Here is a 130,761-nt window from a genome sequence, read left to right on the forward strand (position 1 = left end):
GAGGACCAGCAGACGGCCAAAACCTCCATAAAACCGGATATTTTTTCAATCACTCAACAACAGCAGCAGCATACTTCTTCTACTTCTTCTTCCGGCAGTCAAAGTCCCACTGCACCAAACTTAGTGGCTGAGACGCCTCCTATCAATGCTTGCTTTGCGCCGAAAAAACGCAAACTGCAATTTGGAGATCTCTGAAAACTCAAAAAAAACTTTGTTTCCACCGAGAGTGCACCAGTTTGGGGGTTTATTATTTAGTTTGATAAGTTTTTATTATTGTGGCTGAATCTTTGTTTACGTTTTGCTTATGATTTTTTTCTAATTTAAAGTTTGCTTTGTGATTTTCAATCAATAGAAAGGAAATAAAAACAACAGAAAAAATTAATAGAAAAAAAAATCAAAATAACTTTAAAAAAGTCGGCATAAAAGTCTAAAAGTATAAATTTTGATAAATTTCTCGTCAAATCCAACTTAATTATATCAGTTTTTTTAATGCTCATTTCGAAAAAATCAAAAAAAATAAACTGAATACTCTTCCTAAGATTTTATCTAATGATGCTGAAACAAAAAACATAAAAACGTTTTTGTTATGTTTTTTCATAATAGTTTTCAAAATATAAATATTAACACAGAAAAAGATACAGAGAGAGAGAGAGAGAGAGAGAGAACTGACGATCCATAAACCCCATTATTATCCCTTTTGGGATATAGCTTTTTCAAAAGAAAGCTATTTATGGATGGGTACAGCAATTCTGCCGGTTAATCAACCATAGTTACTTTTGGCTCTTTACACTCTCTGTTTTTCTCTCTCTCTCTCTCTAATATGTCTACAGCCTGGTGGGGTTAGCCAGGACTCTTAGGAGTAGACTTTAGAGAGGGTATGAGCCAGTATAAAGCATTATATATAATAAAATTACATGTATATAACAGATTTCACGTTTAATAATACTCATTTTCAGGTTAAAATGGTTAAAAAATTCAAAATATGTTTTTTTTTCTCGATTTTTTAACATGGGTTACAACCCTGTCCAATAAATCACGACAAATTGATTGGACCAGGTTTCATTGGATTTGGAGACAAAAAAGTTTTTTGGTAATTTTTTTTTTTTCACTACAAGAATATGTACTAAAAATGAAATATCTCAAATTTTTGACCCGACATTACAGTGGGGCAAGCGTTTCAGAGGTTCCTAATGAATAGCACTGCCGGGTAGTTATTGCCTACTGTACCAAACGGGCCCTGCATCAATCTTTTGTTGAACTATATGTGAAATTTGTCATAGAATACTACTTTATTTGAGAAATGAACAAAATTCTCAACTACCCTTTATCATTTTTGTCAGGTATGTTTGACTTGACTTTATTGGTGGGTCTTCCTTGCTTGACTTGATTGGTGGGTTACCATTTTGGTTGAAACAAAAAAACTTGGCAAAAAAATTCAAATATATTTTCAATATTTAGTCAAGTTGACTAAATAGGGAAGTTGATAATAGCAGTGGGTGTTAACATTCACACACTTTAGGTAAAAGAAATAACATTCCCGGGTTGATCCCTTCATGAAATTGTCAGCTACTCTAACCACAAGTATTTATGCTGTTTCATACAGTTGAGTCATTTACCCAATATCGAATTGACAGTCATTTCATAAAACCACATAAAGCCCCAAAACTACAACCACTTCAAAGCCACTGTTGATTTTATGCTTCACCCACGTAATTGAATTAAATTCATTGAGTCTTGATCCAAATTTTGTTTTTGAAAAACTTTTCACTTCTCGCTTTTGCTTTGTCGAAATCAGTTTTGGTAAAACTTGAAAAATTTCTTGAAAAGAATTCTTCTTTCCTGAACACTCAATCTTGAACCAACAATGCCTAACTCAAGTGGAAAACAGACACCAGTCATTTGTTCGACCTGCTCGAAAGTCTTTAGTTCACCAAGGAACTTGAGACGACATGAACAAAATATCCATAAGATATTCGCAGCCCCACCGTCACCAACTAAATGTGACGAATGTCGAGAATCCTTCAGCTCGCTGGCAGAAGCTAGGGAACATGTCGAGCTAGCTCACAACGTCTCAACTGATAGTCTTTGTATCTACTGTCATACAATCTTCCTCTCCGTTGAGAAGTTCCGGCAACATATGTCGAAAAACCATCAACTACCCATTTGGACTCCCGGAAATGAAGTGGGAACATCATCTGCTCCAACTGAATCTGCGTTTAGGGGAAAGTTAAGACGATACGAGTTGAGCGTTAAGGAGGATGAATTGGATCTGATGAATGTAATCATGCGAAACAAAGAGGAAATTGATGCGTTGATAGACGAAAGAGTGCAGGAAGGACCCTGTAAATTTCAACTGCATGTGGACGTGAGTATGATTAAGTTCTCGAGCGATACAAACGAAACTGGTGACGGGGAGTTACGCCACGAGAAGACAATGTTATATCTGAATTCTAAGATGATCAATGTCTTCTTCAATGGAATCGAGAAAGAGACATATTTGGAAATGATTGAGCATATGGTCAATGCCATCAACACGTTCGCTTCTCACGGTAGCGGTTGGATTGTGGAGCGCATTGAAAAGCTGGCTGTAAGTTTTGCTGCATTTTCTCCTATCCGTGCTGGCTTATACATTGACCTTCCCGATTCATTGAAACCGGTGAAACAGAGTTTCACCAACATTAAAACGAGAAACGATCAGAAGTGCTTTCTATACTGCTTTGTGGCCGCGTACCATGATCGATATTCAGAGACCACAACTGCTCTTTATCCTGCTGCCCAAAGCTACCAACATCGAAACAAACTGAAAAATTACAAGCTCTCCCAAGAACATGTTGTGAAAATTGAAGGCTGGTACGAGATGCCAATGGGACTATATGATATTGACCGATTTGAACAACTTAACAACTGTCAAGTCAATGTATTCCGGTGAGCATTGATTTTTTTTGACAAAACATTTGTTTAATCATGTATAACACATTACGTTCATCCAGAAACCCGAGCACTCAATTGTTTGTTTTCATTAGGTACAAAGAAGGTGAATTGCTACCTTTGAGAGTGTCCAGCAAATACTCAAGTGATCTATGTGTTGACCTACTACTACTCAGCAACGGACAGACTCATCACTATGTGCTGATCACTGATTTGATGAGGGTTGTGGAATATGTGCGTGGAAAACTACACCGAGACCGAAACCAAATTTGCCGCAAATGCTTCCATACATGTTCATCCATCGATACACTACAAAGGCACCAGGAAATGTGCTACCAAGACGAGGGAGTGGTAATCACTATGCCAAAACCGGGAAACGACACTCATCGTTTCAAAAATTTAACTGCCCGCTGGTATGTACCGAGAGTTATTTACTTTGACCTCGAATCGCTACTACTACCCGTATACGGACCGCAACCCGACCCCGAAAAATCTAGCACCCAAACACTAGAGATTCATGAACCATGCGGTTACGCTCTGGCCGTTGTTGAATTTGGGAAGCGTGAAGTTTTAAAGTTTGAACTGAAGAGAGGAGAAAATGTTATGAAGGAATTGATCGCCTCGCTCGAATCTTTGGCGAAACAAATATACCTCGAAAAACGAAAATATTACACGTTCACTGGCACACCAAGTTGCACGCGTGAAGAAGCACACACTTGTTGGATATGTGAAACAGAATTTGCTGACAATGACCAAGTTGTACTTGATCACTGTCACTATACCAACAAGTTCTTGGGGTGGGCGCATAACGAATGCAATATCAATCGAAAAACGGCGAACTATATACCCGCAATAGCGCATAACTTGTCAAACTATGATCTGCATTTCATTATAAAAGCGCTCTTAAACAGTAACCCCGAAAACACTTACTCAGTGATCCCTTCCACTGAGGAGAAGTATATATCACTCACTATGTCGGTCTATATCGAATCATACACCGATAAAAACGGAAAACTCAAAAAAGTGTATGAAAATCTACGTTTCATAGACTCCTATAAATTCATGCTGTCCCCCCTTTCAAAACTCGTCGAATACTTGCCGGAAGAAAAGTTTTTCCTACTGGAAAATTACTTTGAAGAACTTGGTTACTCATCAGAACAGATAGCATTGCTAAAACAAAAAGGTTTCTACCCGTATTCATACTTTAGTAGTTTTGAAAAGTTTCGAGAAACCCGACTGCCACCTAGAAAAATGTGGAGCAACACTTTACAGGGAGGGGAAATAAGTGTTTCGAAAAATCAGTACAACCATGCCATTAAAGTTTTCGCCGAAATGAAATGCGCATCACTAGGCGAGTACCATGATGTATACCTTGCAACGGACGTACTACTACTCGCTTCAGTATTCGAAGCCTTTCGTGAAGTTTGTTACGAAACGTACGGATTAGATTGTGCATGCTACTTCACGGCTAGTAACCTCTCGGGCGATGCATTCTTAAAAGTCTGCAATGCAGACCTCAAGTTACTTACTGAAAGGGAGCATTTGAACATGGTTCAAAAAATGATACGGGGAGGGATGTCATCGATATATGCACGCCGTTTTTTTAAAGCCAACAACAAATACCTCGAAGACTACAATCCTGAAGAGCCCCCTAGCTATCTATTGAATATAGACGCTAACAATTTATACGGGGGTATTATGAAACACTGTCCCCTTCCCATGAAAGATTTTTCAATAGTTGAGGAAAGTCTCGAATTTATTTTGCAAACCGACGATAAATCTGAGTGGGGATACATTTTGGAAGTGGATCTCAGTATACCTGAAGAACTTCAAGATTACTTTGCAGACTACCCTCTAGCCCCCTCACGTGAAGTTATCGGCACGGATAAACTAAGTAATGAGCAAATACAGATGTTAGGGGAGATGGGGTTCACGTCGCTACCAAAGGTACCAAAACTGGTTCAAACATTAGATCCAAAGGAAGGCTACGTTCTGCACTACCTCACATTATAACTCTACATAGAACTAGGCTTAAGAGTTACCAAATTGATTAAGGTCTTAAAATTTCGTCAAGGTAGATGGATGGAGCCCTTTGTCGATTTAAACACTCAATTGAGAATTTCAGCGCGCAACAAATTTGAAGAGAACTTTTACAAGCTCATCGTAAATTCAGCATTCGGTAAAACTATGGAATCAAAACTAGGACGCAAAAAACTAGAAATTATTAGAAATGAAAGAGAATTGCTTCAAAAAACAGCTTTGAGCACGATGAAAAGCTTCCAGATAATCGACGAGGATGTTGCTACTGTTTGTTTTGCTGTAACGAGTATTTTGTGGGACAAACCCATGATAATTGGTGCAAGTATTTTGGATTTGTCGAAAAGATTCATGTTTTACTTTCATTATCGGAAAATGAAAGCAAGCATGAACCTTGAACTGCTATACAGTGACACAGATTCGTTTATTTATGCGATAAAAACCGAAGACGTATACGCAGATCTGCAAAAACTGACCGATAGTTTCGATTTTTCCAACTACCCAAGCGATCACTTCTTATTCAGCAATGTGAATAAGAAGGTTGTATTGAAATTTAAGGACGAGGCGGCGGGAAAAATCATTGCAGAATTCATCGCGTTGAAACCAAAGCTCTACTCGTTGAAATATGCAGGTTAGTATTGAAAAAAAAGCACCTCTCCAAGCCCCCTCCATTTCTTTACATTAAGGGTTCCCTTCATTGGGGTTTTGGATCTTGTTGGGACCAAATTCATAACTTTTGTTGATCCCTGTCAATTTAATTAGACATAACTAGCCCTGAAAGGCTCTGATTCTTCATTTAAAAGCTTAAAATGAAGAACCATTCATCATTTAAAATGTTTTAAACAAATACTCACCACAAACGCATTTTTGTAACTTTTGACGTGAACAAAATTTAAAATTTTGACATGGAATGATTTTTTGATAATGACACGATTTGGAATTTTTATGATTTGGAATGAATTAAGATATTTAAACTTTTTGGAATTGAAAAAATTGGAATGTTATTAGATATTGAGTCTTCAAAATATTCAAATTTGGGAACCGTTTTCGTTATTAATACTAGAACTGGGCTTACAAAGCTAAAATATGTTTATGGGCTAATCTTTGTTCTTCATTTAGATTCAACTAGCAAAAGGAGTGCAAAAGGAGTAGTACAACACTCCCAGCAGCAACTTACACACCAGAGGTTCAGGGAAACATTACTGAGTGGAAAAACTCTTCGTATATACAACTACTCAATAAAATCGAAAGCCCATACCAACATAACCATAGCGCAGAACCGAATTGCCCTTTCACCCTTCGATAGTAAGCGGTTCTTACTATTCGACGGGATAGCTACATTGCCCTTTGGACACAGGTCTACAGAAGAAAATGTGTTCTTCGAGGCCATTGCGGAAGAAAGTGAGTGGGCAAACTCACAGTTTACAAATACCCCGACTTATAGCAGCGAAAACAGCGAAAGCTGGCAATCGCCGGAATTCCGGGTCCCAGATTGGGGCTTTCTTCAAGAAAGCTATACGGAGGAAGAGCTTCAAGAAGAAAGCGCAGCTAGCAGTTCAAGAGACCCTCCGCCTATCAATAATCCATTCATTCTAACAGAAGCGTCTGTTCGTTCTAGTCAGAAAAAAAGGAGAAAACTTGATAAAGTTGATCAATAAAATTTTTCACTTGAAAATGTCGGCTAAATTGCCTTGTTACTTGGAATTACAGCTGTACATTTGTAAATATAAAACATTCAGCAAACATTGTTTTAAGTTAAATAGACCGGCGCAAAAGAGACTGGTAATTGCAACTTACCCTTGAAGCAGGAGCGAAGGATTGAAGCAGGAGCGAAGTTTCCCAAAGTAAGCTAATAGTAAGGCTAAAAGAATCAAAATGGTGCAATTCGAAATTAAGGGAGACTTGGAAATAAGTTTGAAAATAAAATAAGAAAGAGAAACGAACAATAATTACCAAAAATTTTGAAAAGGAAATATGAATGGTACTTTATGTAAACTCATATTTATATGAACGAAAAGGATTAGCTTTTAGATAAAAATAAGCGAAAAAACCGCAGCCGGATATACCCATACTTATTTAGTGGTGGGAAAGTTTGGAAGGGATTAAATTTAACCACCGCGCGAAAATAAAAACCAAAGTATTTTGTCTGTCGGGTGTCCTAAGAGAGGGGTCTTTTTATTTCGGGCAGGGTACTTTGGGGTCTTTAAAAAAGATGGGTCCTTTTGGACCCTACTTTTGGTAGGACCCCAAAGACCCCTACCGTCGAAAAGACCCCCCCCCTAAGGACACACGGCGGATTACAATACTACTATCATGCCAACAACTGAGTTCGGGGAAAACTTAGTATGCAGAAATGTGTTTTTCTTTCTGACTGAAAAACAAAATACCAAAAAAGAGCACCACAACAGTTCGAGTGATGTATCACGTTAAAGTAAAGCTCTTTCAGTAAAAATTCATCAGTTAAAGTTATTCAAGTTTTCTCGGTTGAGAAAAATTGGCTCGATACGCTTGATGCCAATGTTCTTGAATCAAGCTAGCAAAATTTTAAATTTATTTTCAAAACTAGTTATAAGTTTAATTAAACGCCTCCTCGGCATTAAACATAGCAAAAAAACCTGATGAAAGATCAAGAAAAAGTTTTAAAATATTTTGAATTTTCTAGAGAAAAAAGTTAGCTTTCTTTATCGTTAACACTTTTGCTAAAATAAGTATCACCAATTAATTTTGTTTTTGTTTTTTAAAAGATTCAGGTTCATGTAATCGAATAAGGCGCAAAAATGCTTATAAAAAGCAGTTTTTTTGTTCCAAAAATAACTTTGGTTGAAGCTTTCTCTGATATTTGCACAGCAGCCGACAGTGCTTGTTTTTGAACTGAGCTTTTTGGAAATCCAAAATAGCGTTTTGCATTTTTACCTCTGCTCCTTTGGTACAATTTTTGAAAAGATTGTTTCGAAGGCTGCGTAGTTTTGCTCTCAGAGGAATCTACTTGTAGTTACCATTGCAATAACGTCACCGCCAAAATTAAATAAGAGACATCATCTTTTTTCCTTTTGTTTTTCAAAATAGCTTTTTTCTTACAATGTTTTTATGCATGACTGAGAAACCATAAAGGGAATCCAAAGGAGCGTTTAGAAGGAAATTTAATGTTTACATTTGTGTAACATTTTTTTTCAGAAAATTCCCTTCAGTGTGAAAAAAAGCTTCTTATATGGTTGTCTGAAATCACATGTTGAGACACAGCAGCTTTCTTATTCTTTTTTCCCCGTTAACTTCGCCATGAAAAGCTTGCTGGCAAAAATGGTGAAAAAAATACTGTTTTTTGTGGTTTCCTTTTTTGATTTTAGGAAACAGATTGGTTTGTTTAGATTGATTGGTTTAAATGAATCATTTTAATTAACTTGCTACTAATAACTATGCCCTAACTTTTTGTCTTGCTTAACAAGTCTTTAAAATGAGCACGAAAACATTAATTGAAGCATGATGGCCAAGTAAACCATTACTTGTGTCTTTAATCATTATGGATTTAATGGCTGAAACGAACAGATACCCACTCGATTTGGAATTTCCCATCGAGTTCGGCGAATTTGTTTCTAAGACTTCAGACCCACCACGTGTTATTCTAGCAGTGGGACAAAACGAATATTCGGAAACTAACCTAACCAACCCATTTTTAAAAGCAATACTTTCATACCAAAATATCGTCGACAATATAAAACTACCGACTCATTATGTGCGCGACAATATGATGGTTATCCGCATAGAAAAGTTCGCAGACATTCAAAGTTTCGCTGAGAATGTTCAAGTCGAACACCTGAAGTATCTTGTTAGTGACACAGTGTCGCTTAATGTCCAACACGTGAATAATTCTGATTCAAATAAACTCAGCTTGAAAGTACACATTTATCCTAATGGGGCGCAAGACGAAACGGGGAAGAGTGTTTCAACCTTTGCAACAGTTGGCCCGAAAGAAAAGATCGAGTTCATAAAAAACTGCGTGATTTGTGTTTTTCTGAACAGTCCTGCAAAAGAAGTGCCAGCATTTCAGAAATGTTTCAGGGTTGAAACAGCCGATATCTTGACAGGTATTAAGAAGTTTTTAGCTCTGAAATCGGATAAAGAAGGAGAAACAAAAATTTCCGAATTCTTGGATAAAGACGGCGGAATCCTGATTGGCTTTAAAGTTACTCATGTTCTCACTGCAAAAGCTTGAAATCTTAATAATTTTCAAATTTTCTATCTCCTAATCCTTTACAGGGTTCATATCTATACGATACATATCATTTATGAAACACTTTCATGGAAAATTGCCATTTATTCATTAGCAATATATCAGAGGTTTATTTTTGTAATTAGTTAGATTTCTTATCCATATTTACCAATTATACCAAAAGCAGTGTTTCCTTTTTTTTTATCTTTTCCAGAGTCTAAAATGAACTCTCAAACTATTATCGTTTTTTATGCTTGGGGCCAGATGTTACATCTAGCCATAGCCATACTTAATTACACTTTGCATTGGTTGTTTTCTTTAAAAAAGTAGGCAACGAATCAGGACGAAAAAAAAGCACGCATAAAATTAATAAAACTGTTTCAAAACAAAATGTTTAACGATTTCGTATATTACTATAACGAAGTTCAAAAACTGCTCGGAAACATCAAACGAAAGCTTGTTACATATGATTCGTTCAGATAAGATAACCTTGGTGTTTTATTAGCAAATACTATAAAACACCAAGTTTATTTGTACGAATCCCATCTCAAAGCCTTAAAAACGCTCTATTTTGCCAAAATTTCTACACCGCACTTATTGAAAGGATTTGTTAGATAAATGGTGCTTTTTCGGCCTGTGGTCTACTCTCAAAACTATTTTGAATGTACATTATTTTTGACATTAATAGTTTTTTTTAGGCAAAGCGCTTTTTGATTTCTTCTCTTTTAATTACTTTTCTCTAGCGTGATAAAAGAAAATACGATACAAACATCTTAAAAAAGCTAGCATCAAAGATATTGATATATTTTAGAGCTCAAAAAGAGATCATTTTTTTGGACTTCAACGCACCGTGAAGTTAGTATTGAATTACGAAAAATACTTTTTTAATGAGAATTTACGTTATGCCGGCCTTGTTTGATTTTTTTGAGGTCGAACTGCTTTTACAGTTCCTAAAATTTTCGTCTTGATTTGAAGCTTCAAAGAGCCAAAAACAAAATAGACAACTCCATTATAATCATTTAATCGATCTTGAAATTCCATGACACCGATCAGTACGATTATTTGAAGACAGGATTGTAGTTTGACCTAGAGTTAGCTAACAGTTTTTACTTCAGACCGATTATTACTGAGTGCGGGAAACAAAGAATCATTGGATTTGAAAATCCGTACCATTCCGAAAATATATTTCTGCGAAACAACTGTTACTCTTCAACTGAGCTCAAGCATTACCTGAATGACCCAATTTAGATTGAGGAAAAACTATTATGGCCCATTACCGTTATTTTGTAATCAATTTGCTCCTATCAAAATTTTGCGGTCAGAAAGCAAACTTCAAACAATGTATGCCTTGAGCTTGAAGCTAGAAGATTCTTTGCAGTTGCAATAGTCTTCAACAATATAAATTTGGCAATCGAGCCTTGCTTAGTTTAGTAGCCGGACAGTCCTACACAGTCCGAACGTCGCAGAAGTGATTGGAATTAAATTGGTAGTCGACACTTAATCGAATGGGACACAAGCCGAAATGGGATACGATTTCCAGCCTTTGTGAAAGCTGACCTAAAATAGGTTGTAAATTTCCTCTCCAATTGGTTTGATTGGGTTTCTTTAAAACCGTTAAAAACGAATTTTCAGCTCTACAAAAGTCTTCAGGGTCAAGAAGGATATTATTCGACAAGAATTGAGAAGTTTGTAGCTTCTTCGGTTCGCAAATTCTAAATTTCTAGATTAAGGACGACGGTATTTTCTGCGCTTTTTAAGTGGCTCTTTTCCTATCAGTACTTTTCTTTCATTATTTGCAGATATTCAACTTTCGTTGTCCTTTCCTAGCGACACGGACCGACTTCGCTTGCGATGTTCAGACTGTATTGTAGACTTAGCACCATTTTAAATGGCATATTCATTTGATTTAATTGTGGTCATAGTATAAAACTGAAAACTGGAAAAACTAAAAAAAAAAAAACTGAAAATCTGGTTCTGTGGTCATATTATAAACTCATGACAAATAAAAAATGCGAACAGATTGGTACTTATCCAGAAAGAAGTCAACAGCTGAATTACAGGGAAGGAAACAGAAACATATATTTTCCTCATCCATTTGTGTAAATTTAATTATGGTGATAACTCTGTGTCATATTTTATGCTCATTTTTATGAAACCCTACAAAGTATACCTACTAATTTATCTAATTAGCAGAAGTGTGCTGAAAGGAGGGCTCAATGTACAACCATTGTAGATTTTTGCCAAAGCGTTAGAAACAAGCACACGTCTGCTAATCAGCTCTTTTCCCCATTTTTTAAAATGTATATGATCTGGAGGACGGTGCGTTTACCTGTTTATTTTACAAAGAGTACAAACGATTCAAAAAAGCCTTATATTCTTAACAAACAGGCTTCTCTGAATCATTCTGCGCCGTTATTGAACATGACTGCTTATATCAGGGCAAAGCTTTAAACGTTCCGACTTGACTGCACTGTATTGTTCCGATTGCGTTTTGAAAACAAAAAATGCAAAATTTCAAAAAAAAAATTTTTTCATGATTTGGATTTTTCACACTTTGGATCATAATCACTATTCCCCCCCTATTGCAATAAGGGGGGAAATAGTTAAGAAGGTTTGGATGAAATTTATTGAAATAACGTCAACCAATAGGAATGCAAATTGAAATAACGTCAACCAATAGGAATGCGACAGAATGCATTTCTGAGAAATACAAAACCAATCCAGTTGAGCATAAATGAAACGTATTTTTTAAGGGAGGGGGGAGATTCTTTACAAGGTACCATATGGGGGGGGGGGGAAATAGTTAACATGATCCCACACTTTCTTAAAACTCATTTCCCCGCAGACGCAATTCAAAGTACAAAAAAAACTAATTTTGCTTAATTTTAGAGAATTTGGGCAGGATGATTTTGTGGGCAGGATAGCACTATGGTTTCAGATGCTTTTTAAGAAATGGCCAAAAATGTTAGTTGTATAGTCGAAAATTCCTTTTTTCTTCAAAAGTTGAAAAAAGTCTCATAATCCAATGTTAATGTAATTATCAAAAAATTACAAAATATTTGCGAAGATTTGTTTCCAGACACAAGAGTGTTTGCACTCTAGGTGTTTCTTTTCATCCAGACAACTCTTCACTTAACAACAAGCTGAATTTTTGGTGGATTTTTTTCACAAACTAAAAATTTTTGATGTCCTGATATATGTTTAAAAGCTGAGCTCAGGACATCGATGTTTTTCAGCCGAACAACAAACTGTTCATCTACTTGACAATGCGCGTGAGGAAGAGTTTTAAGTTGCGAGGTGACAGTCGGAACTTTCAGGGTTTCTTCTTGAAACGAGCAGTCTTGTTGATATTTGAAGTAAAAAATGCTTGAAGGCTGAATGCTTGGTAAAATTTAAATTGCATAATTAAAAATTAAATAATCCCCGGTGAATCTTTGTGCAGGTTGATTCAAGTGAGTCAATGAAAGAAAATTACAGTGGCATTTGGTTGAAATCAGATAATCTTGGCAAAAAAGTTTTGGCCGTTATTACGAAGAATTAGAAGAAATTTCAAATGAATCTAAAAATTCAAAATTACAAATACATTACAACAACAAATAGCAGTTTGCGGGTACAAACAGGGGCGGATCTAGGATTTTCTTGAGGGGGGGGGGGGGCGGATTTTCAAAAAATTTTCAAAAATTTTGACGACCTTTTTTTTTAGGTCGATCAGATTAATTTTCAGAGCTCTCCCAAAGAAGTAAAAAGACCCTGTTTTGGCCAAATTTTCTGCACCGCAGGCAGTTTTTTGAAAAAACAGGTCAAAAAAGCCGTTTTTGGGCACTTTTTGGGTAAAATTTGACAAAAAAACGCGTTTTTTTTGGCGCGCTCTCCCCCTTAAAATTAGTATATATTGGCGCCGAAGGCACCTTTAAAAAAATTTTAGGGTCGGTCGGCCCAAAATGGATTTCTTAAAAAGTACCAAAGGGGGACCCTTTGGGTTGGCAGGGGTTCGAATTCCTGAGGGGAAGGGCGTCCGCCCCCCCCCCCCCCCCGCCGCCCATCCCTAAATCGGGTACAAACATTACTTAAAGACTAAGCAACAGCGTAAAAATTTTAGCAACAGCGTTAAAAAATTCAAATTGACAGCACCGATTTTTGCCTGGAATTGGATCTAACTAAGTCTAACGAAAAAGGCAAATTTTCCGTTAAGAAAATAACAAACTTTTTATTGGTTTTAAAAGAACTGAATTTTAAATTTTTTTTACAAGCCCTGCCATAAAATGCATTAATTGTAAGACTCCCTACCTCGTAAGATCCCCGTATTTTTTTCAGTGGGTCAAGATATAAAAAATACTGGTAATTGATTTTTACTTTTTAAAAGATATAGTTTGCTTCTGCCAAAAAAATCACTGTTCGTATTATCTTAGCAAAAATTGGACATTTTGAAGATCTGACACAAACACAGTTTAGGACACGGTTGCTACAGAAAAAACTTGAAGATACAATATGTATATTTAGGTCAAAAGAAGCAACAAATTTAAAAATAAATCTTTCTATTTGAAATCTTTCTTTAAATCTTTCTATTAAATAAATCAACGTAACTATTTTGAACCACAATTTACGCACACACAGCCTTTTTTTTTATCTGATTCACAAAAATTTAATAAAATTCTGATTTGAATTATCCGGGAAAAACCTTTAAAACTTGAAATTGAACACGCGTTTAACTCAAAATGGATGATCTCTGAAGATGGCATAGTTTTGGGACATACAGATATATTTTACTATGCGTGATTATATTAGTGCTGATTTAAATTATCCGGACAAAACGCATTTAACTTGAATTTAAAACAAGTTTTTCTTAAATTAGATTAGCTTCAGACAAAAAATGATTAAAACTAAACTTGCTTAGAATTTTAATATGGTGCAATTAAGCTTGCAAAACTCGGGTCAAAAACTTGAATCCGAAAATAACTGCGCAATGAAAAATTACGCCAGAACTGTTGTTTCATTTGCTCTTATATAGCCCAACAACATTCACGAAAGGTATAATCGTCTCAATTTTGTATAATTAAATTTATTTCCGTTTGATAGCAAAAATGTCTATTCTACTTTACAAAACACCAATTTTTTATTTAAAAATTTTTTTAGACTTTTGGCGCCAAATTTGGAGATTTTAGTCCCGAAAAATTTTGTTGGGCTATATAAGTGGCTCATTTGATCTATTTTTGTCAGCAATTGAACCAATAGTTTTGTCGTAATTTATAATTGACGAAAAATTTGAGTTTTGGGGTTGAGTTTTGGACCAAAATTTTGCAAAATGAAATCAAACATTTTTTTACGTTTCATACTCACTTATCTTTGAACTTGACAGAAAACATTCATTAATGGAAAGCTTTTTCATTGGCAAAAAGGGGAAAGTTTCAATACCCTAAGTTTCTTAATAATTAAAATTATTTCAATGTCCAAAAATCAGAAAAAACTTTAAAAAAAAATTAGATGCAATAAAAACACTGACCTTGTTTAGAAACAAATTAGAAACAGTTTTTGACATTGATGGACTATGGCTCTTTAAAAAAATATTTTTGGCTTCTGGTATGAAAATGGCCGCAGACAAAGCAGTAAGCTTACAGATAAGGGGTCTGGTCTTCTTTGTAATCATGTGGCTACTTAGGAAAGTTACATGTGCAGAAGAGTCTGGCGCCAAAGAATAGTTACTTGACGTTCAAATACCAAGAAACTCGACGAGCGATTACATTTGAGCCAATGTCATGTAAAAAAAATAAATTTAGAAAAGATTATAATCTGTTTTATGTTTGATCAGCAAATCGACTCCCGTATCTAAAGCTAATTCATGTCTTGAAACTTAGAATTAAATTTCATGCGATTTTTTTGTCACTATTCAGTTCATTGTTATTTTTAATCCGTACGAGTTAGACAAATTTACTAATTACAGTGATAAAAACAAAATAAATAACTGAAAAAAAATGGGGGATGAGCTTTTTTCAAATTGCCGAACTAGTAGTGATTATCTCTTAGCTTATTTCTGACTGACCAAACCAAACTTGTGTAGTCAATAATTCTTTTCGATGTATGCAAACTACACTAAAACAAACGGGCATACTTCAAAATATGAAATAAGTGTTCACACTGCACGTATTAATATCAAGCTATAAATCTGTTGTTTAGAGAAAAAAACTGTCCTGCATTTTAATAGTTGGTAGAGTAACGGGTCATGGAAATTTTTTTTCTTCCAAGATATAGCTATGAAACAGTTTTGACACAGGGTTGAAATTTTGACACATGCTAGATGAAATAATTGAAGGAGCTTATTAGATCTAATTGAGATCTTCAGTTTTGAAAGCATACAATAGCCAATATATCAAAGCTAGTTTCAGATGTGCTCTTGCGACGGAAAAATCCTCGCAAACAACACAAGGAATTTGAATTTTTGGGCTCAACTTTGATCTCTGGGAAGCTGATGAGCATGACTTACTTGTGTCGGAAAAATCAACAGACAAGATAACTTAAAAAATCATTTAGTTTCCGCGTCAAAAAATAGAAAATGAGCTAAGTTCAGAGAAGTCATAACTGTTTACGAGGACCCTATTCACGAAGCGAAGCAGTCATTTTCCGAAATATTTGTTTGAACGGTTCTTTTTCTTGCTTATTTTGATCAACAGTGCAAAAATACTCGTATATATTTAATCAGTGCTGTTTGTGAGGATGATTTCACAGCATAAAATAAACCTAACTGCAATTGGTTAAGATATTTGATCTTTTATGCCTTCATCGCAAAATTTCTCAAAATTTAATAGAGGGAACATATACTTCGAGAAAAGTCAATTAGCAGCAAGGAAACAGAAACATTTCTTTTGAATTTCAAGAACAGTAGATGAATGCCAATTTTTGATAATTTTTTGAGAAAACTGGATTGACAGATGAAGTTTTTTTTTCTGCTCGGAAATCTGAAAATTAGAATCCAATTTCGAAATAAGAAAACGATCACGTTTTCCGTGGCCTTTATACACTCGCTGTTCGATAGAGGAGTTTGGCTCTTTTAACAAAAGAAATGAACTGTGCCAATCAAAATTGCCAATAAGTGAACAATCTCTTTCTGAAAAAAATCATCACGACCTATATAGGAGTATTCATTTTTTTAATACATTTTACAATGCACTTAAATACATTTTTACTTTAAAAAAGCAATTTTTACCTCATGTCTAAACTGATGCAATTTCTATCTGCACCAATGATTTCTAGTTGAAAAAAATAATAATTTGAAGATTGAATTCCGATTCTGCAATGATCAAACTCTAAGAACAACTAACTCATTATTCACACAATATAATTAATTTGCTCTCACTCAATTGTGAAAGTGTAGAGAAGCAATAATGAAGCCATCAATTTATTAATTCCACTTCTAAAAGCATTCATCAGAGACATATACATAATAGCACCAACATAAATTAAAAGTTTAGTTCAGCCCCAGGCGAACGTGCAATGCAGTTAATGACAACAATCAAAATTCCATTTAATATGTTCAGTTTCTAATTGAAGAAGAGAAATATCAAAAACTCACAATAGAAGATATGGAAGTGTTAATGAACAAGAAAATAAAACAAGAAAATTAGAATTTGATTTTATCTACCTGAGTAAAATCTAAATATTTCATACTCAAATTATCGATTTGAATCAAAGATTTCAACAGAGGCGAAACTTGGCTTCGCAAACACTAGCGAGAACATGACAAAAAACAGCTCTATAAAATGCAATATGAAAATATTAGAAATAAGCTTCGTATTAGTAAAAATTTGGCTACGCATCAGTTTCGAACCTGCAACCTAGAGATTATGAGTCTCAGACACTAACCACTCAGAAACGGACTATTAATAGCCACAACTAAACAAAAGAATAGATTCTAAGCAATTTCCAATGCTAGTGAAAATTCCAAATAAATGAACACTTTTATTTGCGAGTTAGGTTTAAAAAAAGAAGGTTCGTAATAATACACTACGCTGATCGCTAGTGTAAATAGTATTTTGTTGCCTACTCTTCAAGCAAAATTTGAGCTACGATTAAAAAAAAACTTGGAAGATGAGTTCATTAAGACTTGAACATGCCAGCCATATTCATTGAAAAATTCAGCAGATGACTTATTCCAGGAGCATTCAAATTAGAATTCGTAACTAAAATCTGAAACAATCTGATCACCGATGGATAACAATCGCCTGACAAATAATTACTGTTAGGCCTATAACAGCAGGGAACAACTACAACAGATATCATATAGTAAAAAGAGCAGCATTTTTCAAGGCTTTTCAGCAATTAAACTGTTATAACATAGTTATTGAAAAATATTAAACTGCATCTATTTCCTCTGCTATAAAATTTGCCATCAATTGAATTCAAGAAAATACATTTTAAATAGAAAATAGAACAGCACTGCAAATTTTAAATTCTAGATAAGCCACAAGCTTTCTATTTCCTCTGTTATAAAATTTGCCATCAATTGAATTCAAGAAAATACATTTTAAATAGAAAATAGAACAGCATGCAAATTTTAAATTCTAGATAAGCCACAAGCTTTCAAGGCACTCGACTTGATTCTTTGCATAAACTAGTTTTGAGTTTTTCATGTCAAATTCAGTCATCCGTGTTTCTTTTTTGCGTCCCGGTAACACTCTCGGTGGTAGCTGTGGACGTTGCGGTAGCACTGGCTGTTGTTGCCGGATGTCGATTAGGTGTCCGACTGGATGGTATGTTGTATTCAGTTCGGACAAAGTTAGCTAGCAGTCGGATTAGGGATGCATTTTCGTTCCTCACTTTTGTGTAGCTTTTCGACATGGTTTCGTATTCTGCCAGTTGCACCTCTAGTTGAGATACCCTGTCTATTAACTGCACTCGTTCCTAAAGAGCGAAAAAAAAACACCAATATTAGCAACTCTTCGACTTTGGTTCTTTTTCTTGTCAATCTATATTTAAAAGGATTTGAGAAAAACTATCACAGTAAATTCCCACTTGATTCGAGAAAAACGTTTTGAGCTCTATCCTCCAGGTATTGCTGAGCTGTAGATATCGTTTGAACACTGCCCTGCAAAAAATCTTCCCAGCGTTTATAAAAAGCAATGACTATAAAATTTTATCATTATTTTTATAACGCTTGCAAATCGCAAGCTTAATTACAACGAATGCCTTTAACCGATTTGATTTTTTAGACTGCACCGACCCCTGACCAGGAAAATCCGTAATGATAGCATGGTTGGGGATATGAGGATGAGCCAATGCCTTTCCAAAATAATATTCTTCTTAGTCGAGAAGATATAATCAAAACAGGTTGCTGCTGTTCCTTAACTTCCATTTTATTTGATTACTCAAATTTAAAAACTGAAGATTATTATCACTTGTTTTTCTCTCTGCACTTCGTCCCATTTGGAGGAACTCATGAAGACACTCAGCTCACTGTTCAGTCTCCTGATTTCCTCCTCCAGCTGTGAAACTTGCTAAAACAGGAAAATATATATTTGAAATTCCAAATTCCGCTTTTTTTTCCATTTCCTTGCGTTCATTACTCTTTTCCAACTGCCAGTTGGCTATGTTATTGACTTCAGCCTTACATTGTTGACTTACATGTTTGACCCTTTTTTGAAATTAACCCAATTTCAGAAAACAGGATCAATAGGTAAAACTTTTATTTCGCTGAGTTATCTGATAATTAAATTCCATCTTCGAAATTAGAAGTCGATCACGTTTTTCGTGCCCTTTTTGTTTTTGTCAGTCAATAGTGGACTTTGCTTTCCTTTTAACAAAAAAAATGAAGTGAATTTGAAAAGATATCAAAAGTCAAAACGCGAAAAATCAAAATTCAGCTTGAACAAATTTTCCTGAAAAAAAAATATCACCAAGACCTATATAAGAGTAATCACTACGTTCATTACAATGAACAAGAATAAAGAACACTCGTACTTTCAACTAGAATGAGACTAGAATGAACAACACTTGCACTTTCAACAATAAAGCAAGTTGCCTACAGTGCAAGAAAAGAAAAATCAAAGATGTGGCAACTAAACCCACGATCTTTGAGCAGACACCTGTTGAGCCGAAAAACAAATTGATTGTTTTTACATGGTTCACCTAACTAAAACAATTTAAAAACTTCAAGTCCACCTCCCTGACAATACAAAGAGCAACACTTGCACCTGCATAGAAAGTTGCTTACAGGACAAACAATTGTGATGTGAAAACTAAGCCGACAATGTTTTAGAAGAATGACGAAGTCCAACAATTCAATGATTTCCAAATTTTTTAAATTGCATATATACTGAAAAAACAAGGTCCTGCCGAGAGTCGGACCCCAGACTTTAGGTTACAAAGGCGACGGCGTTAACTCTAGGCCCAGTGGGAAGGAACCTGGAGGTTGTGAAGGTTCAATAAACAGTAAATTGAAAAAAAGTTAAACGTTTACGAAAAGTTGTTTACTGGAAAAAAGTATTGTTCTCGATTTCAAGATACTTGCTCTCGAAAATGTAATAATACCTGCTTTTGTCGAACAGGAATTTTTGCCCTCGAAACAATGCAATATAACTTCACTATGCCATAAAATATAAGCTGAAACCGTTTAATCGAAAAAAAAATATATTAAAAACAAAATTATTAAAAATCAGACTTGGTAAAATGACAAGTTGCAAACTTTCAACAGGAGTAAAAAAAATTCAAAATCAAAATAAAATCCAAGTTAAACAAAAAAAAACGAAAAAAATAGTACCAAATAAAACAAATTTCATTTTAAAAAAACGCGGAATGAACCGACGGAAACTACGCCGAAATTTTGAAGAAAATTATTTGAAAACCGGAAAAGGACTAGACCTAATTACTACCTACATGAAGGTAATTTAAGTTGGATTTTCAAGAATTTGAGCATAGCTGAATATTACCAATCCGACACATTCGACCATTGTGCTTTCAGTTAATTACGGGATAAAAGTTTAGTACCCGATTGCAATACCCTTGCTTATCGCAAGGGTAATCAAATCATCAAAACGTGAAGTTGAGTGAGAACAAAATTTAAGTGATAATTTGATCAATATTTTTTGTCTGATTACAAAAAGACCCGAACATACATATTTCGCTACTTTTTCAAAGTAAAAAAAAATAGACAGTCTGGATGTACCGGGCTAAGAATACTATTGAGCGAGCCTTCAATTCCACCTAACAGTCGTGATTGAAGATGAGCAACTGAAACAATCCAAATGCGAGGATAACCATGACCTCACAACAGTCATCCTCTAAGAAAAACCAGTTTCCTATATAATTTCAAAGAAATTTGTATTCAGCATTCTTGAACAAAACAGTTGAGCCGTAGAACCTTAACTTTATCAATTCCTGCTATCATGGACCTTTTGGCTGGCTCTCATTATCCAACTACCAAATCACGCCCAAAATTATTGTCCGCTTCGCGCAACTTACGCGAGCATTACAAAGATATTACAGAAATTAAAACACACAAACAAAAATATGGCCGATAACGCTACTGGGAAAAACTGAATGAGTAAAACTTTGAGTTTACATAGTTTTTCAATATACGCACCCAAATTATGGGTCTGCATAATTTCTAAGTGACGCAAGCCAATGACGCATTAGCAGTACCAGACAACTTGAAAAAAAAATTACCAACTAGCATGCCTCATTGTATAGAGCGGACGCATTTTAACTAGTAGACGAAAAAGTTCATTAAAAACATCCGACCCTGCCCCAAATCGAACCCTCTTATTTTGGTGCGGGTCTCCTTTCCTACCTCTACGCTACAAATCTATGTTAACTTGAAGCTTAAGTGCTATTTATAATATAATAGTCTGTGTTACTATCCTTAGCATAGGCTATACTTAATAGCTGGTTATTGATCTTATGCACATACTGCAATAAATGAACACTTTCAAAATGAACTCTAATATTTGCGACTTCGGTTGGAAAAAAGAGAGTTCATACTATCACACAACCTTTGCTTGTGTAATGAGAGTCTTTCTTCCATTAAGCCAAAAAATGCGAAATATTCCCATTGCAGCGCTCAGTTGTCAGCTACACAAACTTTGCTCGATTTTAAATCGGGCTTTTGTATAACTAAAAGGTCTTCCAAACCCTATTTTTTGCAGAACTTCATTAAAAAAAAGTAGCTGAAACCGGATAGGAAAAAAGACTCAGAAGCTCAAAATTATGCCCATGTAGAGCATCCCGAGTCACTTCTTTGAGACGCTTTGAATGAAAATAGCTGATAAAAAAGCCACTAACTTGATGACAATTAGGACAGGGTGGTTTGTTGGCCGATCTGTGCGCGTAGCCTACTCTGTCCAGACTATTCGTAGCATAGTGGTCCGTCTGGTCGATCGGATAAGACCCCATGTGAACACTGCTTATCGTACTGTTGTCTGAACTGCTTCCCACGTGACTTCTCAATCTGTCGCACATTTGCAACTCAAGATTTATTTCAAAAATATCTAAGGAAAAGCTTTTCAAAAAAAGAGTAACTTTGGTCCAAAATGCCTATTTTTAGATGTATAAACGACGCTTTTACTGGTTAACGAAGTTTTCTTAACTTTTATGTTATTTTTTGTAATTCTGTTTTATTCAAAAATTTCAGCTGATGATAGTTAAATAATTTTTAAATTCAGAATTTCATTAACTCAAGGAAATGCTCTAACCTGTCGAATCGTCGCAAACTATTTGATTTGAACAAAGACGATGCCGACGGCGTACTGATCAATGTACTATGTCGACTTTCATTCGAAACGTCTTCTCGATTTGAATTTGATGCGACGTCATTTTTGTTCACTATATTGTTGTTTTCGAGGTATGATGAATTACGCGTGAAGAATGATCCGGTCACTCCGCCGAATGGCCGTACAGGCGTCGTTGCTTCCTAAAAAAGGACATCTCTAGTTCAACTGTTCTCATTGAAATAATTCTCATGATTGATATGTTAAACTCTCAATTAATAGAAGTGCATTAGAGGCTAGCAATTAAGGTCTTTCCAGTTATACAAAAAAAAATAATTTTCGAGCAGCTTAAGCAAATCTGATTTGCCTGAGAAACTTTGAGTAACTATAAAAACATTTTAAGCTCAATTGTATAGCTTAAAGCCGAAGTCAAATTTAGAGGTATACTGCATAAAATTTGTATTTACAAAACAGCCAACAAAAAGTTGGAAAAAAGTCAATAAACGCATTTAAACAGAAAAAATGCCCCTTAAGCTTTTTAACTTTCTAGAACAATGTATTATCGACACTTTTTTTGATACTATTGATCCAATTTAAGAAAACTGGATCAGTAGGTAATTTTTCTTATTTCGCTGGAAAATCTGGAAACTAAATTCCACTTTCGAAACTAGAAGTCAATTTTTTCGACACCTTTACACTTTCGCTGTTCCGTAAGGGAGTTTGCCTTCGTTTCAACATATAAAATGAACTGAACATAGAAAGAAATCAGAAGTCAAGCCGCGAAAAAAAAATTTGAGCCTGAACAAACTTTAAGACTTCTAAAAAAAACGAAAAAAACAGCAACTATATCTGAGTCTGAAGTACGTTCACCGAGTCTCAAACAATTTATGATTAACACTTTTTGGATAAAATTTTGAAAAAAAAACTGGATCAAAAACTAAAATGTTTTATTCCGCTGAAAAATCTGAAAATTCAAATCCATTTTTGAAATCAGAAGCCGATCCGTTTTTCGCGACCTTTACATTTTTGCTGTTCGATAATGCAGTTTTCCTTCCTTTTAAACAAAGTAAATGAACTGAACCTAAGATAAATAAAAAGTCAAACCTCGAAACATCAAAGATGAGCGTGAACAAACTTAAAGACTTTTCGTTTAAAAAAAATTATGACGACCTATATGAGAGTCTTCACTTCCTTCATCACATCTTAAGCCCAATCGGTTGTTGTGGATATCGTAATGCACTCTTATTTAAACTTTATCCCCATTTCGACGAGGTTTAAAAAAAGTTGCCAACTTACGCTTATTGAGCTCACGGAAATTGACAAAATAGACTGATTATTCCATCAATTTTTTTGTTTAACTTTAAAAACCCACGCAAAACACTACCTCAACTTAGCACTTTATGAATATCAAAACATCCTTTGACGCATTTCAGATATAATCGACTTTTTATCGCAAACTTTTTTTATTCCGTGGAAAATTTAAATAATCTTTTAGCAGTTGCACCCTAACCCCTTCATACCTGCCATTTGCACTATTGCTATTGGAGAGCGTAACTTCCTTACCAATTAGCAAATAAGTTTCAAAGGAACTTAAACCGGGGCGGATTTAATTATAACTAACCCCTCGCAACCCAAAAGGTCCCCCTTTTTTGCTATTTCAAGATATCCATTTATGGCCAACCGACCCATTTTAAAAAAAAACGTTCGGCGCCAAAATATACTAAACTTTAAAGGTGAAGCACGCCAAAGTGCATTTTGGTCAAGACCTTCAAAAATATGCAAAAACGCCAGCGGTGAAATTTTGGCAATAAAGGATCTTCATACTGTTTTGCGATATCTCAGAAAATCAAATTGATCTAAGTTTTAAAAATCGACATCATTTTAGACCCTACCCCTCGAGAATATCTAGGTCCATCCTCATCTACTAAAATCAATATTAAAAACCAAATGGATAAACAATTTTAAGGCTTTTTCCTGATAAATGACCAAAATAAGAAAATTTACTCGGTTCAGTAACCATGAATCAAATATCATTTACAAAAATGAAGGATATTGAAGGCACCTTCATTGCTTATGAATAAATAAAAGACTATACCCACCGGAAATAGGTTTTTAAATTCCTGAGCACACATTAGTTATGGATTTACAATTCCAAGAAAAAAGGATTTAAAACGAGATGAGGTGATAGATTATGAAAACTAAAATGATTATAATATTTCAATTAGTAAGTTTAGTGAGTAAGTTGTTAGGTTAATATTATTCTGAATAGTTGTCGCAAGCAATTTCACCAGCACTTCAAATTTTCTACCAACTTACCAGAAAACACGCCATGACTACCGCTTCGCAAATATGGGGAAGACAATGTATATCACAGTATACCGTCTCCATAACTAACTGCTTAACTAACTAGCTGAAACTAAACTAAACATATTGATGGCACAGATTCAACAAAAGGCGACAAATTTTGAAATACAATCACCCGCAGACAACACATCATCAAAGAGTTGACGACAAAGGGTAAAACCATTATTAACATTTGCACTAAGACACTCAATTCTTACATCAGAAGAAAAAATGTGTTTCTATCAAAACTGTTGAATTAACGTAGCAAATAAAGTTTGATCCATTATTTATTATTGATTTCATGTATGTAGTATTGTCGAGGTCCGTCAATGCTGTCAACGAAGAAAGAACCAACTGATCAGAAGAATTCATGTACAATATCTAATCTATTAGTTAAATTCAAGATTATCATGCCCTTTGTTAATTAAATGCATTAGAGTCAAATCAAGTCACACCACTTAAAATCCAAGACAGTGGTTGCTTCTTCAAATTTCCGAGAAAACTCCAAAAACGACAAACGATCTTTGAAATATTTCAGCAACTATAAGCAGATTTATGAGCGCGTTATGTTCTTCTCTTCTTTCGACAACAAAAACCGCAGCCAATCAAATGAAAATAAGTCGATTAAAGCAAATTTCAGTTGTAACTTACTATAACGAATACAAACAAAATTTTTTGGTTCTAGTCTAAGGACTATTAATATTTTTAGTACTTGGTGTATGTGGAGTGATGTTTCGAAGTGGCGGGTCTATCTCTCAGACTAGATGTTCGCCCAAGATTCTTAGTATCCGTCGGAGGAGATCGGTATCCGGAGGCACCTCCGGTCAAAGGTCTGGATCCCGACATTACAACGGGGTGAGTGAACTGATACAGATGACTTCCACTTCCCGAGGTATTCATTGCATTTCCACTGCTTCCTGATTGATACATAGGCTGAAACGAGTTTTCAATCGACGGAGGCGAGAACTTATAACGAGCTGATCCTTCTTTGAAGTACGCGTCTAAAGATCGATCGCTGTAGCTTTTATGATAGGGTTCAGAGGGTAGACTATATCCTGGCTTCTCACTAAGAGATGAAACTGTGGGAGTGTATCTAACGTATCCTGATCTCAGAGGAATTGGAGGTGTTGCAGACGGATGGTGGTAGTGCATTCCTGCATCCCGTCTTTGCGAATAGTCTCCGCCCGCGCTGGTAGTGTAGCTCCTCGGAGGTAATGCAGGTGCTCTTTCCGAAGATGCTTTTACTGGTTCGTTGTAACTTGATTTTCTTTTCGGACCGCTTGAGTCAAATGGGATCGATCGCATCTCATAATAGTCCGACTTACTTTCGGTCGGAATAACTTTTGACACATAATCTATGTTAGAAGTTCCTTTGACTGACTTCGGGGTTTCGCTTCTATTATTCGATGACGAGTAGCCCCCGTGGTACTGAGATCCACCAGACGAGGAAGAATAACCTCCTGAACTTTTAGGTTGGCTAGCAATGAACGGAACCGCCACTGAAACATACTCCATCTGTTTCTTTCGTTGACCTACTGGCGGCGTCGACGACTTTGCTTGGGTGAACACCATTGGCTTATAAGGCTTCGGCATTGCAACTGCAGATTTGATTGATGAATCACGAGCGCCGCTGTCCTGGTATGGATAGCCACTTGAATCTTTGGACGATTGGTACTGCGAGGAACTTGTCAGAGGTAACTGAACATTTGCATAGTCAGAAGAAGTTCGATTTCCGGCATTATTTGCTTTATTGCCAGTGGACCCTATATTTACAGCCGCATAGTTTTTGTAGTTGTCCGAGACGTGAGTTGGTGTGAACGCTGACTTGTACTCAGTTTCGGTTGGTTTCAGTGATACCAGGGTCGGTGAATTGTCGTTACCTCTAGCTGCGATCTTCTGCACTTGTTGACTTTGAGATACGGTGTATGTAGTCGGATTAGTAGATGTAAGTGGTGCGTTAGTTGAAGAGTTAGTATAATTATAGAAATTAGAAGAAGAAGAGTTTAAGTTCACAGGAGCTGCCTGTGCTGAAGAAATAGAAGTTTGAGTTATATAATTTAGTGGGACATTTATTCCCCCTTGAATCTGTGAACTATTGGCGTAGGAGGTTCGGCTCTGGGCAGGAACCACCTGTGGTTGGGCCACATTGCGCGCGATAGCGTCATTCACATCACGAGAAGTGAGCCTAGCGTAGCGAGATGAGCGCTGGAACCCTACCTCTAGAGGTCCTGATTGCTGCTTCTGGTCCTGCTGGCTCTGGCTATTACTGCTTTCTTGTGATGACTGCATTCCTTGAGGAGTAGGAGAAGTCAGCGCTGGAGATGACGTCAAGAATTTGCTCTCGATGCGCTCTCGTTCCTCCTGGTAAAAATTGTATAGTGTTTCATTACCAGTCCGTTCATTGAGACACCTGTGAACGGACCTGTAGGTCCAATGGTGCTCTCTTAGGCAGTAAAATTGTTGTCATGGTTTGTAAATTTATTGACTACCCACAATGGAATTACCCGAAAACAGTTTATTATTATCATTACCATATCAACAGTTGGACAGAAGAATTAATTTCTCTTCTCTGAGAGTAATGACTAATTTTCGTACCTTTTTGTCTTCCCTGATGGGGTGATGATGTGGACTTGCTAAGGCACTTTCCAGATCAGCGGCAGATATTCCCTAAACAGTATTATTCAAAATCTTCTTTCATCACTCAGAGGCGAAGCAGAGCTTCGAACCACTTGCGATACACCACGAACATTAAAACATCAAGTCGAAATAATGAAAAAAAACAAGGACAGCAAAAACAAAATCTATATAAGGCAACTAAGCCGACAAAACTTGAGCAGACAAACGAAAATTTAACAATTCAATTTTAACCAGAAAGTTTTTAATTGCACACGCACTGAAAAAAAAGTCCGGTCGGGACTCGAGCCCCAAACCTTATGATGCAAAGGCGACCTCATTACATTTGGGAAGGAACATGGAAGTTATTAAGGTTCAATAATAAAGCAAACTGAAAATTGGTAAGAAAAGTTGTTTACGGGAAAATAATCTAGTTCCCGCTTACAAGAGACTTGGTCGCAATTTAGATCGCAAGTGTAATAACTGACTTACGCGCTTCGAACAACTCTTTCTTTTAACACAGTACTAATCACACAAAAGTTTTATTGCTCGGAAATAGTAAAACTGCAAACTGCTCATGGAAAATGCTTATTTACCAATCTTAAAGTTTTTCATAAGACCATTATACACTAAATTTGAAAGAGCTCAAGCCAAAAAAGGCAAAAGGCATTCTTTTAGTGTCTTAAAGTATCTTAAAACGTCGTCCTTTATCAATTTAGATTGACTAGTGGTCTCAAACAGTGACTTGCCTGAGTAGATCTGCGGGTGTTCCTTTCGAACCGAGCTCGCTGCTTACGAGTGATCTCTTTCTCCTCATTCTTCGGCAGCAAAATTGCACTGAAACAAAAACAAACACTAAATCATCACAGATTTATACTTCCCATAGATTTATACATTTACTATCAAAGGAATACGTTGAACCATGTTTACACAGCCGAAATTTAACATGTAAGATAACATCCACGTGACCTTACCCGATATCGACATTAAGAAGAAATAAGTGCCCTTCGCCAATCAGGTAGCGGTATCAATTCAAGTTTTACAATGCAAACAACCAACAGATAACCGTCAAAGCCAATTTTACTCCCAATTTAATTTTGAATACAATTTTGAATTACGACAATACGCGAGTTTCGAATAATTTGATAATCCAAAGTCTGACTTTTTAAAGGTCTATGATGATAACGATCAGTCAAATACTTTAAAAGTTGCCTCAAAACGAGTTGCCTCAAAGATCAAGCGCCGCTTTTTTAAATTCAATTAAAAGCGGACGCGTGTCGCTAGTCTTGGCTGCGTTATTAGATGGTTGTCAGCAGTTTTTGACCTTTGCATCTCTTAATGACGAATTGGCGGCAGTGTAAGCGACAGATAGGTGTTAACAACAGAGAAAGAGAAATGAATGAGCGGTTTAATTACTGGAAATTCTCACCTGCTTTCGGGACTTCTGTAAAATTCAGTTATTGGTTTTGAAATAAGATAAAAGCAAACGGGAATAATGTGATGACAAATAGCGATATAAAGGTATTTATCAAAGCATTGGTTACTAATACACCATTGCTTTTCCTTCGAAAGTTCGGTGCTAAAAAACGCGTAATTCAATTATTCAATTAAGTTGATGACTTTGAAAAAATATATTCGTCATTTTTGAAATAGAGGCAAAGTTGCATTTCACAAAAATTTCGAAATCAAATATTACTGAAAACAGACGCTTTAGTTGGATGATGACCTTTTGTTCACAAACTTGAAGTACATAGCTCACAAAAAGTGTCAATTAACTCAAGAAAACCACAAAAAATGACATTGGATTTTCAAAGAAAAGACACGACCCTGAAGCTCTTTGAACCTCCAGAATAGCTTATGATTAACACCATTGGGATGAAAACACCCAATTTGAAATAAATCTTCAAGAAAAAACATAGCCGACTGATAGTTGGAAATAGCAATGAACGCAAGAAAACTGGAAAAAAACTGACTTGTTTTTTTTTCATAAACCTTCAGCTTTTGAATTTCGAAGAAAAAATAGATGGCCTTAAAGATCTTTGAACTTGTAGGACAAATAATGACGGACAATTTTTCGTTAAAATTAACCCAATTTGAGAAAACTGGATCAATACGTAAAACTTAAATTTCGCTGTGAAATCTGATAATTAATTTACATTTTCGAAATCAGAAGTCGATCACGTTTTTCGTGACCTTTACACTTTTGCTGTTCGATAGTGGAGTTTGCCTTCTTTTTGACAACGGAAATGCACTGAACTTAAAAGAACCAGTCAAACCGCGAAAAATCAAAATTGAGCGTGAACAAATTTTAAGACTTTTCCTGAAAAAAAAAAGAAACAAAAAAAATCAGCGAAACCTTTACATGAATCTTCACTACGTTCATTACGCTCAAAAACTTCTACTTTCAAATTTCAACACAAAGGCGAAGCACGAGAAAAGGCAGCTCTATAAGGTGCAATAATAAAAAAAATAGAAATAAGCCTCCAATTAGCCAAAATTCGTCTACATCTGAGATTCGAACCTCCGACAGAGAGATTAAGAGTCTCGCAACTAACCACTAAGCCATGGAAGCTTAATAGGTACCATTAACCACTCAGTCACAAAAAGTAGCAAAAGTCTGCAATTTCCAATGCTACAGTGAAATTTCCAAATAAGTGAACAATTTTATTTGCGAGTTAGTTTAGAAAAAAAGGTTCGTAATAATACACTTAGCTGATCGCAAGTGTAAAAAACAAATGGCTTTAAAGCTCTTTGAATTTCAATAATAAATTATCAGACACTGTTTTAAAAAAATTAACCCATTTTGAAAGTCCACTTTCGAAACTAGTAGTCGACCACCACATCTCTTGTGACAATGACATTTTTACTTTTTCATAGTGGAGTTTGCCTTCTTTATAATAAAGGATATGAACGGATTTTAAAATCTCATAATTAACCAAAAAAACTCCAAAAAAATCCAGTTTGAGCTTAAAAATTTCGGACTTTATTCTAAAAAGCATAGCACAATTGGAAAAAAATCATAAACGCAAGGAAAGAAAAAAACACAGACGTGTTTTTTTTTAAAAAGACTTCAACTGTCAAAATTCAAGAAAAAAAACTTTTAAAGCTTTTTGAAATTCATGAGCAATTTATGGAAGTTTTGATTGTTAAATTATCACAAACCGCGAAAACTCAAAATTGAGCCTTAACCAAATTGAGGACTTTTCCTGTAAAAACAACACGTCCTATATGTGTCTTCCAAACTTGCACTTTAAAAGGTGCACCGTTTGTAGTTCGATTGTGTTCAAAATATTTTGATATAATGTCACTTCGACAAGTGGGTAAAAAAAGACAATGGCAGAGATGACTAGATTATAGACATTGCGAAAAGACAACGGAAAATGGACTCATTTGAAGGCTATTAACTTTTACAAGTTCAAGCAATGACAACTAGTTTAAAATGACAACTAGTTTAAAATGAAAATTAGTTTAAAATGACAACTACTTTAAAATGACACCTAGTTTAAAAAATCCAGTTTTTGAATTAGAAAAATTGCGGATTGTAAACGAACAAGCAACCACAGGACCTAAACAAAAATCGTTCATCAACACGCATCATTTTTTTTCATTTGCATCGAAAATGTTAAGACATTTTCAGAAAATTAATATCAAACACTCAACTCAGCTCCCAACTAAACAACAGGCTACTCAAATGGGACAGAGCAAAAAGCGACCTCGCTTTTTGGCGACCTAACTTTTGGTCCGAATTTTCTGCGCTGCAGTCTAATTTTGAAAAACGCTCAATAATGCAGTTGTTTTTAAGTCTTACTAAAAACGTTTCGTTTTTCACTTCCCCTAACAATTAGTATATATTGACGCCAAAGGCGCCTTCACAAAAATTTTTTAGGGTCTGCTGAAAACTAAAAAAAAATTAACAATGCTAAGATAATGTTCAGAGAAGCACAAACAATAAGGCTTCGTAAAAACTATGAAGCGTGCGAATTGCATGCGAGTGTTCGGCAAACTCAAACATATTAAGATTGTTATAAACAAATCAAATATTATAAGTACTAACTTGGGTGTCAGCTGCTCGCTTTCCAAGTCTTCCGCTGGTCTGATCGGAGGAGTCGTTCTGCAAAAAATAATGTCAGAATTATAAATTTAAGTTTAACTATACCTAGCTATCATTCTATCACGCTTCTTCCTGACGAGTACGGTTGAACATAAATACCTCGTACACAAAGCAAACTATTATTTGCAAAAACAGAGAAGTATAAAACTTATGAACAGTTTTCGGATTTAATTCCAACTATTTGAAAAATCTTCGCCTGAGCATTGCCAACTCAATTTTTGCAGGATTCAAATAGATAATCTGTATCATGAAGCAGATGTTTATACCATTTAAGTAATCCTTGGTTCTATCCACTCAGGGATACAAAGGTTTACAAAAATGTTTGTTTGTTTCTCGATTTTTTAGAAGTCCATTTAATGAAAAACATGCCATGAAGACAATTGAAATTAAATTACCATCAAAACAGAACTTACTTAGCAATAACAAAGCCGACAATACTTAAGCAAACACCCGTTGAGCTGAAAAACCAGTTGTTAACTACTGTTCACCCCGCCTACTCCCCCCTCCCCCGCCAAATATATATTTCTAAAAACCCAAAAACTGAACCTCTGAAATTATAGCAAATCGGAGTCGGTCAATTTACAACCAGCCTAAGCAACAAAATTCAAAACGCTCATAATAAGTATTTTGGTTGACGAAAGTATACGAAAGTTTCTTGCCTGGAAAAAATTCTATGTTCCGATTTGATAACGCTTGCTAGTCACAAGCGCAAGCATTGATGTCTGATAATATTTTGATAATGGCGCAGTGAAATTTTTTCTTCTGAATTTCTAAATTAATAACTTCTGGATTTAGGGAGCGTATTAAACGAGAAGACTTACTGTGAATCTCCTACTGATGGCAAGTTCTGATTGGCACTTTCTTCCTCTGATTTTCCATCATTGCCCTTCACTGCAATTGTCAACCCAGCATCATTATTTTCAGTTTTATCTTTACTAGACGCGCCCTTTTTAACCCTCCAAGACGCTGTTCGCTTTACACCACCTGTAATCAATGAGTCGCCAGGTGCTGCGATATTGGGTTCCCCTGAGTTCGAAGCTTGATTATCAACTTTGTTTCGGTTTTCTTCATTTTCACTTGTCGATTTTGAGTCGGCTGATGACACGCTTTCTTGGCTAAGTAAATTAAAATCAGTAAACGGTGGCTTCTTAGGCTTCTCGTCTATCTGTTTAATGACGTCAGGAGTCGAGTCGATTTTAGAGAAGTCGGGCCTCGTGATGACTGCTTCTTGTGTTTCAGTCTTGACTTCCTAAAATGATTTTCATAATAAAACAGCGTAGTTTGAAGTAGAACATGAAATTTCTCAGGAAGTTCGAAAAAACTCAATCAGTTCAAACTTGTCTTCGTAATCTTGAAAAACCTTTTAAGCGGATATTTCCAGCCATCGTTGCTCTATTTCTAACCCAAATTCGCAAAATTAAACTTTTTGATTTATTATAAAATGTTCTATGCAAAAAATGGTTTAACTGATTTTTAAAGTTTTAAGTTGATGCTGCTTCATGCAAAACAAGAACTAAATGATGTTATGTTTTACTTATCGTTTTATATTACTTTTTTAGAGTAAACCAGTGCCAAGTTTCTACCTGCATATCCGCACAAGTTCCCGATTCTAGCCTGAGTTTACCCTCCCATTTCTTCCAGTTTTAGAGAAATCAATTTTTCTTCAAAATTTTTTTAAAACGTGATGACAAATTTCCATTTTTGGTCTAGAATGTGAGCATTATGTGAGCCCAGAATGTCTAGGATGAGAGCCCATTATATCGATATTGATTGATTTCAACCGATTAGACTTTCAGTGAGTACTCAGAGTGCTTTTCGACTATCGACTCCCAAGTTATTCAATTTGATGATCTTCGGTATTTTTTCTAAATTTATAACCATAACTATGGATAAATAAATTCTATCTAACTATTGCAATTTGTATGCAATAAAAAGTAAAAATGTAAATTAATTACCTTTGGTTTGCGTGACACTGTCACTTTAGGCTGCAGCCGAGGCACCGGTTCTTCAGATTGCACTGCACGATTGAACGGCATCTGGAACTGCACGGAAGATCCCTTCATAGGCACGACATCAATCTTGTCGACTCTTCGTTTAACCTTTTCAGCCGACGACTTCGATTCTGGTTCTGCTGACGATGCAACTGAGGATTTCGATGACGTAGCTGATCTAATTGATGACTCACTTTCACTTCGGCCCGACTGTTCTAACTCTTTTACGATCTCGTCAAATGCCCCACTTTTGGTTTCCTCTCGTTTTGTTTCGTCTGCATTTGAAAGGTTTTCTTTGTCATCTGCCGGGAGTTTACGCGATGGTTCGGGCTCCCTAATTGAGGCTGTAAAAACTACAGTTTTTTTCAATTTGGAACGAAATCTATGGCAGAGAAACAAAGGCCATATAACAAAGCCTATATATCGAGACTAGCAGCTCAGAAAAAATATCGAAGCAATTGAGGTTTACAAGCTTGAGTCTAGTATCGTGTCAAGATTCCAAGTTTTGTCTGCTTGCCAGTGATGCCTATTTCATCATACTTTCAAACATATAATCTTGAAAAAAAAATACATTGAAAATTGAAACGTGTGCACTTACATGCGATTGAGCTAATCATGCTGCCGGTATCGTCATTGTCTCCTGCAGCAGTACTTTCTTCCACTTTGTTGGTTGTCGCTTCTCTAGTCGAGGATCCCGCTGCCACTTCTGCATCTTTGACCATCTCTTGTTTCACTGCTTCTGAACTTCCTTCGCTTGCACTTTTACCTTCAACGTAATTTCGGAGATATGTTAATGTACCTTTTTAATATAATCGGATTTTGTTTAATATACCCGCCTTAATGTAGAAGGGCGAAATATGATATAAAGTACAAAATTGCAAAAAAAAAGTTTTCATTCTTTCCTCGCATATACAGGTCACCGCCCCAAGCTTTTGGTGTCAAGTTTCCTTTTCAACTCCTTTTGATATAAATTCTATTTACAATTCGCGAAACTTTACCTCCAGTAGATACAATATGGAACCCAAGGTCATCTTCTGGAGGTGTAGCCGGAGTAGCAGGAATCGAGGGCAGGGGTTCCGAAGCCTGTTTCCTGATTTCGATCTTCTCTAACTCTTTGTCCTTGAGCTTGAAAGAACTCTCCTTGTCGACGATGCTACTTCGACAAACCGAGCTTCTAAAATCCACGTAAAATTTATTACCGAATTCTTTTTCAAATACGAAGATGGTGTATGACATTTTTTCTGATACAAGCTCTTCTACAATCATACTACCATGGAGTAGTTTTTCAAAAAGTAAACGTGAAATTCTTGGGTGATGTTATCATCAATTCAAAACAATCAATTATTTTTTTTACACGGAATTTATTCGATATCTAAACGGGAATTTAATTGGAAAAAAGTCCAAATCGAGAAAATATGTTTGAAAACAACGAATCCAACTATATCAATTATATGTTTTTTTTAAATATTCTGAGCCCTAGTGTGGTTATTATTTATGACTGAGCTGTTGGTTATAGATATACAGATCCAAAATCCAGCTCAGAAGCGAATTGCTCTTTTATTCAATCTACAAATACATGATATTAAATGATTTGGAAACAATTCGTTACAATTTGAGTTACCGATTCATTACTTTCATCTATAGACGCAAATTAAAGACACTGAATATGACCATTTCCTGGCGGGTGATTATGAACTTCGATGTTATTTTACATCTTTCACAGATTTAACAAATGAAAATACCTGTCTGCGCGGCTAGAGAAGAAAACCGAAATAAACTATAATTATAGCTCACAGAATTGAAAAAACCGTTAATGAATTGAGGGAGAAGAAACAAAACCAGGAGCGGATTTAGGGTGTGCGGGAGGGGAGTAAAGAGCCCAACTTTACTTCAAATCCTACTAACATAGCCAACTAACAGTTGGAAAAGAGTAATGAACGCAAAGAAACTGAAAAAAAAAAAAACTTAATTTTTCAAAAAATTTGAGGAAAAAATTAGATGGCCTTAAAGCTCTTTGAATTTGTAGAACAATTTATGATGGACCCGTTTTTGTTAAATTAACCCAATTTGAGAAAACTGGGTCAATAGGTAAAACTTTTATTTCGCTGGAAAATCTCATAATTAATTTCCCTTCTCGAAATTAGAAGTCGATCACGTTTTTTGTGACCCTTACAATTTTGCTGTTCGATATTGAAGTTTGCCTTCCTTTTAACAATAGAAAATTAAAAAAAAAACAGTGAGTCAAAACGCAAAAACCAAAATTGAGCGTGAACAAACTTTCAGACTTTTTCCTGAAAAAAAAATCAGCAAGACCTATATAAGAGTACTCAGTACGTTCATTTACTCTTGAAAACGGTTACAATTACACTAAGAGTAATCACCCTTAGTGCAGGCGTAACTGATGTCCTTTTAGCCTCTTATGATACCAAGCTGTTAGCCTATTATTCCTAAATGTTTTTGTCGTTTTATTGAGTACCAATCAGGTATATTGAGTATCAATACTCTAACGGGTATCAAAAAATTCTCATTTTCTACGAGTTTACCGAATGGGTTTCTTCTATACATTAGATCAGATTTTCTATCTATTTAAATCAAGGGTAAAAAAGATAAAAAGTCGAGCGATTGCATATCACTGAATTAAAGAATCAATGATTGCTTGGTTTTCGGCAGTTTTGACTTTTGAGTTCACCGCCACAATCAATCAATCATCAGCACATATGAATTCTCATCTGCACATAGTGTGTGTGTGTGGTGGGGGGGGGGGGGGGCGTCCGCGTCCTCTCCTTAGGAATTTGACCGCGTGGTGACCCAAATGGTCCCCTTTTGTACTATTTTGAGATATCCATTTTTGGCTGACTGACCTTAAAATTTTCGCCAATATATACTAATTTTGACTGGGGAGCATGCGCCGAAAATAACGCGATTTTTTGGTCAAAAATTAACAAAAAGTGCCTAAAAACGCTTTTTTGGCCTGCCTTTTAAAAAACTTGCCTGCGGCGTCAGAAAATGTGGTCAAAAAAAGTTCTTTCTAGGGGATTGGGAGAGCTCAGAAAATGAATTTGGTCGAATAAAAAAGTGACAAATATTTTTGAAAATCCGTACCCCCCATTCCTAGATCGGCGCCTGAACAAAACAACTGGTTTTTCTTACAAACTAACAATAGAAAACTCAAATTTGTTTACCGGGAAACACTGGCTCCCGATTACAAAACACTGGCTCTCGCTAAATTATGACCCCAAACTTAATTCTAAAAATTTGCAACATCCAAAATCCTTACAAAATAACCAATTCTACGTAATCGGATACATACCTGAATGAATGGAAAACATTCGATCACTTAGACAAAATTTTTAGCTGAGACTTTAAAATTATTTAATTCTAAATGAAAATATAGCCAACAAACAATTTGAAAAAAGTCGCAAGGAATTTGAACGCAAGGAAAATAGAAAAACCTCACCATACAAATTCTAAAGAAAAAATATACGAGTTCAAGCTCTTTGAATTACAAAAACAAACTATGATCGAAATTTTTTTGAAAAAATCAACCCAATTTCAGAAAACTAGATCTAAAGGCATTTTTTGATTCCTTTGGAAAATTAGAATCCTCTTTGGAAATCCATTAAAAAATCATCACAGCCTATTGAAGAGTCTTCACGACATTAAAACGCTTTATAAAGAATCTTTGATAAAGTTCGGCCTATAGATGACATGTTTTTAGCAACATAAAAAATACAATTGTTAACAAAGAGGCGAAGTTGCACTTCGCATACACAAGCAAAAATATGACCGACAACGCTACTGGGAAAAACTGAATGAGTAAAACTTTGAGGTACAAAACTTATTAAGCTCCAATTATTAGTCTACATAAGTGCTAAGGGACGCAAGCCAATTATGACGCATTAGCAGAACCAGTCAATTTGAAAAAAAAATTACCACTAACATGCCTCAATTTATAAATCGCTAAATTATGACCCCAAACTTAATTCTAAAAAATTGCAACATCCAAAATCCTTACAAAATAACCAATTTTACGTAATCGGATACATACCTGAATGAATGGAAAACATTCGAACACTTAGACAAAATTTTTAGCTGAGACTTTAAAATTATTAAATTCTAAATGAAAATATAGCCAACAAACAATTTGAAAAAAGTCGCAAGGAATTTGAACGCAAGGAAAATAGAAAAACCTCACCATACAAATTTTAAAGAAAAAATATACGAGTTAAAGCTCTTTGAATTACAAAAACAAACTATGATCAAAATTTTTTTGAAAAAATCAACCCAATTTCAGAAAACTAGATCTAAAGGCATTTTTTGATTCCTTTGGAAAATTAGAATCCTCTTTGGAAATCCATTAAAAAATTATCACAGCCTATTGAAGTCTTCGCGACATTAAAACGCTTTATAAAGAATCTTTGATAAAGTTCGGCCTATAGATGACATGTTTTTAGCAACATAAAAAATACAATTGTTAACAAAGAGGCGAAGTTGCACTTCGCATACACAAGCAAAAATATGACCGACAACGCTACTGGGAAAAACTGAATGAGTAAAACTTTGAGGTACAAAACTTATTAAGCTCCGATTATTAGTCTACATAAGTGCTAAGGGACGCAAGCCAATTATGACGCATTAGCAGAACCAGTCAATTTGAAAAAAAAATTACCACTAATATGCCTCAATTTATAAATCGGACGCATTTTAACTAGTACTAGCGTGCAACGCACCCCGGTACTCAATTTAACAACTCATAAGAAACCGCATATATTGAAAATAAGATCTGCATTCTTTGAGTGTACTCGGACAGCACCTAACTACATGGTTCGTAATTACAAATTTTGCAAAGTTTTTTATACAAATTTAGAAGAGCCATAAAATTTTGTGAAGTTTTATTTAAGTTCTTTGAAAAAATTTAAAATGAACTAAAAAACGTCACATCTGGGAATTAAAAGCAATTGAGCAGTCGCATTTGGACGCAAGATTTGCAATTCCAGAGAGTACTCTCATAGCACCCAACTACAACGTTGGGAAATTCAAACTTTGAGAAACTTCAACCTTAAGTTTTCTAAAAAAAAGGTATTTTTTGAAAACCAGAAAAGAAGTTAAATCTCGAAAACTACCGAGATTTGGGCAGGCTTAATTGTAGGCAATATTCGCAACCTTTGACAGTACTCTGACAGCACATAACTACAGGGTTGGGAATTTCACTGTTGTGAAATATTTTGTCATTTGAGTTTTCTGAAAATTTCCGTATCTCTTAAAACTAAAAAAAACTAGGGTATTCTTAATTGGAGACCAAAGTTGCAACCCCCGAGATTACTCTGCCAGTCCCCAACTGCAGGCTCGAAATTTCAAGTTTTGAAGAAGAAAAATTAACTTAATTTTCATGAAAATTTTTGAGAAAATCCTAAAAACCGTCACATTTCGAAAACTACAAAGATTTGAGCAGCCATATTCAGAGGCAAAACTTGCAACTTCTGAGAGTACCCTCACAAAATCCAACAACAGGATTGAGATCTTTGTAGCATTGTAATTTTTTAACATCTAAATTTTTTTGAAAATTTTCGAAAAAAAATCATACGAAAAAACGTCGTATCTGGAAAACTACAACGATTTGAGCAGCCATACTCACAGGCAAGATTCGCAACCCCTGAGAGTTCCCTCTACAATTTCCAACAACAGGATTGACATTTTAAAAGATTTGGAACTTTTTTAAATCTTAAGTTTTTTTTTGAAAATTTTTGAAAAATCATTTTAATAATTATCTAGAAAACTACAAGGATTTGAACAGTAATATTTGGAGCCAAACTTTGCAACTTCTGAGAGTACCCTTACAAAATCCAACAACAGGATTGAGATCTTCGAAGCATTGTAATTTTTTAACATCTAAGTTTTTTTTGGAAATTTTCGAAAAAAAATCATACGAAAAAACGTCGTATCTGGAAAAACTACAACGATTTGAGCAGCCATACTCACAGGCAAGATTCGCAACCTCTGAGAGTACCCTCTACAATTTCCAACAATAGGATTGACATTTTAAAAGATTTGGAATTTTTTTAAATCTTAAGTTTTTTTTTGAAAATTTTTGAAAAATCATTTTAATAAATATCTAGAAAACTACAAGGATTTGAACAGTAATATTTGGAGGCAAACTTTGCAACTTCTGAGAGTACCCTTACAAAATCCAACAACAGGATTGAGATCTTCGAAGCATTGTAATTTTTTAACATCTAAGTTTTTTTTGGAAATTTTCGAAAAAAAATAATACGAAAAAACGTCGTATCTGGAAAAACTACAACGATTTGAGCAGCCATACTCACAGGCAAGATTCGCAACCTCTGAGAGTTCCCTCTACAATTTCCAACAATAGGATTGACATTTTAAAAGATTTGAAATTTTTTTAAATCTTAAGTTTTTTTTTGAAAATTTTTGAAAAATCATTTTAATAAATATCTAGAAAACTACAAGGATTTGAACAGTAATATTTGGAGGCAAACTTTGCAACTTCTGAGAGTACCCTTACAAAATCCAACAACAGGATTGAGATCTTCGAAGCATTGTAATTTTTTAACATCTAAGTTTTTTTTGGAAATTTTCGAAAAAAAATCATACGAAAAAACGTCGTATCTGGAAAAACTACAACGATTTGAGCAGCCATACTCACAGGCAAGATTCGCAACCTCTGAGAGTTCCCTCTACAATTTCCAACAACAGGATTGACATTTTAAAAGATTTGGAATTTTTTTAAATCTTAAGTTTTTTTTTGAAAATTTTTGAAAAATCATTTTAATAAATATCTAGAAAACTACAAGGATTTGAACAGTAATATTTGGAGGCAAATTTTGCAACTCCTGCTAGTACCCTGGCAGCACCCAACTAGAGGGTGAGATTCTCAAAAAGTAAAAAAAAAATCTCTAAAATTGCCGTTTCTCGTAAGCTAAAAGGATTTGGTTATTCATATATGGAGGCCAGAATAGGAAAACCTGGGAAAACTGTAACAAAATCCCACTATTGGGTAGCTTACTTCAATCTTGATGAAATAAATACTGACTTTAAACAGGAAAATCGAAAAAAAATCTTAATCATTGCAATATACGATGTAGCTTAGACGTGCAAAAATTCTTTTGTTAAACATGCAAAAATAACGTTGAAAAAGCTCAAACATGGCGAAATAGTGAAGCCCGCATTTGAATATATAATAGAAATAGATAATAGATAGATGAAAAAGCAGGTATACACAAAAAGCAGGTTTACCAAAAAAAATAGGTATAGATAGATGAAAAACAGATGAAAAAGCAGGACTTGATTTGACCTCGAAAAAAAATTGCTGAAAAATTAATGACCTTGCGGAAAATTCATCAAAAAAGTTTCTTAAGCATTGCAATATATGATATAGCTTAAACGTGAAAAATTCTTTTGCTAAACTTGCAAAATTATTATGCTGAAACATGGGAGATAGCTGTCACACGCATTTAAATGTAGTATAGATACGAAAAAAAGTTCATTGAAAACATCCGACCCTGCCCAGGTTCGAACCCTCTTATTTTGCTGCTAGTCTCTTCCCTACCTCTACGCTACAGAACCATGATACCTTGAAGCTAAAGTGCTTAATGTAATATAATGGTATGTGTTAATATCCTAAGCATTGGCTGTACTTAATAGCTGGATCAAATGAACACATTTTGTCGCAACAATTGCATCGTAGCAATATTTCCGACTTCGGTTGAAAAAAAAAAAGTTCATACTATAACGCAAGCTATGCTTGTGTAAATAATAATTACGGTAACAAAGCCGATAACAACTTAACACAAACCCTTTAAGCCGAAAAAAAATCAACAATACTTATTGAACAGTTAATTAGTCCCCCTCACCCTCAACACACACACACATAGAATTTAGTTGTTCGTCTTATGAAACAATATGAAGCCACAGAGCCGATATACTATAGACCATAATTTTTTAGGGCGAAAAAAGAAAAACTTAGCCAACAGGCAGTTAGAAAAGAGTCAATGAACGCAATTAAACAGAAAAAAAACACCGAGTCTTTTTGAAAAAATCTTAACTTTCACATTTCAAATTTAAAAAATAGATGCCCTTGGAGCTCTTTGAATTTTTCGAACAATTTATGATAAAAATTGACCCAACTGGAGTAAACTGGATCAGAAAAGATTTTCTTTCGCTGGGAAATCTGACCAAGTCCATTTGAGATTTGAAGTTGATTATGTTTTTTGTGACCTTTACACTTTTACTGTTCGGTAGTGGAGTTTGCCTTCCTTTTAAGAAAAGAAATGAGCTGAAGAAATCAAAAGTCAAACCGCGAAAAAGTGGGTTTGGGCCTGAACAAATTTCATGACTTTTCCTGAAAAAAATTTTCTCGACCTATATAACAGTCTGAACTAGGTTCGCCGACTCGTAATAAACAAAAACAAAGCCGAAAAAAAACAAAAAATTTTGAGACTAATAAAACGTTATTAAGTCCCACTCGCCCTCAAAGCACCCACACACGCAAATACAAATGCTTTTTTTGCTCGTCGAAAGACGCCATATTAGGCCATTAATCGACTTAAATAAGCCGAAACCCATTAAGCAAAAAATTACAAGAATAACAAACCAAATCTAAAAAAAAAATGTTTTTTATTGCTTTAAATCTTCATTCTGCCCAAATGATTTGGTCCTATAGCTTATTGACTTAGTGTCTTATTTTTTAATTGTTTCATCGGAAACGTAATTTTTATACTCCCCTCTATATCGCACAAAATGCTAGAAACAATCTTCTAGATTTTTTTAAAAGATTTTTTAAAGCATTTTCTGCCATTTAGAAGGGAGCATAAAAATTACGTTTCCAATGAAACTACGAAAAAAAGCCTAATAAGTCCATAAAATATAAGCCAAAATCATTTGGGAAGAAAAATTTTTTTACGAGATAAAAAAAAGTATATATATATATATATATATATATATATATATATATATATATATATATATATAAGTCAAGGTTAGTTAAATTACAAACAGCAGAAAAAAATCAAAACACTAAAAGCAGCGACAATGTACTTTGTGAGCAGCAAAAAAAAACAATTCTACGATGTGGCTACTACGCCAACAAATAAAGCAGACAAATAAACCTACAATTTTTTGAAACGAAATATTTACCGTTCAAAAGAAAACAGGTCCTGTCAGATTCGCCCCAGGATATTTGCCGTTTCAGGTGTATTCTTTACCTCCAGACCAAGTGTACCGGAGACGCAAGGAAAACTGATATTATTATGAACTGAACCTAAGTAAACCATTTCTGATTTTGACCATTCTGTGAACAAAGTTATTTCCGGCAAAAACCGATTATCGCAAGGTTAAACATAGCCAGCATACAGTGCTGATTTAAATTAACCGGACAAAACGCGTTAAACTTGAAATTTAAAACGCGTTTTTCTCAAATTGGGTTGAGTTTAGGTGAAAACTTATGAAGACAAAACTTGCCTAAAATTTTAGCAGAATTAATGTGGTGTAATTTGTTTTGCGAAATTCGGGCCCAAAACTTTACCCCAAAAATGGGTCATTTTGGCTTTTCTTAGTTAATCAAAAATTACGCCAAAAATACCCAGTCGATTACAGACATAATTATATCAAAGTGAGCCCCTTGCGTAGCTCAACAAACTTTAAGAAGGGTATAATCTCCAAAAAATTGTATAAGTTAATTTATTTTTGTTTGATAGACAAAAAAGGTCATTTTTACTATATAAAATACCAACTTTTTATTTAAAAACAATTTTTAAACAATTTGCATTTTTTTTGGAGAAAATACCCTTCTTAAAGTTTGTTGAGCTACGCAAGGGGCTCACTTTGATATAATTATGTCTGTAATCGACTGGGTATTTTTGGCGTAATTTTTGATTAACTAAGAAAAGCCAAAATGACCCATTTTTGGGGTAAAATTTTGGGCCCGAATTTCGCAAAACAAATTACACCATATCAATTCTGCTAAAATTTTAGGCAAGTTTTGTCTTCATAAGTTTTCACCTAAACTCAACCCAATTTGAGAAAAACGCGTTTTAAATTTCATGTTTAACGCGTTTTGTCCGGTTAATTTAAATCAGCACTGTACAGTTGGAACCGAGTCAGTGAAAGCAAGCAGAAAAAAATACTGACTTAACTTTTGAAAAAATCTCAACTTTCAAAGAAAAAAATAGATGACCTTGAAGACTTTTGCATTTCACGATTAATTTATCAATGACACTTTTTTGCTAAAATTAACTGAATTTGAAAAAACTGGATTGATAGGTTAACTTTATATTTATTCCGCTGAGAAAGCTGAGAACTAAATTTCACTTTCGAAACTAGAATGTGGATCACGTGACCACCTCACTTTTGCTGTTCGATAGTGGGGTTTGCCTTCCTATCAACAAACAACATGAACTGAACTTGACGAAATCAAACGTCAAACTGCGAAAAAGTAAAATTGAGCTTGAACTAATTTTCCTGAAAAAAAAAAACGTAATAATCATCGCGACCTATATAAGAGTCTGAACTACGTTCATCGACTCTTAATAAGTCCTTGTAAATTCAGTACAATAAGTGAGCCTTGGAAAAATTGTTTCAGTCGAAGATCTATCATTGAAAAAGGTCAAACAGATAGCGTTTTGCACAGATGCAAAAACCATGAAAACAAAAACGATTGATTGACTTCGAACTGCACACCGATATTTGACAGAGCAGAAACGTTATACCATCTTAAGAGCAACCAAAAGAGGGCTGAACATTAACCATTTCTAACTTCGCCATTCAGCTAGCAAGCTGTTTACGGTATAAAAAAACTCTATTACCCTATTACAATACCCTTGCTAATCGCAAAAGTACGCAAAATAAAATACTCCTTTTAAAGTACAGCCGGTTACTGTGCAAGTAGCACAGAATGTTCTGACTATAGTCTTAAAAAATACAAAAAAGGTTTATTCTAGACATATTTGACAGTCATAATAGAATAGGCTAATTGAAAAACAGTTTTTGTAGAAAAATGATATGAAAATTGTTAAAATATCAAAAAAATGAAATTTTGAATTCCCACAAGTTTCTGATTCCCACAATGGCGCAAACAAACTCCAAAAACTAACTTTAATCGAGCAAAACTTAATTTTTTTTCAAATTAAGCTTAAATAAGCTATTGTAAGCCTGAACACGCTCACCTTAATAGCTCGAAATTAGAGCAAAAACCAAAAAATTTCAAACCGGTTTTTCTCGACACTGAGAAAAATGTTTCATAGTTTTTAAATTTCGTTCGAATCATGACTAAAAAGGCTTTAATATGATATATCACTCGTCCCATTCCAATGATTCTTTGTGGTACCTGATTTTGCGTGGAAAACAAAAAAAAACTAAAACACCCGAATACAAAGTTGTGCTTCAAGGAAACAAAGGAACTTTTGGAAACTTATAGTGAAGAAAAACATACCTTCGAACAGGAAGGGTTGGGTTGATAGGTCGACTCAGACTATCTTCAATCTCATCAACAGCATTGCACTTCCTTGCTTCTATCAGCTGAAACACAATACACGTTCCCATTTGATTTAAGGTGACCTTCAAACTGTTTACTGAGAGAGATGAGTGATGCTCACGTCTTGTTGTTGTTCTTCCAGCTGTTGCAATATCGCCAGCATGTCACTTTCGGCCAGATCTTTTGCAGTGTGACCCTAACAACAAATTGTCATTTTATACACTTAAGGCCAAATGTTAAACGTTATTTTATAGTTAATGCCAGAAAGTAGGTGATATCTCTTTCGGTCAACGAATCTAAAAGAAGTTAATTAACCCAAAATTGCTCATTTTGACACCGGAAATCAATTTCTCACTCATTTTTCAGCAGGTGAAAAAAAAACGTGTCAACATATATAGTGGATCAAGTAAACCGATTTTTTCAATCATTTGGCAATAACAATAATTCTATGTACCATACCAGCTTACCACAGGGTTTAATTTTCAGCTGAATATCTAACAAGGACGCGAAGCGGAGCTTCGCGCCACTTGCGATACAACAAAAACATTTTAAAAAAACATAAACCGAAAAAAAATGAACAATACTTGCACTTGCAACTACAATGAAATTTGGTTACAGCGCAAGAAAAATCTGCGATATGGCAACTAAGCAAACACTTTGAGCTGAAACCGCTTGAACCGAAAAATAATGTTTTTTTGAATCCCCCTTGAAAGTAGAATGAACAGCACTTGCACTTGCAACTACAATGGAAGTTGCTTACAGCAAAAAAAAATCAGTGATGTGGCAACTAAGCGGACAATCTTTGAGCAGACACCAACTGAACCGAAAAAAAGCAGATTTTATAACGAAATTAGAATGAACAACTTTTGCACTTGCAACTACTATGAAAACTGTCTACAGCACAAGCCAAATCCGTTGTGGAAACTAAGCCGACAAAATTTGAGCAAACATACGAAAAACCCAGTTGTTTTTTCAATTTCCTTGATTATGAAAAAAATAAGGTCCCGCCACGACTCGACCCCCAGAACTTAGGGTACAAAGGTAACGGCTTTACCTCCATGCCAAGAGTGAAGCAACCTGGCAAATGTTAAGAGAACAGAAGTGAAAAGAAGTCAGCAAGTGATTCAACTGATTTTGTTGAACTAGTTGTTAACTAGAAAAAAGCCCATATTCCAGTTTGTATTACGCTTGCATTAAGTCTATATCTCTTTTCTTTAAATAAATGTTTTCTTTCTTTTCCCAAAAGCTTTATTTAAGAGAGCTTGTTTTTCAGGTTATAAAAAAGAGGTTAGCTTGATTTTATAACTCTTTAATCACGATTCTACGGTTCTTGAAGAAAGCCTTTTGCTTCTTTGGAAACCAATTTCATTTTTAAATAATTTCCCGTGAATTTCTTAAACAAGAAACCTTTCAGGACGGGGTCGATAAAATAACTAACCAATTTCTCGACTTCGATTTCAAAATGTCTAGAAATAGCTATTAAAATGATTTTTTAATTTGACGTTTCCTTACAAAATAAATCAATCTACGGCGAGACAACTCAACTCCATCCACTTTACAAGTTGATATAAATTTTGATATTTCGTTTGAACGCACATTTTTATTTTCCAGGGAGAAATTGGCGCCATACTCGGCCAACACTTTGGCTGCATCTGACAAACTCCAATGAGCGGCTGCGTGTAGAGGAGTCCACAGATCATTGTCAGTTGCATCTGGATCTGCTCCCGCTCGCAACAGTAGTCTGGAAAGTAAAACAGTTATTATTAAAAAATAAATTTGAAGGGCAAGAGACAACTAAAAATGTGTCTAAAAAATAAATTTGAAGGGCAAGAGACAATTAAAAATTTGTCAAGCACTAAGGTTATGTATAGTTTTCTGTTAGTCTAAATATCAATAATTTTTTTGCCGTTCATAATTTCTTTGGGTTCATTGGCTGTTTTTTAATTAACTCACAGAAAACCGCAAAAAAATTATTGATATTTAGAGTTACAGAAAAATATACATCAGCTTAGTGCTTGTCAAATATCAGAACCTTTTATGCTTGCAACTTCTAACACAGAGGCGAAGCAGAGCTTCGCATCACTAGCGATACAACACAATCATTAAAAAAACAAGTCGAAAAAAAAATGTTGAAAAAAACTGGATGAACCAAAATTTTCGTATGTCTCGATGAAGGACACCTAGGGCCCAACTAAAGCTGGAGGCAAGCGGTTGAAATTCTTATACTGATGCGGGACGAAATGCGCAATTTCAAAATATGGACTCTGCCCAAAACCTTAATGTTTCTCTACTAAAACAGGAAAGGTTGAACATTTCTGAGATTTTGGAATTTAACTAAATTGATAACATTTCTATAACAAATAAATAAAGAGAAGCCGCTTCAGTAGAAAAAATTGGAGCAATTGCTTCATGTGATTGAACATTTCGTCGGAGATTTGATAGGTTAGTTTATAAGAGAAGAAGAAAAAGAGTCTAAGAAACGGTTTAAAGTTAAGAAACTTGACTTTGCGAAATCCGTAACTTTTTTCTGCTAAAAGCAGGTCGTGGCCGGTTAAGTACAGAAGATAACTATAATCAAGTTTCTTGATTAAACACTTAACCTGAGAATTGGTACCGTAATTTTCGGTGAAGTAAAAAAAACTTCCAAAAAAGGATAAAATTTCAAAACTGTCACTTATTTCAAGGCTTTTTTCCAAAAAATACTAGGTGTAGCAAACTTCAAAGTAAGTTTCCAACAACGTGTTGTGTCGATTAAACTTATGATATCAGATTTGACAGGATAATTATCGAGAAAAGTCGCAACTGTCAACAAATCAGATATTTGACATTTCCGAATCATAGATTTTTGTTTAAAAAACTGAGCGCAACCTTTTATGAAGAAAAAATTCAGCCAACCTATAACATCGATTGAACCCAAAGACCCAGGTTTGGTAGGGTAATTTTGGAGAAAATTTGAAATGTTTCAAAAAACGGTCTAAAAATCAAACTTTTGACTTTTCTGAGGGCCAATACGTTTTGTATTAAAAACATTGGGCGTAGCAGCGCATGCAATGAAGCTTTCCACAACCTTTTCTTAGAATTGATCCCCAAATCTCATATATGGGAGAGTATTTATTTGGATTTCATATAAAAAAAAATTACTTTTCCAGGGACGATAACTTTTCGTGTAAAAAGAATTTTGAGTGCCCGCTATTACAGGGGAACTTCCCACTGTAAAAACAGTTTAGGCGTAGTCGCTTATGGGGGGGGGAGGGGAGGGGGATTTTTCATTCGCTCTATTCATTGAAACAAAAACCTCAGACTTGGTAGAGTAATAATTCGACTTGTTAGAGTAATAATTCAAAAACGAAATAAAACATCGAAAATATCGGTTATGTATTCCCTTTCTATGGATACCGCTTTTTCGAAAATTGGTAGAAGAGTTTTTAGGAAAAATTGAACTTTCTCCAAAAAGTGGAAATTTTCCAAAGCGTCTCAAAAACAATTCAACAGAAAACACAATCCCATACATTTTCATATTACCTGTTTTTATCAAAACAGGACTTTTAATCAAATATGGCAAGCAAGACATTTGAAATTCACATTAGCAACTGAACAAAATTTACGGAGCGGAAACAAGGCTGAGCAGACCAGTTAAGCCGAAAAAAACTAACCTTGTGAGCCCCCCTGAAACTAACATGTAGCACCTAAAACCGACCCAGAAGTTACATTTAAATTTTCAATAAATTGTGCACGTCAGCTGAATATTCCCGAATGGTGTCTGATTCAACTGATTTTGTTAAACTAGTTGTTGGAAAAAAGTTTAAATTCCGATTTGATAAGGCTTACTAATCGCAAGCGTAATATAATTCCTCAATTAGAAGAAAATGGGCCACTAGGTTATTTTTTTTCGCTGGGAAATCTATAAATTAAAACCACATTTCAAAACGTAAAAAACCATGTTTTTTGTGCCAATTATACTTCGCTAATTGGCGCGCAAACTTTTCCCTTCTTTAAGCAAGCGAATTTGAATTCAACTAAAAAAATCAAAGTCAAACCAAGAAGAATCAAATATGCGCGCGAAGAATTGGCTTTAAAAAAATTATTCGTTCTTTTCGTTCACTGGCATTTAAAAAGTGTCAACTTCTCTCAACAGTAAACAAAATCACCGACTTAATCGCTTATTGGGTGAATGATTATTTCAAACCGTGTAGGCATTTAAGTACCCCTCTCAATTATTTGCCAATATCATGATTAATCTGAATATCAATTGTTCTGAACACCGAAATAACGCTGAATAATTCAATGTGTACACCACCCAGAACACTAACCGCAAAAGATTTTCTGTGCCCGCAAAAATATTCTGCTGAGCGTAAAATGCACGTTAAAAAATGCAAGCGGGAAAATGATGAAACATTCAGAAAGAAACCACTAATTCTCACTTCATGACATCAGTGAAGTTCTTAGATGCTGCCACGTGTAAGGGAGATGCGCCTGTCTCTGGGTGCGCCTGGTTCACAGACGCCCTGCTCCTCTCTTTGAGCCACTTGGCTGCATCTTCTCTCATTTGGTTCTCCTCTGCCTGCTTCCATTCTTGGAGATTGATTCCTACAATAAGTTAATTTCAAATTAAAAGTTACAAAAACAAAACACCTGTTTTTTTTTCAAACTTACTAGTAGTACGTGTGTAGTGAACTTCAACTTCGATATACATGATGATATATCACCCTGGGCCAATTGGAGAAAACTGGGTCAACAAGTAGTTAAAAAGTCAAACCGCCAAAATATAAACTTGAAAGTGGATATTTTTTATACAAACTTTGAAAAACATTACCGCTAAAAAGATGAAAATTCAATTCGTTCATGGCATTGAATTGAATTACGTAGATATTTACCACTTTGCCATTCAATAGTAAACGAAACCTGACTTCCGATTGAAAAACGAGTGTATGTATAATTCAAATACTGGATTCGAAACTCACCCTCATCTTCAATTATTTGGAGTAAAAACTCTCTAACTCCTTCATCTCCATCAGATTTGACCAAGTCATAAGGAGTATCTCCGTCATGATTGACAGCTACAGGATTGGCCCCTTTTTCAATCAACAACCTGCAAACCAATACAATCTTAGTCTTTAAGCAGAAGATAATAGATGAACGTTTTTGAACCACATACTCAACAAATGGTAAAGATCCCACAGATGCGGCAGCATGTAGAGGTGTCCATCCCTCGTTATCGAAGATATCGAGGTCTGCTCCATTGTCGATGAGAAAGTGCATCATGTCTTCATCGGTATTGACTGTTGCCTAAACAAACGCACCATACAAGCTGTGTCTGGAGAAAGGAAGACAACTGGTGAAGATTTGAAGTCAACCCCCATCTCTAGAGGCATCAAAAATAGCAATTACCTGATGCAAAGCAGCAAGACCATCGCAGTTTTTGGCATTAATGTCAACACCCATCTCCAAGAGTTCTCTTGCATAATCGACGTCTCCGCCTTCGCAAGCGGAAAGAAACAGTAACTTTAAAGGAAATTTAACAGCCCAGTTCTTATTCTTCTGCGAAGGGTCAATGCTTGCAGTGTCGGAGGCTTGCCATTTTTCCAACTGACTTTTCCGGAAAGCTTCGCTTTCCTTGAGCGGAACTTTAGCGGGCAGGGCATCTAGATTTCCGCTCATATTCTCACGCAACCATAAGTAGTCATCTGGATTAAGGAACTATCTGTTTACACAACAGGGGACCGATCTTTTAGTACGAAAACTTAAAAATGCAGACCAAAGTAAGAAAGCGATGCATTTTTTTCAATGGTAATCAAAAGGTCAAAAGTGTCATAGTAACCGAGGTTACAGTCAAGAGTCCCTTCATCACGTATTCCAGTCAAAATCCTTGGAATTTTCTAGATATGGAAGTGATAATGATAAAAGAAGATGACAAGTGTTTAAGTCCTTTTCAATTAAAGCGATGCATGATTATCAGATTCAAAAAGCCGCTCAGACGTAGGTCGCGCTTCGCCAATCTGTCCATCCCTCGTTATCGAAGATGGATAACTTTTAGCCTAATTGTTGTGATAAACTTATTAAATAGATTTGTTATGTTTGATGTTTGTGCCTGTATGTGGAGCGCCCTCTGAGGGATTTTAGAGACAGGTCTGTCAAGTGGCTTTCTGTGGGGAGGTGGGGAACTGGAACTGGCTTGAGGAGTCTGGTGGTGCGCCGCTGGACCTACTGAGCTCGGTTGAGATTGTTCTTTGTTTTTTATAATTCGATTTTTAAATTTAAATTAATTTAGTTGTCTTTTTTTATTAGCTGATTTGTAAAATTCCCACTAACCGCTTATCATGGGTTAGTTCTGTCCCCTAAAGTCCAGTCAAAATCCTTTTTTTTACCTTTATGCTGCGTCAAGATGAGGAAAAACAACAAAGATTGTACAAGCAAAGATTGCTTAAAACCTTCAGGACTGATAAATTAAATTAGATGTGATTGTTGTTCTAGTTGGTATCAGGGATTGCAATATATTGAATGATCAGATATTGAATATTGAGACGATGTCAATATTGAATTTTTAATATTGAGATATTGAAGGCTAGATATTGATATTGATATTGAATTTTTTGTAGATATTGAGAAAAACGGATTTTGTATCATTGCTTGAAACGTGACGTTTTAACACATACACATAAAACAAATGGTGATAAAAAGTTTCTGAAATGTGAAAGAGCCTCTTTCAAAGAGGTATTACATGAACACTGATTATAAATCAAAGAAGGCCTTATTCTTATTTAAAAACACATTGCGACAATGCCGTTCCACGCTAACTACTAAACAAATTTAATTATATATTTCGAAATTCAATATTGAATTTGGTCTCTGGTATCTTAAAATAGTGATAATATTGAGATATTGAGCTTTTAGATATTGATATTGAAATTTCATCCTATTTGATATTGATATTGATATTGAATGGAAGATATTGATATTGAGCTCAATATATTGATATTGTATTGAAATCGCTGGTTGGTATCATATCAGTTGTGTAAATATTTCTCTTAGCGACTCTAAGAAAACCCAATGGTTTCAGTGTCCTTTATGCGTTGATGTAAAATCTGTTAATAAAGCAACAATAGGTAACGATTTAGTGCTAGACAATTATGTTAATACAGCCATCTCAAATGTCCGAGTACTCAAGAGAGTACCAAAAGACTCGCGTGTTCCCTTGGCGGAAAGTCTGTCGGACAAAATAAATGACATTGTCGACAATGTAGAAGATGTTACAAAATGGCTAATTTTTTTAACGTCGCTCTTGTTTTTTTTGGAGCAACCGAAAAGAAGTGGACGCAAACAGACCACAAGCTTGAGCTCTTTGATAAATAAAAAAATTCGAGCAAATGACGTGTCACTTCCAAAACCCCATCTCCAAGTTTCAAGCCCGCCTCTGAGTGACCTCGAGCAGAGAATAAAGTTAATAAGTAGTAAGCTCGATGAAGGAAACGTAAAGGGAGGAGTAAGGTTTGCTGCTTCGGATGACAAAATAGCTCATTTTTCAACTGATAACTATCAAAAATTGTTGTCTAAGCACCCGCAGCGAGCCAAATTTGCCGCTCCAAATTCAGAAAAGTTTGATAGTTTTTTCGTTACCGATTTCGACCTATACAAAGCTATAATGTCCTTTCCAAACGGATCAGCAGCAGGTTCTGATAAATATTTCCTCAAATTTTTAAAGATCTTGTTCGTAAGTCGAATGGCAGTGCAGGACTTAATTTTCTGAAATCGCTTACTAAGCTGATAAACCTCATTGGAGATGGCAAAATACCGGAACCACTAAGACCTTTCTTTTTTGGCGCAAAGCTTATCGCCCTCATAAAAATAGACGGATGGTTGAGACCGATTGCCATAGGCAATACGCTGAGACGTATCGCGTCTAAATGCGCTGGAAGCAAAGCCCTCTCCGAGCGACAAAATTTTTCGGAAACGTACAGGTAGGATGCGGTACCAAACGAGGAGCAGAAATAGCTGCGCACTCGTTTCGAAACCTAATTGAACGCGACGACAATCCAAAATGCACTGTTCTTTTAAAACTAGATTTTAAGAATGCCTTTAACTCTTTAAACAGAGAAACAATGCTGAATCATGTTTTTTCAAATCGCCCCGAATTGTATAATTACACCCATTGCGCGTATGGTAAACCTAATTACCTTTTTAACGGAAGCTCTGTCATAATGTCAGAAGACGGAACTCAGCAAGGTGATCCTGAAGCCCCACCCCTTTTTGCGTAAACAATTCGTACACTAGTTAAACAGTTGGAGTCGAAAATTAACATCTGGTATTTAGATGATGGGAATTTAGCCGACGACTATAAGGTAGTACTCCGGGACCTTAAAAACATTCTGAAATCGGAACAAACTTACGGCCTGAGCTTAAACACTGAGAAGTGTGAACTTTGTTTTTTGGGACTGACTACTAGTACACAGTATAATTCAATTTTAACACAATTTCGAAAAATATGCCCCAAAATAAAAATGAAAACAAAAGAAGAACTCCTCATTTTAGGATCTCCAATCGGCGAACTTTGCCGAAATGAATTGCTCGACGAAAAAATTAGGGAGCTTGAAAAAATCTCGGATGTCATTGACCAACTAGACGCCCATTATGGTTTTTACCTCCTGAAAAATTGCTTTAGCATGCCAAAACTCCTATATTTTTTGCGTACGAGCCCTTGTTTTTTGCAAAATGATTTTTTGGAACGCTACGATAAATTACTAAGAAATTCGTTATGCAAGGTCACTAACGTGAAAATTGATGATAACCAGTTTTTACAAGCAGTTCTCCCGGCAGCCAAAGGTGGCTTGGGCGTTTCTTCCGCTCGTCTACTCGCTTTACCCGCTTTCTTAGCCTCAGCAGTAGTAGCGAAAGATGCCTTGAGCGAAATCTTTGGTTTGGAGCATGTGGATGGAACCTATGATGATGCGCTTAAACGGTGGTTTGACCTTGGAAAAATTGAAATGGCTCCGGAAAATGAAATCCAAAAAAATTGGACGGAGCCAATTTTTGACAGCGAAATTGCAGACTTGATTTTACGACTCGAACCAACGGACGTAAAAAGGTTCAACGCGTTCCAAGATAGATTTGGATCCCAATGGTTGAACGTCATCCCGTGCAAAAATTTAAGGTTAAAACTGTCGAACCAACAACTCAGAATTGCGATAGGACTTCGATTAGGATCAAAAATAAGCGAACGGCATAAATTCGTGTGCGGAAAAGACGTTACCGAGGATGGTTGGCATGGTCTTTCTTGCCTCAAAAGTGCAGGGAGATTCTCTAGGCATTCAAACCTGAATTCCCTTATAAAGCAGAGTCTATCATCTACTCACATTCCGTCTGTTTTAGAACCACAACACCTCTACAGGACCGATCAGAAGCGACCAGACGGTTTGACGCTTGTTCCATGGGCTGATGGTAAGCAGCTCTTGTGGGATGTAACGGTATCAGACTCCTTAGCTCCTTGTAGGATTAATGCCGGGTCTGTTTGTAACCCTGGTACGGCTGCCGCTGAAGCGGAAGAGCGAAAAATTGACAAATATAAAGATCTTTTAAATGATGGATATCTTTTTCAACCGCTAGCTTTTGAAATTCAGGGCGCGGCCGGCCCCAGCACAGAAGTTTTTTTGAGCAAGCTTTGTAAGAACCTAAGCATATGCACTGAGGAACCCAGAGCAGGCAGCTTTTTAAAACAGAGAATCTCCCTGGCAATACAGATTGCGAACGCCGCTTGCGTACTCGGAACAATAAATGACAAAATAACTTTCGACGAAATTTTTTACTTGTAACACCTGTATATTATATTATCTCGTGTCGAGTTGCGTGTTCTTATTGAAGAAGCGTAACCCGTATCGATTTTAATTGAAAAGGACTTAAACACTTGACATCTTCTTTTATCATTATCACTTCCATATCTAGAAAATTCCAAGGATTTTGACTGGAATACATGATGAAGGGACTCATGACTGTAACCTCGGTTACTATGATACTTTTGTCCATTTCAATTTCACATACCGTGTAATTTCAGATAAATTGAGCTTGAGGACCGAATCGAAAAACATTATTAAGAAATCCCACGCCTCTAGCTTCGTGGGTGAGCTTTTCAAAAACGGAGTAGGAAGAAAATTGATCAAATTATTGAAATCTTATCTATCAAACAGGTCCCAATCTGTCAAAGTTAATAACAAGATCTCAGATCCAAAGCCCGTAACAAGCGGAGTGCCCCACGGCAGCATCCTCGGGCCATTGTTTTTCCTAATTTTTATCAATGAATTGCATTCTCTTTGCCAAAATCTCACACCTTTAGTTTCGCCGATGATGCAAAATTCATCAGCCTAGAATTAGCTAAAGACGAATTTCAAAATGAACTTAATGTGATATACAACTGGACAGTTCAAAATAATATGCCATTCAATGTTGATAAATGCACCCACGTGAGCTTTACTAAACGTTCAAACAAATTTCGCTTCAACAATACGGAAATTAAATTAGTGGACACTAAGAAAGATCTAGGGGTTATAATTTCAAATGACATGATCTGGAATCTACACATTGACAAAGCAGGCTTAAAAGCAAAAAAAACTCTTTTCGCGATTGAAAGAAACATATCGAGTTTAAACAGAGTAGCGAAACTGAATTTGTTCAAACCCATGATAATCCCCGTGATTCTTTACGCAAGTCCCTGTTTTGGTTTAAATAAAAACGTAATGTCCGAATTAGAGACGATTCAGCAAAGAACAGTAAAACGGATTTGCGTTAATGGATTTGCTGTTGCTATCAAAATTGATTTTGGGATATTATGAGGCATGTAATCTAGATTTACCATATTACACAGAGTTCTCGCGCGCAAATTTGTTTCAGGTGAGACCTCCGAGGAAAGGCAAATGCGAACTGAATTTCATGTACCAAACATGTCGACTTGCGAATGTGTTAAAAGTTGATTTAGGAGAAGATTTTGGCTTGAAACAACGACTTTTAAAATTCTTCTGGTCGAAATTCGAGCAATACAATGAGAGCAACAAGTGCACTTGGAAACTAGCGTGCGACTGTACGGCGAACAAGTGCAGAAATAGAACTGTTTTATGAAACGAGAAACTGACGATTCCAAACCTCTTGTGTGAACCACAGAATTCATATTACTACTACTACTACTGTTAATGGTGTTTATAATCGGAGCCAGCTCCCTGAAAGCCGTAACCGAAGTAGCGCCAAACGATTTGAAGAGAGTGTTATCCCGCATCAGCTTTGCATCGAAAGGATTGAGTCTCAACCCCAACTCTATCCATAACGTTTTAAACCTTGACTTTCTCTCAGAAAAAGGAAAACTATATAAAGCAAGAGACATCATCCTCTGGCACGACGTGTTAATCAACACAATTACCAAACACAGACTGAACGATCAGAAAGCAGAAAAAGTCCCGAATCTGAAAAACACGCTCAGATAAAATACCTGGCGAATTAGCCATCGTATCGTCATCATAACTCCCACTATCACTATCGTTATGGGCTGTGAAGAGTCTGGTAAAACCATGGAGAGCAGCTCTCCACAGTCCCAGATCAACACCAGATTACTACGCCCGGGATACCACCATGTTTGCAGCAAGCAATGGCAGGGAATCTCATCATGTGTCAACAAGATGCTCCTCCAATTACGCTTTCTCGAAGCTTTCAGTAGTGGTTCCACTTCCATCATTACGCGGTGGTCTTCATTATTCTCATCTACTGTATTGTAATCCGTAACGGTTGATCCTCTCTGCTTTTGTCTTTCAAAGTCGCTGAAGTTCCCACTGGCGTATCCCATGAACTTCTTTCCCAGTATTGATTCTAACTCCTCCTTAGTTCTCTCTGCAACTGCTGAGAACATTTTGCACATTAACTCGTAAGACTTTTCTGACATCCTCGCTAGTCTTAAACACTTTGGCCCTGAGAAAGCTTGATCCACGATCGTTCTCGTACTTTTCACATCCACAGCTACGAAATGCACTGGGTATCTGCTCTTCAACATTGGAGCTAATGTCGATCCCATCAAATATGGTCCTCCTGAGGGTTTACGATAAGTTTCACTTTGTCTGATGTTCATTTCCGCATAGATCGCTTCCCTCTATTTTCCTATGTGCTTTTGCTCACTTTGCAAAACTCCTGGGAACACTTCTACGCTGATGGCCATGACCATCTCATGTTTCTGTTCTAGATTCAATAGTGACTCTAAAGTAACAAACATGCTGTAGAATCCTAGTGCAGTCACTAGATTCACCTCGGTTCCTCCATGGCAACCTGCAATCAATTCCGTTTCCGTTTTTGCCTTCATCACAATGTTCCCAAACAATATCGTCAATTGCTTGTTTTGTTTTCCGGGGTCTTTACGCAATTCAGACCTCCACATATGTGACCTTCCAGTCCATAGAATTCTGCCAGACAGCTACCAGGTTTCACCCAGTCCTCTGGTCTCCAGCCAGGCAACTCTTTTTTTGTCTTCGCGTGGCTTTTAGAGGCTATCGTCATCAAATTATAGATGATGTTCAGATCACGCAAGTTACTGTCTGAGTTCAGTTCCCTCTGCACGTCTTGTGTCGCACGCAATATCGAATTTGCATTAGGACTCGGACACCATGATGGTTTCATGAGTTCCCATACAACCATCAAACTCGTTCTTAGCAATTCGTCCAAGAATCCAAATCCAAACTCCACTCGGTTGCCCAATTTTGGCACTGAAGGCGCAGTCACCTTTTCCTCCAAGACTAATCCCAGCTTGGTCTGCTGATTAGCAGCTCTTCTCACCGTTGCGATTCTTGGCGTCCAGAACCTTAGCAACACTGCTTGCACGTAATCAAAGAAGCAATCGCGTTTTTATTCATTTAGGAAAGGGCTGTACGCCATCCCTATGATTCCGGATACGTAACTGTATGACTTCTTCTTGATCGGTCCACAGTACTCACTGGACTTCGGTAGTGCTCCCATAAATTCTTTTTCTTGTTAGAGAATCTCATTATTTCGTCAATCTTCTTCATCGGTTCCAGCTCCACAGACTCCTTCATGTTCACTCGCATCGACTTACTCTGATGGATGTCCAAAAGTGCTAATAAGAGCAAGGCTTTCGCTCGTTCATCACCTTCTCTTAGCATCTTGACACAAGTGCTCAAGGCTGGCACTGATATTTGTTCTATCATAAATCTAATGAAACAATAACTGCTGTTTTTTCGTGGGTTATCAGATCTCTCATACTCGTCATTAAGAACACCTTTTCTTACTTCAATCTTTTTCTTTCTTCCGGATCGAATTCCCCGCGTGTCAGTCCGGTCATGCACCAAGCGAACCTCAGTCGTAACTCTATTATCACAGAGGGTATTGCTATCAGAGCGTGTATCTTCGGCGCGCTGGGAGACTGTTCTAATTTCTTCTTCGAAGTATCGTAACACTACTGCTCTCCATGGTAGACTCACCAACTGATCGATTGTCTCCGAGTGAATTTCAGACAATACCAGAGTTCCGTATGCATTCTGCTTTAGGGTGGTGCCTTGCATCATCGTCTCCAAATAACCTTCCATGGTATTTTGTCTTCCAGAGCAATTAAGTGTCCTCTGGCCGAATTTTTGTTTTCCAACTGCTCCAAGTATCTTACGGCGGGCTCATCAATCGACACGGTTTCCGACACTGTCATTCGGTTACATTCCACTGGGACTAGCTGTCCTACTACGCTTCCGTGATTCATGGGAGTCGGTTTGAAACCTTTAAGGGTACTCTCTCTACATTGACTGTGTATCTCCATGTCTAAAGTCGCTCCAGTCAGAGTGCGGTCACTCTTCTTGGTTTTGTAACAGGCTGATTTTAATCCTGCCATGAGAATGGGTGGCATCGTCGCTACGTCAGTCAACCTCCCGTCTGTGCCAGGCAATCCATCATCACCCTGTCCCCTGTCCATGGCTTCCTCGACGCGTTTTCTTTTGGCTGAGTTGACAGCTTTTATCGAAATTTCAGAATCCACCTTTGTTTTTCCCGCTTTCCTCTGTGTCACTTTGCTGCCAAGTTACACTTTCATTTCATTAATCCTGTCAATCACCAACTTTGATCGCATCGTTCCCTTTCGGGTTCTTGACTGATACACAACTTCTTCTTTGTTTTCTTGCGGTGTCATCTTTATAGGAGAGTAAGCCTCACTTTCATCAAAGGCCGAGTCAATCAGTAACTTGTTCAATCTATATTCACCCTCGTCGAGTTAGTCAAGGACTTCCCGCATTAGTGGTCTGTTGAGACCTATTTTCAAAATATACTGGGTCCCGTAGCTCTGAACTACTGTCCAGACCTCTTCCACGAAAGAAGGCTACTCTGTCCATAGTGCATCCCACCCTATTTTCATGGTCTCTATGATGAACTTCCCACTCTTCTTCGGTCAACGTTCCCAAGAAAGGTACTCTGGCAGTGCCTTCTATTCTTCTCTTCCTTGGTGACTCCATTAGAAGTTTCTTTTCTGTGTTTTTAGAATTGCTCGGAGAGCTGCTCTCCGCCAAGTTCCGGTTCGTTTCCACGAAGGCCGATAGGGGTTCTAGCGTGGAAGTTCCCTCGTCTGCCGGCTCAGTAGTCGCTTCCAACGTGTCCGTGCCATTATCAAAGTCGCTGAGGAAGTTGAAGTTCAGGCTGAACATCCCTCCTGTCGAAGCCTTATCGTCCTCTTTATCGGCCTGATCGGGATCCTGTTGCATAGGCTCTTCCGATTGAAGTCTTCCTTCCTGCCCATCGTGTCTTTTTGGATCTTTTCCCGAACTTGAGGACCCTTGCTCTTCATTCCTTGCTCCATCTGGAAATTTCGGTACAACAAGCCTGCCAGCTGACTGATCTTCCTCCTCTCCGTGAACTACCTTGACTTCTTCACAGCCAAAGGGTGCTAGCATGGTTTTAGTCTGTAGCGTTCTTCCCACTGTTAATTCAGGTTTTACACTCGTTAAGATTAGGGAGGCTTCTGGTAAGTCAGCCTCGCCTCTCATGATCATAGGCGCTAGATCCAGTTTCGCCCACTCCTCGTCAAATCGTCCCGGCTTCGGAGTCGCTGTATTGCTCATTCGTCTCCTCGTTATTTCATCCGTGTAGGCAAACTGCGTATACTGCAGCACTGCGGCATTTCTGCCCACAAAGCACGAGTCCATCATCTCGGAGAATTTCGCCACACTCCTCTCGTTAGTTTCAAAGGCTTTCGACCTAGTGGTTTGTACTACGGAGTCTGCTTCGAGCAACATCCTTCTAATTAAAGGGAATTCGGGGATAAATTCTGTCAATTTCTTGTAGTCACCCCAGCCTTTCGTTTCTTCCCTCAATTTATGATACGCTGCAGTCAGTCGAGAAATTCTTGTGACTTCGCCATTCGTTTTACCATAGGGCCTTAGATTCCGGAGTTTCGGGAATACCTCGATGTGCCCCCTATCCACTTCTCCCATCTTGTCTCGGAAGTGATCATCAAAGTTTATGACGGTCATCTCCGGCTCTGATATCTTCGCGAATAACAAGTCCTCACTCATCAATTCTCGTAGTGCTTGTTGTTCACACCAAATAAGTGCACTTCCGTCCACTGCTGATATGAGGTTCAGGTGCAACACCGACCTCCTATAAGCCTCCACCTTAACGTCAGGTAACGCAAACGTGACTGCCGGACCGTATATCACTGTCACGAACTCCGTGGCTCCTCTGATCAATGCTAAGGGATATGTCCTCATAGCTAAGCTCAGGTATAACATTATAACATTAGACCAAAACAGAGACTTGGAGTTATATACGAAGTCTGAGTTCGCGACTATCATAATTTTTGCTTTCCTCGTTTCTGCTTTGTCATACGCTGCAAAGATGGTCTCGTCTTTCCTAATTGCCTTCAATCCAACATATCTCTGAACATCACCCTCTTGAGCCACTTGTTTCGGGTACGCTTTATCTTTTACGTGTCCTGGGGGACCCCGTATCTGCTTCAACATTTCCACGTGTTGTCTTATTGGTACCCTCGTAGTCAAGAATCTTCCGGGCCTTTCTGTTCGATTTCCTTCATCGTGATTCAGTTTCACATCTTGCAAAGGTCTTGCATTTACTGGACCCATTATAATGTCTGAGGGCAGTCCCTCTAAATCAGCAAATCTCAAGGCAAATCTCAAGGCTGAAGTTTATACCAGCTGCTATCAACCAGTTCACGCCTGTGCTCGAATACAGTCCGTTGACGAATAATCTCAATGCATTCAACATCCTCGTGGCATCTGCTGCAAATCTCACCATCTGAAGATTGAATTTCATCAGGTCCTGTTTGTATATATGCCAGGGAGAACGTATGGGCCTCGACCACATCAAAAAACTCCTGTCTAGTCGTCCCTCCTGTCGGCTGGTACTCGTCGTCTCTGATCTTGTCTCTGATCTCGAGGTGCTTGTCGTCCCCGCGGTCGGACTGACCGGTCCTAACCTTCGTCTTGGATGAATGGTTCTCTTTATCGGCGCTTCTACCAATCGATCCTGTACATCCGTTCTTTGCCCTGGCGCTAGAGCTTTGCGTCCTATAGGTCACGGCTGGGACCGTTCCCAGACGTGTTTCTGAGTTAGGGGGCACAAAGGTTGAAATTGCCGGCTCGTTCGTTGTTTCTTCCTTCTTTAGCACTCCCGTATCAAAGAGCTCGACTTACCTTTCAACCAGTCGCTCCTGGAAGACTCGGTTCATCCAAGCTGGTCCTCCGATGTTATCAAAGTGGATCCCATTGGTGGTTAGTCAGGCCTGATCCACAGCTCTCAGCTCGTGTTCAATGTCCATAAGGATCATCCATCCAGCATTCCGACTTGCCAGATTTCTCAGTATGTTGTTCCACCTGATGACTCCTTCATTATGTCTTCTTCCTGTCGATGTCAACGTTTTTGTGCTCATTGGTACGGTGCAGACGGTCAGTACCGCGCACTTGAATAACTGCCAGAGAGTAGTGAATAGGCACACCATCATCGACTCCCATTGGGCCTATTACTCATTTGAGCCTCTAGACACATTGTTCGTCCCTATTAGGATCATTATGTTAGAGATCCTACCTGGGTTCATCAGCTCCACCATTCGAAATAGCTGGACTATCGTTGCACCTCCAAAGGTCACCACCGTAGTGATCCAGGAGGTCCTCAGGTTCTGGAGTATTCTCACCAAGCTGTCACCTAGTATCAGATGTGATGTCCTAAAAGGCGGTTGCTGCAGGTTTACTGCTGGGCTCCAAGTCGATTGATTGAAGCAAGCTCGCGGTTCGGGGTCCGGAACTCCTGTGAAGCTATTCGTCACCTGTTTGTTCTTCTGCACGTCAATCACTCGGGAAACTTTCTTCATCGGCATTTCTCGTATCTTCCTGTCTGGGACCTTAGAGCTCTTTGTTGGTAACGTTGTATCACTGACTCCCGTTCTCGTCATCGTCTCTTGGTAGAGTTGTACTCTGCCCGTATCATCTATGGTGCATTCCTATTAGCGACCAATCGTTCAGCTGTTTCTATCAATTTTCTCACTGTTTTCTCCACGACGGAATTGTTACTCTACTTGTCGTAGTTGGGAGTCGCACCTCCGTTGTCTGACTTAGTTCGCGAGGCGTCAGGAGCTCCATCGAGGACTGCCCACAAGGAACTTTCCTTGCAGGTATCACTTTTTCCACTGCCATCCTCAACGCCAGCCGTTCCGATCGCTCTTTATATTCCTGTCTCAAGCGTTCTATTTCCTGACCCTTTTTCTTATTGCAATCTTCAAACAGTCTTTTCCAAATGTCTCCGTCGTCTTTCGTACTGAGCATGGTTTTGGTCTTTTCATCCAGCTCCTTTCTGACCTTCTCCTGTTCTTCTAACGTTCCGTTGAGGTCTTGCATGGTCTCGTTCCTCTGAACTTCTTCTTCTATTCTCGCCCTCTTTGGTGGCACAGCTGCTCTCAGTTGTAAGCTAAACGAGGCAGCCTCGCTGTTTATCTCCCGATGCATTCTTCTCAGACCAGGCCTAGGCTTGGTTGACAGAGGCATCTCACTTTGTTGGTAGGTCCTGGAACTTCCCAATCCAGGCTCGTTCGCTAAGTCATATCCGAGAGAGAGCCCCGTTTCTCCACCTCGTTAACCTCATGTTCGGGCGGTCTAGTACTCCTCTTTCTCCATATGCTGCCATCAATAAGACTTCTGTGGGGCGGTCCCCACGGTTATCATGCCCTAAGATGATCATTAAGGCGGCCAGTAACATGGCTACCTCTGGGTTCTACAGAGCGAAGTCTCGATCCATCAGCCGGAGATAGATCGCATCTATCAGCGGTCCTACGTATGCCTCTGCCAGGTCCATCAATCCGTTCAAGTCGAAATTTCCTTCTTCTTCTAGATTCGATTCTATTATCAGTTTGATCAATTGAAATCAGGTGAATAAATAAACAATCAAACAGGATCTAGAAAAAGTTCCCGAATATCTTATTTGTCAGCTTTACACAAGTTTTGTATTAAAATTTATTCAAAACAGTCAAATGAAAAGTTTTTGATCTTAAAATATATTAAAATCAGTTTATTGCTAAAATTTTGGAATTCGACCTAAGAATGGACAGTCCAAACTTTGGTTCTAATCCTAAGATCGACATTCGGTTATTCATGGTCATTAGTCCCTTCCTACTCAGGGTCCTAATAACATAACTCATAACACATAACATATCACATATCACACACAACACTTTTAGCATGACACCTTCCAGCATGCAACCTAAACTCAGCCTATACTCAAATAGTATTTTTTATTTAAGTATAACTCCATGTTGGTATCAGAAAAGATTACGTGTATCAGTGCATACAGCTCCCGTGGATGAAATCGTCCTCGGTTCGGGTCGTACACTGGAAGCGAGTGTTCCTTCACTTCCCTCTCCACAAGGGAGTCTCTCAGTCTCGTCAATGACAAGACTAGGTTTTCTTGGTCCACGTGCAGCTTCTCCGTCGCCCTCGTCACCGAGAAGCATAGATACTTTCCCGGTATCTGCAACGCCGCCGGAGGCAAGGCTGCTACGCCTCCTATTCCTGGTCTTTGCTTCCATAGGAATTCTATTTTTATATTCTCTCGAAAAATCCGCTGCTAATGCTGTCTTAAAACTCTTTTCCGCTGTGATCGCTATCACACATGTTCTATTTGTGAGTATAAAATCACTATCTGTCAAAATTATGCTACTTGAGTACTCATTTGGCAAATTAAAATATGACTCACCTACTCTCCCTATGTCCAATTTCTGCTTCTAGATCACCTTTTTCTTTTGCTATTTTTAATTTTTATTAATCATTTTTCAGTGTGGGTGAGTAGCACCCCCACTACGCGAACAAAATAACCAACGACGTCCCCGTCGATCGCATACCAGTTATTAAATCGAAGTTGGATGCAGGAAAGGGCAACTGCCCTTCCTGGGCAGCCCAGGAAGGATCATCCCTTTCGGTTTTTATATATTTCATGCCCTCACGGTCTACATCTTGAATCGTGACACTGGTCTCCTTTGGGTCCGAAGTCATCTCGTTCAGCCATTCCAAGACACGCAGATTCGTTAAGTCTTGTTCATAGGATTGCTGTTGCTCGTCGTCGAATTCTACCTCGGGCTTCGACCGGTCATCGACTATGACGATGTTTTGCGACACGGTTATTTCTTCTAGACCCACAAATTCTTCTACTATCTTCTTCAGGTCCATTCTGTCCACTACGAAATCATCTCCGTAAGGATTGTATTTCTTCTTGAATCTTGTCCTGTCACTCTGTCGAGTCTGCATGGTAAACGGAAGATCTGGTTCCAAATTCTTGGGCACATCCATCTGTTCGGGGTTTGCCAGTTCTCTTCTGCGTAGGGTAAGGTTTCTTCGTCTGCATCAATCACTTCGTTGGGATATACGTCCAGTGGCGGACTTGACCCTTCTTCTACGACCTCATTCCCATCATTCTTTTCCTTGGTGATCTTCTCGTTGACCTCACAGGCAGGTTTCATCATCAGATAATCCCCCTCTTCCATGTATGCAGGTATACACAAGTCTTCTGTCGACGGGTTGTGTGGCTGAATGTTTTCGTAGTGAGCGGCTCGGCCAGTACTCATTCTATGAAAACGTCCCTCCTGGTGCACTTCCGTAATCATGAAGGGTACCCTCGACTTCTTTAGGTGCTTTTTCGTTCCTTTCGGTTGGATAACGTTTTGAAATACCCATACGTAGTCTCCTATCGAGTAAGCTTTTGCACCAGCTGCTTTCTTATCAAATCTTTTCCTCTGCCTTGCCTGTGCCTGCTGAGTGTTCCGTCTGAACAAGTCGTTCAGTTCTTGTTGACGTCTAATCACATCCCTCACGTAGACTTGTGGTGAAGTTTTCTTCCCCTCGTACTCTGGGTTAGAGAAAGCCAAGGGCAAAGACTTCTCGTGTCCAGCATGTCCAGTTAACATCATATGGGGACTAATTGCACTGGTGGAGAGTTGTGTGCTGTTGTAAGCTCCCATCACCTGTGGAAGATATCTGTCCCAATCGGCCATGTACCTGGAACAATATACCGTCAGCATCGACAACAACTGGGGACGGTATGTCGTGGAGTGAGCTTGAGCCACCTGTGAACGTCTCATGAGTTCTTTCGTAAGTTCTCCCACGAAAGCTGTTCCGTTATCCGATTGAAATGTCATCGGAAAACCATGTCTTGCTATCCACGTATTGATTAGATGATCGCACTTACCTTCTGCTGAAGTAGTTATGCATACTTCGTGAAGTGGTCTATCATTACCATGACCTGATTATTCCCACTATCTTTCATGCATATTTTCTGGTGGTCAATCTGCACCACCTCGTTGAATTCAGATGACTCGATCGACTGCAAAGAAAATCGAAATTTCCTTGGATTCTTGACCTGTTGGCATGACAGACATGCTGTTACCCACTTCTCGCATGCCTTTTTCAATCCAGGCCACTCAAAGCGCTTCAGTATGCTCTGGTATACTTTGTCGGTTCCCTGATGGCCCATCTGATCATGCGACCTGAATAAAAGTTCTGTCTGATAGAGTTGCGGCAACACTATCGCGTTAAATTTGTACAGGACTTTGTCTTGTTTTCTTCTCTTGCAGGCCACGATCCCGTCCTTGTTCAGATATAACCATCCCTCTTTCCGCATAAAGTACTGTCTCAGAATACGGTTACTGTCTTCTTCCAGATCACCGTTGTCTGGGGTTTTCGATCTACCTTTTCAAGTTGCTAGTCATGCTGTCATTTCTGTGCTCTTAGTAGGCCTGAGAGTCTGTATCTTGCCATCAAGTATGTCTTCATGACCCTCAAATGACTATTCGTTTCATCTGGCTGATGCGTGTCATCTTCCATCTTCACGCACCAAGTTTTCGCCAATGGCTCTGTCTCTTGTCTGAAGGGTTGAAGATCAGTCCTGACCACTTCTTTCTGCGGCAACAAACTCATCGATCGTTTCGAAACCGCTATTGTTTCTAGATCATCCGCTGCATTGTCGAAGGCTGTTTCGCTACGTAGCAGGTAACAATCGCTGTAAGGTTCTTGATGTAACTCTCTCTCCAGGTCTTTTGCTCGAGTCTCCACTAGCACGAGTGGATCACTAGCTCTGACAATTCTGATCCTGAGCTGGAGTTTCTGTCTGAGTAAGTGTCAATACTTGAATTCCTCGAGTTGTCATCAACGGAAGAACCTGTTACTGAGCATGTTTCATCTTCGGAATTAGACTTATGCGCTCTGCCCATCCATCTGAACTCCCCGGACAAAACTTTATCCTCCAAGTCTTGTTCGTCATCTTGAACATTTTCCTCTGCACCTGACTCCCCGGACAAACTTTCCTGTCCCGGATCTTGTTGATAAACTTGCCTGTTCCCATCAACGACCTTCTGCCCGGACAAACTTTCTTGCCCCAAGTTTCGTTCAACCTCTTTTTTTTTAATCCTGATCCTCAAAGGTGACGGTTTTCTTTGTGTCCCTTTCACCTGTTTTTTTTTGTTTGAATGATGTACTTGTCAAGACGTTTTAGGGTATCGAGGACACTAGTTGCTGAACTATTGTCCTTCAATTCTTTTCTGTTTCTTCGTGTTGACGTCTTGATGGCATAAGCTTTACTTTCTCATTGACTGTTAGCGATGTCATGGCTGCTGCCCACTCGGGATCATCTCTCGTCACTTCTCTCTCCAACAATTCACCCAGAATCCGCATCTTTTGCGGAGTGACCTGAACCGTTTTATACAGCAAAAAGAGGCTGTTTATGCTCATACGAGAGATTTCCTGTTGGACCAGGTTCAAACATAGCAACAGATCCAAAAGCACCGGTTCCTTCTTTGAAAAGATCTTTATTTCCGCTGCCTTTTCCACCGGTAACTCGGGCTGTCCTGGAATCGGATGTCCAGATTTGTCCAACAATCTCGTCAATGAAAGCGCCTCATAGGTATCTTTGTTCAGAAACGAGATCCCTTCCCTGATTTCCGCCTGATTGCCTTGCTTCTGTTCAAGTCTTTCATAAAACTCAGTCTTCTTGCTGAGGCTGTCAGCATTTTGTTTTTTGTCACGCATCCTGTGCTCGATTATCTTGTGGTAGCCGTCTAATCTGACTATCCACCGACCAATATAGCTCTGGTCCATCGAGTACGTTTTCAACCAGGATAACGCTCTATTGTCCACGCTTAACTTAAAGGGAGCGCTCCCTAAGTATGAGCGGTACTTTTCCACGAATGAGACCACTGCAAACATTACTGCCTTTGGTGCACCATACTTCATTTCAGTGTCACTCAACACTTTACTGTCATATGCAATGTGACGGAAAACTGTTCCTACATTCCATTCCTGCTCCTGATGCAGTATTCCTGAGATGGCTACTACTGATGCGTCTGTGTCAAGAACATACATGCCTTTCTCTGTAGGCATGCCTAGCACTGGCGCCTGCACATTTCCCGCTTTATGTTGTCGAAAGCAGCTTGCGCTTCTTCGTTCCATTTGAACTTCTTTCCTTTGTTGCGCATCAGCTTCTGCATGTGATATACCTTGTCTGCATGTCCTTTTATGAACTCACGGTAATAATTGGCGAATCGTTGGAAGCTCATGAGTTGTTTGGCCGTTCTGGGAGCCTTCCATGTCAACACAGCCTCTACTGCTTGCGGGTCCGGCCTCACAACATGCCTGTCCACCATTCTTCCTAGATACTTGATTGAATCTCTGACGACTTCAAATTTCGATGGTTTGCATTTCAAACCCGCGCTTTTCATGCAGCCAAATACCTCAGCGAATCGATCAATGTGGTCCTCCAAGGTAGATAATGCTATGACCACGTCATCCACGTAACACATCAAAAAGTTCCCGTGCTTCTTCGTCACTCTGGTGAAAGCCTGAGCCATTAGTCTTTGAAAAGTGGCCGTGGCATTGCACAAGCCGAAGGGCACCCTCTTCCACTGGTTCAACCCCAATTCACATGCGAATCCGGTCTTTTCTCTGTCCTTCTTCCGCAGAGGGACCTGCCAGAAGGCACAACCCAGGTCCACTGTGATGAAGAATTTGGATTCACCAAGTTTCTAGAGGCTCTCGTCTATTCGCGGTATCGGGTACGCATCTTTTGTTGTCACTGCGTTCAAGTAACGAAAGTCGCAACAGAAGCTAAGCTGCCCCCCTTCATCTTCGCCATGACTACCCCGCAAGCCCAAGGCGACTTTGAGGGTTCTATCATGTCGTATTCGAGCAACATTTCTATTTCCGCTCGGCACGCTTCCGATTTATGAGGCGTCATTCGCCTTGCGCCTTCCCTATGAGGAATGGCGCCTTCCTCTAGTTCTATTTTGTGTTCGACGAAAATACAGCAACCAATGTCTGCTTTATGTTTTAAAAATACGTCCGCATTCCGATTTAAAACCGCCCTTAATGATTTCAAATCTCCCTCACCTCTTTTCCCTCACAAGTGTTCTATCTCCGGGGCGTTCCGGAAAGTCCAAACAGCTCGACAAGCCGTCATCCGTTTCGGATCTAATTGAAAACAATTCATTGATAGATTTAACTTCATCAACTTTCTTTAAAATTTCATCTTTATCAGCATGATTCGGGCAGTCTTTTACACTATAACTCTTCAAGTTTTGTGTCTCCTCATAGTCGGTTTTCATCGGCAAATCGTAAGCAAGTTTCTTTCCACGCTGGACCATAAAAGAGGTGTCCAGTGTGTTCAACAACACACTGGCACACAGCCCGTTTCGTGTTACGGAAAAGCTCCGGCGTAAAATCACCGAGCTATGAATATTTGGGTTGGGTACCAAACAAACATGTTCACTATCACTTAACGAGTTTAAGTTTCTCATTTTAAAAATTGCTATTACAGCTTGTCCCGGCTGTAGTTTTACCTCTTTATCTAAAAAGATTGGTCTCTTGTCCATATCGTCCCTTGGTTTGTACCAGTTGTTTCCTTAGTTTGCTGGTCCATTGTTTAAATTGCCATAATTGTTTTTGTAAAATCCAGATCTCGATGGAGGCGTCAGCAAAAGATATTTTTTGACTTGAGTCTCAACTCCTCTGGTGATGGCGCATTGGTTGAGAGTGGTGTGTAATGTGTCGCTAACATTGTTCGAAGCTCATCATTCTTCACACCATCGATGATTTTTGAGGCTACTGCCAGGTTCATCCTTCTGTTCGACTTATCTGGTTGGCTACGCCTTCTCAGCATATCCAAATTGTCTAGAAAGTTGTCTATCGTCTCGTGTTCACGTTGCCTCCGTTTCTGGAACTGCATCATTGCTTGGTGTCCTTGTACTCCTGAGCCAAAACGATTTAACAAGATTTCAAAGATTTTCTCAGCAGTATCCCGCTGGTATTGCTTTTTGGCCATTACACAATTTAGGGCTGTCCCTTCCAGGTTACTGGTGAGCGCACTGCATTCTTGTCTTTCTGACAAGTCCTCCTCTTTAAAATGCAGTTCCATTACCCCAATCAAGGTATCAATACAGCCATCAGATTCGTCTTTATAGCATCTTAGTTTCTTAAAAACCCTTCTGGACTTTTCACTGCGTTCATTAGTTCTAGATAACCTCGTTAGGAATGTTTCCAAAGACATGTTCAGAGGTTCAAAGGCTGTAGCCATTGATGTAGCGTCTCTTGAAAGCCCCGCTTGAGTATCATTGCCCCCTGATAGGGTCTCTGGATTTTCCTTCCTGTCCGAATTGCTGGGATGATTTCTTCCTTGATTCACATGAATCCAGTTCCTGGAATCACATCTCCCAGTCTCATGTGTATCTGGCGTCGGTCGTTCGTTTGAGGTCGGTCTGTTGACAGTTCAACTTCTTCTGATGTTTGGGCCCGTAGCCTATTGTCCCCCGTGGCATACCTGGATGAGCTGCCTCTTCCTCTAGTGGATCCATGTATCCTTCTCCTATTCGGTTGTTCATTGAAGTTCGCCCTCGGCTCCCTGCTGGGTTCTCCCAAGTTCAATTTCACATTTTTTGCACCACTCCTGCTGCCTAGTAGCCCTTCCAACCTATCCAAGATAGCCTGAGTTCGCTTCTCCATCATCGCATCTATCTTCGTGTCAAGAGTCCCAAGAGTCTGCTCTTGTTGAATTCTCAACTTCTCCATGTCGTCTCTTAATCGTTCTCTCCTTCAAGCGTTTTCCGCTTCTGCTGACTTCTTGTCTGTTGCGGTTGATCTCTTCCCTCACCTCTTTTCCCTCTCAAGTGTTCTATCTCCGGGGAGTTCCGGAAAGTCCGAGCAGCTCGACAAGCCGTCATCCGTTTCGGATCTAACGGAAAACAATTTATTAATAGATTTAACTTCATCAATTCCCTTTAAAATTTCATCTTTAACAGCATGATTCGGGCAGTCTTTTACACTATATCTCTTCAAGTTTTGTGTCTCCTCATAGTCGGTTTTCATCGGCAAATCGTAATCAAGTTTGTTTCCAAGCTGGATGGTAAAAGAGGTGTCCAGTGTGTTCAACAACACACTGGCACACAGCCCGTTTCGTGTTACGGAAAAGCTCCGGCGTAAAATCACTGAGCTTTGACTATTTGGGTTGGGTACCAAACAAACCTGTTCACTATCACTTAACGAATTTAAATTTCTCATTCTAAAAATTGCTATTACAGCTTGTCCCGGCTGTAGTTTTACCTTTTTATCTAAAAAGATTCGTACTTTGTTTTCATCTGTTATTATTCTATTAATTGGTTTCTTAACATACTTCCAGTCCGGCTTTTTAATCCTTATTAGAACGTTGTTCAAGTCAATCATCACATCGAAGTTCCGGAAAAAATCACGGCCCAGGATGAATTAGTTTGAGTCGTCTAAATTCTCAACCACCAGGAAGCTCATCGAAAGATAACGTCCTCCCATGTGAAAGACCGTTATTGGTGTCCTCCTGGCCACGTAGATTGCTTCCCGGTTGGCGGCCGCCAATCTGAGGTTCGTTGGAATTAGATCTTCCCTCGTGAAGCCCATTCTTTCGCATGATTTTATTGGCATCACGCTTAGTTTTGCTCCTGTATCCAGTAGTCCTGTTACTCCAATTTTCTTCCCATTGGTATCTAGCAGATGTGCAGTCACATCTGACTCGTACCCTATGTGTAATGCATCCTGCTCCATCATGGCATCACGGCCAATTCTGCGGACCTTAAGTTCTTCCTGTCCCAAATAGATCTGCCTTATTTGGTCGCTATCTGTTGTGACGTAGGTCCTAATGTAGATACTTATCCCGTCAACGTTCAACATCACTTGATGAGGTCCATAGACTTCCACGTAGCGCTCGTGGAGTTTCTTCGTTCGAGGGCCACCCGTTGTCAACAACGCTCGTACAGCCCTCGACTCAGTACGTGGCTCTACCTGTCTCAGATTATCTGCATATGTGTCTAAACGCATCGTTGTGAACTCTGAGGGTTCAGTTAGGTTTCTGGTCACCTGATGTCCCGCAACTGAATTTATTGACTGTATTCTGCTTCCTTGTGGCACCATTCCGAACCTCTGTCCAGAGATCACATTTAGTTTTATGCTCAAACTGCTTGGTGCTTTCGTTTTTTCTATCTCTGATGCCTCAAAAACGTTTAATTTTTCCTGATTTTTTTCATTCTCTAGTTCGAGCTTCACCTTTTGTTTGATCTTTTTTGTCACCAACTCCTGCTGGGTTCTATTTAAAGCATCCCTCGCGGCTGCCCTGTAATCGATCTTGAAGTCATCTGCCACAGTCACCGGTTCCGGTTCACGTATCTCTTTCGTTACTGACTGCTTCTTCTTCGTTGCCACCTCTTGCGGTTTTTCCTTTCTGCGTGCCTCCGCTTCATTCAACGAGCAAACCTTGCTGGCTTTCACACCCGATAAAACTTCCTCATGCCTTGGGTGCTTGATGTCTGCCACAGCATCCCAAAATTGTGAACAATCCGATTTAAAATGACCTTCCAAGTTACAAAAGAAACACCTTGGGCCGAATTTGGCAATTACTCCTCTCATGAAACCTTCATGATTGACCTCTGATGCATCTTCATCCTCGAGGCTAAAGCCTATTGCTTTTCTGCACTGTTTGTAAGTTGGGCATGCTGGCACATGATGGTCCGTCGAACTGCAATTTGCACAAGAGCGTCTCTTGTCCATATCGTCCCTTGGTTTGTACCAGTTGTTTCCTTAGTTTGCTGGTCCATTGTTTAAATTGTCATAATTGTTTTTGTAATATCCAGATCTCGATGGAGGCGTCAGCAAAAGATATGATTTTGACTTGAGTCTCAACTCCTCTGGTGATGGCGCATTGGTTGAGAGTGGTGTGTAATGTGTCGCTAACATTGTTCGAAGCTCATCATTCTTCACACCATCGATGAATTTTGAGGCTACTGCCAGGTTCATCCTTCTGTTCGACTTATCTGGTTGGCTACGCCTTCTCAACATATCCAAATTGTCTAGAAAGCTGTCTATCGTCTCGTGTTCACGTTGCCTCCGTTTCTGGAAGTGCATGATTGCTTGGTGTCCTTGTACTCCTGAGCCAAAACGATTTAACAAGATTTCAAAGATTTTCTCAGCAGTATCCCGCTGGTATTGCTTTTTGGCCATTACACAATTTAGGGCTGTCCCTTCCAGGTTACTGGGGAGCGCACTGCATTCTTGTTTTTCTGAAAAGTCCTCCTCTTTAAAATGCAGTTCCATTACCCGAATCCAGGTATCAATACAGCCATCAGATTCATCTTTATAGCATCTTAGTTTCTTAAAAACCCTTCTGGACTTTTCACTGCGTTCATTAGTTCTAGATAACCTCGTTAGGAATGTTTCCAAAGACATGTTCAGAGGTTCAAAGGCTGTAGCCATTGATGTAGCGTCTCTTGAAAGCCCCGCTTGAGTATCATTGCCCCCTGATAGGGTCTCTGGATTTTCCTTCCTGTCCGAATTGCTGGGATGATTTCTTCCTTGATTCGCATGAATCCAGTTCCGGGAATCACATCTCCCAGTCGCATGTGTATCTGGCGTCGGTCGTTCGTTTGAGGTCGGTCTGTTGACAGTTCAACTTCCTCTGATGTTTGGGCCCCGTAGCCTATTGTCCCCCGTGGCATACCTGGATGAGCTGCCTCTTCCTCTAGTGGATCCATGTATCCTTCTCCTATTCGGTTGTTCATTAAAGTTCACCCTCGGCTCCCTGCTGGGTTCTCCCAAGTTCGATTCCCCATTTTTTGCTCCACTCCTGCTGCCTAGTAATCCGTCCAACCTTTCCATTGTAGCCTGATTTCGCCTCTCCATCATCGCATCTATCTTCGTGTCAAGAGTCCAAAGAGTCTGCTCTTGTTGAATTCTCAACTTCTCCATGTCGTCTCTTAATCGTTCTCTCCTTCAAGCGTTCTCCGTTTTTACTGACTTCTTGTCTGTTGCGGTTGATCTCTTCCCGCAGATTTTTTCTCTTTTATAGTTCACTCATTCTTAAGGACATCTTTTCATTCTGTTCTCCTATGCTGCCCACAATGTTGGTCAAGGCTTTTTCGATTGATGCTCCGTTATCCACTAATAGCGTCACAAGTGGCAGTGTTACCCTGTCTGTCCCAGGTAGCTTGGTGCTGACCGAGACTCGGGTCTCGATTCTCTGCCTGGACGTCGCTTCATGATCCACTTCTGGATTCGCAGGTGGTTTACATAACCCTGTGTTTCCGTTTTTCCCAGTTCGTATCTCTGAATTCGTCATGGTCACAAAGTCTCCTGACTGGCTTGGTCCGTTTGTGTTCTTGCTTATTGTCCTCACTACACCAAATTGGTCCATGTAGCCAGTTTCTTTATCAGTGTATGCATCATTCTCCTGAGTCGAACTATTGAGGCTGACTTGAGATCCGAAGTCATCTTGCTCGTCATCGTCCTCCTCTTCTTCTTGGGTTTCTGCTTCATCGCCTGTACCCGTTCCCATGGTATATGGAAAAAAATTCCGAAAGTGTCCTTCACTCTTTCTGAAAACGATGAGGACGTTGCCGGTTTCTCCGTCACGCCAAGCATCATGGTGTTGTCTGTGGGTGATCTTGTAGTCGCCACTTTTTCAGTAGAGATGTCGGACAGTTCCGACATCTCTTCTCGGTCCATAGTCCCGGTGGAAGTGGCAAATTCTTGGCCTTGTTCCACCGGAGTAGATTGACTCGCCATTATTCTGTTTCTTCTCCCTTCCGGTCCATGTCCCTCCCGGTTCTTATCAATGGCAGGGTCCGGATGGACCTATACTTCCTACATTGCTTTTTGTCTCTCTGAGGAATTTTGGCTAATGGTTTCAACCATTCTGCCTGAAACTTTCTTTTCTTTGTCGGTCCGCGTTTGTGTGATCCTTTCCACAAAACGGTCGGTCATTGCTTTTCTTTGTTTCTCTGGTATGAATTTGCTGGAGCTATCACTTGGTTTGGGTATCCATGACTTGTCTAGACTCATTTTCAATTAATCACTTCATACTGCCTATACACTCAATTCGATTGCTAGTGTCCTTGTAGTCTGACTACTGATAACAAAAACACAACACAAAAAATTCCAAAAGTTCAAATTAAATAGTGACCAGGAATCCTTGTATGTTATCACAGTACAGCGTGTATAGAATTTATTGACAATACACGATTATTAGTTGTAAGATATAATTTAAAACCAAAAATGAAGAATAATGACAATGTTTTCAATGAAAGACGTATGTGTTTTGTACTTTAGTCAGTCGCAATGTGTTATTTGAACTTATTTCTAAAGAAAGAGCTTTCCCTGTTCGGTGCTGCTATTTTCTTTCCCAAGACCCTTCTGGATTGAAGCTAAGCCTCTTATGTCAATTCACCTTATCTGTGAAGGGTCTTATCGCTAGCCTAGTTTCTACTCGACTATGGTTTTCTAGTTTAAGGTTCTCAGCCTTCTTTTTTGGTCTAAAATTGCGTAAAACTGCCTTATTCAACCGTTACTACCCTTTGGTAGGGGTATAAGGGCTTTTCAAAAAAAATTTATAAAACGTGAAGGGTCTACCTTCCCGATTTAGTGAGTTTGAAAAAACTATCTTAGAAAAATTTCACCTCTCTTTTTTCGAATAATTACAGATTTTATGAGTAAGCTCACCTAATTTCTGATCTATTAGTACCAAGATCAATTGGATCTGCCCAGTTGTTCCAAAGTTATTAACCAAAACGTCTTTTTTCTAAAATCAAAAAAATTTCTCTCTTATAGGTTCCGCCTAACTTTTTTCGCAATTCTGATCTTTGCTACCTAAAAAGTTTCAATCCGAGCTCAAAAGGCCTATAGTCTGCTATTTCAATGCAAAAAAATAACCGGTCTAAAACGCTCCAGCTGAAAAAAATATCCAAAGTCAATGCTATTTGGACCCTTCCGGATTGATGAATCCACTAAATCAAACACATTAAGTTCGATTTTTCTGTAACCCGGAAATTTATCAGCAAACGGGTTTTGAAACCTGTCGATTCACTAGTGAACATTGTCCGAACAACAATTTTTACTGTCCTACTCGAAAACTTCAATTGTTTTTTGTTTTGTGGCGTTCCGTTAATTGAAAAATCAAGAAAGTTCGGTTTTTTGTACCCAATTAGTACCAACCACTTCTGAACTAAACTCAACCGGTTCTACCTATTTTAATTGTACAGTTACGATGTAATACACTATTTTAACGCTTTTTCCTTTACAAAAAAAAATCGAAATATCAAAAATCACGATTTGTGGGGGGTCAAAATAGCGATGTTTTGACCCTAAAAACCGGTCTGCTTACTGGGTTTCTCTTTGAAAAACGGTATAGGAATATTAATATAGGCTGTATAAATAGTAATACCCATCCTGATTTGTTCAATCAGAGTTAAGATGCTTAGCTCGGAAGTTCGCAGTTCGGTGAAGGGTCACTTCAGTGCAGTCTTTCTCGAGCCCCCGCAGATTAATATCCTACTTTTTGTACCAAAAGGGATACAAAACTTGTTAACGATACCCATCAGTCGATTGTTGTTATCCTTGGGGCCATTCTTATCGCTCCTTGCACTGCTTGCCGGATCAGACTTCTTCTCTGATACCGAGACCCTTCCGGATTGAGCGCAAATTAGCATTAACGTGCTTAAATACTCAAATAATCGGGAGGGTCGGATCACATCTCGTGTGGGGTTCTGATTTCTACTAATTTTATACTTTTTTAACTGTTTTTGTTTTTATCGGTTATTTATTTGTGTTTTATTTTTTCTTAGGTACTATACCACTTTTGGTTCGGTTTTTTGAATTTCTTTAAGTGTTTTTGGTCACAAACCTCTCAAGGAACGCTGGGACGGCCAATCCACCCACCAGTCCTGGTACGCAAAATTTCGGTCTTAACTAGGTTTAAAAACTATTCACGGGAATCCGGAAGGCTTCCGCGTTCCAAACTACCCTTCCGCCCCGGTGGTTAGGGCCTTGTTATTATTATCCGCTCGGCGCGGAGTCCTCGTTAACAGTTCTGCCGACCATGATGTTAAAAAGAATAACACCCAGGAGCGCCATAAAAACATCTATGTAAGATTCGCCCGGAAATACATATCGACGGAAAATAAAGCTAGGTTCCAAAACGACTGGCTAGCGTCTAATCACAGCTCTACATGCTTTTCATCGTCTATACCAAAGCCAGTTCTTTTGGTGGTCTTTCTAACATCGGGTCGACAAAAAAAACGTTACTTTTTCCAGCTTCGATCAGAACCCTCTGAATAATTTAATTATATGCAAAATAGTGAGCTCATGGCTGGGTCTCAGTATCCCCAGATCACGAGGTCACTCCCTAAAACAGGGCTACTTCTTATATATTATATTACTTTTGTTTTTGTTCAGTAGATAAAATTCATCATCTCCATCGAAGATGGAACAGCACTTCCCCCAAATATCAGAGCCAATATTTTGCTGATTCATGGTATGTACAAGTTGATGGTTTAGCAATGAGCGCGTTCTTCGCTGTAATTCTGGTAAACCTATGGCTGAAAGTGCACGAGTTTGCTCTAAGACAAGAAATACCGGTGGGAACGGAGGTACAGCAAATTAATGACAATAACGGCTTGTGCCCATGTTGCAGCAGGAAAATCACATATAGATCAAAGGGGGTTGAATACGAGAGTTGCCGAAACTGGTATCATCTAAAAAGCGGAAAAATATACGAATACGATGACATATACGCATCAATCACCGAAATAGTCAGGTACTGTGAAAGCTGCTGCCGAGTTAAAAACATGGAGAAGGATACCCCCAGGTGAAGTTGTTCCTCAGGCATGTAGATGACATTGTTAGAACAATCAGAGGGGAGCCGAGTTGTCTTCTCGATAACGCCAATTCTCTTCATCCAAATTTGCAGTTCACTCTAGAGAAAACTAATTCGGAGTGGAATTTGCCGTTCCTCAGTTTGAACATAAATGTATCGCAGGGTAGGCGTGTAACTTGCAGTTGGTATCAAAAACCAACAGATACAGGGACTAGACTGAACTATAGAAGCTGCGCCCCAACTCAGTATACGCGTAGCGTTATCCAAGGCACTGTACACAGGGTATTTAGGAGTACGTCTAGCTGGGAGCAATTTGATAAGGCTATGGAAACTAATAGGGCGCAATGGCTGACAAATCAGTACCCTGAAATTTGGTCCGCAAAGGTGGCTTCAGACGCCTTGTGCAAGATCATCGAGGGCAAGGGAAAGCCCATGGATAGTTAGAGGTGTTTGTCAGTTCAATCACCAAAGGATGGGAAGCACCCAAGGCTGATGGTGCAATATAGAGGTAACCAGAGCCAATGTTTTGCTAACAGGTTACGAAAATTAACTAACGTTCAAGTGGTTTTCACCACCAGAAAACTAGAATCATGTTTACCATCACTGAAGTCAGCATTTTCTAATGACCTCAAGTTAAGAGTGGTTTATAAACTGTCATGTAGTGGTTGCACTTCCACCTACGTCGGACAAACTGTTCGACATTTGACCACTAGAATTGAGGAACATAAGAAAGCAGACTCACCGGTAGGCCTCCGCTTTCAGCAATGCCAACTTGAGGGAAGTAGCGCAGATCTTAGTTGGGAAATTATAGATAGGTCAAACAACCATACAAAATTGCAATTGCTAACGCTAGAGGCAATACATTTCAGGAAAGAGAAACCGGGCTTGAACACGCGCGATGAGTTTAGGAGCAGGGAGTTAACACTGACAAATTTGTCCCAAATTATTTTTGGTTTTTTATTTAAAACGTACATGTCTAAATCGAAATTATGACTCAGAAACTTCCAGACAAATTAATTTTAAAATGTATAATCAATTTTAGAGGTTAAAAGTATTTTAATCTTAGTAGTAATTTAGAGGTCAACTGTGACTGGCTAATTTTTTATCACGATGGTTTAGAACCAAATTGTATATAATTTATTGTAAATAACATTTGTAAATTGATGTTTTATCGTCATATAGATTTGTATATTGTAAAAAATCCTAACGATGCACATAATTGCGAAAACGTTCGAAATTTACTTTTTAGCAAAAATTTCTTCACCTTCCCCCAACTCCGAGCTTCTCATTATCTGAAAACGAATTTGGAATTAATTAAATTCAACTCAAGACATTCCGGGAAGCTAAAAGTTTGTATAAAGCAAATCAAGTTCGAATCCCGAGACCTTTCCGGATTCTGGAATCCGGAGAAATAACACTCTTATTTCTTCTCGGAAGGCTGGACACTTCGTCCCAACACCCTTCCTGGTTCTTGTGAACTGCTCGGTAACGACTGTAGCGGCACAACCGTTACAACTGGGAGTGGTTTCTGACAATTTCTAACCACAATTTCAATCTTCTGCAGTTTTTTCGTAGTTGTTGTCACAGACCACTGTTGTTCTGCTTTCGCAATTTCAGTGTGTGCGAAATGGCAAAAGGTTACGTGTCGTTCACATCCAAATTGAAATTTTGAAAATTAGCATGTCAGTCAAAACTAACCCTTCCCGATTTGTCTGATCGTTCAATTAGCGTCATTAATTTATCAAAACCATCAATCTTCCCAGTTAGATGTTCCCATAAAAATTCGAATGCGAAATTGGCTTTTGACCATTCTGGTCCAATGTCACACATACCTAACAAAATGATACTGGAATTACTTCTACAAAATATACACTGAATTCAACTTATGTTCCTGGGCTTTTATATGCAACTGTGGACTTTGCAACCCGGTGCAGAAAGTCAGCTCAGCCGTCAAGTGATGGGTGCAAAAATACTTGTGTAAAACACAGAAGCCTAAACTCTCTCTCTCGCTCTCTCTTACATGCTTTCATACTTGTTTGATTGAATAAGATCACGCCTTCTTCAAACAGATTATTTTCTATGTTCTACTCATAAGATATTTTTTTTACTGATGAAGATTGTTTTCGTAGATGTTTTTGCTTGAATAGAGAGCAGAATTCCACGTTTCTCCAATGAGTGCAGAGCCGAAATCCAACGTCGTGAAGAATTTTGCGTCTTCTAATTCAAAGAGTCTCTCGTCAATGCGTGGCATCGGACATTCATCTCATCGTTGCTGCGTTCAAATAGCCGAAGTCACAACAAAACTTTTTTCTTTGCCATGAACACGCCGCAAGCCAACGGAGACTTCGACGGCTCCATCAAGTCACTTTCCATCATTTTATCAATTTCTTTCCTTACTCTTTTGTTTAGAAAATGTTTTTTGGATTTTGACTGGAATATGTATGAAGAGACTCCTGACATTAGCATCGATTGCCATGATACATTTGACCTTTTGATTAGCTTCTAGAGAAAAGAACAAAAAATCTTTAATGTTGCACTTATTTGTATATTGCAAAGTTATTAGCGTTTGGAGCACACGAAACTAGATTGATATTTTATTCCAGAGTTTAATAATGGGAGAAGGTGGTGATAAATCGGGCGGAGCTAAGCAGGTCACGTATAAAGTCATCATTGTTGGACCTGGTGCAGTAGGAAAGTCTGCCTTGACATTGAGATTCATGTACGATGAGTTCGTTTCGGACTACGAACCAACAAAAGCAGATAGCTACCGTAAAACAATGAAAATGGAAGATGGGTCTGAAGTGGCTATTGATATTCTTGATACTGCTGGTCAGGAAGATTATGCGGTTATTCGAGACAACTATATCAGATCTGGGCAGGCGTTCCTGTGTGTATTCTCTGTTTCAGAAAGAAGTACATTTGAGGAAATGGATGAGTTTAGGTTAGTTTCTGCCTCGATAATCAAAAATTGATTGGAGCCTAGATTACCCTTGCGAATAGTAAGGGTATTGCAACCGACTACAAGACTTACCGTTAGAAACCTTGTTAACAGGAATCGTCTGCGGGAACCTTCATGTTACTCTAGTAGTATAGCTTGGTCCGACCGTTCCGGTGCTCTTTTTGTTTGGTGAATGCAACGTGGCGACTATGTTTGAGACGACAAAGTTCATGGGATCGATTCCGGCCAGGAGATATTTTTTCCGAAACGAAAAATTTAATTGTCGGACTTCGTTTGCCTTCATAATTTTTTTGGGCCTATTTCTTTTGGCAGGGAGTTTTTTCTTTTTGTATATGACGAGCTAGTAAACACAGTGTCTGATTCTGAAATATACTTTTTTTTCAACCCAACTCGCCGATAAAATTTGCTCGTTGTCGCATTTATGTTGCATATAATTGGCAGTTTAATAGCATCTTTTCTCCAATTTATGAAAGACTAGTGTTTGGTTTTTGTAAGCTCGACGGAACAAGTCTGTATGGCTATCGACATAAATACTTCGGTGTCCGAGGGCAGGCTCGAATCACGTCGAAGCCATTTATTTTATACTTCATCGTTCTTTGTAGCCATGCCAACGAACCGGTCATCCATCCTTCAATTCAGCCATTCATCCAACCAGTCATCCGTCAACCCATCTATAAATCCAACCATTCGTACTTTAATTCAGTATTCACTCAAGCCATCCATCTATACAGCCACCCATGCGTCCATCCAGCTTGCCTTCAATCCGGCCGGCCATCCTGTCGTACATCCATCGATCCATCCAGCCATTCTTACAATCAGATAACCATCCATCAATCCTACCCGTTTTTCTGTTAAAGAAGAACGTTATAATTTTAAGGAGCAGCTTTACCTGTAGCGGGCCTGCTAGTTGTTTTACAAAGTGGGTTGACCGAGAATTGTTCTTTGTTCAAACAACATAAACAACAAAATGGTGACTACCGCAGTCGCGCCAAAGTATTGCGAGCTTGTAAGACTAGAGAGAGAGAGGGGACACTTTATTGTTTCAATATACTTATGCAGTTGCAGAACTGATTGTATAAGAATCTAGTGTACAATATTACGCAATGGTTATATAACATAACAAGAAAAAACATAAATTACTACGAGGACGAATCAAATAATTGATTTAACAAAATAAATGTCCTTGGATGCGGAAAGACTCTCCTTATTGGGTAACAGAATTCGTACCTTAATTCAGTATTAAGGTACGAATACAAAAGGTAGAGCCTGTTAGCGCCTCCGCGACCCCTAACTGGACTGTATGTCAGGAGCCTGCTAGACATTAGTAGACGCATGACATTGGCAAATGCAGTTCTTACAAACGACTACGACATCATCTGTCTAACTGAAACATGGCTCACAACTGCAGTACCAGACCAGGCCCTCTTTCTATCAAACTACACAATACACAGAACAGATCGACCCAATACGGGTCAGAACACTAAGCACGGCGGAGTCCTCATTGAAGTGAAAGGTTTAACTCATAGCAGAATAGAACTCAAAACCGAACTAGAATGTGCTGCCATCGAAATCAAATCTCGTCAGAAGCAGATAGTAATCTGCTGCTTCTACAATCCCCCCAAAAACAGCCCGTATAGAGCATCTCCCGACAACATAAAAGACGTCTTAAAACAGCTTCACGACTCGCTTGGTGACAACTCATCGCAACTCATCCTAACCGGAGATATAAATCTTGCAGAAGCAAACTGGGACAGCCTAAACTCAAACGACGAATACGAAGCCAACATACTGGACACTCTAGAAAAGTACGATCTACATCAGCTAATCACGTGCCACGAAGGCAGGAGCCTCGATGTATTCCTTGCCACTGACCCGACTCTTGTGCTAAGTTCGGCTATCGACTCAGCACTAGAAGCACAATACTCATCAAACGGAAAAAAGTGTTCCGATCATAACGCATACAAAACTTATTTGTCCCTACCAACTTCGAGCAAAATAACAACCCCAGCTATTAAACGCGCATACCAGAAAACCGACTGGGATGATTTCAACAAACAAATCGTCAGCCAGCCATTTACACCATACTGCTACAGCAACATTGACGTCCTACTGTTACAGTGGTACAAATGGCTCGAGAACATCATCGACGAAAAAATACCCCGAGTCACCAAACACAGGGCAGAAATTCCACCCTGGTTTAGATCATCCACCTCACATCAAATGAAGATAGTCGCGACAATGAAGCGTAAATACGCAAAAGCAAACTCACTCTCGCTACTCCTGAAAATCAAAAAAGCTGAAAAAAGCCTAAACGAAGAAATCAAAATGGATCAAGCCATATTCGAAGCTAAAGTATTCAAGAGCCGCCGCATGTCTGATCTTCAGAAATACTTGAAATCGATACACAAAAAGCATTCCCTACCAGACGAAATGTTCCTTAATCAATCACCGGACACAACTGAAACAGCAGTAAACAATGAACAAAAATGTTCTGTTTAACAAATTTTTCACCCAAGTTTTCCGCAAACAAGGTGAACTAACCGGCAAACAAACTTACATAAAATCAGAAACAAACCACCTGAAACTATCCGAGGAAGAAATAACCAGATGCCTCCAATCACTGAAAACAAAAAAAGCATGCGGTCCGGACAACATTGGAAACATTATCCTGAAACACGCGACATCACTCGCAAAATCTCTAAAGCTCATTTTTCAAACCTGCATTAATAAAGGATCATTTCCACGCCGATGGAAAACCAGTGAAATAACACCAGTCTTTAAAGAAAACAACAAGGCAGACATATCGCAATACAGACCCATCAGTCTTTTGGCAAATGTATCAAAGGTATTTGAAAAAATACTCTTCGACCGATTATATCCAACAATCGAAACTAAACTACACCCAGCACAGTTCGGTTTCAGAAAAAACAGATCAGCGATCATACAACTTCTGTTGTTTCTGAATGAAATTTATCTGGAAAACGACATCAAAGAAAACGCTGAACTATGGGTCCTATACGTAGACTTCAGTAAAGCCTTTGACAAGGTCGCACATCAACCACTGATATCCAAAATTGCAGAAATGGGAATTGGCGGGAAAATCCTTGAACTACTAGCCAGCTACCTAACAGCACGAAAACAATGTGTTAAAATTGATAGAAGCAAATCTCCAGTCACGCCAGTAACAAGTGGAGTACCACAGGGTTCAATACTAGGTCCGCTCATGTTCCTGATATACGTTAACGATCTTCCAGAATCAGTCAAACCGAGCACTTCTTTTGGCTACGCCGACGACTTTAAAGTAATTGCAAAGAACTACGAAGAAGCAATTGTCCTCGGAACGGAAATTGAAAAGTCTCAAAGTCTCAAAAACCAAATGGTACTAAATATGGGAAAAAGTAAGGCACTACGCATTAAAGGAAATACAGAGCCTGTGAGTTCAAAAGGCGTGAAACTAGGCACTGTCAACTCCCAGAAAGACCTAGGAGTGATAATGACAAAAAACATCTCGTGGAACGAAAACATTAAACGTAGGACCGGTAAAGCATGGCGAGCCTTCTTCAACCTCAAACGTAACATCCCATGCTATGCAAATCTCGAAACAAAATTGAACGCCTATGTAGGTTACGTCGTCCCTGTCATTTCCTATGCATCGCAGGTATGGTACCCATCAAAAACCGAAATGCGGGAAATCGAAAGAGTTCAACAAAAAGCTACTACATGGATACTTAACTACTCCATCGGATACAAAGAGAGACTACGTACCCTGAAGATCTTACCACTCTCAATGTACATCGAACTCCATGATACACTGTTTCTTCAATGGGTCATGGACGGTAAATACAGCGTCAGTGAAGATTCAATTCCAATATCACTGAGAGAAAGCACCACGAGACAATGCAGCGAATTCGAGCTCAACAAAAACCGCATCAGCAAAACAGACGAAAATTTCTGGACGAGAGCCCCGAAATTTTTCAATATACTCCACAAACAGTTTCGCGACAACCCGACGAAAAAACAACTGACAGAAAGTTACTTCAACTACTTTGAAAACAGTTACAATGAGCTAGACACATGCACCTGGCGTGTACTGTGTTCCTGTGGATCGTGTAACCCCTACCAAAAACTCATGCCAGCTGAAAACTGAAGGGTTGACACCCCTGGGCCAATGAGCCCTAAAGCCTCTACTACTACTACTGTTTTTTATCGGGTTGTTTTTTGTTCGTTTCATGATTGCTTCGGACTGTTTTGTATATTCACCCTTCAACCTATAATACATGATGCGAAGCTCTGCCCCGAATCTATAACGAAAACTACTTTGAAAGATGTTGGTTACTCTCAGTGAACTATCAGAGGTTGCAAGTTTTGCCTCGAAATCGGCTGCTCAAATCCTTTTAGTTTCCGAGATTTGACGTTTTTTTATGATTTTTTGAAAACTATCGTGAAATGTATGCTAAAAAGTTCACATTTGGAATAACCAACTCTGATGTTGGCTGGTTGTAGGGCACTTTCAGAGGTTACAAGTATGGCCTCCAAATTTGATTGCTCAAATCCTTTAATTTTAGGATATGACGTTTTACGATTTTTTGAAAAAAAATTCAAAAACTTGCCTTTAAAAATTTTCAACTATAAGCCCTGAAATTATTTAACAGGAGGCTATCGATGTTTTAGATTCACTCCAATCTCAGTTACAAAAAATAGCAGCTGTCAATTGTGTGTGTTTTAACCTTGAAGCTTTTGTTTCATCTTGATTGTTTGATTCTTTATTGGGAATTAATCGAAAAGTTAAAGAAAATTATATACCTTGCGATTTGGTAAAAATTGTAGACAAACTTGAGTAACATATGACTAATTAATGCAAACTCAAGCGGAGCTCTGATGTGACAAATTTGACTGTCAATTTTAAACATTTTCTTTGATGCGACGAAGAAGGCATTTTATTTTTAGTTTCCGAGAGAAGAGTTTTTCAAATCTTCACAAAATAAATTTCAAAAATTACTTTCAGCAGTTGCAGATATGGCCCGCGTACGCATGATTGTGCAAGCTTTCAGTTTCATAGGTATCACGTTTTTTTATACATACAAAATTACAAATTTTTCGACCCTTTGGCGGGCTGATAGTTTCCTCTCAAGGGTTGCAAATGTGCCCTCAAAATTTGATTGCTCAGATCCTTTCATTCTTCTCAGATCCATCGATCGATCCTTCGAAGAAGCCATCGATCGATCTACCCATCAGAGTACTCACAAAATGTGCCAATTTTTTTTCCATATATGACGCCTCAAATCCGTTAATCTTTCGGTATTTGACGTTTTTTCAATAAGTTTTTGAAAGAACTTTAAGAAACGTAGGTTAAAAAATGTGTATATGAAATTCCCAACTCTTTTTTTTTGTCGATGTGAGGTCCTGTAGTTTCTGAGAATGAAAAAACAATGATTTCAAATTTTTCACAAATTTCATCAATGATTTCAAATTTTTCTGTCCGTCAAATATGACTGCTCATCGCCTTTTAGTTCTCGAAATAAGGCGTTTTCTTGCTTTTTCAACACTCTCAATTAAATTCTCCCCCTTGGCGGGCTGATAAATTACTCTCAGGGGTGGCAGATTGGGCCTCTAAATTTCACTGCTCAGATCCTTTCAGTCCTCTCAGATCCATTTATCGTTCGTTCCAAGAAGTCTTCGATCGATCTTCCCATCTGAACAACGATACATCCATTTAAAATCCATCTAGCGATGCATCCAACCAGTCATCCATCCAACCAGCAAATCATTCATGAGTACGCCCATTTATCCATTGAGCTTCTCCAGCCCTCCATCATACATCAAGCAATCCCACCAGGCATCCATCAAGCCATTAATTCATTAAGCGGTCGATCCATCTAGCCATGCATCTGTTAAGTCAGCCATCTATATAGTCATATAACCATTTCCAAGCCAGCCATCCAACCAGTCATTCATCGAATCAACCAACCAGCTGTCCATGCAATCAAGAAGCACTCATCCATTCAACCATCACTCCATGCATTCAGTTATTGATATTTTCATTTTTTCATCCATACATCTGGCAATCCATGCAACCAATCAACCAGCCATCCATCCATGGATCCCTCCATCATGCCATCAATCTGTCCAGCCATACATTTATCAATCCTTTCATCCATCTAGCTATCTATCCATCCAACAGTCCATCCATCGATTAATACTTGCAGTTGTTTTTTTTTAAATTTGTTTTAATTTGGATGTATTGCCAGATGAATGAATGACTGAATGTAAAGATTCAACTAACTATTTAACCATACATAAATGTAGTCATCCATAAATCCAGTCATCCATTCAACAAAACAGTCATCCCTCGAAACATCCATTTATTCTGCTATCCTTCCATCCTGCTTTTCAGGCAACTATCCATCCATATACATAGCCATCCATTCTCTTATCTTTTCAGCCATTCATCTAACCAGTCATCCACTTATCTAGCCATGAAGGCATCCATTTATCTAGCCGTTCAGCTATCCATCCATCCTGCCTTGCAGTCAACCAGCTCTGCCAGAAATCGTTAAAGGAAACTACCTTGAAAGAAGTTGGTTTCTCCTAATGTACTTTCAGAGATTGCAAATTTTATCTCAAAATGCGGCTGCTCAAATTATTTTAGTTTCCGAGATTTGACGCTTATGATTTTTGAAAAATTTCGTGAAACGTATGTTAAAAAGTTCAAATTTGAAAAATTCAAACTCTGATGTTAGTTGGTTAAAGGACACTTCCAGAGGTTGCAGATAGAGTCTCCTAACTTGATTGCTCAAATCTTTTGATTTTTTTTAGTAAATGATGTTCTTCAATTTTTTGAAAAAAAAGCAAAAACCTTGGGTTTCAAAATATTCACTGTGAAATTCTCGAACCTATAGTCCGGTGTTGTCAGGGTAATTGCAGCAGATTCAGTTTCCGCGTTCGAAAATGACTGCTCAGCGCTTTTTAATTTCCGAGAGAAGGCGTTTTCATGGTTTTTCAAAACACCACAAAAATAAATCTAATTTTAGAGATTTTTTTGCGGTGATTTGAAAAACCATGAAAATGCCTTCTCTCTGCAATTGAAGCTATGGCACATATAGGCATGGTTGTTCTGTTTTATAGATATCGGTTGTTTTATAGAAAATTTTCGACCCCATGGCGGGCTGATAAATTGTTCTCAAGGGTTGGAAATGTGCCTTGAAAGTTTGATCGCCCAGTTCCTTTCGTTCTTCTCAGATCTATCTGTTAATTCTCCCAAGAAGACCTCGATCGATCCACCCGTCAAAGTTTGCACAAAGACTGCATTTTTTCCATATCTGACTCCTGAAAGTTTTCGAGATTTGACGTTTTTTTTTTTGAGTATTTCAAGAAACTTACGTTAAAAATTGCTTATTTGAAAAAGCCACGTCATATGTTTTAATTAATGTGAGGGTTTTCTCAGAGGTTGCAAATTTTTCCCCCAAAATTGATTGCTCAATTCTTAGTAGTTGCTAAGACTGACTGTTTTGTATTTTTTGAAAAAGAATTTTTCAAAAAATAAGATATTGAAATTTTTAAAAATTATGAATTTCCGAAACCTATAGTTGGATGCTGTAAGGGTATTCTAAGGAGATTTATATCTGTATTTTGAATATGGTTGCTCATCTATTTTTACTTCTCGGGATAAGGCGTTTCAATGCTTTTTCAAAAAAAATTCTCCTACTTTGGCAGGCTGATAAATTACTCAGGGGTTGCAGATGTGGCCTCTTTTTCGCTGCTCAGATCCTTTCAGTCCTCTTCGATCCCGTGATCGATCGTTCCAACAAGCCGTCTAGCCATCGATTGATCTGCCCATCCGCACAACGATACATTAATCCAACCATTAAACCGTTCATCAAGCGATTCATCCAACCAGCAAATCATTCTTGAATACACCCGTTTATCCATTCAGCCATTCCATCCATCCATCAAGCCATCCAATCGGCCATCCTTCTAATATCGATCTAGCCAGTCATTTTTCATTTCAGTCATCCATTCATCTGGCAATTCATCAACCAGCCATCCGTCCATGGATTTTTCCTTCATGCTCTCAATCTGTCCAGCCATCCATTTATTAAGCCTTTCATTCATCCAGCCATCTATTCATCCATCCCACACCCCATCCATCTATTCATACATGCCAGCTATTTTTTGTTTTAATTTCTTCAACCAATTATTTAACCATACATACATCTAGTCATCCATTCAACAAACCAGCCATCCGTCGAACAATCCATCTAATTAATTCATTCAGCTAATTAACCCTCCATGCATCTTATCTTTTTAGCCGTTCATCCAACCAGTCATGCTTGGATCCAGCCATCACTCAAGCTATCCAACCACTCATATGACCTCTCTCTCTCTGCAACCACCCAATCCGCGATCCATCAAGTCACCGTCCGTCTGGTAATCAATTGATCTATCGAACCATTCATCCATCCATAGAGTCATCAAACATGCAACGAGCAATCTATGGAGCCATCCATTTACGATCTAGCCATTCAGCTATCCATCCATTCTGCCCTCCAGTCAACCAGAGATCATCTATCAGTCTATCCGTACCCCCATCCTGCCATGTATCCATGCATGTTATGATCCAATCAGCCAGCCATCAATCATCCGGCAATCAATCTTCCCATTCAGCCAGTTGTTCATCCAGGTCTTCGTCTAGTCATCCTTCCATTTAGATGCCCATCCCTCCCACATCGATCAAGCCATGCATACATCTAATTGCCCATGCATCCCACCGAGCTTCTTTGCAGCAACCCATCATCGATCTAGGTAGGTGTCCATCCAACTAGCCTTCTCTGCATCCATCCATCCAAAAAGCCATCATTCATTCAGCTGTCCCTTCATACAGCCATCCATCTAGCTATGCAGCCAGCAATCATACCGTCTAGCCATCCAGCCAACCATCTAACTTGCCATCAATCCATGAAGCCATTCATCTAAACAGTTGTCCGTCCATTGAGTCTTTAATGCAGCCGTCGAGACATGCATCTAGACAGCCACCCATCCGTCGATCTAGATTTCCGTTCAACTTGTTTTTCCGTCAAAGATGAGCATAATCTTTTTTAGGAGCAGCTCTAGCTGTAGCGGGCTTGCCAGTTGTTTTAAAAATGGGTAGGCTGAGAATTGTCTTCTGTTCAAACAATATAAACAACAAAATGGTGACTACCGCAGTCGCGCCAAAGTATTGCGAGCTTGTAAGACTAGAGAGAGAGAGGGGACACTTTATTGTTTCAATATACTTATGCAGTTGCGAGGTCTTAAGCGCGCCAGCGATTGCGAGGTCTTAGGACTCGATGCGAAAGTTAGAGCCGGCTATCGTCTCCGGCGACCTTAAACCGGACTGTTTTGTATCGGGTTGTTTTTCAAAAAAAATGCATTTTTTTATCGCAAGTGAGGTGAAGCTCGGATTTGTCTGTTTAAATTAAGTTTTTCGACTTAGTGACTTCCGTCTCATTTCTCTCCGCGGCTTGAAGGTCCCATTTTCGCGAATTGTCAATCTATGTGTGCTTGCAAGTTGCTCGCAAAAAAACAATTTTGAGCTATAGCATTGGCTACATAAAAAACGATTTATCATAGAAAACTTGCCTTGCCCCAATAATGTATTGTTTTGTAGAGAAGCAATACTTCGAGTGAAAGAAGTGAACGAAATTGATGGAAGTGATCCACAAGGAGCTGCCAATCCGATTATACTTGTCGGAAACAAAAGCGATTTAGCTGATCAGAGGAAAGTTTCTTTCGATGAGGCCGACGCGAAGGCCAAGACATGGGGTATCGAGTACATTGAAACCTCAGCATTGAAGGACGAAAATGTCAAACAGGTATTTTTTATCAGTTTTTATCTCCGAGAAAATTAATCGCTTTAAGCACGTGAAGCTGTAATTTGGGTCGTATAATTACATGACATGATTTAGTAACTTATGAATGCTTATAATACTTCAGAAAATCTAATGAATCTATTTTTGAATTAATGGATTGATTGTGAGCACATGCAGTATATGAAAGCAAATTTTGAAAAATAACGCTAAGCTTAGCGCCTTTGGTTTTGTTTTCTAAATGGAAAAGAACAAACTGTTTTTGTTTATTAACTCTTTTTCTCACTGTCTGTTGGTTTTGTTTGAGGTGTTTGAGACAATAATGCATAAAATCCACCATATGGAGAAATCAAAATTGGGAGAAGGAAGCAGCACAACACAAAGTGCGAAGAAGAAGTCTAAATGGAAGAGAAAGTGCACCATTCTCTAGAACTGACGCTAGATCAGACCGGAAAATGTTTTTAAATTAACCTCGCTCTGAAATAAACAGTCCACCACTCTTCTTCTCGCAATTCCAATTTAACGAACCATATTGAAGCAAAATACATATTCTTATTTCTATGCGGGCGGTTGTAAGTATTTTGCTCAATCCGCCAACAAAAATATAACATAACTGCATCAAAAATTAAACGCGAGGTTTTTAGTTTCAACTGATTTTCGGCAAATTTCTTGATTTCAAGTGATCCGTTCTTCGATTTTTATAGAATACGTAATTTGTTTGTCTGATGAGAATAACTTTAAAGACCAATATTTCAGGCGGCCCTTCAATTTCAAAGTTTAGACTATCTTTAAACGCGAATTAAGTACGCAATGATGATGTTAATCAATATTACCGGGCTCTTAATCATTTAATAAGCGCACAGTGCTGGTTGATTGGTTAGTAATCTTGCCTAAGTTATAAGTCTCACCTAGGTCGTCAAAGTTCTTGACAATAGTTATAGTTTAAACATTAGTTAGAAAAAGGGATAACTTGAAGAGGTTAATCAGTTGTATGTTAAATACTGTTATAATAAAATGATGGAACAACTTAATTTGTGATTACCAAGTTGGGTTTGATTATACTCTTATGCCTGTTCATAATTGTTATCCTACTATGTGGAAGAGAAGCACGAGTTGTGGTTTCCGATAACAGTTATAGAGGTAGAGTCAGCTTCTAGTGTTGCAGCATTTGTCTTCAGACTATCTCTTTTGGTTTCGGGTAGTCCTGCTGTCGTACAGGTGTCCTGCTGTGTAGTGTCCTCCCACTCTCCGTTACTTAATTTGTTTAAGTTTAAAATATGTGTTATTTAACGGAAAAAATTTCAGAAAAATTATTAAAAAACTAGTTTCAATGCGTTAACCGAGAAAATGAGGCGGATAAAAAATCAGGGCGGTTCCTTAGGCAGTACACATTTTAGAAACAAGATTTTAAGATCAAAATTTTAAGAACAAGATGCAGAACAAGCTTACTCGTAGATGCATACGTAATGAAATTTCATGAAGTGTTATGTCTTACTGAAATACTGTTATTATAAAATGATGGGACATCTTAATTTATGATAACCAATTTGGGTTGTATAATTTTTTAATGCCTGTTCTTAATTTTTTAAATCTTAATAAGTGGAATAGACGTCACGAGTTGTAGTTTCCGATAACAGTTCTGGAGGTTGAGTCCGCTTCTAGTGTTGAAGCCCTTGTCTTCAGTCTATATCTACTGGTTTCGGGTAGTACGGCTGTCCTGCTGTGTAGTGTCCTCTCATTCTTCGTTACCTAATTTGTTTTAATCTAAATACCGTGTTATTTTACAGGTTTGCCTTGCCTCAATACTTTAATTTACTAAGAAACAATGAAGTTTGAGAAAAAAAGTAAGAATAAAGTCAAAGTTATTGAAAACTAGCTATAATAAGTTTTAACCGTTCAACCGATAAAAATGAGGCAAATGAAAAGTCAGGGCGGTTCCATAGGCGGTATAAATGCTGACTCAAACCTGTGCAGCTGATTTTTATATCGAATGCCTTTGTTCTACATCAATCCTTTCTTTCATCGGAAGTCACTTCAGTTTTATTTGAGTTTCTAGATGAAAATCGATCGAATTTCCTAGAGATCAGGACAATTGATCTGATTTGCACATGCTTTTCAGTTAATATTTCAAAAAATTTTATCCGGATTTATAAAACAAGGACCGGTGCTTTTCGCTAACAAAGAAATCAATCAGCCTTAGCGTTTCCGAAAACTCTGCATTTTGCTTTTGAAAGTATAGATTAAATAGGCAATAATGATTTTGCCGCCTTTTTAAACCTTGAGCATGATTTTTAGGAAAATAATGAATAAGGAAAGGAATAAATCCGTTCAGAGTTGTTCAATTTATCATTTAAGATTTATTTTGAGATTGTCACTTAAAGATTTTATTTTTAAAGGGACTTTTGTTACCATTTGAGTCGTGAACAAGTTGTGAATAGAAGAGATTCAAAAGATTAGACAAAAGTTTTAAAAATTTTCTGTTTTGTGAAAGTGTAGCAATGCCACAATCTACAATTATTTTTTAAGCTGCATTTTGACGCATGTTTTCTTTCCAAACTACTAGGCAACATTCAGTCAAGACAATACACTATTTAGTACAAAATTTTAGGAACAAGATGCAGAACAAGCCTCTCTCAATTCAACATTCAGAGCAAGATTTTAAACTGAAACTAATATTGCTCGTAGATGCATAAATCATGAATGAAAGTTGAAGTTTCATGAAGTATTATGTGTTACTGAAATACTGTTATCATAAAATGATGGGACAACTTAATTCATGATAACAGATTGGGTTGGAAAATACTCTTATGACTGTTCTTAATTTTTTTATCTTACTAAGTGGAAGAGAAGTCACGAGTTGTAGTTTCCGATAACAGTTCTGGAGGTCGAGTCCGCTTCTAGTGTTGCAGCTCTTGTCTTCAGTCTATTTCGTCCTGCTGTCGTACGGCTCTCCTGCTGTGTAGTGTCCTCATATTCTTCGTTACGTAATTTGTTTTGATTTAAATCCCGTGTTTTTTTTTTACAGATTTGGCTTGCCTCAAAATTTAAATTTACTAATTTTAGAAACATCGAAATTCCATGAAAGAAAACTAAGAAAAAAAAATGAAAATTAATGAAAACTAGTTTTAATGAGTCTTAACCGTTCAACCGAGAAAATGTGGCGAATCAGAAATCAGGACGGTTCCTTAGGCAGTATAAAACTGACGCAAACCTGTGCAGATAATTTAAATATCGAACGCCTTTTTTCTACATCAAGACTTTCTTTCATCTGAAGTCACAGACTTCAGTTTTATTTGAGTTCCTAGATGAAAATCAAATATTCATTAGATCAGGGCAGTTGATTTGATATGCACCTTCATGTCACTTAAATTTTCAAAAAGATTTTTTTATCCGGGATTATAAAACAAGGACCTGTGCTTTTCGCTAACAAAGAAATCAGTCCAGTCCGTCGTAGCGTCTCTGAGAATTTCTGCATTTTGCTGTTGAAAGTAAAGATTAAATAGGCAACACTCGTTTTGCCGCCTTTTCAAATATTGAGCAAGTTTTTCACGAAAGGAGTTAATAAGAAACGGAAAAAATCCGTTCAGAGTTTTTACAATTTATAAGTTTAAGAAATATTTACTGATTGACTGAGAATAATCTCGGTCACTTTTGGATTTCAATTTTAAAGGGACTTTTGTTATCATTTTGAGTTGTGAGTGTGAACAAGTTGTGAATAGAAAAGAGTCAAAACGTTAGAAAAAAGTATTACGAATCTTTTGTTCAGTGAAAGTGTAGCAATGCTCTAATTAGCAACAATTAGCAACAATTACTTTTTAAGCTGCATTTCCAGAACAAGCCTCTCTCAATGCAACTTTCAAAACATGGTTTTAAACTAAAACTAAGATTGCGCGTAGATGCATAAGTCATGAAATTTCATGAAGTATTTTGTCTTACTGAAACATCTAGGCCACTCGGTCTTCTTAATGCTCTAGTTGATGCATGAAACATGAATTTTCATGAAGTATTTTGCCTTACTGAAATAACAAAGCCGATCGCTCCTCTTAATGTTCTGCAATATCACACCAAATGATTGTTATGGTTATGGCCTCATATTTGGTGTGGCTCGTGGTTTTAAGCGAACAAGGGATCAATTGAGCAATCTCCCCCCCGTAATGACCAATTGAGCTATCTCCCCCCCCCCCCAGCAAAAATGAAAAAACTCTACAAAAAGACGTCAGCAAACGCAAGTAGATGGATGATGTGTTTACAGCACGCAATCAATTAACCGACTGAAGTTTATTTTATATGAGTATCGAGAAAAATTTTGAAAAAAAACTCGAAATTTATGAAAAAAAAATTCGAGTTTTGCAAATTTTTGTTTTAGGGACCGTAGGCTCATCGAGGAAAGCTATTTACCAGGGTTGGTGCTCTAGTCTTGTATCTGAATAGCAAAAACGGTTCTCCGCAGCACCTTAATATTGTACGCTAAAGCTTTTTATCATTTTAAGAAAGAAAAATAGTCGCTTTTTATGCCTGTTTTATTGATTCTTTTTTCAATCTGAATGAAACTTTTAAGCTTCGATATTGTAAATTTTGGCTTTCCACAGTCGTTGGAAAATATGTTTTATGATTTCATGTCATTCAAACTATTTTCAAGTGGTTATAAACATGTTTCAAGTACCTATTGATCTATCTCCCCCCCCCCCCCCCCCCCCCCCCCCCCACGCGAGATTGGGGGGGGGGGGGGGGGGAGATTGCTCAATTGATCCCGAACAAGATGTCCGTTTCAGATATAAGTCAGAGTAATTACCCAGTTAGGCTGATTTGAAATAATGAACGAGTTAACCTGGTTATTTTTCGAATATTATGATCATGTCCCGGCTTACTTGGCCTTGGTACGCTGAGCTGAAAACCGTAAAATCATTCAAAGGAAAAAAATGAATTAACATAAAAAGCAAAATTTGAGTATAAGGTTTCGAAAGTAGTAAGATGCGATAAGAGGTATGCATTAGTTTCATGCATTAATCATGAGCTGCGGGGCTCGTGAGAAAATATCCATACCAACCAACTTTGACTGCTCTTTGACATTTCACTACAAAGCAGTCTTTGACTTGTCATCGGCAGTATGAAGCAAAACGATGATGTAAAATAAATATTGAATGCACAAGAAGAATGTGATCTATAAATTAATGAAGTGATGCTCAGTGCCTCTGTGTTTATGGTGTCATGTTATGTGCTAATCCATATCAGTTCAGTAAATGGATATGCTTGGCTTCAAAACCACCCCCCTCCTCTAGGAAAAATCCTTACGTTTTAATTAGGTAAATTATTTACCTTTCAAAGTGGGGTTATTCTTAACCTGAAGATTCTGTTTGTGGTGCAGCTGGGCGACATGCTTCGTCTACCTATGTAACGACCTCAGAAGTTTCTAGACCTATTTTTGGTGCCAAAAAGATGCCACAAAGGTGACAAAACAGTCATTTTAGTCGAGATTTTTCTCGAATCAATTGTTTTTTTCAGGTTGGGCTGAGCTAGCTGAAAACATAATTTTTACATGGTTACACGAGGGTCGGTTTGTGATTGTGGCGCTGCTAATGAAGGGGGGGGGGGGGTAATTGTTCCAAGTAGATCTAAGCAATCATTAACAAAACTACTACACTATTAGTCGTGAAATTCATAGCTGTCAATTGTTTTTTATAGCCTGTTTAATGTTAGTTTCTAAAAGTCGAATTCCACAAATTGGTTTTATATTGAATGTTAATATATGAGCGCCCACTCCGAAATTTGTTGCTCTATTTTCTAATTCTATTGAAGGAAATCTGTCTTTTCAACATAAAAAATCCTACCTATTTTGAAACTGAATCAGTTAATTTTGTATTTATTGAAATTGTGATTATGGAAAAATGTTTGAAACTAATTTATTTAATTTTACCATTCTTTTCATCAAAGGTGTAAAAGGTATAAGGTCAACTTTCTTTCATTAGTTTTGCTTTAATTGCGGCACAGTTTTCTACAGGATACGCAAACAATTCAAGATTGCGGGTAGCAATCTTTATCAAATCGAAAGACGAATAGCTGGTTGCTGTGCGAGTAGCTCAGAATGTTCCCATCAGATTCATAAAAAACGACTAATGTTTTTTCTCCAAAATTAGTGTCATTTATTGTGTATGATGCCATGAGGGATGCGAAGATTCTAAATTTTTTTCCAGTTTTTTTTGCACAATTCTTTTCAATTTGAAAAAAAAATATTGCCAAAGAACCGCTAAATGAAGTTTTCAAAACTTGTTCACGTTTAGTAAGTGAGTTTTCTTAGTCTAACGGTCAATTTTTAAGAGTAATGAATGTTGTGAAGAATATTAAAGGACTTGCTGATTTTTTTTCAGGAAAAAGTTTTAAAAATGAGCATAAAAGTCTCTAATAACTACAGATGTGCGTTCATACATATTGATGCATTTAAAAATACACTTAGGTATACATGATTAGATAGCATTCTCTAAATTCTTTTTGAGTAAATAGCATTCTCCAAATACGAACGTGGAAATGGCGCCAAAAAACGTGAATGATTTCTAGTTTCGAAAGTGGAATTTAATTTTTAGATTTCCAGCGGAATGAAAACTTTACCTGTTGATCCAGTTTTCTCAAGTTGGGCTAATGTCATCAAACAAGCGCCAATCATAAATCGTTCCAGAAAATCAAAGAGCTTAAAGGTCGTCTTTTTTTTTCTTTGAAATTCGAAAAATTAAGATTTATTCAACAAAGTCAAGTGTTTTTTTGTTTACTTGCGTTCATTACTCTTTTCCAATCTTCGATTGGCCATGTTATTTATAACGAACGTTATTCGATTACTTTCTTTGCTCGAGTTTGACTAAAGAGTTGAAAAAATTCCGAACCGGATTCCCTTGACCCATGGAGAATTTTTAAATAATTTTTATATTTCGTTCGAATCACGGATGAAAGTGCTTGGTAATGTATAATTCAACTCAAACCGATGGTTATTTGAGGTACCTGTTTTTGCGTGGAAAACAAAGAAGAAACAAAAAGTATTTTGGAAAAATTAAGTTGGCATATAACTGGTTGAATCATTTGATAGCTCGGCTCAGAATATATTTGAATTGGAACGGCTAAGGCCCTAGATATCGTTTGCTATTCTCCAATTGTCTGTTCGCTGTTTTTTTGTTTTGCGTAAAAATGTGTTCGTCCATATTTATTTTGATTATGAAGCCTAATTCGCGTAGTTTGAAGGGAAAAATATTTTGACGCGCACCCTCCGCAAAAAGCAAAAAGTTTTAGAATATCAGAAATTTATACGACAAAAATTTTGTTTTCGACTGAACGAAAGTTTACCACAGTTTTGATGACTTAGTTACTGCTCGATAAAGGTATATACATGCTTTTTGCAGGCGTGTTTTCTTCAAACTATGAATCATTCGAGAAAAAATCATGTGTTTTTTTCCACGTTTGTGCAGTTTTTGTTTTAGCGTAGAGGATTTTTTATTTTTTGTCTGCTAAATCGCAATGCTAAGTTTGCGGCTCCACTTCGCTTCTGTGAAAATTGTTTGTGTTAGAACATTATATATCAAATTTCATTAAAAATTAAATCGTTGCTATTGGTTATAATTTTCAAACAACTTGGTTTCGTTTGCTTTACTTTTTGCCAGTCTAAAATGAATTATAAAAGAACTAAAGGAACTAGGATAGGACAGCTCATTTTTTTCCTCTTATTTTACATATTTGCCACTAGAGATCTTTAGAATATCTACTGAAGGTATGCTACATTTTGGCTACAATTGACTTATTCTTGCACATGTTTAAAAGTTGTTTAATAGTTCTCGTTTTTAAAAAATTTGCTCTGGCAAGGGAGCAAATTTTTTAAAAACGAGAACTATTAAACAACTTTTAAACATGTGCAAGAATAAGTCAATTCTGCGAGGGCGACTTGACAGTTATATTTTTAGCATGTAAATTTTTCAATACAGTTGCACTAAAATCATCTTATGTTTTTAGCATGTAAAGTTTTAAAAACGGTTGAACGAAAATCAGTTAATATGGGTTTTGTTACAAACGCTAAAAAAAGTTCGGATGCATTAAATGTATTCGATGAAAAATGTTGAAGATGTAGATTTTGAAATGATTTTTTTTTTAAAATCAAAATCTGAACTAAACCAAATAATTTATTTCCACGCATCGGTAGAGCAATTTCAAACATCGAAAAGCGACTAATAGTTATCAGAATTTAAAATCGGTAGAGCAATTTGAAACATCGAAAAGCGACTAATAGTTGTTAGAATGAAAATTTACTATTTAGAAAAAGCATACAGCGTTTGGAATGAAAACAAACGTCAAGTAAATTTTGAAATCTCAGATTGAAAACACAAAAGAGCTTATAAATAAACTAGCGTATCACGCACCTGCAGTGCTACAAACAGGTTAATAGACAACTGCTTTTATACAATATATGGTAAAAAAACAAAAGCAATTGGACCGTAACAATAGATGCAGTTATCCAATGACACTTTTGATTTCAAAAAATGAACGATAAAAAACTCAAAGGTTCTTTTAAAACTAAATGGTCAAATCTCAAAAGTTACTGGGTTTCAGATTTTCGTATTTTGAACTCAAACAAAACCCAAAAAATGTCTTAACCATTGCAATATACGATAAAGCTTAAATGTGAAAAAAATCTTTGGGTAAATATGCAAAAATAATACATTGAACAAGCTTAAACATGGCGAGATAGTGAAACCCGCTTTTAAATATAAAGTAGATAGATTAGTATGAAAGGAAGCAAAGAGATTGTATACGAGACTCAAGGCAAACGTATAAGCTCTTTAATGACGTGAGTCGGAATTTTTTACCAATGTTATGGTCTGGTAGCATTGATTGAGCATCTGCGAAATCTCAAAAAATAGCTGAAAAGTTCAATATATTTTTTTGTTTTAATAAGAATTAAGCAACAGAACGTGGTTCGCGGAAACCTTCAAAAAGCAGCGAATCCTTGAAAGCTGCTTACCCTGCAAATCCCTCTCGTATAAAATACTCTAAAGGTTTACTATAAAGGTTTAGAGCTAATTTACTTTTCTCGTTATTGAGCAGTATTATTACCCCTGCGATAAGCAAGGGTATTGCAATCGGGTACTAGATTTTTCCCCGTAAACAACTTTGTTACTAGATTTCAGCATCCATGCAGTACACGACATTCATGCAGTATGAGCGCCTTTTTGCGCTCATTGGTCTATTGCTCCCTCTGCGCATCCTTACTAGTGTATTTTTGCAATAAATTCGAAGTTCCATTTTTCGTAATGATATTTTTTTCGTTTTTTTTTTGAACTTTCGACTTGTCGCTTTCGCTTTATTTTTTGTGGGCTAAATTACCGCTTTGTTTTTACCATTCAACTAGATCTCTTATTTGAATGTTATTTATGGAGTTCAGAAGGCTAAATAAATCTGAATAAATTTACAACAGAAATTTTTGAATTTCTTGTTGAACAATCGTTCGACTAAATTTATTGCACATGAATTCGAAAATGTGTTTAGCGCTCACCCCTTTTCTTCAATAGATTGATAACTTTTTCCTTTAACTATTAAACACTTTTGTTTTTGTCAAGAGGGTAAATGTAAATCATGAAAATTATCAGTATTTTACACCCCAAAACGTTCTGGTAGGAAAGAAACAAAAACAATTTTTCTGTTGTAACTTTTTAAAAGTTTTTTTTTGGTTTTATGGTTTCTTATTGTTTTTGTACCAAAAAAGCGTGGAGCGAGTGTTTTAGCTTTTTAAAATATCATTTGAAATCGATCTAATTGCGTATTGTTTCAATATGTCTAAAGTTTTCTTTAAAAACTCAGTTTCGAAAAAAGTCATAATTTTCTAGAATGTTTTTTCTTGCATTTTGGACTTGGTTGCTTCTTCTGCGAAATAATATGGCGAGTGTCGTGCGATATAAATAATTATTTATGCCGTCCGAAATTTTTGAAAATTTTCTTGTTTTAGTTTTACTAACTTGCGTAATTGTTGTTAGAATTGTTTTTATCAACTATTCGTATTTGATAAGTTTGATGTTTTTGGGTTGTTTTTTTGGATATGATTTTTTCATAGGTCTTCTTCGAGTTGTTTCTTAAAGTTTTTGGTTTTTTTTCTATTTGATTAGTTTTTTTTTTCATTTTCGTTTTTCATTTTAATCTTAGTTCATGGCAAGCACCGGATAGGGCCTTTTCTTATTTTTAAGTTTCTGCAGCCTTTATTATTCTAATAATTTAGGTAATTGATTTTTTATTATTTGAAATATGTTTTTCCTTTAATTTTTTTTCAGTCGATTTCTTTGAAACCTTTTTTCTTACTTTTCCTTTGAAACCTCCATTTACATCTGTGAACTTTCTTTTTTTCGAACCTAAGACGCAAATGTTGGTGCCACTTTTGCGGCACTTTTATAGCTTATTGAAAGCATGTGCTCTGACTTCCGATTACTTATAGGTTTACACAGTTGATGCATTTCTAAGTCATAAAATGTACCAAAAAAAGGTATTTGTTTCAAACAACAAAATTAAATACTCCAGTTCAGAATTTTTCCAACTCAGTAAATCGCGCATTTTTTTGAAATTTGTAATTTACCTAAAATGTGGCTTTTTGCTTTGCGTTTTTTTTTTACATGAAAAATTTTGCCTTTTTGTATTTTGTGCTCTTTTTGCTGCATCGAATTGTCAATTTATTAGCATATTCGACCACATTTTTTGCTCATGAATTCGAAAATGTTTTAAGCGCTCACCGTTTTTCAATAGATTGAAATTTTCCTCTTAAATTATTAAACAGTTCTGTTTTTTTTGTCATGAGGGTAAATGTAAATCCTGCAAAATATCAGTACTTTTACACGCCAAAACTTTCTGGTAGAAAAGAAACATAAAAAGAGTTTTTCTGTTAAAATTTTTTAGTTCAATTATACTTTTAGATTTATAGTATCGTATTGTTTTTGTAGTATACTTGCGTGGAGCGAGTCTTAGTGTTATTGAGTGTGGTGTGTTTATGGTTCGTGAAATTTCATTTGAAATCCATCTAATTGCGTATTGTTTTAATGTCTTGAATTTTCTTTTAAATTTCGTAGTTTCGATTGCAAATGTTTTTTCTTGCATTTGGATTCGGTTGCTTCTTTGCGAAATAATGTGGCGATTGTCGTACAAGATTAAAATCTTTGTTTCTGCTGGCCGAAATTTTTTGAAAAGTTTTACTAACGTGCGTATTCGTTGTTGCAATTGTTTTATCAACTATTCGTAGTTGATAATTTTGATGTTTTTGGGTTGATTTTATAGATATTAATTTTTCGTAGGTCTTCTGCGGGTTGTTGTTTGTGACAATTTTTAAACTTTTTTCTGAATATTTTTTGATTTTTTTTCTATTTGGTTATTTTTTTCATTTTCATTTTTCATTTTAATCTTACTTCATGGCAAGAAACGGATTAGGCCTTTTCGTATCTTCAAGTTTGCGCGTAGGACATGCAGGTTGTTTGATCGTATGATTTCAAGCAAGTTTTTTTGAAATTAAATAGGATTTTTTTGATAATTTGACCGAGTTTTTTTTTCGTTTCCCTTCATTTGTTCTGAGTGAGAAATGAATGGACTTAGTGTAGCCCCGATCGTTCTTATGTTTGAGGTAATTCATTTCTATAGGAATTGAAGTCTGTTTTTCCTCTACTTTTTACCCTACGATTTATTCAAAACGTTTTTTTTTTCGTTTTTTTCCTTTGAAACCTATCTTTACACTTGCGAACTTTCTTTTTTTTCCGAACTTAGAAGCAAATATCGGGAAACTTTTGGGGAACCTTTACAGCTTAGCGATGGCATGTGTTTTGACTTTCGAATACGAATAACTTTACACAGTTGATTCATTTCTAATTCATCAAGTATACCGAAAAAAGCTATTTGTTTCAATCAACATAACAATAATAAAAACTCGATTTCAGAGTTTTTCCAACTCATTTTATCGCTCAATTTTTGAAACGCATAATTTACACAAATGGTGGCTTTATGCTTAGGGTTTTTTACATGCAAAGTTGTGTCTTTTTGTATTTGGTGCTACTAAATACAGGTAGCGCTCACCCCTTTTTTCAGTAGAATAATAATTTTTTCCTTTAATTCTTAAATTTTTTGTGTTATGTTGTCAAGCAGGTAAATGTAGATCATGAAAATTGTCAGTAATTTCACACGCAAAACCTTCTGGTAGAAAAGAAACAAAAAGTTTTTTCTCTTACATATTTTTTTAAAGTTTTCTTTGGTTTTATGGTTTCTTATTGTTTTTGTACTAAAAATGCGTGGAGCGAGTCTTAGTTTTAGTAAGTGTGGAGTGTTTTTGGTTCGTAAAATTTCATTTGAAATCGATCTAATTGCGTATTGTTTTAGTATGTCTTGAATTTTCTTTAAAAATTCGTAGTTTCGAATGCAAATGTTTTTTTCTTGCAGTTTGGAATCGGTTGCTTCTTGTGCGAAATAATGTGGCAAGTGTCGTACAATATTAAAATATTTGTTTCTGCCGGCCGAAATTTTTTTTGAAAGTTTTCTTTTTTTAGTTTTACTAACGTGCGTATTCGTTTTTAGAATTGTTTCACAACTTTTCATATTTGATAAGTTTGATGTCTTTCGGATGATTTTATTGGTATTATTTTTCGTAGGTCTTCTGCAATTTTTAAACTTTTTTCTGAATATTTTTTGATTTTTTTTCTATTCGGTTTTTTTTCATTTTCATCTTAGTTCATGGCGAGAAACGGATTGGGCCTTTTTGTATCTTGAAGTTTGCGCGTAGGACACGCAGGTTGTTTGATTGTATGATTTTAAGCAAGGTTTTTGAAATTAATTAGGATTTTTTTGATCATTTGACCGAGTTTTTTTTTATCGTTTCCATTTATTTGTTCTGAAAAATAAATGGACTAAGTGTAGCCCCGATCGTTCTTATGTTTGAGGTAATTCAATTCTATAGGAATTGAAGTATTTTTTTCCTCTACTTTTTAGCCTACGATTTATTCAAAATGTTTTTTTTTGTTATTTTCTTTTGAAACATATCTTTACACTCGCGAACTATCTTTTTTTTCCGAACTTAGTAGCAAATATTGGGGCACTTTCGGGGAAGCTTTACAGCTGATCGATGGCATGTGTTTTGACTTTCGAATACTAATAAGTTTGCACAGTTGATGCTTTTCTAATTCATCAAATGTACCGAAAAAAGCTATTTGTTTCAATCAACATAACAATAATAAGAACTCGATTTCATAGTTTTTCAAAATCATTCTATCGCGCATTTTTTTGAAATGCATAATTTACACAAATTGTGGCTTTTTGCTCAGCGTTTTTTTATGCAAAATTGTGTCTTTTTGTATTTGGTGCTACTTTTGCTGCATCGAATTGGCAACATATTAACATAATCGACCATATTTGTTGCACATGAATTCGAAAATATAGGTAGCGCTCACCCCTTTTTTCTATAGAATAATAATTTTTTTCCTTTAATTTTTATTTTTTTTTGTGTTATTTTGTCAAGCAGGTAAATGTAGATCATAAAAATTGTCAGTATTTTCACACGCAAAACCTTCGATTTTTCCAACTCAGTAAATCGCGCATTTTTTTGAAATTTGTAATTTACACAAAATGTGGCTTTTTGCTTTGCGTTTTTTTGACATGAAAAATTGTGCCTTTTTGTATTTTGTGCTCTTTTTGCTGCATCGAATTGTCAATTTATTAGCATATTCGACCACATTTTTTGCTCATGAATTCGAAAATGTATTAAGCGCTCACCGTTTTTCAATAGATTGAAATTTTCCTCTTAAATTATTAAACAGTTCTGTTTCTTTGTCATGAGGGTAAATGTAAATCCTGCAAAATATCAGTACTTTTACACGCCAAAACGTTCTGGTAGAAAAGAAACATAAAAAAGTTTTTCTGTGAGAAGTTTTTTGTTCAGTTATTTTTTTAGATTTATAGTATCTTATTGTTTTTGTAGTATAATTGCGTGGAGCGAGTCTTAGTGTTATTGAGTGTGGTGTGTTTATGGTTCGTAAAATTTCATTTGAAATCCATCTAATTGCGTATTTTTTTAATGTCTTGAATTTTCTTTTAAATTTCGTAGTTTCGATTGCGAATGTTTTTTCTTGCATTTGGATTCGGTTGCTTCTTTGCGAAATAATGTGGCGAGTGTCGTACAATATTAAAATCTTTGTTTCTGCCGGCCGAAATTTTTTGAAAGTTTTCTTTTTAGTTTTATTAACGTGCGTATTCGTTGTTACAATTGTTTTATCAACTATTCATATTTGATAATTTTGATGTTTTTGGGTTGATTTTATAGGTATTATTTTTCGTAGGTCTTCTGCAGTTTTTAAACTTTTTCTGAATATTTTTTGATTTTTTTCTATTTGGTTATTTTTTTCATTTTCATCTTAGTTCATGGCGAGAAACGGATTGGGCGTTTTTGTATCTTGAAGTTTGCGCGTAGGACACGCAGGTTGTTTGATTGTATGATTTAAGCAAGTTTTTTTGAAATTGAATAGGATTTTTTTGATCATTTGACCGAGTTTTTTTTTCGTTTCCATTTATTTGTTCTGAGTAAGAAATGAATGGACTTAGTGTAGCCCCGATCGTTCTTATGTTTGAGGTAATTCATTTCTATGGGAATTGAAGTCTGTTTTTCCTCTACTTTTTAGCCTACGATTTATTCCAAATGTTTTTTTTTCGTTTTTTCCTTTGAAACCTATCTTCACACTTGCGAAACTTCTTTTTTTTCCGAACTTAGAAGCAAATATTGGGAAACTTTTGGGGAAACTTTACAGCTTAGCGATGGCATGTGTTTTGACTTGCGAATACTAATAACTTTACACAGTTGATGCATTTCTAATTCATCAAATATACCGAAAAAACCTATTTGTTTCAATCAACATAACAATAATAAAAACTCGATTTCAGAGTTTTTCCAACTCATTTTATCGCTCATTTTTTGAAATGCATAACTTTCACAAATTGTGGCTTTTTGCTTAGCGTTTATTACATGCAAAATTGTGTCTTTTTGTTTTTGTTGCTACTTTTGCTGCATCGAATCGGCACAATATTAACATAATCGACCATATTTGTTGCACATGAATTCGAAAATATAGTAGCGCTCACCTCTTTTTTCAGTAGAATAATAATTTTTTCCTTTAATTGTTAAATTTTTCGTGTTATTTTGTCAAGCAGGTAAATGTAGATCATGAAAATTGTCAGTAATTTCACACGCAAAACCTTCTGGTAGAAAAGAAATAAAAAGTTTTTTCTCTTATATATTTTTTAAAAGTTTTCTTTGGTTTTATGGTTTCTTATTGTTTTTGTACTAAAAATGCGTGGAGCGAGTCTTAGTGTTAGTAAGTGTGGATTGTTTTTGGTTCGTAAAATTTCATTTGAAATCGATCTAATTGCGTATTGTTTTAATATGTCTTGAATTTTCTTTTAAAATTCGTAGTTTCGAATGCAAAATGTTTTTTTCTTGCAGTTTGGAATCGGTTGCTTCTTCTGCGAAATAAAGTGGCGAGTGTCGTACAATATTAAAATATTTGTTTCTGCCGGCCGAAATTTTTTTTTGAAAGTTTTCTTTTTTTAGTTTTACTAACGTGCGTATTCGTTTTTAGAATTGTTTCATCAACTTTTCATATTTGATAAGTTTGATGTCTTTGGGTTGATTTTATAGGTATTATTTTTCGTAGGTCTTCTGCAATTTTTAAACTTTTTTCTGAGTGTTTTTTGATTTTTTTTCTATTTGGTTATTTTTTTCATTTTCATCTTAGTTCATGGCGAGAAACGGATTGGGCCTTTTTGTATCTTGAAGTTGGCGCGTAGGACACGCAGGTTGTTTGATTGTATGATTTTAAGCAAGTTTTTTGAAATTAATTAGGATTATTTTGATCATTTGACCGAGTTTTTTTTATCGTTTCCATTTATTTGTTCTGAAAAATAAATGGACTAAGTGTAGCCCCGATCGTTCTTATGTTTGAGGTAATTCAATTCTATAGGAATTGAAGTATTTTTTTCCTCTACTTTTTAGCCTACGATTTATTCAAAATGTTTTTTTTTTGGTTATTTTCTTTTGAAACATATCTTTACACTCGCGAACTATCTTTTTTTCCGAACTTAGTAGCAAATATTGGGGCACTTTCGGGGAAGCTTTACAGCTTATCGATGGCATGTGTTTTGACTTTCGAATACTAATAAGTTTGCACAGTTGATGCTTTTCTAATTCATCAAATGTACCGAAAAAAGCTATTTGTTTCAATCAACATAACAATAATAAAAACTCGATTTCATAGTTTTTCAAAATCATAATATCGCGCATTTTTTTGAAACGCATAATTTACACAAATTGTAGCTTTTTGCTTAGCGTTTTTTCATGCTAAATTGTGTCTTTTTGTATTTAGTGCTACTTTTGCTGCATCGAATTGGCAACATATTAACATAATCGACCATATTTGTTGGATACGAATTCGAAAATTTAGGTAGCGCTCACCCCTTTTTTCTATGGAATAATAATTTTTTTCCTTTAATTTTTAACTTTTTTGTGTTATTTTGTCAAGCAGGTAAATGTAGATCATGAAAATTGTCAGTATTTTCACACGCAAAACCTTCTGGTAGAAAAGAAACAAAAATATTTTTTCTGTTATATCTTTTTTTGGTTCTATGGTTTCTTATTGTTTTTGTACTAAAAATGCGTGGAGCGAGTCTTAGTGTTAGTAAGTGTGGTGTTTTAGGTTCGTAGAATTCCATTTGAAATCGATCTAATTGCGTATTGTTTCAATATGTCTAAAATTTTCTTTAAAAATTCAGCTTCGAAAAAAAGTCTAGAATATATTTCTAGAAAGTTTTTTCTTGCATTTTGGACTTGATTGCTTCTGCTGCGAAAAAATGTGGCGGGTGTCGTACGATATTCAAATATTTGTTTATGCCGGCTGAAGTTTTTGAAAGTTATCTTGTTTTGGTTTTACTAACGTGCGTAATTGTTGTTAAAATTGTTTTTATCAATTATTCGTATTTGATAAGTTTGATGTCTTTGGGTCGTTTTTTTTTAAGATATGAATCTTTCATATGCCTTCTTCGAGTTTTTGTTTAGGACAATTTTTAAACTTTTTTCTTAGTATTTTTTGATTTTTTCTATTTGGTTAGTTTTTTTTTTTATTTCATTTTCAGTTTAATCTTAGTTCATGGCAAGCAACAGATAGGGGCTTGTCTTATCTTTAATTTTGCGCATAGGACATATGCAGGTTGTTTGATTGTATGTTTTCAAGGAAGTTAATGAAATAAATTTGGATTTTTTTGATCATTCGACCGAGTTTGTTTATCGTTTCCATCTATTTGTTTTGAGTGAGAAATGAGTGGCCTTTGTGCAGCCCCGATCATTCTTGCAATTTAGATAATTGATTTTTATTTACTTGAAATATGTTTTTCCTTCAATTTTTTTCCAGACAATTTCTTTGATAAATTTTTTCTTACTTTTCCTTTGAAACCTCACTTTACACCTGTGAATTTTTTTTTCGAACCCAAGTCCCAATAATTGCTGCCACATTTGTGGCACTTTCACAGCTTATTGAAAGCATGTGCTTTGACTTCCGAATACTAATAGGTTTACACAGTTGATGCATTTCTAATTTATCAAATGTACCGAAAAAAGCTTTTTGTTTCAAACAATATATACTCCATTTCAGAATTTTTCCAACTCAATATATCGCGCATTATTTTGAAATGCGTAATTTACACAAGTTGTGGCTTTATGCTCTGCGTTTTTGTACATGCTAAATTGTGCCTTTTTTTATTTGGTGCTCTTTTTGCTGCATCGAATTGTCAATTTATTAGCATATTCGACCAAATTTTTTGCTCATGAATTCGAAAATGTATTTAGCGCTCACCGTTTTTAATAGATTGAAATTTTGCTCTTTAATTATCAATTACTTCTGTTTCTTTGTCAAAAGGGTAAATGTAATTCCTGAAAATTATCAGTATTTTTACACGCCAAAACTTTCTGGTAGAAAAGAAACATAAAAAGAATTTTTCTCTTAGAAGTTTTTTGTTCAGTTTTAGTTTTGGATTTAGTTTATTGTTTTTGTACTATAAAAGCGTGGAGCGAATCTTAGTGTTATTGAGTGTGGTGTGTTTTAGGTTCATAAAATTTCATTTGAAATCGATCTAATTGCGTTTTGTTTTAATATGTCTTAAATTTTCTTTATATGCATTCGAACTTATGAATTTTTAAAGAATGTATTTGATCTTCTATCTGGTACTTTCGCCAGTGAACAGACATAGATTCAGCGTGTCTGCTTTTTCAATTTCCGTTGGGATCGAAAATTGTCTTATGTGGATAGTATATTTACATACTCCGATTTGTTAATTTTTGTTCGTTTTTCAAAATTTCATCGACTTAAAAGTTTTTGTCGTATTTTTTATCGGCTTTGTGCCCTTCATTTTTTGTTGTATGAATTACTAAGTTGCTTAGGTGTGCGTATTTGTATCTGATTTGAGGAAGATGAATTGACTTTTTTGTCGTGTTTTTTAAAATATTTTTCCGGCTCAATGGTTGTCTTCTTAAATATTGTCGGCTATGTGACTCCTTCGAAAATATTTTTTTGCGATGCCTATTTAACATTCAATTGTCTTATTTGAAATTTTTTTTTCAAAAAGAACTTTATTTATGACAAATTGCAACAAACATGAAAATTGTGAGTTCTTGTTTTTTTTTGACATTTTTGCCGGGCCTCAGTTTTCGTTAGATTCAATGCCCACTTAATATGCATGCTATGTTTGAATTGTATTGCAAATCCTGCGAAGCTTTGCTCTGCCTATGTACAAAATTTTTTCACGCTCAAGTTTGATTTTTCGCGATTTGACCATTGATATCTCTTTAAGTGGAGTTCATTTTTTTTGTTGAAAGGAAAGCAAACGGAACTGTCGAACAGTAAAACTGTGAAGATCACAAAAAACGTAAATAACTTCTAATTTCGGAAGAAGATTTCAGTGCTTAGGTTTCTCACTGAAATAAAAGATTACGTATTGATGCAGTTTTCTCACGTAGGTTTAATTTTGAGAAAAACTATCGAATACAATTTGTTCTTGAAATTTAAAGAGCGGTAAGCACAAAATTTATAATTTTTGAAATTCGCAAGTTGAAGCATTTCAGCAAAACAACGCAAGGAAACAAAAAACTGACTTGTTTTTTTAAAAACCTTCGTTTGCTTGCGTTCATTGACCTTATGTTTCAATTTCGGAATATCAAGTATTCTGTTGGTCTTCGGGTTAACCATCGGCTTGAGCTCTAGATTTTTCAATTTGACAATTGGAGATAAACATGTATTTTCCGAGTTGAGGTACTTTGATTCAAGTGTATATTTTCACTCAAAATCAGGTAACGCTAAGAAACGCCATACAGGTTCGATTGAATGAAAATTTCAATTTACTTTTTGCAGTGTATGAATTTTAATCATTTTGAAATTTTTCTAGGGCTCCGACGCTCTTTTTTTGTCTTGTTTTCTTTTCACGACTGTTTTGAAAAAAAAAACAATTTATTGTTGTTCAAAATCATATAATCTGTTGAAACTATTTTTAATTAGCTCACGATCAATCTCTCAGTCTCCCTTCCTCCCAAAAAATGAAACTGTAATCCGTCTTTTTTTGAAATTCTTTTTAAGATGGCAACAATGTTCTGACCTTTTGTTGCTAACTACAGCAACGGTCTACTCTTTCTATATTTTCTATTCGCTAGATTGATATGTCACTGTCAACAATATGTTATTACTGAAAAAACAGATGTGTCGAAAAAACAGCTGAATTTGGAGGTCTTCCTCGTCTTCGTTTATTGGAACAAAACGAGTTGGCAGAAAAGCTTTTGGGTCGGTCACCTTAATGTATTTCGCGCTCACCCGCTACAATCCGAAAATGTATTTCGGTCACCTTAATGTATTTGGTAAACCCGCTACAATCCCCTTTCCCTCAAAAAAATGCCTCCGCGCGCCACTGATGCCTCCCCTTCCCCGCCCCTGAGCAGCTATCGTTACTATTGATGTCTGTTTCTATCAATAATGTCGCTTTCAGACTTCGAATTAGCCAACTTAGTCTCAATGAGTCAAAATCAGCAGTAATTTTCACATATCAGATATTTGAGACAATAAAGTTACCGCAGTAAAGTTAAAATCAAATTAGATATGGCGGCAGAAGTCAATGATCATCAACAGTTACTATCTATGTCGGTGTTATTAGACAATAATGGAGGTCTTTTTAAAACACCGGTGATTTTTTATTGCTACTCCGTAAAAAAACTTCCTTATTAGGAAGTAAAAGATCTTCACTGCCCTAATGTCTGAAATCTTCATCTAATTGGCATTATTAGTCTTATTTCTCGCTACTTGGCAACGTCAGTTTGCCTTCAAGTCTCAAGTTCTTTTAAACTGACCATGGAGTCCAATTACTTCCGATTTGGTATCAAATTTATACTGGACTGGCATTGAATGCGAGTCCATCGTGTTACTTAAGACTTTTTCCTTGCTGCTAATTTGCAACTGAAAACTACCAAATAACTGAATACTGAAACTCACAGGTTAGTTATAATATACTTCTGGTATGAAATTAATAGCACTATATATGTTAACTAATTGAAGCAATGTTTCCGTGTCCCAACATTATTGCACATCAGTCTTGCAAATTTTTTTTAAACATCAGTGGCGCGCGGAGGCTTTTTTTTTGAGGGAAAGGGGATTGTAGTGGGTTTTCGAAAACTATCTGGGCAAGTTAGTCGATGTTTTTTAGGTCGAATACTGTGGTTTTTCCCAGCTTTCCCAAAACACTATACACATTATTTGGAGCACAAAAAATCTTTAAAAAAAAACAGATAAAAAATGCTGCTTGGAACGTTCTCGCTCAACAATATTAGTGTCTGCTGGCGCCAAAGGTGCCCTTGGAAATTTTTAAGTGTTGGACAAAAATTGCTGACACAAAATAGTTCAAAGTTATTCCGGCTCCTCCCTTCCCCCTTCCTCGCCATGCTATTATCAAACATGTTTTGTACTTGTACTCTAATTTTGGGACTGGAGGAAGTTTAGTATAAATGAAGGATTTATTTACAGTGTAATTATTATGCACCATATCGGTTCTTTCCTTCACTTGATATTCGTTCGGTGATGGTTGATGAAAAGTTTGATGTGATCTGCAACTTCCGCGCTCAGAAGAAGCATTTGCATTACGTTCTCGTAATGTTCGCATTTCCTTTTGTATTCGTCTCTGTCCTTTGTCATTTTCTTCAACGTGTCGTCTCGTTGTTTGTCTTTTTGCGTTTTACTCTTCCTCGACTCCCGACACGACAAATTGTTTCGCAGTCGGTTCAAAGAATTTTCTTCATTTTTGGTCAGAACACGCTTCGACTTCTTGTCCTCGAGCTCTTTAATTCGTTGTTTCAGTTTCACGTTGTCGGGGTCCTTTTCCTTGTTTCTCTTCGACTGTTTAGATTCCTGGTACGGAGTGTCTTCGTAACGCTCAGTTGTATCAGATGACGCCGGTGAAGTTTCAGCGAACTGGCTTTCGGTGAAATCTGGTTCAGCTTGCTGTGAACTTCCGAAAACGATATCGGGATTCAAAGCCTCTATATTGTTACGATTCTGCAACTCCTGGAGACTTTGTGGGTCGCATTGTTGTGCGTTTGCCAGTACATACGCGCCAGTTGGGAACCCAGGGGTGTCCAAAGAAACGTTCTGGACAGTCGGAGAAACCACTATGTAGCCTTGCATTTGCGTATACGACTGGACGTATTGACGGGTCACTGCCATATTCGCTTCATTTTTGAAAATTGTTGGAACCCCGCTCAAGTCAGTGGCCCCATTTGGAGCTCCGCTTGGGGGCGATTGCATGGTAATGAAGTTGGCCGATGATGGAGGCTCTTCCATGTTCACAAGTGGTGGATCCATCACCTTTTTCGTCTCCATGACTGAACCATTCATGATTCCTTTTTGCAGTGTAGACAATTCGTGATAGTTCATCGGGGGGTGTCTCTGATTGTCCTCTTTCTCCTTTTCCAGACCAAAAAGGTCTTCAAATAGTTCGTCCGGAAACTCCTAGTAAAATCAACTTTAGTATCTCGGTAACTTGAAAAAAAAGGTAGCTTGAAAAAAGTGGAAAACAAGGTTGATGACAATTGATATTTCCAAAATTAAGTCAGCTGTTTTGCGGAGTGTGTCATGATTTACCCCTCATGCATGTCGCCTCTCTTAATTTTAGTGGCACGTTTCGCCCCTCATATTTTGCGCCACGTTCATTACGGAACTTTGCGTATATTATATTAGGAGAGGAATGTTGCGACTAAATCTAAGAGGGGCAGATTGTGTGAAGACCAGTTGTTTTTTTGTCTACTTTTGCGAACTGTCTTGGGCTAATTCATCGAATTGTGTAAACGGTGGGGGCGCTGACAGTTCTTTCTCTCGTAATAATTTTTTGGCATGACTACAATTTCTGTGCCTTCGGTTATCGCTAATATCAAAAAACCTATTTTATGATAAATTAATCTATTTGAACTTCAGTTTTTCAAATCAGAATCGTTAAACATTCCTGTTGACTATATGACTGTTGCACAAAACCGAAGACCTTATTAAAAGAAAATGAATTATAGCAGCACAGCCAAGTTTTGCTGTTAAATTCGTGCAGATATACAATAATTTTGTTTTGTTTTTTTTAATAATTTTTTCCAATATCGGTTGATGTTTTTTTCCCAACACCCAATTTCGATTTCGCAATTTGAAAGCTCATGTATCTGCTTATTTTTTAATTGTTCAATATTAATTAAAATTGCCTGGATTTTTTCGCTTTCTTTGAGATTTCCGCATTTCTTCCGAGATTTTTTGAATACTCAATTCTGATTGGCTTAAAATAACTGAGTAATAAATTTCCATCATTCATCCCACCATCATGAGTTACGCCTCTTCATGAATCTTTTTCGTCCCATGCTCTTTCCGATTTTGGGGTGATTTTTTAAATATTTGGAGGCAAACAATATTCAACTCTTTTGAATGAATTCGTCATCAATTTTTTCAAATTTCTACAAACTATTTGTTTTACTGATATTTTGCTCAGTTTTTTTTTTGTTTATTACCGGCCTTAAAATGGTTTTTTCTTTCTCGAATCAAAAAACATTGAGTCAAAATTTAATTATTCGCGAATTTATGTTCAAAATAATATAACTAACGAAAACTATAATGATTCAAATGTTAAGAAACTGTATTGTCCATCGCGTTTATGCTAAAAGCTGAACCTGAACAAACAAACTTTTTCGTTTTCACGGTCTTTTTAAAAGCATTTCTAATTTCAAGGTTTAGGATAACAGGTTTGGGACTATTTTCCAAGCATCAATTAACATCCCGATATACCATAAAGCCATAAAGAAGCCAAGAAATTGACAAGAAAGTCCATGAAATGGAGATATTGTTCAAAGAATTCTTACAACTCCGAGAGCAAGTGTATTGTAATCGTAATTTTTTCCTGTGTAAAACGTTCATGCAAAAATGTTACATATTCAACTTGCTTTATCATTAGACCTTCGCAACTTGCAGCGTCTGAAGGTAAACTGGTTGCCGTTGCATCTTGAGGTCCTGAATTCGAGTCCCGGTCGGACCTTGTTTATTTTTATTATGCATGGGAGTGAAAATTGAACTGTTGTACTTTCGTTTGTTGGCTTATTTTTTGTCAACTTGTTTTTGATAATTGCAATATTCAAAGCATAGATTTTTTCTGATCTAAAAAAGTTCTTACCATACATTACAGTCGTCCTGTTATTTCGTCAATTTATCAGTTCGGGTTTTGATTGTTTTTTAATTTTGTTTTCGATTATAATGGTTTGGGTTTGTTTTTATCTGGTAAATCAACTTATTTTGTGTCGGTTGAATTGAAGGGAACAATTGATTATCATTTTTTAAAAAAAATAAATCAAATCGATTGTGGTGTGAAGCTCAGTTTTTTTAGTGAAAGTTGCTGCTTTTGGCGCAGTAGGCGACTACCCAAGTACTGACCGCTTCGTTAAGTATTATCGAAATTAAAATTAAACAAGACTGCTCGTATCAGGGCGAAGCTCTGAATGTTCCGACCGCCTTTTAATGTTTATGGAGCAGTATTAACATATAAGAAATTAAATGAAATAAAATTTGAATTTTTTTATGAAAATCATCCCCCACACGCCATATCAAGTACAAAAGAATAGATTTCGCTCCTTGTAACAAATCAATTATGGCAAATAGGCTTCTTTCAACCAATTTGGAACGATTTCTAAGACGGATTAACTCTCCGCTTACGCGTTAATAGCCCCATAACTTTACGAAAAATGATCACAGGTGAAATATCTTTTCAAATTTAAGCTCAGGACAACAATACCTTTCGAATGATATAAAAAAAATCCGTCAAAAATGGCTAATTAAAAAGTCGGAATTTGTCTGAAGAAAAAAAAACCCACCCCGAGCACCAATATTCCGTTACTTTCGTATCGAAAGTCGGAACAATTAAATTAAAAGCTTATTGCTGTTAGTTGTGACTACGTTTTTGGATGTTCCATTTTTTCGTCTCTTTTTCTATCCACATGCTTGCAATGCTACCATTGCGTTGTATTGCAAGTTAAAGAGATCTGACTAGCCAATGCCGAATGTGAAACTAATAACGGTAACTAACAAAAACACAAGTAATTGTGTAGATTGAGCGTAACATGTTATTTTGAAACATGACCGTGGTTTAATAGGGAAATATTGATGGGTCCCTGACAAAAAATGTGTGCATTTAAATCTTTGGAAACCGTTTTTGCATCTGTTATCCTGAGTTTGAGATTTTCAAAAAAATGGCTGGACCCACTTTCATACTTGCCTTTTAGGGACCCATATATCGGACTTGTACCTATCCGATTATTCGGCTTTGTGGCAAGCCGCCGCCTCTATTGGCGGGGGAGGGGAGTGGGAAACTTCGTGCTAGGTAAATAAGACGATAAGACTTAAAGACGACCTGTCATTATGATAAGAAGTGGGAGTGTAAATTAACTGTTCGAGTTTAAGCGAACTACATTTCTCAGAAATACAATTGGAGAATTTGTGTGAGGCGTCGTCTTTAAGTCCCACCAAAAGCGGATATCGTCGTTACAGCTGTCGTCTTAATTGGCGGGGATCTTAACTTGGTCAATCAGAATGTTAATAGTAATGGACTTACATGCATGACAGATTCGCCTTTTTCGGCTTCCTCCATTTCTCCGAAGAATTCAGCCTGGCTCATTCTGAAGCCTGTTCGCTTTTTGAACAATTGAAGAATAAATTGTCACAACTGTTGTCACTATTTTTTATTTTTGTCTCGGTCGACAGACTAGTTTTGATTATTCTTACTCGCCTACGCAGTCTGATTAGTTTGAAAATAAAATGACTGAATAAAAATAACGCTTTGATTATTTAACGTCTAATTATATGACTAATATAATACGTTAAGACACGCCGAGTCAAAATGTCCGATTTTTCTGGATCTTTGCAAGTTCGCTAAATTACGGTTTTGTATATTAAAATATTGTTGGTAATTCTGTAATATGCTCGTATTAATACCGCCGAATTTGTTCTAATGGCTAAAAATAATATGACTGAATATTTACTCATCTATTTGCTGGTTTTGTGTGAATAAGAAGTACATTTACAGCGGTTTTGCTTGTTGAATTCCATTTCCGAGAAGCTTTGTGAGCTTATATGCAAGTCTGTCGCCAGAATACAATACTTCAGATGTTTTAAGACTGAAAATCAAGACTGAAAATTAGTCCAATCTAACATACAGTGCGTTGTATGAACGATTTTCTAACTGCAAGCTCCAGTTATATCATTTTCGTTTTTTTCCGGACCTTCGGTTTTCGTTTCTGGCCAAACTTCGCAGCTTCGTACTCAAAACAACGAGCATCATTACGACTCAATTTGACTTAGCTCGGCGAGCAAGCGAGAAGTTTCAATCAGAAATGAACCGAGTCTTGATTTTACTTCATATTTATACTCTGATTAAGTTGATCAAAAATCAATGATAGATGATCATAAACGTCTATAAATGGAATATGGATGCAAAAATTTGTCATTGGCTATAAAAGGTTTTGTTTGGACTTAATTGGCAGTTTGACTAACTATGAGCTGTTTTTTTTTAATGATTAATCACTTCGTTCGTTTTCTGATTCTTAGTGAGTATTTATGATAATTGTAACTGATGTTATTTTTCTATTTTTATTAGATGACTAACGCACGTTACCGTTCTGAACAGATTGTATGCCTTGTAAAAACTGATTGGGTAAAGCTCATTTAAGTTAATCGATTTATAGTGGATTTCGACATTTTTTTCCGTCGAAAAAAAAAGCGTTTGTTTCTGCCTAAAAATATCGATTCAAGTTCTATTTATTGTTCCGACTTTCGATACGAAAGTAACGGAATATTTGTGCTCGGGGTGGTTTTTTTTTTCTTCTGACAAATTTCGACTTTTTAACTAGCCATTTTTGACGGAATTTTTTTAAAATCATTCGAAAGGTATTGTTGTCCTGAGCTCAAATTTGATATGATATTTCACCTGTGATCATTTTTCGTAAAGTTACGGGGGTTTAAAGATTGCCATTTTGGCCAATTTGGGACAAATAACGCGCGATATATTTCGCGCTATTAACGCGTAAGCGGATATTTAATCCGTCTTAGAAATCGTTCCAAATTGGTTAAAAGGAGCTTATTTGCCATAATTGGTTTGTTACAAGGAGCGAAAACTATCCTTTTGTACTTTATATGGCGTGTGGGGAGATGATTTTCATAAAAAATTTCAAATTTTAGAAATTTTTTTTTTGATTTTGTTTTTTTTTTGCATTGAATTTTTTAATGTTATTACTGCTCCATAAACCTTAAAAGGCAGTCGGAACATTCAGGGCTTCGCTCTGATACGAGCAGTCTTGTTAATGTTTTAATGATGATTTTTTTTTAGCCTACAAAATGCATTTCCAATAAAATAAACAATTCATCTTGTTTGTTCCTTGGCTTCGGATCTCATCCCATTGAAAAAAAACCTTGATTTCATTTTGAAACCGTAAAATTAAGACAGTAATGTGCGCACAAAATTATCATTTTCATTTTCATTTTTGCCATCGGGAACTAGTGTTTTTCCCCGGAAACAACTTTTCCCGTGCAGCCTGACTTGCTCCATTCTTGAAAGATTACATGAAACTACTCTAAAATTATTTAAGGCAGTAAATAATGCTTTCAAACAAACTTAGTTTCAAACCTTTTAGTTTCCGAGTTTTTAGATATTTCTTACATTTTAAAAATAACTTAGAAATAAAAAACTTCCTTAAGTTTGAAATTTCCATTTCTATAGTCAGGCACTGTCTGGGACTCTCCGGTGTTGCAAATCTTGCCTCTTAATATGACTGCTCAAATCCTTTTAGTTTCCGAGATGTGACGTTTTTCATGATTTGTTGAAATATTGTCGGAAAACTTAGATTTAAATATTCACAAATGGAAATTTGCTAAAACCTGAAATTCCCAAACCTATAGTTGGGTTTTCTCACGATTTTCCTGGGATTGCAAGTTCGGTCCCAAAATATGATTAACCTAATCTTTTTAGTTCATGAGATTTGATGATTTTTTCAAAATTTTCAATAAAAGTTGGACTCGAAAAATTTAACAAAAGTTAAAATTCGCAACCCTTTAGAAGTGTGCTTCTTGATTAACCCTCAGAGGTTGCAAATCTATATGGCAGCCCAAATACTTCAAATTTTCGAGATAGGCATTCTCTTATGATTTTGATAATTTAAATGGCCAGAAGTCGAAATTCTCATCTATCAAGGGGCGCTGTCAGGGCTCTTCCATGGTTTGCAACTCTGAGTCTCAACTTTGAATTACCTTATTCCTTTGGTTTTCGAGATATGACTCTTTTTAGTGATTTTCTCAAAATTTTTTGAAAACAAACTTAATTCTGAAACTCTATAAAATTGGAGATATGACCGTTTTACTTAAAAAAAACGTGAAGCTTGAGTTAATTTTAAATTCGTTCAATTAATGAAATAGATGCCGACGGTATATGTCATCGTCTGTTTTTATGATTGCATTCAATTTCGTTTTTTAAAATATTTTTTATATACATGCATTTTTCAGGTTCACTAATCTGTTCGAAGCTTCGGAGGTACAAATTACACGCTAGTAATTGTTAAAGCTTAACGATTTTGTTTCGCCAGCTTGCGAGAGTAATTGATTCAATTGGTTATATATAAGACGTGTCATGTCAACTTGCCGAAAGGTCAGGTTGCCGAAAAAAAACATCCTAAAAACTAAGTTTCTGTCTTTTCGTCATTTTATTAGGCTTGCGATTAACAAGTTTGTTTATGTTTAGTGCGGCAATACTTATACTTGCAATTTTTCACGTGAAGTATAAGTGTGTTCAATGATGCCAGTCAGTTTTTTATCTCAGTTTTGTAGAGTTGTTTATTTTGTTTGTTGAGATTTTTTTTCAGTCTTATATTGGCTTCCTCGCTGATTATTGAAAAGAAGAACCCCACTGAAAAATTTAGCATGGCGGAGTTTTTTGAGCCCTCATAGTTCTTCATTTTCAAAAGAATACGCGTTAAGTATCACTAAAGCTAGAAAAACGAAAATTAAAGGGGAAGCTGGATTGGGTCTCAGGGATATGAAATTTCCCAGAAAGGCTATTTAGACGGGCGGGATGTGTTCTTGGTGATTATTGCAAGAAACTGTCTCTAGCAATCTTTGAGGGTGAAATAGTTTTCTGAATTATTTTCTTGTAGGAGATAACAACTGTTTTTGTGATCATTAATGAGTGATTTTCCTGAGTTAATTTGTTTCTCGAAGAAAAAATATGTCACTTGTTTATTCATATATACAGCGATAAATGTTGATGTATTTTTAGAAAGCGTTTGTTTGAATTTGTTTTTACACCCCTGCTTGATCAGCAGCAAAACCGCTAAATCAGTGCTGTTTTGCTGCTGTAGTCTCACTTTCGTTTGCTGCAGACAAATTTTTTGTTGTGAAACTCGAATAATTTGAAAGAAAAGTTGCTGTTCATCCAACAACGGAAATCAAATCAATGTGAAAAAGGCTGAACTATCTCTGGGGACTCTATCAATGCTCTGCCAATTCAGTTTTCTGTATAGTACCTACTTAAACTGCTCGAAAAATACTGTTTAACTATCGAGCCAATCTGAAACAGCTCGTCTAGAGTGGTTACGGAAAGATCCAGCAAGTTCTCAGAGCTCACCAACCTTTTAAATAATGGCTTATTGGGTCTATTGCAAGCTGCTAGTTAAGGGATCATAACACCTTCACATCGAGTCGAAAACATAGACACACTTCTAGCTGCGACTGACAAATGATACCCTTAAAGCAATCTAGTGGTTGACCTAGCACAATTAAACGAGTTTTTTATGGAAGCAGGAGCTCTCCTCATGCAGTTGAGTACCCCGAATGGATTAAACGCTTGCGTGTCATAAAGCAAGACTGATAGGTCACAGTGTAAGTGTAAGTATCTTTGGAAAAATGTCAGCGACGAGTATGTGAGCTATTTTACCAAACATCCCTTCTCAGCGCCGACAAAGAGATTTTGTGCGTGCGGGTGAGCCAATGGCTTTACAAGTTGGTAGATGAAAACCAAATTTGCTTGGAATTGGGTAATTATCTTGCTTAACAAAGAATAATGAAAAAATTAAAACAGATTTCTCGAACGGAACATTACTAGGCTTGTTGAAATGACATTGCTGGTTGAATTCTATGACCTAAATGTCACGGCTCCTCTTCAGCTTGTTTTAATATGTTGTGGTTGCACCAGCAACGCTTTAGTTATTATTAAGAAGGCCAAGTTTTTCCGTTGTAAGTTTTACCATTATTGTCTTAAATCTGTGTTCAGATCAGTTTCTATTTGACAATTTTCAACAGCAGCAGTTTATACGCTTAATTAAAAGCTAGTTAGTGCTGCTTTGATAAGGGTATGGACAGGGCTCTTGGCACCGTCGCTTAAGTAAGTTACGGTTGCTCTCGATCAGGAGATGGTTCGATTTCTGAGGTACCGATTTTAACATGCTTTTAAAGAATTTTTTGAGCTGTTGGTTCGAGTTCTGAGGTACCAATTTTGTCTGGCGTTTTAAGAGCTTTTTTTAGCAAGTGGTTCGAATTCTCTGGAACTGATTTTTAAATGCTTTTTAAGGATTTTTTGATCTGGTGGTTTGAGTTCTGTGGTACCAATTTTTTCTTGCCTTTCATGAGCTTTTGTGCGCAATGTCAAGCACCAAGTCTGAGAAAGGGTTCCCAAATCTCTGTAATTTTGATCAATTGTAGTAAGTAACTTAATCAATATGCGCCGGTTGGTCGTTTCAAAAGTTTTTCTCAAACCTAATTAGCCTGCCGCCTCATTTGCGCTATTTTGTTCCACATTTAAGTTGAAATTACCCGAGCAATAAATTGAACAGGTTTGAGTCACTTTCTTTAAAGAAGGGACCTAGTTAGTTTCTTGGGACCCCTCTATCACACTTGTGCCAAAAAATGAAAAATTCCAAAAAAACGCCTTCTAACCCTCTTGAGAAAATCCCAGATCCACCCGTGGCTCAAACGTGCCTTATTTTCTTCAGAAATAAAAAACAATACTTTCAAAAGGTCATCGTCTGAAAAAATTCTATCTTTCTAACCTTTAGCACCTTAATACCTTCCGATTTCACTCCCTACTTTTTATTTCCTTAGCGATTTATAACCACTACATTTTAAATTTATTTTCATAACTTAACACCGTTTTAATTTATAATTAAAAGTGAATTTTCCTCCAAAGTAACTTCGCTAAATACCAAATTTCTAGCTATTTAAAGCCAGACATTTTTGCGCTATTTGATTCTTGTAAGTTAAGAACAGAAATGACCTGGCCAATCATTGGGGTTGTTAAAATGATTCGAACCAAAAACCAGCAATAATTCAAGGCTCGCAATTAATTAGACATTCTTTAATTTTTTGTGGGCACCGTGTTGAAGTTTAAGAAAGGTTTAATCGATGCTAAAAGTCGAAAATCCTAAATTTTTAGAACCCTTCTCGAAATTAAACCGAAAATCCGATCGCTTTCTAGTTTTTTTGAATGATTGGCACATAAACGCAAACCTATAGGGCTTCGTCAGCGCCTAGTCCCAACCTAGCATCCCGAAAAGAAGGGCGATTGTCGTGGAATTAAATTGCTAGTGCACGAGTCAAGGTCTTGCGAGTCTGCAAAGAAACGTCTTTAAAAAAAACTGAACAAAATTTAAGAAGGATTAAAATATGAATTTAAAAATTTAAATGAGTTAAACAAAAATGAGACAAATTTACACTCGCCTAAAACAAATTAGATAAGGTTCTGAAAAAGTACAGATCAGTTTTGTCTTCGTAAACGGACATAATGTTTTAGAATCTTCATTTAGTACAGCGTACTTTTTTTTTTTGTAGATTTATGGCCTGTTGATGCATCGAAAAGTTATGTTTTTGTACGGAGGCGTCTTTTTGCAGGCTGTTCATTACTTTCCACATATTAGGTTGGGCACCGCTGAAATTTGATTGGATGCCGAGATGCCATCATTCGACAGCATTTTTTGTCCTGGCAATCCCACTGACGGTCGCCTCTCGCTGTTTCAAAATGAAGTGGGAAGAAGACCTCACAGTTATATGGGTAGAGCCAAAATACAGACGCAACTCGTAATTTTTGTTCAGTTTTTTCGGCTTTTAAACATCAGTTTCTGTTGCACACATTCTAAATTTCCAGAACGATCTTATCATAGTACTCGCCGATCTTTGCTTTTTTCGAATGCACGAAAAGGCAGCTTTTTCAGGGCCAGCGCTAAGTCGTGATTTGTTTCGTAGTTCACTTCAAGACACTGTTCTTTGATTTTTTCCATGTAATTCTGTGAGAGATGAAAAAACAAACCGACAAATGCGCTCCAGGGAGTTTTTTGGAAGGATTGAAGAGCAGCTTGCTCAAAATCTAACAATATTCAGTTTGGTGCTAAATCAATAAAAGCTTGAAAATGTGATTTAAGGTTTTTTCGGTTTTGTTGGGAAGAAAGGCGTATATGCAAAGTGTTGCAATACCAAATACACTGACATGAATGGAGTATAGCCGATAGATTTTTTTGGAATAATTTTAAAGGTCCCATCAGCTAACCAGAAAGATGATTTATCCAACAATCTCAGCATTTCGAGATCACTGCAGAAAATTATTTACTCGAATTAATTGATCGACTGTAAAACTGGATGAAATTTTAAAAAATTTCAGGAATCTCGAAATTTCGCGCTACGGCGCTCGGTGACACTTTGTTATCTAGCTGTTTACGTACGCGCGCAGCCGTTCAAAGCAGTCTGTCTTTGGCTGGAGGGCAAACTGAGTGGACAAATCATTTGTTACTGGCAAAATTGCTCTGCTGATTGCGACAGTAGGTTTAGATCTCTCGCTGACTTCTTTCAGATTCTTGATGACGTTTCGGGCATCTGGTTTTCCTGCTAAATTTTCTAGATAATGCTCTCCCCGCGTCTCGATCAATTCGTTGTTTCGTTTCATGGCAGATGCTCGAAACTTATTTTCGGCTTTTTGAACGCATCCAGTTTGCGGTAAATAAATTTTTCCCTCGAACTAAATTCCCTGGCCCGATGATATAAGAATTGGCTTGTTTGTAGATAAAACAGTGAATTTCAAAGATGTTTTTGTTGATTTTGTTTGTTGATAACTTGAGTAGAGCATAAGATGGTTGTCAGAATTTTATAACAGTCAAAGACATTACGTCAAATTGTTATGAATTTGCACAAAAAGTTTTTTTTTAAATAGCATAATGGTTAAGTGAAACATGTAATTGAAAATAAAATACGAACTTTACGATAAGAGTCTTAGGTAATTTATGAAGCCTCAATTCAGCATGTATAATTGAGATAAATCAAGTTTCCTTTTGTGATGCGGTCGTTAATTGAAAGATTAAATTGGTGTGATAGGAGTTAAGATAAGGAATTCATACAGCATCATTTTTGCTTTTAAGCTATAAAAATGATGTAGCATAGGCTTAGTTTAGGCTACATCTAAATAAATTGTCTTTATAAGATCTTCGGATACGTTTTAGGAATGTGCTGGGTCCCGTTGATCTTATCATGAACAACTATTTTAAAGATAACGTAGTTTCTTGCATAGTTTTGATCTTTGTGGTATGATTTTGTCAAAATATTCTTTTTCTAATATCAACAAAGAGTTCGAGTTTGCTACATTATATTGCTGTACGCCCTCTGATTCCCAAAATTCAGCGTGATGACATCCATTTAAAATGTCTCATTTGCGCTATTTTATTCCACACATAAATTGAAATTACCAAAACAATAAATTGAACTGGTTTGAGTCACTTTTGTTTACAGAAGGGACCCAGTTAGTTTCTTGGGACCCCTCTATCACACTTGTACCGAAAATTGAAAATTTCGAAAAAAACGCTAAGGTCGTTTTTCTCAAAAATCTGTCCCCATGAGAAAATTCTCAGATGCGCCCGTGGCTCAAACGTGCCTTATTTTCTCGAAATTAAGAACAATACTTTCAAAAGGTCATCGTCTGAAAAAGTTTTACTTTTTTAAGCCTTAGCACCTTCATACCATACAATTTCACTCCCTACTTTTTGTTGCCTTAGCTATTTAAAACCACTATGTTTTAAAACTGTTTTCATAACTTAACACAGTTTGAATCAAAAATTAAAAAAGAATTTTACTCAAAAGAAACTTCGGTAATTATCAAAGCTTTAGCTATTTAAAGCCAGACATTTTTGCGCTATTTGATTCTTGTAAGTTAAGAACAGAAATGACCTGGCCAATCATTGGGGTTGTTAAAATGATTCGAACCAAAAACCAGCAATAATTCAAGGCTCGCAATTAATTAGACATTCTTTAATTTTTTGTGGGCTTCGTGTTGAAGTTTAAGAAAGGTTTAATCGATGCTAAAAGTCGAAAATTCTACATTTTTAGAACCCTATTTTAAACCTAAAATTCGATCGCTTTCTAGTTTTTTTTGAATGATTGGCACATAAACGCAAACCTATAGGGTTTTGTCAGCCCCTAGTCCCAACCTAGCATCCCAAAAAGAAGGGCGATTGTCGTGGAATTGAATTGCTAGTGCCCGAGTCAAGGTCTTGCGAGTCTGCAAAGAAAAGTCTTTTAAAAAAAACTGAACAAAATTTAAGTAGGGTTAAAATATGAATTTAAAAACTTAAATGAGTTAAACAAAAATGAGACAAATTTACACTCGTCTAACACAAATTAGATAAGGTTCTGAAAAAGTACAGATCAGTTTTGTCTTCGTAAACGGACATAATGTTTAAGAATCTTCATTTAGTACAGCGTACTATTTTTTTTGTAGATTTATGGCCTGTTGATGCATCGAAAAGTTATGTTTTTGTACGGAGGCGTCTTTTTGCATCTGTTCATTACTTTCCACATATTAGGTTAGGCACCGCTGAAATTTGATTGGATGCCGAGATGCCATCATTCGACAGCATTTTTTCGTCCTGGCCATCCCACTCATGGTCGTCTCTCGCTGGTTCAAAATGGAGTGGGAATAAGACCTCACAGTTATATGGGTAGAGCCAAAATACAGACGCTACTCGTAATTTTTGTTCAGTTTTTTTTCGGATTTTAAACATCAGTTTCGGTCGCATACATTCTAAATTTCCAGAACAATCATATCATAGTATTCGCCGATCTTTGCTTTTTTGGAATGCAAAGGAAAGCAGCTTTTTCAAGGCCAGCGCTAAGTCGTGACTTGTTTCTTGTTCTCTTTAAGACACTGTTCATTGATTGTTCCCATGTAACTCTGTGAGAGATGAAAAAACAAACCGACAAATGCGCTCCAGGGAAATGTTTGGAAGGACTGAAGAGCAGCTTGCTCAATATCTGATAACATTGAGTTATTTGCTAAATCAATAAAAGCTTGAAATTGTGATTTTAGGTTTTTTCGGTTTTGTTGGGAAGGAAGGCGTATTTGCAAAGTGGTGCAATACCAGATACACTGGCATGAATTGAGTATAGCCGATAGAACTTTTTGGGATTAATTTTAAAGGTTCCATCAGCTAACCAGAAAGATAATTTATCGAACAGTCTCAGTATTTTGAGATCACTGCAGAAAATTAAATACTCGAATTAATTGATCGACTGTAAAACTGTATGAAATTTTAAAAAATTTCAGGAATCTCGAAATTTCGTGCAACGGCGCTAGTTGACATATTGTTATCTAGCTGCTTACGTACGCGCGCAGCCGTTCAAAGCAGTGTGTCTTTGGCTGGAGGGCAAACCAAGTGGGCAAATCATTTGTTACTGGCAAAATTGCTCTGCTGATTGCGACAGTAGGTGTAAAATCTCTCGCTGACTTCTTTCAAATTCTTGATGACGTTTCGGGCATCTGGTTTTCCTGCTGAATTGTCATGATAATGCTCTCCCCGCGCCTCGATCAATTCGTTATTTTCTTTCATAGCAGATGTTCGAAATTTATTTTCGGCTTTTTGAACACATCCAGTTTGCGGTAAATAAATTTTTCCCCCGAACTAAATTCCCTGTCCCGATGATACAAGATTTGGCTTGTTTGTAGATAAAACAGTGAATTTCAAAGATGTTTTTGTTGATTTTGTTTGTTGATAACTTGAATAGAGCATAAGATGGTTGTCAGAATTTTATAACAGTCAAAGACATTACGTGAAATTGTTATGAATTTGCACAAAAAGTTTTTTTTTAAGTAGCATAATGGTTAAGTGAAACATGTAATTGAAAATAAAATACGAACTTTTCGATAAGAGTCTTAGGTAATTTATGAAGCCTCAATTCAGCATGTATAATTGGGATAAATCAAGTTTCTTAATGTGATGCGGTCGTTAATTGCGAGATTAAATTGGTGTGATAGGAGTTAAGATAACGAATTCATACAGCATCATATTTTGTTTTAGGCTAGAAAAATGATGTAGCCTAGGCTTAATTTAGGCTACATCTATACAAATTGTCACTATAAGATCTGCAGATACGTTTAGATAGGACTGTGCTGAGTTTCGTTGATCTTATCATGAACAAATATTGTAAAGATAACGTAGTTTTTTGCATATCCAACCAGCTGGTTTCGATCTTTGTGGTAAGATTTTGTCAAAATACTTTGTTTCTAATATCAACAAAGAGTTCGGTTTTTGTTATATTATAATTTCAAATTCAAGAGCGATACGCCCTCTGATTCTCAAAGTTCAGCGTCATGACATCTATTTAAAATGTCACATTAACTCTCAAAAAAACTTTACGGCCATTTTTATTGTTCTCGATTTTCCGACAGAATTACTCATCACGTCGATGTCTATTTTGAGGGTTTCCAATGTTCAGATCTTCTGATTGCCATTTTTGTCTGCTAACAACTGACGAGGACCAATATCGCTTTTTTTAGAAAGTGAATGAGCATATCTGACAAAATTCGTAAACACCATCAAAATCGGATCAGATTAACAATTTTTTTCCACTAAGATCTCTAATGATATCTCGCAGTAAAATGATTCACCTTTCCAGCGATAGCTGGCTAATTGGTGATCCAGTTGGTAATCGCTCGAGCAACTTATGAATAAATCCAATTTTTTTCTCGGTATTTTCAGGGCATGTCAAATTCTTCCCCACGAGTGATTCTGCCATCGATCGAATAGAAACTCGCCCAGCAACAATTGAAATTGTTGAATGAAATCGTGACATCCCCAGCTTTGACTGTCACCATGCAGTGTAGCCTTAGTTTAGACTACCTTTATATAAAAGTCACAATAAGATCTTCGATGCAAGTTAGAATCGTGCTGGGCCCCGTTGATGTCATGATGTCAAAACATTCTAATATTAATATAAATTATTGCAAATCGCATTACGAGGTCAAACTGTGCACTGGATAGGCGCACAATTTTGTGTATGTATGTCCCTGGAATCCAGAGACAAGTCTTTAAATATGTTCCAAAGTGTACGTGGATTCCACTAACAAAATTTCAGTGGATTCTGCGTACGAATACCTGTAACGTAAATTTTGTCGGCACATTTGTTTTGTTGCGGATTCCGCAACAAGCAATTATAGCTGGTTGTTCTGGATTCCGCAACTGCAAGTAGATTCGGAAATGTAAGTGGAATCCGCAAAATTTGTAAGCGGAATCCGCAAACTGTAAAGGAATTCAGAATTTTGTTTACTTGCATAGGCACTTGCGGAAATTAGAAGCAAGAGTTTAACCATTGTCAGCGGAATCCACGAACAAATTTTAAAACATTGGTGAACTAAATCGATGGATGTCACACTTTAATATTTGCGAGCAGTTTTTGGGATCATAATTTTGAAAAGACAACACCGAATAAGTTCATTGGGTTAATTCGGTAATTGGGTTAATTCATTGTTGGGTTGACATAACGCCGAATTAGGTCATTTTTTTTTAGATTCAGTAATTCAGATTCAGTATTTGGGATTTTGTATTTGAGATTCAGTTTTTTCGAGCCTGATTTTAAATCTTTTTGTTCACAGGGAGTAAATGATCTATTTAACTAATTTTGAGTAAATTAGTGTTAGATAAAAATTACCAAAACTTGAATTACAGCAGAATTAAATTCTAAGTTCAAAAACACAAAAATATTGTTCTGAAAATGTTGTCTAATCAAGCTGAGTTCTGGTTTCGCATTTTGAAAATATTTCAAAATGGCTAAATTAAAACTTTTTTATTTTAATTGAATGGCTTGAAATGAACTGATGAATAAGTTAACAGAAATTGAGATTGATGACAGTGACAGGAACTGAGATTGAAGTTAAACTTTGTAGGAAGTGCGATTGAATTTTCGTATGTTTGACAGGGATTGAGATGAAATCGATGACAGGAATTGAGATCGAAGTTAACCTTTGTAGGAAGTGAGATTGAAGCTGGGTATATTTATCAGGATATGAGATCGAAGTTGGGTATTTCGACAGGATTCGAGATCAAATTGGGTGTTTGACAGGAATTGAGATCAAATGTTTGGCATTCCAACTGGTAGCTGATCAACATGGTATTTAAAAGATATAATATTAAATGCTACTACACATAGATATATGTAGACGGAATCCGCAAACAAAATGCGGGCTCCACTTACAGTTTGCGGATTCCACTTATAATTTGCGGATTCCCTTACAGTTTGCGGATTCCTCTTACAGTTGCGTGTTCCACAACAGCTCAATTCAGCTGTACACATGTCTCATTATTTGTTTGTGGATTCCATATCAATACGGTTGCGGATTCAGCAAATTCACCTATTTTTGGAGCGATTTTGAACGGTAAGGTGTTTTAGTTATTTGTTTGTGGAATCCAAAACAGCAAAGAAGATCAAAGAGCTATAGCAATGTTGATTCCGCGACAAATCTGATTTGGGCCTGTTGCGGAATCCGCTTACAATACACAGTTTGGCCTCGTAATGCGAACCAACTAGTCTCGATGTTGATTGTATGATTTTGTCAAACTTTTCTATTTAAAATATCAACAAACGGTTTGATTATTACGATAGTATAATGTCGAATTCAAGAGAGTTTAGCTGTACGCCCTCCGATACTCAAAGTTCAAAGTTCAGTATGTGGTGTAATCCATGTAAGGAAAGCTTTTCTTTTAAACGAAGTCAATCAAAAATTTTCAAAATGTTCAAGCTTGTGTCAGTCCTTAGTCAACCTGCTATGCTATCCGCCAAAAGTGAACTCAAGGCGTTGTTTTTTAGTAGAAAGCATCAAATTGAGATCACGAGTTTTGAAAAACGCGTTGCGTTTGTTGGTGCTAGGAAAAAAATCGACAAGACATTAAGACGAAATGACATTAACACGACAAATGAGAGTTAGAACATGTAAAAGGACCTGTTCGGACCTATTCGTGTAGCGTCGTCTTAAAGTCCGACCAAGAGCGTTTGTCGTCTTAACAGCTGTCGTCTTATTTGCTACACAGTGTTTGTTTTTCTTCGCTTTGTTCTTCTGATTTTGTGAGAATGTTAGCCGCCCGATGTCTCCTTTTGAGTAAATTAAACCATTTGACTATTTGAGGACGAAAAATGTAATTGAAGGCTGTCAAAAGCGTGAATAGATGACAATTAATCTGAACGCAAGATTGACATTCATTTAATAAAAAAACTGAAAATGTCAAAAAATCAGTTTTCTCTTGCTTCATCAAATCCAACCCCCTTGGGTTTCACGCGAGGGAAATTCAAGTCGGAAGTAGACTTTTATTATTCATATTTGCTATTATGCGATTAGTCAGATCCTTATTGAAAGCAAGAATACCCGGTTGCTTTGCAAGTAGCACTTTTGTTCTTTTTTTTCTAAATTTCCATTTCGTCAACAATATCCAGAAAAAAAAGAAACTTATTATTGTTAAAATAACGTTAAAATAGCTGCAGAACTAAATGAAGTGTCATGAAATAAATTAAAGTGTCATCAGTGGAATCAAAAATTGCGAATTTTGATTTGAAAATCAGAAAAGTAGCTATCAATTTTTCGCAGCACCGACATTGTTTTCATTTTTGCTTTAGAATCTAGACTACGACCAATAAGGCTTTTATATGATACCACACCTGATCTCCTTCGAGCTTTCTTGAGGTAGTGAAAACCGGCCGGAAAAAAAACTTTTTCTACGCCATATTTCCTATCCCCCTAGGGAGGTGGTTGAAACAGTAATGATCACATATGGTTTTTTAAGCTCCTCAAAGAAGACATTTTTGAAGCAGTTTCGATATTTGTTTTGTCATTGGAAAACCAATTTTTTGTACTTCTTTATGGCAGACCTTCTTTGAATTATTAGATGACTTTCCCTGTGGGCATTTATAGAATGGAACCTGTTTTTTAGTGTCTGGGGGTGGTTTCTAATTACGATGAATGGTTTCAACGGGGCTTTTTAGTAGCCATTTCTTTTGTTTCAGCAATAGTGTGCTCGCCTTGCCCATTTCCGTTCGACCTATTTCACCTTTTCGACCGCTGAATTCAGTTCAACTGTTTGAAATAGCTTTTTGAGATTGGTTTGAAGGCTCAAGTATAAAGAAGGATGACTGAAACCCTAATCATTGGTATGAATATATATTTAAGCTTCCAAATTACGAGGGGTTGGATGCTAATACTGTGACATTCGCTCTGAAAACGGCTGAAATTCTCAACCAATAGAATGATTTTTTTCCGAGTTCTTTCAGATAAGTGAAAACTTTTTTCTACGCTTTCTGTCAGATTAGCGATACTTATTTCTGATAACCTTATGTAAATGACCCCTTCTGTCACGAGGAATCCCCTACCGTTTTGCAATTTAATGGACTGCGTGTGTTAATTGTTGTAACATTTAGAAAATGAGGATTTAATTGAAGTGGGCCACCGAATAGCTGATTATACAATCGATAATTGAGTTTTCTACAGTTGAACGCGTTCTAGTTTTCTCCAAGAGTGAGGGTTCATTAAAGTTTAAGTGGCCAAAAATTTGTTTAAATTTTTCAGATGAAATCTTTTCAAAAGCGACAAAATGGTAAATTGTTCTGGTAAAAGGGTTTGAAGAACAGTCGATTTTTCCCTATTTTTCTCTAAAATAGTGTTTTAAGGGTTTTCAGAGAAGTAATTGGAAAGGAATGTCCAATTCAAGCGTATATCAAGTATCAACAATGTGTTTTATTTATTTAATCGGTATCTTGAATTTTATAATTGCGCGATAGCATTTTGTTATAGACATACTATTAATAGTGTCCTGATTTGTAGCTTTGATTATAGAAAATCTATTATAGTCTATAATCGTAATTCTATCTCAGTCTGAAAAAATCATTACTTGTCTGAAAAATTCGGCGCTGCAACAAGAGGGAATACATGACGATGACAGGAAGGCAGGAACGGATAGAGGGATGCATTTTTGGCATTTTTGAAGCGCTTTT

General features: G+C 36.9%; 3 protein-coding genes across 5 annotated transcripts; 1 reads left to right on the plus strand and 2 right to left on the minus strand.

The window, feature by feature from the left end:
* Positions 1 to 16,430: 16,430 nt before the first annotated feature.
* Positions 16,431 to 50,093, minus strand: LOC134852194 (protein phosphatase 1 regulatory subunit 12A-like). Of its 3 annotated transcripts, XM_063868508.1 has the most exons (20): positions 49,802 to 50,093; positions 49,569 to 49,699; positions 49,375 to 49,502; positions 48,835 to 49,000; positions 46,010 to 46,154; positions 44,535 to 44,609; positions 44,372 to 44,457; positions 33,921 to 34,096; positions 33,521 to 33,688; positions 32,887 to 33,266; positions 31,753 to 32,180; positions 30,875 to 30,931; positions 28,250 to 28,264; positions 27,570 to 27,657; positions 26,803 to 26,874; positions 26,425 to 26,568; positions 21,850 to 22,067; positions 21,440 to 21,605; positions 18,559 to 18,657; positions 16,431 to 18,064 (listed from the first exon to the last, which is right to left on the minus strand). In XM_063868508.1, the coding sequence occupies exons 1-20, from the start codon at positions 50,069 to 50,071 to the stop codon at positions 17,801 to 17,803; spliced, it is 3,276 nt and encodes a 1,091-aa protein (XP_063724578.1). In that variant the 5' UTR covers positions 50,072 to 50,093; the 3' UTR covers positions 16,431 to 17,800. The 3 variants fall into 3 exon arrangements, 1 of the variants encoding a protein (XP_063724578.1); XR_010164285.1 differs by lacking the exons at positions 16,431 to 18,064; positions 18,559 to 18,657; positions 21,440 to 21,605 and having other exon boundaries at positions 21,980 to 22,067; positions 24,181 to 26,568; XR_010164286.1 differs by lacking the exons at positions 16,431 to 18,064; positions 18,559 to 18,657; positions 21,440 to 21,605; positions 28,250 to 28,264 and having other exon boundaries at positions 21,980 to 22,067; positions 24,181 to 26,568.
* Positions 50,094 to 50,454: 361 nt separating this feature from the next.
* LOC134851730 (ras-related protein O-RAL-like) lies at positions 50,455 to 94,496 on the plus strand. The gene is made up of 4 exons (XM_063867949.1): positions 50,455 to 50,475; positions 79,667 to 80,006; positions 89,671 to 89,875; positions 90,177 to 94,496. Exons 2-4 carry the CDS (start codon positions 79,678 to 79,680, stop codon positions 90,297 to 90,299), a joined length of 657 nt encoding a protein of 218 aa, XP_063724019.1. The 5' UTR covers positions 50,455 to 50,475; positions 79,667 to 79,677; the 3' UTR covers positions 90,300 to 94,496.
* A 15,904-nt stretch (positions 94,497 to 110,400) lies between these two features.
* LOC134851242 (uncharacterized) lies at positions 110,401 to 115,834 on the minus strand. Its single transcript, XM_063867240.1, has 2 exons — positions 115,049 to 115,834; positions 110,401 to 111,930 (listed from the first exon to the last, which is right to left on the minus strand). The coding sequence occupies exons 1-2, from the start codon at positions 115,109 to 115,111 to the stop codon at positions 110,983 to 110,985; spliced, it is 1,011 nt and encodes a 336-aa protein (XP_063723310.1). The 5' UTR covers positions 115,112 to 115,834; the 3' UTR covers positions 110,401 to 110,982.
* Positions 115,835 to 130,761: the final 14,927 nt, after the last annotated feature.

Source organism: Symsagittifera roscoffensis, chromosome 7 (assembly GCF_963678635.1).
Source record: "Symsagittifera roscoffensis chromosome 7, txSymRosc1.1, whole genome shotgun sequence".
Taxonomy (NCBI): Eukaryota; Metazoa; Xenacoelomorpha; order Acoela; family Convolutidae; genus Symsagittifera; species Symsagittifera roscoffensis.

Excerpts from the sequence above, each read along its gene's own strand:
- LOC134851730 (XM_063867949.1), top strand. The coding sequence starts at position 79,678 with ATGGGAGAAGGTGGTGATAAATCGGGCGGAGCTAAGCAGGTCACGTAT. Across the intron at positions 80,007-89,670 it reads GAGGAAATGGATGAGTTTAG|AGAAGCAATACTTCGAGTGA; the intron begins GTTAGTTTCTGC and ends ATTGTTTTGTAG. Across the intron at positions 89,876-90,176 it reads AGGACGAAAATGTCAAACAG|GTGTTTGAGACAATAATGCA; the intron begins GTATTTTTTATC and ends GTTTTGTTTGAG.
- LOC134852194 (XM_063868508.1), bottom strand. The coding sequence starts at position 50,071 with ATGAGCGGAAATCTAGATGCCCTGCCCGCTAAAGTTCCGCTCAAGGAA. Across the intron at positions 44,458-44,534 it reads TGGAAGAACAACAACAAGAC|CTGATAGAAGCAAGGAAGTG; the intron begins GTGAGCATCACT and ends ATTGTGTTTCAG. Across the intron at positions 33,689-33,920 it reads CCATATTGTATCTACTGGAG|GTAAAAGTGCAAGCGAAGGA; the intron begins GTAAAGTTTCGC and ends ATTACGTTGAAG.
- LOC134851242 (XM_063867240.1), bottom strand. The coding sequence starts at position 115,111 with ATGAGCCAGGCTGAATTCTTCGGAGAAATGGAGGAAGCCGAAAAAGGC. Across the intron at positions 111,931-115,048 it reads AAGGCGAATCTGTCATGCAT|GAGTTTCCGGACGAACTATT; the intron begins GTAAGTCCATTA and ends TGATTTTACTAG.